A 144179-nucleotide genomic window follows, 5' to 3' on the forward strand; every position below is an offset into this window, starting at 1 on the left:
CATCTGTTCAAATTGCTCCTAGATGTTTGTGAGCAAAAGTAACAGCTTCACAAGGACTTAACATTGTATTTTGGTCCTTTCAGGAAAAAAATATAAATTAACTTCCTAAATGTTAATGATGGTTTTAAACTCTGTTCGAAATCCACAACTAATAATTTAGTTACATCATTTATTTAATAGTTCTTAAGCTGAAAAGAGTCTGTCTGTCATGATTTGGGTTTTTATTATTTGCTTATGTTCCGTTTGGTCTTTATGGTGATTTTGGTTCTGGATTAGTTTAAGTTCTATTTTGGTTTAGTGATTCTTTTATGTAATCGATTCTGTCTTAGGTTTAGGTTCTGTACTAGTTTTTGGTTAATGGAATAGTTTGGGTTTTAATGTGGTTTGATTTTGTACTTTGTTTCCTGTTATCAGTTTCTTCTGGCCTGCTCCGTTCACTTCTGTCACCAGCCCTAATTCAGTTCACCTGCCAGCATTCTTTTGTCTTCCTCTCACTCCCCTTCACCAGTCACCATCCAATCAGCTTCTTCTTCTTCTTGTTGTTTTATGGCGGTTGGCAAGCAACTTAATGATGTGCATTACCGCTCCAATCAGCTTCAGTTTAGTTGCAGCCATTTTGTCCCCCCTGATCAGCTCCACCCATTCTAGTAATTAGTTTCACTCCGTTCACCTGCTCACTCCTCTACTTATATCTGCCTCTGTCTCCTGCACTCTGCCAGATCATTGTCTTTACAAGCCTTTGGTGAGTTTTGTCCAGCATCCATAATGTCTGTTGATATTACCCAATTGCCTTTTTGACGTCTGAGCCATCCTGAACCTGTTTTTCCCTGCCCTGTCTGACTGCTCACTCGTTTTGCTGACCTGATTCTGCCCTTGGATTATCAGAGCTTGCCTTATCCCTGTTTGTATTCCTGCCTGTTCTGGACTGCCATTTTGTGTACCGTTTTTGGACTGTCATTCCGACCACTGAGTTCTGCCTGCCCCTGTATTGTCTAGATCGCCTTAATTAAACCTGTTTTTTCATTCATCTACTTGTCCGGCCTGAATACTGGGTCCCTCTGTCTCTGGTTCGTGACACTGTCTGATGCCTGAAGGAAGCTTATTTAAAACAATAATGTAAGATAGGCTTAGAGAACTGCAAAACGTATGGACCAGTTTTCATCTCCGCAACTTTCTCCTTCTACTCAAAATGTATACATTATCTGCAAATATTCCAATCAGTCCATCCATCCATCCATTCATCCATCCATCCATCATCTTCCTCTTATCCGGGGTCGGGTCGCGGGGGTAGCAGCTTCAGTAGGGAGGCCCAGACGTCCCTCTCCCCGGCCACTTGGGCCAGCTTCTCCCGGGGGAATCCCAAGGCGTTCCCAGCAGAGAGACATAGTCCCTCCAGCGTGTCCTGGTTCTCCCTCTGGGTCTCCTCCTGGTGGGACGTGCCCAGAACACTTCACCAAATATTTTTCCTACTATTACCTCAATGTTGTCGTTGTTGTTTCTTCATCCAAACAAACACCCAGCCTGGTATTTATGTATTTATTTGTGACACTTTACTGGAGGGGGGCCTTCAGCTGACACTTTGCTGTCAATATTGTCATATTCCTTTCTGAGAGATGAAACACTTGGCCCTGTCTTTCTGTTCTTTTTTTCACCTGAAAAAACATACTAAAGCAGTGATAGGGTCAACTAAATAAACATAATTTCTTTACCATTCAGTAGACAGGACAACTGATTAAATTTTCATGAGAAAATTTGGTTTGGTCTATTTAATTGACCTTGTTTTACATATTTGCTGTGCTCTGTACATTGATTGCTGCAAACAGGACTTCTTATGGAGTTTTGAAACAATGTCTTTCATTTTGTTGTTCTTTCATGAAAGCCAAATTTGTGGACTGCAGTACTATTAGTTTTCTTGTTAGAAAATTAGAATAATTATGCAGAAAACAACATTGCTATAAACAGATTTTTTTGGTTGTAAGGGGTTTGAATACCTGCAATCCTGACCTAACCTCTATGAGGGATTTAGTAGAACACATAAAACATAATTAAAACTACACTGTTGTACAGTTTAAAATGTAACTGTAATTCAAAGAGAAAAAAACAAAGTGATCAAATTTGTTATGCAACTTTACCTGTTTGATTATGAAAATTATTATTGATTATAATTGGTTATTATAATTTATAATATATAATTCAAAATCAAAGGATAGCTATAACAAAATTTGTTTTAAATGGTTGTGATCGAGGGCTATAAGCCAGTAATGATTAGCAATAACAATTGGCTTCTTAATTAGCAATTATTAACTTATTTAGCCTGGAAAAGGAGTGTCTAACCAGTTGTTGATTTGGTTGTCAAGCAAAAATTAACGACTTTAATTATAGTTGCAATTGGAGTTTTAACCATTAGTCATGCAACGCAAGCCAATGGAAATTTCTCAATATATTCAGTTATTAACTCAAAAGGAGGTATTTCGGTAACTCTTAGAAACTGTCCAATTACTGATTCAAAATAAACTGTGATTTAGCTAGTTATTTATTAAACTGATAATTCTCTGTTACAGTAATTATTCCGCTTAATGACACTTCTAAAAATATTACTTGTTACTAAATAAAACATGAAAAAGAAAAATGAAAATAAAAGTTACTCAAAATTGATTAATTGGGAGGTAGAAGTTTGTAATCAATTCACAGTGGATTAGGAATTTTATTGGTTCCAACGCTGACTATCACAGTCAACATGCCAGCACTTTAACGTAACAGCGTTGAAGGAATTCTAGCTAAAATAGCTCTGAGGTAGAAAAGGCTGTTATACCCAAATAGGCCTGAAGCTGCGATGACGAACGCTTCTGCCAGAACTAGCAGCTAGTAGTGATGCAACAGTTAGCTTCTAACCCGTTCTAATTCGGACTTCAAGGTAGTGATTGGCTAACGATAGCTAGTCAGTTAGCAACGAGTGACTTCACAACAGCCTGCAGCTAAGGGCCTTGGGGCTACTCGGTGCCCCGCAAAAGATGGCTGCTCCAACGACATATGACCTCCAGCCCTCACGTGCCGTGCACAAGTTGGCGGTTCTGATGACGTATGGCCCGTATGTCATATGCGCAGGATGGCAGCTCTGAGATTGCAAAAGTAAACATTATTTAAAGCATAAAGCAAAATTAAAAATCTTAAAGTATGTTCAGAAATATTCTTTCTGCAACAAACCTAAGAGATGATTGTAAGTTTATTGTGCCAAAAGCTAAAATGGTGTTAAAACAACAAAGTTTGTCTGTTCTTAGATCTCAGTTGTGGAACGATGTTAGCATAGATAAGAAAATTTGTAATTTATTATTTCTATTTAAAAAGACAACATTAGAATATATCTTAGCCAGTTATATGACTGAATGAATATTATGTTTGGATGAAGGTCAAACATTTTGTTTGTTTTTAACTTTGTTTTTTAGTATTTTGTTTTCTTTATTAAATGCATTTTGTAAAGTACAGCAAATTTTAGAGTTGGGCATTTAAGCATTGGCTTGTACCCTTTTTCGGTTCACTTTTTTCAGTGCTTTTGTGTATTTGTTATGAAAATATGTATTTTGTGACTGAGAAATAAACTCAAACCCAAACAATATTTGTAGATTAAGTCTGTTGAGCACTCCCCCTGTGCTCTGGTACAAAGTTTAGCGTAGCCTCAATGGGTGATTTTAGTTTCTTTATTTCAGTTTTGCATTCATCATCACACATCATCTGGATCTCCAGATCAACATGGAAACTAAACACACTTACAAAACACATTCACGTGAATTAGCCCCAATCTGGGGCTAAACATTATACTTATGAAATAAAAACAGACCTCGTTGCTTTCACCAGGGGGACGTGATGTTTTACAGACAGGCATCCTATGTGATGCAAAAAACCTGCTGACAGTAATTAGTTGCTTTCAACCATTCATAAAAACCCAACCCAACGCTGCCAGCCTTTATGAGGCTCCCCTTTCCTGGCTGCGGCACCCCGCAAGGCAAAAAAAACAAAAAAACAAAAAACAATTGAAACCTACATTGGACATACAGAGAAACAGCATTAAACAATTTGCACAGTTTAAATACATTATAGATGGTTTAACACAACCTTCACTTTAAAGTCTGTTACAGCTTTAAGGTAGCCATATTGTTTCTATACAATACTATAGTATTGTTATCATTTTAATATTCAAAAAAGAATAATACATTTTCATTTTAACAACATCACATGACAACGTGAATGAAAAATACAAAATTAGGTTCCACAAAAAACAAAATAATACAATTAAACTCAATTACTGGTATTTAGACAACAAACTGTTTTTAAGAAGCATTTGCTATATTATAGGTTTTTAATCTGAAAATCACATTTTTTATTACTTTATGTTGCTTGATAGATATTTATTAAATAATAATAATCCTTTCTTTATATTACTATACAATGAGCAAACAGAGAAACAGCTTTGAATAATTTACACAATTTAAATACATTATAGGTAGTTTAACAAAACCTGAACATGTCAGTCTGTTACAGCTTGGCTAAAGATCAGATTGTGGTGCTACAATACTATAGAATTGTTATTCTCCATATTCAACAAGACAACCTAAAATGTTCATGTTAACATGAATTTTGAGTAATACAAAATTCGGTTGGACAAGAAAAAGAATGTTATATAAAAATAAAAACTATAAAGCTAAATTAATTACTAGTTTTACACAGCAAACATTTTTAACAAACATTTCTTTTGGTCCTAAAACTCTATTTTAGGACCTCCTGTTACCAGATAGATATGTATTCAATAATAACAGTCCTTCTTTTTATTGTTCGAAATTGTTGTCATTCTTTCTATTTCTGAATAGTAACACAAGTACTAAAGTACTTGTAAGTAAAGTAATTAACATGGCCTTCTTATTTGAAACGTGAAGAATTATTAAATTTCTACATTTTTGTCTTTTTTTAGGCAAATTAAATGATAAAAAATAATACCTTAACTAACTGCTATCTGTCTGACTGAAACTAATATCATCTAATAATCATCTGTTTGCTGGTTTGTTCTCCTTGTTGTTGTTTTTTTGTCAGCAAAACATGAAGAGAAACAACTTCTGAACAAAAACCTGTGGTAAAATTTATCTAAATGTCTCTGATTATAACTCCTTGACCTTCAGGGATAATAAAAATGGTTCCAAAACCGTTTAAAGGATTTCTCTTACTTCATCAACAATAAAAAAACTGGATCCTTAGTTAAACTAAATTTCCATAATTGCATACAATAACGATGTGTCTTGTGTTTTCCAGGAGTTTCTCTGTTCATCTCCTCTCTGGTTGCTTCAGTCATTTTCAGGTTCTTCTTCCTGTTTTTTTTTCACAGTTCCTCCTTGTGCTTCCTGTTATACCTCATGTCTTTCTTCTTGCTGTTCTTTGCTCTGTAGTCCTTTAGTTGCTTGCACGTCTATATTCCCCTGCAAAAATCCATCATCAGATATGGTTCAGTTTAAAATAAATTATTCAGCCTTATATAGAAAATAAATCGTATTTCTAAAGACCTTGTCTCATTTTCTCTTTCCATCCTAATCTAAGGAGGTTTAAACTGTTCATGTCAATGTGGCTGGGAATTTAAAGGAGGGTGAATTGTTTTTCTGTTTCCTTGTAGCAGTCCCAGTACTCCTTTAAATCGGAGTTGTTTTTTGTTAACACAGAAAAAAAGGTTTTCTGCATTATTGTTGTAATTATTTAGAAGATCAATTGAAATTATTTAAAATCTGGTTTTGACTTCATGTCAAAATGTTAAACCTTGATGATAATTCTGTCTCCTTGGTTCTTTACAGACATCAGTTATTTTTGCCATGATAATGTGCTGTAAGAATAAAGCAAGTAAAGAACCAGATAAATATTTGCATTCAGACAAAAACCATCAACAGGAACAAAATAGTTGCAGTAAATTCAAAAGATAACATAGAATGAGGTTTTACCTTCGTAGTCTGTTCTTTACTACATAGATAATCACTGCGATGATTCCTGCTGCCAAAGCAGCTCCAATCAGACCACCGACCACCTTCCCAGCAACAGGTTCATCATGATGTGAAGTTTCTGCACAGGAAGAGGTGGTAACTTTTCTCTCTTCACATGGTTTATAATTCTCTATCATTCATAAATAAAAAAAACTTCCATCTGTTTTAACTCGACAGCCATCCTACAACGACGAAGTCAAAGCGTCTATGTTCTGGTTGTGGTTGTTTCTCAATCTGCAGTGTTGAGAGATACAACTTATCCCTCCACTTAATTTTCTACAGATGTGATTGTAATGCAGTTTTAATTAGCAGAGAAAGTAGAAACCAAAATTTTATTCTTCTCCATTCCAAGGTTGTGCTTGGTATGAAGCACTAGAAAAACATCGGATATTTCATAAAACACAAAGTAGTTGTTCTCTACCTGGTTTTCTAATAGCGGCTGTCTTCCTGCTCCTCTGAGTGCTGACGGTGCAGCTGTAGGTCAGATAAGGATCATCGTCTGAGACCACCAGAGAGCTGCTGATGCTGTAAAGCTTCTCTTCAGTCTGCTGGACAGTAGTTGTTATCTGTAGAGCGGTGTTGGATGGAGGGTCGGTGGACCAGGTGAGTTCAGGTTTAGGGTAGATCCCCTCTGAGCTGCAGATGATCCTGTTTTTTTCCTGATAGATGCTGACATTAGAGACCGGAGCTGCACACAAATTAATACATTCAAAAAAACTGCAACACCAATAAAAAGTAAAACCTATCCAATAAGGCTATCCTACCTTCTGCTTTAAGGTTAACAATTGATTGTTTAAATCCTCCTGTGGTGCTGGTGTAACATTTGTATTTTCCCTCATCCTGAACCTTCACTCCTCTCAGCAGCAGGGAGGCGTTTCCTCTGGAGATCTGATCCTGAAACAGGGATGTCCGGCCCTTAAAGTTCTCCACCTGGTGCTGCAGCTGGTCTTGGTCCTTATAGTACGAGTGAACCAGAGAGTCTCCGTCTGACATGTGGTACCAGTGGATGAGTGGATCAGAACCATATGAGAGCCAACAGGGTAACATGCAGCTCTCACTGAGAACACAGATCACCTCAGTATCTGCAACAGGAAAAACATGCATCAAAAAGACCTTTTCGGATGCAGTGCCTGAAATGTGACACACCAGTGTGTGCTGTCCTCCTCACAACATGAAGCTAGACAGCCAGTGAACAAGATGAAAAGTTTTTACACACAAGGCTTACTTTTCTTACGTTCCCCAAAGATCTTTATTCATAGATTTTTAGTGTAACTCCTGCTCTTCATCAATTATGTTCAGGTTATTCTGTCAGACCAGGAACTGAGCTCCAAATAATTTCAACAATCATCAAACATTATAGTCCGTGGGCCAGAATCTGTAGGACGCTTCCTTAAGAACTTTTGTATGAACTGTCAGGGGGCAACTTTCTTCCTCCGGGAAAAGTTGCTACACATAGCAGTGATCTCAAAACACCAATGTTCCCACGTTTTCACTTGCACATTAATAAGTTATAGCCGATAAAAAATCTAAACTGTGGCGCTCCGGTCCAAGAGGTCACGTGATTCGATTTTTGCTGCTCAGCCAATCAGATCACTGTATTGTCAGCTGAGCGAGTTCACCAGTTCATCATGGCTGCGCCCGTAAGATGTTTGTATGCATTTTTTTCCAGACGAAGAAAGCCCAATAATAGCATTTTATGGCGCCAGCTGGCTGAGATCTTTATGGCAAGAAAAAAGAAATAGCCCAGAACATCCATCCATCCATCCATCCATCCATCCATCCATCATCCATTTTCTAACACGCTTATTCCCGCTGGGTTTGCGAGGTGCTGGTGCCTATCTCCAGCTGTCAATGGGCGAGACGCGTTGTACAAACTCGTTGTGCCAAACGAGTTATCCCCTTCGGAATTTGTAGAATTTTGTATTGTATTTTTGAAATCAATAAAAGTTTTAACCTCCAGCTTTGTGAAGTCTAAATATTTTTAAACATCACATTCTAATAAAATGAAATTGATTTTTTAAATCTCCTAATACATTGTTCTATTTTTAAAAGAGACATATCTCGTTTTCTTAATATGGTTAATATCTCTATATGGTTCTTGGTTGAATTAAAATCTTATTAAATCTGATCATTTTGGCTGTACCTTTATTCAGTGTTCATCACGTATCACACGTGAAATCCGCTCTATATGATCTATTCATGCAGGTCAAAAAGAAAAGAAAAAGAAAAAAGACGAATAAGCTGACAGCTGCGATGAACTCAGGAAGGTGGATTTTGGGTTTAAGCAGACAGACATGCGACAATCTAATAACATAAAGCTAATATATTGGTGACACATGTGGAAATGACCACAGAGCCGTTTACTTTCTCATAACGTGTTATATTGAGTGATCAATCGAGTTTTAACCGACATAGCAATCCTTTAAGATAGCACTAACAAGTGTTACTTTTTCATTTTTTTCACACTAACTGAACGATAATGTAACAACACCATTGCTATACTTCATTAAGAAAAGTAAAACATATTCATTTCCACGCCTAATAAGTTGGAAATGAGGCGGAGTTGACTGGATTCATTCTTCCAGTTGAATGCGCTCTCGGCGCAGGGAATACAAATTCTGGCGGGGATAAGTCGTTTGGCACGACATCGGCACCAGCACCTCATGAACCCAGCGGGCATATGCGTGTTAGAAAATGGATGGATGGATGGATGGATGGATGGATGGATGGATGGATGGATGGATGGATGGATGGATGGATGGATGGATGGACGGATGGATGGATGGATGTTCTGGGCTATTTCTTTTTTCTTGTCATCAAGATCTCAGCCAGCTGGCGCCAGAAAATGCTATTATTGGGCTTTCTTCGTCTGGAAACAAATGCATACAAACATCTTACGGGCGCAGCCATGATGAACTGGTGAACGCGCACAGCTGACAATACAACGATCTGATTGGCTGAGCAGCAAAAATCGAATCACGTGACCTCTTGGACCGGAGCGCCACAGTTTAGATTTTTTATCGGCTATAACTTATTAATGTGCAAAACGTGGGAACATTGGTGTTTTGAGATCACTGCTATGTGTAGCAACTTATCCAAGTGGAAGAAAGTTGCCCCCTGACAGTTTATACTTAAATTCAGGGCTGTCTGCCCTCAGCTCCTGTCTCCTCCTAATCCTGTCTACCTCCTTCTCACACTCTGCTACATGGGCTCTGACCAGAGCAGACGTAGTACAAACATCTCAGAGCCAAACATTTACAGTCTGACACAGAAAACACGCAAGTGTTGACCTTCATTAACCGGGGAGAGTGAAATCATCCTCTGCCAGAGTTCAGCTGCTTACATGTTTCTAAGAAGAGAGGTCAGGGGGATTTTGCTTTAATAATAGTGTGGAATAATTTTTGCACTAAATGTCGAGTTTTTTTATTTAGCAAGATTAGAATAGAATAGAATAGAATAGAATAGAATAGAATTAGATTAGATTAGATTAGATTCAACTTTATTGTCATTACACAGGTACAGGTACAAGGCAACGAAATGCAGTTTAGGTCTAACCAGAAGGGCAATAGCAGCAAGTGCAGGATAAACAATGGTTCCATAAGTACAGGACATGGGTTATTACTGAATAAATATAGAGATGAATACTATTATAAACAGAATTTTACCGATAGATTTGTCCTATGAGTATAATATATAGATAACTAGTATTGTGAACTAAATTTACAGCTGGATGTTTACCGAATATAATATACAGTTGGGTATTACTATGAATAGAGTTTTACAGATATGTACAGATGTGTACAATAGCATAATAGAATAGAATAGCCTTTAATTTCATTGTACAGGATACAACAAAATTTGAGCGCATCTCTGTTTGGTGCAAATTATAGACCCATTTACATGTGAGACACCTAAACTTTCATGCTGACCTCTGACCTTAACTTTATAGATGAGCTTTTAACAGTTTCTTGTAATGGGCATCAGAAATATTCCAAAATCATCCTGTACCCATACTAGGCCCAGATCTACTTCCTTCCAGTCAGCAGAGCCTTACGTCTAACTCAACACTCACATATAAACATATAAACATGGTGTTGGCTCTCATCTGGTGTCTGTGTGAAGGCTTCTCAGCTACCACTGGGTGTCTGGAGGAGAATCTGTGCCATAGGCCTGTGAATGTCAGCTACAGCCATGCTAAATGTGTAAAGTTAGATCCTAATGTGTAAAACAGCTGCAGGTATAACTTTAGAAACAGGATTATAATTTAATGGTGACTTCAAAACAGGAAACAGCCTCACCTTACAATCTTTGTGAAAACTTTTTCCTTTGCAGAAAGGTTAACATGTGAAAGTGCAGTCAGCTCCACGGCTGCTAGAACAGATCAATCTGTACTCGTTTGCAGACATTTAGAATTAAGGACTAACTTTAATCACTTACTGTGTGAAAATAACATCATCACTGTAATGTGTATTTAGTTATAACTTTTTAAATTAAATGTAAGAAAGAATACATTCTTAATCCCCAAGGGGAAATCAAATGTTGGTACCACTCGTTAACAGACTGTTGGTCTGTATTTTGTTATATCTTTCTATAAAAGTTTTGAAGACAAAAAATATATCAGCCTCCATCGAAACAGCCTTAACAAATGGGTTAGGGATAGGGTTGGGGTTATGAAAACTACTAAATTAAATATTATCGTGATTCCTAAAATCATATTATGTACATATTATGCATACTTTTACTAGAAATGCAATCAAAATAAATAAAAAGGCTTTTTTTTTCCTTAAATGTTTACTTTTCCACGGGCAACGGCAGCCATGTTCTTTTACCGATGGGGAAAACTTGATAGTCATGTGACCTGGTTGCAAGCAACAGGCCAAATAAAATGTAAGCCTGACATGTACTGAAGAGCCAAATTGTGACAAAACTACTTTCAATGTAATTTTCTAGAAATCCCTATATGATAAAACTCAGAGCCAGCCTTTTCCTCTGGTTTTTGATTCTGACACCTCAAGATGTTTTGTTTTATAACATACTAACTTCCTTTATTTTTGTTTTTTTAATTTTGGAAGCTGTTAACACAACAAGTTGTACTTTGTTTTTAACAGGCAGCAATTTTGAAGCCACAGACAGGGTGTGAGGCTGGAAAACTGGTTCAGCTGCTTTACTCTGTTACTCTTACCACAAGAAAAAGGTTTCTGGTTATGTTTGATAAGATTACATAGTTAAAACAAAGCATTTCTGATGTAAACATTAACAGTTTAAATGAAAAAACTGCTGGTAAAGAACCTGAAAGATAAATCCTTTATTTGTGATAACGTCATTTTACTGTAATATTTTCTCACTAAGTGTTGCGAAACATTTTCAGATTGTTTCCTGGTGTTTATTCAGCTCTCAGATTATAAACTAGAGAAAAAAACAAAAGAATGTCTTCATGCTCAAATCAGAGTAAAAAGATTCAGCAAATATTTAACTCACCTGCTTCAGAAACAGACAGAAGAAAAGTCATCAACAGCAAACGTTTAAAGTCTATCATTCTGTCGTCTGTGATCAACCGTCTGCTGAGCAGAAACTACGTAAAAGTATTTTTAGGGAGTGTCACAGTGACAAAACGCTCACATCATAACGACCTGTGCAGAAAGTCACAGAGCCACATTCCATTGTGAAGCTGGCCGGCTGACTTTGCTGTAAGGAGCTCCAGTCAGCACACCAGGGTAATCAAACTAAATCCCTGAGGTGGCCGCTGGTCTTCAAATAATTGTGTACATACCTCCTTGATTGAGGAGAGGTTAAAGCAAGGGGCTTACATCCTGGTAAAGGTAGAAGTTTCTGGTTTGAATCTGCCACTCTGGGTCCCTGAGCAAGACCCTTGGCCCCAGAATGCCCCCCTAGCGCCTCACTGTGGCAACCCACTGCTCCCTGAGGGATGGGTTAAATTGGTGATTTAAGCACTTTTATCAACTGTTGCTGTTTAAAGAAAAAGTGCTACATGAAAGAACTTTAACATTGACAACAACGAGAATCTCCACATTTCATATGGATTACAACAGATTAATAGTTCAAACATCTCTTCAGCATCATCCCCATCTCTTAAATCTGGATTAGCTCTGAGGAAGGGGCAGATTTTGACATGGATGGTTCTGAATGCAGTTATTACCAGAGAAGGGAAAACCACAGAGAGCTGTGTATCTGGGTAGAAACCTTAGATAATCTTAAAGGAGCAATAAGTGATTTTTCACCACTAGGTGGAGCTTGAAGTCTGTTCATAAAATTAATGAAACAGAATTACAATAATATTATTTCAGCTGAAAAATCAAATAACATCATTAAACAATCTAAACCTGCTTCAGATTTAAAGTAGCAATAAGCGATTCTTCACCACTAGGTGGCGCTTGAGCTATGTCTGTTCACCAAAACATGATGTGTATCAAGCCACGCCTCTCTACCTCGCTCCAGCACTCAACGCTCCATTTCCCCTTCTCAGCCTTCGGCTCATATGAGCATATAAGCAAAGGATAAAAACTCAGCACAACAGCCTCACCTTCCAGAGGAACATGTCTAGTGAAGAAGTAAGGAACTCATAACTTTATAATGCTGTTAGTAAGAGAACCTTTTGATCCGAAGGGCGTGCTCTCCTCCATTTTGTGCCTAGCGGTGGCCTTTTCTGGGCAGGGATGGGCTAAGCCCTGAGTGGCGGCTGTTCACGCACACGTACGTGCACGCGTGGCCGGCCCGGCTATGTAAACAAGAGACCGGAGAACAACACAGAGAGACAGGGAGGGGCTTTTAACCAGAGTCCATCTAAAAGGTACCTTTAGTTCTACATAAAACTGTTTTTAGTTCTATCTAAAATAATGAAATGTGGCCTATTGCTCCTTTAAATAGTGAATAAAAGGACAAAAGGTATTAAAGGAACAGCTGAAATGTTCATGGGTAAAAATGTCAATAAATATCTGTCAGGGGCGATGGTGGAGCAGAAACTAGGGAGTTCCTGTAAGCAGGACGTTACGTGAGGGAGCCGTGATCCCCTTTCCACTTCTACAGTCAGTCTCAGACAGCTGCTGCTGCCTCGTCCTGCTGCAAACCTCGCTATGAAGCTTCAGACCCGCCTGCAGACGGAGCAAAAGAAGAAATAAATCAGGTTCTCCACTCTGCACTTTGCAGAAATGGATCAAATACAGAGAGATGCAGCATGCTGTGAGCTGGAGCCCTGATAGACCATGTAAAATGGAGCCAGGAAGTAAAAGAAGAAAGAAAGAGGAGCAGAGAGGGAGAAGCTGAAGAAGAGACAAGCACTGGCCTCTGATGCAGCAAAGTTCCCTAAACTGAAGTTTTCTTCATATAGGAGCAGAGAAGATCTAAAGACTAGAGGTCAAGAATGAAAAGGCCAGCAGCCTATTAAAATAAAAGAGTTTAATTAGGAGCTTAGTCTCACTGGGAGGAACCAAGGGTCAAAACTGACTCATTAAGCAAAGGTTTTAAAACATGGTTAACAAAAAGCCAATGGAAAAGAACTTTAATGCTAAAATGTCCGTGAAGGCAGATTTAGTGTACCTTGCATAAACTGAAGTTATAAATCCTAAAAACATTGAAATTGTTATATTTTTGTATTTTACATTAACCTCCCATTGAGTTTAGGAAAATATTAGTTGTGTGAATCTAGCCAATGCATTAACTAGTCAGTTAGTAGATGTAAAATGATCAGTTCAGTGAGTAGCAGCAGTGCTGCAGGAGCTCCTGCTGGCATGGAGGTGGAGAACAGCAGCAATAAGGAGTCAGAGCAGGAACCTTAGAAGAGCACAGAACACACCTGCAGGTTCTAAGCTTGTGTGGTGGCGTGGCCTGGGATGGCAGGAACATCTCTGCTGTTTTTGCACAATTTTATTTTTAATTTTTGCAAATAGTCTTTTTTAATCTTTTTTGCTTAAATATACATTCAGGTTTTGTGCATATTTTTAAATCACCTCAGTTGTACATTTTTTTTTCTTTTTTTCCCAGTGTCCTGTCTAGCAATGTGGCAATAAGAATTGATATCTTAATGCCAAGTAGAGCTCGACAGATTTTGCTTTCACTAGTGGAGCAAACAGCTTTCGCCATAATGCTCCGCTTGATTTGTGCATGTAAATAGCTTTATTGTGATCCCTGCAGGGAGAATTTCAAATTATATGGACACTACAATGGGAAAGTAGGAGAGTAAAAGAAAAACAAGAAGAGAAAAAAAGAAAGAGAAGAGGTGAAAGAAAGAAGAGATAAAAGGAAGAGAATGATAAAACGTCCTCTGTCTGCTCCATCACCTGGAATAAGACACAAAAAGAACAGCACAACCAACACACATAAAGCATCAGATACAATCGAGTAACACCTTGATACCATTGCTAAATCATATGTATTATTATTTAAGCTGACATGTGTAATGTGATACCTGAAAAAAGAAAGTAAAAGAAAATAAATAAATAAATTATAGCCTTTCTGTATATAAGTGAACATTTAATACCTGGGACCCAGTACCTGTGGGAGTTTGTGAGAGTGCACTAGTTTAGGTGAAAATTATCCAGAAGGAAATAGCTCGATAGTGGTTGTGGAGAACCGAAGACCCGCCTTCCCCGAGCACAGAGGCAGGGGTCAGGGGACCCGTAACCCCGGAATCCCAAAGGGGCCCCCGAAGCAGTGCGCCCGAGAGGGCCATCACAGGAAATCTGCAACCCCCCCCCCCCCCCCCCCCCCGAGGAAAGAGGAGAGACGACCCCGAGGAAATCCCCCAGCCACCGCAATGCCGACGCCCCCAAGAGCTGCGGGGACGAGCCCGTGGGCTCCGCCGGCAGCCAGCCGCACTGAAGTGGTCCTGGCCATGGGCCCTGGGGGCCAGAGGCCCCAGGGGCGCCCCGCCCCCGCGGCAGGGGCCCAGGCCGCCCCCCGGGGGGCCAGGCCCCACGAAGCCGCCGCCGGGAATGGGCCGGCGCCCACCCGGGAACCTGCCCCAAACCCGAGGACCGTCAATGCGCCAGAGGGCCAAGGCGCCCGCCAGCGCAGCGGAGGAGGGCAGGACGTGAGGGGATGGGCTCCGCACCTAGCGGAGACTTGAGATGTTCTTTTTATATAATGTTATTTTTAATAATTTAGCTGTAAATTTACCGTTACTCTACAGGCTCCTATCCTTATTTGTGTTTGTTTTTATATTTTTCCTCTGCTTCCATTTTCCTTTCACTTTCCTGCTGGTCCACATGAAATTTCCCCTGAGGGACAGTGAAAGCTATTTCTATTCTGTTTTATAGATTCTGTTCAACATTGTGATATCATACAGACTGAGAAAGAAAAGCTTTGCAGCGTTATGGGCAGCAGATCAGAGAAGCCGATATTCCAGCAAACATGGAGCTAAAAGGTGAATAAAACAGAAGCAAAGCCTGAATCCTGGCAGCAATAGTCCAGAAAGGATCAGGGAGACGAGGCTGGAGGCAGAGAGCTGGTCTGTGAGGCCAGTTACACGGGTTGGCAGGCAGGAGAAGGCAGACGGCAACAAAGGCTGGAATCAGGCTGGATAAAAGGTCAGAGGTCGTGTCTACAGGTCAGATCAATGAGCTATGAAGCTGATTTATTAATTTCTGTTTGGATACCACAAAACGTTTGACTAATAATGTCTCCAGTGATCCTTTTGTTTTTATTGACTTATTAGGAAAATGCAGAATAATTTTTCAGCAGCAGCTGAGTTCTCCATCATTAATGTTTAGATGATGTCAAAAGGTGCTTTTCAGTGATAATCACAACAGATTTGCCATGGAATGATAACCTGCATCACAGAAATCATTTATTATAGTTTAAACCAGATTTTTTTCATCAGTTGGCCCAAAACTCGCAGTTTAATATTTAGATAAAACAGAGTTACTGCTGTTAGTTTTACAGTCCTGATGCTCTACAGGGTTTAACATAGATTTGACTGAAACTACAAACAGCTACAGCATTATTGTGAAAATAAGAAACTCATTAGAAACAATTAACAGTTTACAGACGATGATAGAAAAGGATGAATAAAATAGAATAACTCAGGTATTCATACAAGAAATAAAAAGAAGATAATTCCTTTATTTCTCAGAGCTTCACTCTCTGGAAGGTTGGCAGCTCTCTGAGATGATCTCGTCTTGGGAATATTCTTCCTCTCTCCATGATGATGGACTTCCTGTGGTTTGGAGATGACCTTCTGACCCTTCTGGATTGATGGGCAGCAGCTGTTGCTTTGTTAGGTCATTGCTGATGTCCATCCAGCTTGACGTTGTGTTAACACACACCTGTCTGCTCCAGGGGTCCGTTCTTCATACGTCGCTAACTCAGTTAGCTGGATTTGATTGTTGACGATTTGGCATGATCTTGGATCGTTTGGTTCTTCGAAACTCATCCTGGACTTGCTGTCATAGCAACATGTGCGCAAACTTAAGCCTGCACGCGAGCTTAAGCTTTCATGTAAACAGGATTAGATTGCAGCTGTATAAGCGGAGGAGATAGGGAAGCCTGTGTCCAGCCAGTGCACTTGGACCACCTAGTGGCAGAGGACGGAACAGAATTGTGGAACACCATTTTTTAATGTTTAATAAAAGACGAAACAAATAATGCTTAGTTCCTGTCGTTTTATTTAAACAATTCTTTATAAAGAAAAGCCAGCAAGTCATCTTTTGTCTGCAATAAGAGATAGTTATATAAAGTCAACAATACTACTGTCAAATGGTGTTTTAGAACTTACTCTGAAGGTCCTTTTGAAGCAACTTGATCTCTAGTGCAATTTTTCTCTTTTTCAAGTTGTGGAGTTCAATTTCTCCTCTTAATTTGTGTTTTTTGAGGTCAAAATAAAAAAAAAATGTTGAAGATGCCGTTTATATAGGGAACGGATGGCACCCTGTGTCATTTTGTGAAAGAAAAAGAAAGGGTGGAACATGCCTCATGAAACAAAAGTAAAGCAACCTTGGCAGAGTCCAACTCTCACCGGAAATGAGTCCAAGTTACTGACGGAAATGCGGACCAGACTCTGACACCGGTCATACAGAGACCTGACAGCCCTTATTAAAGGGCCCGGTACTCCATACTCCCGGGGTACCCCCCACAGGATCCCTCGGGGGACACGGTCGAATGCCTTCTCCAGATTCACAAAACACATGTAGACTGGTTGGGCAAACTCCCATGCCCCCTCCAGGATCCTGCTGAGGGTATAGAGCTGGTCCAGTGTTCCACGGCCAGGACGAAAACCACACTGCTCTTCCTGAATCCGAGATTTGACTATCCGATGGACCCTCCTTTCCAGAACCCCAGAATAGACTTTACCAGGGAGAAAAAAATCAGTCACATGAAAAACACTTTAATTTCTGAATAACTAAAACCTTAAAATTTCCTAGTAGTCAGGGCAGTCAAACTTTTTTACAGTAGCAGGCTACACATTATCAGGTAGGAGGGTGCAGTTTTTCATAACATTTGTTGGGCTTTTAGAAAGAATTACTAACAAAATATATCAAAATATTCACTTATTTTTTAAATGAGTTAAATCTGTCGATCTGACATCATCAATGAATAATAGTTATAATGAATAATATTGATTATAACTATATTGATTATAATAAAACAAGAAAAGAATAATGGTTAATCAAGTGTTTGGTCAATGCAAACGCCCAAGAGGGGTTGAGTTCTACTTATCAACTTAAAAATATTTTATGACTGCGTGTAAATGTTTAATTGAGCTATACTGAGAGAAATTAAGTTTATATTAAGGTAGATTTACAACTCATGTTGGGAAGCTATCTATAATTTATTTTTTCTGGGTGATATATCCTGATTGTTAAAGAGATCTTGTGTGTTATTTGGTTGTCTGATTGTACATTTTGTTTGGAGCACATATGCGCAGTGTTTTTCTTTGCTTCAACGCAGTTGTGTGCTAATGGCATGTTCTTGTGTGTTTAATAGTTCTGTGCTTTTAACATGAGAGAGTTTGAGATTTGGGCTTGTTTTTTTCTTTACGTTGGGCAGGTTTTATGCTGGTTTGGGTTACTGGAAACAGTGACATTGGGTAACCTGTAGCGCTGTGTCTTGACTAAAAAGTCAAGCATAAGCTACACGCTAATAAACCTGAGCGCTGGTGTCAGGCTGAACATTGACTGAAGTAACAATTCTGACTAGAACAGGTTCTGTAATAACAGCAGCTATGAGAACAAGGAGCAGAACAAAGCAAGAGTTCCCTTCTACCTGCAAGTAACTCAAGTCTCTTCAGTTTGGCAGTTTTAGTGCTTGGTTCTGCTCCTACCTGTCCTAGTTAACCCTGCTAGCTGCCCCCCTAGCTAACCCTCCTAGCGTGAATGTTTACTCCAGTTTTGACTTCAGTGCTGACATTTCAAACAGAAAATAATAGTGCTCCTTTCAGCTCGCTCTCTGCTTCGTCACTTCTTGTAATTGTTTGGTAATCAGACCAAATTTCCATCCCGCTCTACCGACACCAACGGTGACCACAGCCGAACCTCATCGCGGCGGCAACTGAAGGCTATGACTCAGTGTCCCGCCCCTCTCCAGCTGTGATTGGCTAGCATGTTGCCTTCCTTCGTTGATTTGATTGGTTAAATTGTATGATTGACACATAAAAGATAGTACTAAAAGGATTATGGCCACTCCGAGGTAAAAAAAAAAAAAAAAAAAGACAGCTTCCAGTCCAGGGTCTGCTCCGCGCTCAACCAGAAGGCACAAATATCGCTCCATTATATAATCGGGGAAATGTAGACGGCGGCAAGAGCTGCTATAGACGGCGATATGCCGCCGTTGACCGGAGTAGTAATGAGTAAATACATTATAAATGCAACACATATAGTAGATAAGATAAAACATTTAGAAATCCAGTGAGAGTCTCTTTAAAGTCAAACTGCTGTATCTTCAACCTCTGGATCATCAGGACAGCTCAGCTTCTCTCCTCTACTAAGATCATCACCTCCACCTCCTGCAGAGAGAAGAAGGAGCAACAGAGGAGATCACAGAGTGTTTTTAGCCTCTGGAAGCTGAACATAAACATCTCATCTGTTTGTAAAACATCAGCTGACTAAGAAACATGGAGGCTGTCCCTGAACACATCTGGATGAAACTACTGAGAGAAGGACACATGTCCAGATGTGCTGAGTGGACTTCAGCAGAGCTTCTGCTCTGTAGAAAGACCACATTTAGGGGGTGAGGGGGGCTCTGGCTGGGTGGCTCGTACGGGTCGTGTGGGCCCGCCCTCTATGGGGGGCCCGGTCCGGGAGGCGTCTGGTCCGGGGGCGGGGCCGGGGGTCGGGCACAAGCAGTCGTATAGTCGATTTGGGGTGACCTCCCCCTCTGGTCAGTGTTGGATGTGAGTGTTATGTGGGAATGTGTGTACAGCGTCTTTTTTTTTTTAAATCTGTGTGTGGTGAGTGGGGCACAAGGGAGGGATGGTGTGAATGAGTTTTCCTTTTTTTTTTTCAGGTATGGGTGTGGTCCGCGCCCTCTCCCAAGAACATCTGAAGTCTCCGCTAGGTGCGAAGCCCATCCCCCCACGTCCTGCCCTCCTCCACTGTGTTGGGGGATTTCCTCGGGGTCGTCTCTACTCTTTCCTTGGGGGGGGTTGCAGATATCCTGTGTCGGCCCCTCCTGGGCGCCCTGCTTTAGGGATCCCTTTGGGAGTCCGGGGTTATGGGTCCCTTGACTACTGCCTCTGTGCTCGGGGAAGGCAGGCCTTTGGATCTCCACAACCACTATCAAGCTATTTCCTTCTGGATAATTTTCACCTAAACTAGTGCATTCTCACAAACTCCCACAGGTGCTGGGTCCCAGGTATTAAATGTTCACTTATATACAGTAATCTTATAATTTATTTATTTATTTATGTTCTTTCACTTTCTTTTTTCAAGTATCACATTACACATGTCAGCTTACATAATAATATATATGATTTAGCAATGGCATCTAGGTGTTATTCAATTGTATCTCTTGCTTTATGTCTGTTGGTTGTGCTGTTCTTTTTGCATCTCTCTTTCCAGGTGACGGAGCAGACGGAGAAGGTTTTATCATTCTCTCCCTTTTATCTCTTTCTTTCACCTCTACTCTTTTTTTTCTTTTCTTTCTCTTTCACTTCTTGTTCTTCCTTTACTCTCCCATTGTATTGTCCATATAATTTGAAATTCTCCTTGCAGGAATCACAATAAAGCTATTTACAAGCATAAATCAAGTAAAGCACTGTGGCAAAAGCTGTTCGCTCCACTTGTAAAAGCAAAATCTGTCGAGCTCTATCTGGCATTGAGACATCAATTCCTATTGCCACATTGCTAGACAGGACACTGGGAAAAAAAAAGAAAGACCACATGGTGACTAAATGTAATGATGGGCTGTAAAATCAGTGATTTCCAGGCTGCAGTCAGACTGATCTCAGAGATGTGACTAAGATGAAAATGATCAGCTGTTTCCTGTTGAAATGAGAGAACAAAGAGTCTGAGATCAGATCTGATGCTCCACAGCTTGATAAATGAGGACCACTGTCTCTAGACATGGTGGAAGGCTGTCAGCTGGAATCCAGCTGCATTTCCTGGAGACATGAACACAACAACAACTTCACATGGACACAAACACAGGAACACAACAAGCTGCTGGCTCCTCTGACTGGCTGATTGTTGTCTTTGAGTCCAATCAGGAAGCCTGTCACCGTTCTCCTTCCACTGAGAAGCTGCAGCTTTACTGGAAACACTGGATCTTTGCTTTGGTACCAACTGTGTTCAGAACAGTTCTGCTGACAGCAGCTGGACTCACTCCAACCATCTACTTACACAGATTCCAGTTTGTAGTCTGGACTCTTTACAAGATCCTGCAGCTGTTGAACATCTGACTCCTTCAGGTTGTTGTCTCTCAGGTCCAGTTCTGTCAGATGGGACGGGTTGGACTTCAGAGCCGAACACAGAGAATCACAGCTGATCTTTGACAAATTGCAGCTCCTCAGTCTGAAAAAGAATAAAAGATGTGAGCTGAAGCCACCAGGATGCAGGTTCTAACAGTCCAACAGAACCAGTTAAAGAGCTCTCATTAATATTAATGACAACAAGCTGCTTCTTCAATAAAGACCTGCTGACTTCAGCTCTTCAACAATCAACATTAGAAATTTCAATTGTTAAAATTTGTTTAGCAGTTTTTACAGTCCTGGAGTCTCATTTATAAAACTTTGTGTATGGCAAAAATATTTAGATTTATAAAACCATGCACATACACACCAGCACACCATTTTCCTTTATATATCACAGCTGTACCTGTACATTTGGTACCAGGTTCTGCCCTCTACACACCCAGATTCAAGCTGAAACGGTCAATGCAAAGCACCTCATGAATGTTAATGTGTATAAAATGTGTCAGCTGATCATTTTTTAATCATGGTGACGTGGCAGCCATGGAGAAAAAGCAAAAAACGCTGGGAAAGTTTCCCAGAGAGGCATTTATGAAAGGTGGAAATCAGAGGTAAAGGCACAGATGTTCTCCTCAATAAAACAAGTTGTTAATAAACTGTTAAAATAACGTAAACAACGCTGTGCTCCGTGTTGAAATTCCCCTGTGGCTGTGGGTTCAGATCCATATTCAGAGGAAAGAGGTTTCCCCTCCATTATTAACCCCCCCCCCCCCCCCTTCTCTGCTCTCTGGGGGTTGGAGGGCTGCCTTTCAGCTCCTCAGAGGGAGGTGTAGCCACTTTCCCCTGTGGGTAACAGCACAATGCATGCTGGGAGTCAGAAGCAGGATATTGGCCAGTCCTCTTTATTGGCCAGGCAAATATTTGATCCCCGAAAGCACGTTTCCTCAATTCTCCATCTGCACTTTCTTCCAGCAGTGCCAATGCATCCAGCGAGCAACATTACACACAAGTGTGTTTGACTGTTTCCAGCAACAGTGTGAGAGCGCAAGTAGCAACCAGCCATTACACATGCAACAGATACAATGATATGACCGACTTTTCAGCTGTTAAACTATCGCAAGAGGATGTGCCAGGCACCCAGTTTACTGGTAGAACTGACGAAGCTCAAACGATGGCTTGAGTGTCGAGGGCTTAGAAAGACTGGAAAACGGGCCGAGTTGATAGAACGTTAAGTCGATGTTTTTCTCCTGCTTGGCTGTCATGGCCTCATCGGCCGTTTTTTTCTGTTTGTAATCACCTTCCAGGAATCGGTATAAATTGTTCGGCCCGCCGAACAATTTAGTCCGGTCCGGTGGCCAAATGCATTATCATTATCCAACGGCTATATCTCCTCGCTGCATCGAGCGCTCTGCACCAGATTTTTTGTGAGTCATGGGGGAGCGCTGCCGAACACGTTGGTGTGAATCGCCCAGTGGACGGGTGGGGAAAATACGTGACAGCATCTGCGGTGGCAGGCGTCCGGCGGTGCGCGAACCCTGCCGGCCGGCCGCCACCGCAGCGGTGGCCAATAGGCCGGAGCAGCCCTTAGCTGCGAGGGCCAATCGACACCGCTTGCGGCTTTAACATCCTTCATATGCGGCCTATCAGCATACCTCGAGTCGCTGTTGCACGTTCCATAACAACAATGTTTATAAACCATGGTTAGGAGACGTCTTAGACTTAGAAAATCAGTCATTTTATTGAGTAAAACCAAGGGTAACATACAGCGAAAGAGTGGAGGACAACGGATGTTTGCCCTACCTGTACCACGTGATATGACGTCACGTTCTAAAAATAGCTCGCTCGCGGAACGCCATTAAAGTGATTGCTGCACACCTCGTCACAATAATCTGTGGAACACGTCACCCTGGTGATCATTGGAGAGAGGAATGTGAACCTAGAAAACTCAGAGAAAATGTTTGCAGGCTTTTATTTAAGATTTGAGATGGTTTATGGGCATTTTTGATTTATTTGAAATGTCCCATAAGTATTTAAGGATAAGAATCAATAATACCGTGGTTTTGAAGGCTTCTGATCAAGATGATCTATGATTAAAGTCTGATATGGAGTGAAATTAAACATCTGGGAGGAATCCTCATGCAGGTTGGCTGTAATTCACCAATTCACCATCTGCGTCACCAATTTCCCCATCTCCAAAATGAGCGTACGCCTGGGTCAGAGTTTGCATGAGGACCACACATTTTCCCCTCAAGTTCATTTCTTATAGTTCCCAACTTTTGCGCCGAAAGTGGCGTACGCACATTTCAGGTCCATTTTGTGTGTAAGCACGCTTTATAAATGACAACCCTGCTGACTAAATTTAGGAGCTGAAAGCCCCAGAACCAGAACCTGGTACTGTAACATGTTGTGTTTGAGTATTTTAGTCAGTAAAATCCTTCCAGAGCTTCTAAAAGTGCTGAAGCATCAATCAGGGATTATATATTTGTTCCTGTCAGACAGATTCCAGGAGCTGAAATTCACTTTTCTAAACTGGGTTGAATCCCCTCTGACCTGCTTCACATGAGGGGGATTTATACACACTGGGGGTCCCAATGCTGTCCGGTTCTGACCTGAGATCAGGACTCAGACTCAGTTACACAGAGAGACAACATTAAAAACTGGCTCCAAGTCCAGGAACAAACTCAGGAAATATTTATAAGAATAGAAGATCTGAACTTTGTTTTTCAGCTGAATTTTATCCAATTATTCACAGAAATATAAATTGAGCAATTTTAAAATTAACTAAAAATCAAATATAGAAAAACTGATCTGATGAAGTTTTAAAGAGATTAAAAACCTTCAGATAAATGATAAATCAGTATTGTTAATTTTTTCTATCTTTCTCTTCCTCAGTTCTGGATAAAACATGAAACCCTAAAATTAAATTAAACCCATTGTTTCGTGTTTTCTGTTGATTATTTAATAAATCCTGGAAGAAGTTGAAAAATAAAGAAACTTTAACTGGACCAAATCAGTGGAGAAGAAAGCAGATTTTACCATGAAGATCCTCAGTGTGGATCAGTAGAATATCAGCCAGATGTCTGCAGTTTAGGGTCAACACAACTTTCAAATCACAAATATCAGACCTAAAACATGGAGTCTGACCTCAATATCTGTAGTTTGCAGAGGGGAGTCTGGAGAAAACCACAAAGCTCCTTCACTCCAGCATCTTTCAGGTCTTTGTTGTCACTCAGGTCCAGTTCTGTCAGATGGGAGGGGTTGGACTTCAGAGCCAATCCCAGAGAAGAACAACTGATCTCTGACAAAATGCAGCGCCCCAATCTGAATAAAGAATAAAAGATGTGAGCTGAAGCCAACAGGATGCAGGTTAAAACTGAAATATAAACAAATAAATGATAAAAAGTAGAAAATTAATTTCCCTGAATGTAAAAGTCCCAGAAACATGATGAACTGATGTCTGATATTTAATCCAGTAGAACTGATTTAAAGAGTTACACCCAGCAGAACCAGAACATGTTATCATGACGTGTTGTTAGAATATTTCAGTCGGGCCTTCAGTGGCTCTGAGCTGGAACCAAACTGGACTTAATGCTTAATGCTGCTGTGATTGAATGGAAGCAACTCATTTTCACAGTGACAGTAACCTTCTATTGACGGGAACTGAGGGATTTATCTGAAGGATCAACAGCTGCAATAATTACACTTCACTCATATCTAAACAGATGAATACATGACTGAGAACAGAAGCGCTTCTACCTGTTCTACAGTCAGACAGGATGCTGCATCACAAACAGAACCAGTCTGATATCAATGTTATCAGTAAAGAAAGCAGAACTAATTCCCAACAAACATCAGATTTCTTCATCCAACCATCCAAGCTGAGATTAATTGGAGGCCAACAGTTCAGAGCTCAATGTTGCTTCAGTCCAGAAGGTGGAGCCCAGAACAAATGGACCTTTTCTAGTTTTTACTCTGCAGAACATCTGTAACATCGGTAAATCGAGAGCTTCGCCTTTTGGCTCAGCTCTCTCTTCACCACAACGGATCGGTACAGCGCCCGCTTTGCAGCAGACGCCGCACCAATCCGCCTGTCGATCTCCCGCTCCATCTTCCCCTCATTCGTGAACAAGACCCCAAGATACTTAAACTCCTCCACTAGGGGTAGCACATCCTCCCCAACCTGGAGAAGGCACTCTACCCTTTTCCGGTTCAAGACCATGGTCTCAGATTTGAAGGCACTGATTCTCATCCAGCTGCTTCACACTCGGCTGCAAACCGCTCTAGTGAGAGCTGTAGATCACGCCCTGATGAAGCCAATAGGACCACGTCATCTGTGAATAGCAGCGATGCAATCCTAAGGCCACCAAAACGGATCCCCTCAACACCTTGGCTGAGCCTAGAAATTCTGTCCATAAAAGTTATGAACAGAATCGGTGACAAAGGGCAACCTTGGCGGAGTCCCAGTCCCACCGGAAACGAGTCCGACTTACTGCCAGCAATGCGGACCACACTCTGACACCGGTCATACAGAGACCTGACAGCCCTTATTAATGAGCCCGGTATTCCATTCTCCCGGAGTACCCCCCACAGGATCCCTCGGGGGACAAGGTCGAATGCCTTCTCCAGATCCACAAAACACATGTAGACTGGTTGGGCAAACTCCCATGCCCCCTCCAGGATACTGCTGAGGGTGTTCCACGGCCAGGATGAAAACCACACTGCTCTTCCTGAATCTGAGATTCGACTATCCGACGGAACCTCCTTTCCAGAACCCCAGAATATACCTTACCAGGGAGGCTTAAGAGTGATTCCTCTGTAGTTGGAACACACCCTCCGGTCCCTTTTTTGAAATAGGGGGACCACCACCCCAGTCTGCCAATTCAGGGGAACTGCCCCCGATGTCCAAACAATGCTGCAGAGCCGCGTCAACCAACACAGCCCCACAACATCCAGAGCCTTAAAGTACTCAGGGCAAATCTCATCCACCCCTAGGACCTTGCTACCGAGGAGCTTTTTAACAACCTCGGCGACCTCAGCACCAAAGATGGGAGAACCTGACCCAGAGTCCCCAGGCTCTGCTTCCACAATGGAAGACGTGTTGTTGGGATTAAGGTAAGAAGTATTCTGCCCACCGACACACGACGTCGAGGTCAGCAGCACACCACCACCACTATAAACAGTGTTGGTACTGCCCTGCTTCCCCCTCCTGAGACGCCGGATAGTGGACCAGAATCGCTTCGAAGCCGTTTCATCTGATCTGCAGCCGCAGATCAGATGAAACGACAACAAAGTCGATCACTGAACTGCGGCCGAGGGTGCCCTGGTGCCAAGAGCACATGTGGACACCCTTATGCTCGAACATGGTGTTCATGATGGACAATCCATGACGAGCACAGAAGTCCAACACCAGAACACCACTCGAGTTCAGATCAGGTGGGCCATTCCTTCCAACCACGCCCCTCCAGGTCCCTGTGTCATTGCCCACATTGTGTTGAAGTCCCCCAGCAAAACGAGGGAGTCCCCAGGAGGGGCACTCTCCAGTAACCTTTCCAACGACTCCAAAAAGGGTGGGTAATCTGAACTGCTGTTTGGTGCATAAGCACAAACAACAGTCAGAACCCGTCCTCCCAAAAGAATGCGGAGGGAGGCCACCCTCTCGTTCACCGGGGAGAACCCCAACATACAGGCACCGAGATGAGGGGCAACAAGTATACCCACTCCAGCTCGGTGCCTCTCACCAAGGGCAACTCCAGAGTGGAAGAATGTCCAACCCCTCTCAAGGAGACTGGTCCCAGAGCCATGTGTCGAGGTGAGCCCGACTATCTCTAGTCAGAACCTCTCAACCTTGCGCACTAGCTCAGGCTCCTTCCCCACCACAGAGGTGACATTCCACGTCCCAAGAGCCAGCTTCCGCAGCCGAGGATCGGAACGCCAAGGTCCCTGCCCTCTACTGCCACCCATTGTACAATGCACCCTTCCCCTTTGGCCCCTTCGACAGGTGGTGAGCCCATTGGAAGGGGGACCCATTTTACCTCTTCGGGCTGAGTCCAGCTGGGCTCCATGGGCAAAAACCTGGCCACCAGGCGCTCGCCAACGTGCCCCACCTCCAGACCTGACTCCAGAGTGGGGCCCCGGTGGCCCGCTTCCGGGCGAGGGAACACGACGTCCATTTATTGCATTCATCATAAGGGGGTAAGGGACCAGACAAAGAGCAGCCCAGTTATAAACCCTTTTCCAGGCTTTTTGTTTTCAAAAAACTGTGTGCATGTGGATATAAACATCACACAAAAAATATAAAGAAATTATTGTTGTTGGTGTTCAGAAAGCTCAGGATTAGATGATTCAATGTAGGATCAGATCTGTGTGATAGAGAAAGTGAAAAAAGAACAGTAAATAATGAACAATAATTAACCCATGTATGAAAAAAGTATTTGGGCAGGAGAGCGCATATTTATTTAAACATAGTGTTTAAATCATGGAGTGAAATGTCTATGCATACTACGTCTGAACCCCCCAACCGCCCCACCCACCCACCACCACCATCACCCTGGCCACCTGCTTTGGCCTTATTTTTATAGCTCTGGTTACTTGTTGGTTATACTAAATCTGGAAAACTGTTTATCTGGAGAGTAGTATATCAGCAGTCTGCTGCCAGCATTTTTACTCCTGAGCCATCAGTGAGGTCTTTTCAGACTCTGGTTCAGACTCCTTCCTGACATTGTGTGTGTGTCCTCTTTCCAGGTTGCTTCTGAGTTCTGGATTCTGCTCCAGTTCTGTTCCTGGCTCAAGAGTTATTTCCAATAATTCAAGTGGTCTTTTTGGAGTGATGCTCCTGGAAGGCAGCGTTTGGGCTCCGACTCCCCTGGACTCTCCTGTGATGGAACATGGCTCTCCCTCCATCATGCACTTCTGATCAGGTCCACATTATATAAACCAACTGGACTCCCAGAATTTGCTATTTCCTCCCTGGTGGTTTCCACTTCCCCTCAAGTAAGCAAACTTAACCAAACACATTTTCCAGATTTTTTAGCATTTTCATTAACTTATCTGTTCTGTTTGTGAACAGTTGAGGATCCACTCAGTGTCCCTGGTTCCTGACAACATCTTCTCAAACCTATTTCAATAAACCTTTTAATTTCCACCAGTCTCCTGTGTTCTGCATCTGGGTCACAGCTCTTAAAAACAATGACACGCACTAAATGTGCTATTAGCAGTGTCACAATAGTTTCTAACAATATTCACCTCTCAGGTTCATCAGGGTAACTGCTCTCAATCCAAAACATTACTTATCAGGTCAGCTAATATTGACTCAAATATGGATAATTGAAGCCAGAATCGAGTGCTGCAGGCCTGAGTCGTTGCTTGGATTTGTTGTGGCTAAAAACAAACATCCAGTTCACTTGCTGAGCAAGCCAACTAAAATCAAATGAACTTTTTTGGTTCATGGAGCCCAAATCCTTTAGAGTTTGGACTGGATGGGGAAGGCTAGATGGGGGATCTCTTTAATGTGCAGCTGATCCAGATGAGGAGGCAGGTGAGGGCAAAGGTCAACCCTCAAGGTCGTCCAGGGCAGCAACATGTGAAGCCAAAGCAGCTGATTAAATCCAAGGTTAGTTTAGGAGTTGCTGTTGTAGGCAGTAAAGATGGAAACAAAAAGAAACTTTAACTGGGCCAAAGCAGTGATGAAGAAAGCAGACTTCACCATGAAGCTCCTCAGTGTGGATCAGTAGAATATCAGCCAGATGTCTGCAGTTTAGTGTCAACACAACTTTCACATCACAAATATCAGAACTGAAACATGGAGTCTGACCTCAATATCTGTAGTTTGCAGAGGGGATTCTGAAGAAAACCACAGAGATCCTTCACTCCAGCATCTTTCAGGTTGTTGTAGCTCAGGTCCAGTTCTGTCAGATGGGAGGGGTTGGACTTCAGAGCCAAAACCACAGAAGAACAGCTGATCTCTGACAACCTGCAGCTCCATAATCTGAACAAAGAATAAAAAATGTAAGCTGAAGCCAACAGGATGCAGGTTAAAACTGAAATATGAACAAATAAATAATAAAATGTAGAAAATGAATTTCCCTGAATGTAAAAGTCCCAGAAACATGATGAACTGATGTCTGATATTTGATCCAGTAGAACTGATTTAAAGAGTTAAACCCAGCAGAACCAGAACATGCTATCATGACATGTGAAGGTCCAGATCAAGGTTTGTTTCCCAGCAGTAGCGGCTGGTGATGAAGATGTTCTGGGGTTAGAGTTGGATGGATTTATGTATACATAAATCATGGATGGATTTATGTATACATAAATCCATCCATGATCGCTTGCTGCTGCTGGATATTTAAGTCTGATCGCTCTGGCGTCTGTTTAAAATGCTGCTGTCTTCTAGTCTGGGTCACGGTTCTGGTAGAACAGTGGTTCTCAGACCCATAATGTTCTAAACATGGATCATTTAACACTTTCAGCTAGGGGTGGGTATTGCCAAAGAAGTCACGATTCGATTCGAATCACGATTCACATGTCACGATGCAATTCTATCACGATGCATCACGATACTAGAATTATTGCAATGCATTGTGATATTTTCCCTGAACACTGTTCAAGAAAATACAGCCATTACCAGTGGTTGACTGGCTGTGTATGATCTGGATAGTGTCTTCAATTGATACATAACTAAAAGCAACTGAATTCATACATAGCTGTATTTATTGAAACAACTTTTGGAGGTATTGCCATGAAAAAAAATATTACTGTTACTGGACACAAATATTACTATTACTGAAGTGGACACACTGACAGAAAGTGCTTAGGATTTATAAAACTTAAAACAACAAAATATGGATAATTAGTGCCTCACTTTAAACCAATGAAATGAAAACACTCAAATGTATGTGCATGTAAAAGTTGGGGCTAGCTTGCAATTGAATCTTGTTTCTTTAATCGGTGCTTGTGGCGCTGGCCGCAAGGGTGCTTGGAGGGTCCAGGTTTTCTGGACCCTCCAGAAAACATCCATAAACTATAACTAGTACAAAAGACAGCAGCTTCCATCATTACATCATCTTCTTCACACCTGAACATTAACTCCTCTGGCTCCTTGTCACATTCAGTATAAATTAATCCTGTGAACATACAAGGCCAACCACAACCTAGGACAAAGCAGGACACATAACTAACACTATGATCACGTTGTACATTTTAATTTAACACAGATCTCACATTACAATAATCAGTCTCTGCTTTGCCTGTTATTCCACATCAATTAATAATCGCTTGCAGCACCATGGGATAGAGGGTTGGGTAAATATACAAAATGAAGTGTTATGAAGCTTGTAAATGTTTTTGTCTCCAATTGGAAGCAATACCAATTTAAATAAATATGCAAATCTACGAACCGGGGAGTCAAGCTTTTAATAAATGAAATAGGAAGAAGCAACAGGCACACGTCACAACCAACAAAGAAAATATTTAAAGCATCTTTAACCCAAAACACATGTCTGGACAATCAGGACTTTCATCAAGGCCCAACGACTGGCTCAGAACCAGTCGGGGATCATATGTGTGCTCTATAGCTTAGCCTTAAGCTTAGCTCAGTATCACAGGTTAACCAAGCCTCTGATGACACATTTGCTCTGTTCACCAAAGGTTCTGGCCATAACTCCTGCCTTCAAAGCTCAGGAGTATCTCTCAGCAGTAAGCTTCTATCATCTGAACTCAAGGCATGAAGCAGTTCTCTGCTTCATTACTGACATCACCACGGAGGACGAAGCCGCCATGTTGGACACCCCACCAAGCAGATTGTCTTTACAAACTTTTAAATTCTCCCTTTAGCTCGACATCTGTTCCACTGTAGGATCTTTATGGTCCATTACTACTGATTTCTATTACTCATATGTTATTTCAGACTCAGCTGACCAGTAAAAACATAGAAATACAGGTTAACAGGAGCAAAGTCGCTGTACTGTCTGTTCACTGCCTCAACACTGATGTTATAGCAACATGGACAATAGTTCTGCCAATAGAAAGTAAAACACTACAACAAAAATACAATAAGAAGCAACTATTTCTATGAATTCATCTATATCATGGAGTTACATAATATTTGAATTTCTGAGACTGAATTTTGGGGTTTTATTCTCGTTAAACCAGAATCATCAAACTGACAAAAGATAAAGGCTTGAAATATTTCACTCTGTGTGATGAATCTATAACTTTCTCTTTTTCATATGAAAGTCAGAAATGTAACATTTTCACAATAAATTTTATAAGATTGCCCTGCATACTAATTTAAATTATGTTTATTCAGTTTATTTTAGTTTTACTTGTTGCTCAAACTTGTTGAGTTGCTGCTCAATGGCTCTGGACGGCTAAACCTCTGAGTCCAGAGACTTAGAGGCGTAATCCAGGGTATACGTGGGTATACAGCGTATACCCGCCAATTTTTCAGTCAGCATTGCGTACACCCACTTTTAAAGGTATACTATGCAACCAGGGTTGATTTTCCAGCGAGGCTCCCCCCAGAGGGCGAAAGTAAAAGTGCACTGTCATAAAGATGCTCAGCTGTTCTGGTTTCTCTGTCAAGCCAGGCGCGGTTGTTTTGAGCTTAGCAGACAGGCGAACGCAACGAAAAGTAAAAAAAAACGGCAGTACAAACAATGACTAACACAGTGAAAGTATGAACATCAGGGTTTCCCGCAGCGCTGTCTTGGCGAGGCGGCTGCCTCGCCAAACTCACGCTACCGCCTCGCCAACATTCAAAAAAAGAAAAGATAATAATAATAATAATAAAATTAAAACAAAAAATTCCTCGCGGTTCTTTGTTGTTGCTTTCGCGCATGCATATAGTGAATGGCAGGGCAAAAACACATGGAGTTCTCGCCGTAAAGCAAGACCGACTCTCCCGGTCTTGCACGAGACTTCTGAGCATGTCTGTGCGGGCCGAGGTCTCTTGCAATTGCAAGTGCGTTATTTCCCCCACAGACCACCAGGGCGGCCGAGAAAACATTTGTTCGACCTGAAATGACTCATTTAACCATCCAAAATGGTAGGGAACACATTAATTAACTGAAAAATGTTGCATAGTATGCCTTTAAACAGATTCACCAGTCTCCCCATCTGTGTCACAGCACTTTACTGCTCCCCCTCCCCTTTTGTACCGTCACATGGCTCAGCGGCGCCAGCCAATCAGCACACAGGCTACTGTTATGCCATGATGAATAATTGATCTCGGATTGGATTCTGAACAGTGGAAGAGTTTAACAAAGGAATTCCACTCTGGCCGCAACATGACACCCTCAAGGCTTGGACGGCCCCTTCTTCCCAGCAGGAGGTCAGCTGTGACCCCTGCTTGCTATAAAACCTTTCTTCCACAGACAAAGAGCTCTCTTCTTCTGCGACTCTTCTTCTCACCTCCAAACCCTCTGAGGACCAGCACTCAAGGAGAGGGGGGAGCCATGTGACTGAAGGCCTCCAGGAACCATCCATGGGGCCTGGAAGAGGCCGCAAGTTGAGTGAGAATGAGCCTTTCTGAAACTCAGTTCGTCCCTGGCATAGGGAGAAACTGCCAGCCGATTCAAAGATAAGTCTCTCACTTCTGCTTAAAATAGATGCCGAAGTGAAGGAATCACAATTAATCTCAGCGCACCACAGACGAAGCTGGGTCCAGGCAACGCAGAGCTGAAAAGCCGGCACAGAAGCCACCGCCCCATGCCGAGGAGAAATCTGCCTAAATCGTGACTGCAACCGGGGTCAGAGAAGGCGGCAGGGACCAGGCCTCCTAACCCCGACAACGCTGTTAGCTCACGCTACAGAGATAACGCTAGCTCGCCAACAACTTCCCTCCTTCAACGCTTCTCCCGTGAATGGCCAAAGTGGACAAAACTCACACATGAGGCATCAACAGGTTGGGCAGCGAGATGAGGGCTATGTTAAAAGGTTTATTGGGAAACGATTTGTAAACCTTTGTGACCCATGGTGTTTAGAACAAAGGGCTAACCGGTAGTTTGCGCTAGCCAAACTGCTATTAGCCTTGCTAACATCCGGTTTCAGACATTTCAAAATGAGTTAGTTTTAAAGCATAAAGCGCAACTGTTCTGCTCTGCCATCCTTCAATGGTGTTATCTGCCTTATTCCCGCATCAATATGGTATATTAATGCCGGTTTTCAAGGCAATTTTGGCAACTTTATGTTGTAACCTCTTAGCCAACGAGTTGCTGCAGAGACCCCATGCGCCCGGAGGGAGAATCACATTAACAAACTCGGTCGTAAGGGTTTAAATGATTTTACAGGACAAACCGGTCCTCAGAATATTATTTCAACAAATAATGTTTTGTTTAACTTGGGCTTTGCATTGTGAATAGATTGAAATACATGGCAAATGTTTTAACTCCATTCCATGTTTTGTTAATCAGATCTGCAGTGAATCAGGACTCACTGAAGTATTCTGATTATGACCAACCACTTTTGTTTTGTCTTTTGTTTGTTTTTGCTTGTAAATAGTTCCTTAGCTTAGCTTCTTTTTGTCTTCATTTTGCTTAGTAGTTTAGTTAAGTTTCACTAGCCTAGTAGAGAGGATTTATTAATCAAAATATTGTGTTAATTCAGGTAAACAGCATTACATAGTGACATTCTCTGGATGTTCATTTTATTTCTGTTATTAAATTCTTGGACTTGAAAAGAAGTTGTCACTCCTTTTATTCTATGTGTGTGCAGGTTTTGCTGTTAAAAAGATCGCTAGTGCTCGAATTCACCCCTTTCAACCATTGTCTTGATATCAGCTTAAGAGCTGATCATCACCAGACAATACTTAACAGACAGAGAGTTATTTATGAAACATTAAATAACTTTAAACAGTGTATAATTGCACAACACTATGCCTGGCCCACCCACTCAGCTCTCTCTCCACTTCACACAAACAATCATGCTGGATGTCGCTTCTTCTCATTGCCACGACAGAAAGTGTAATTAAGACCATGAAAGAACCCAGTATATTTATTCCATTAAAAAGTGTTTAAGATAAGATAAGATCCAGGCCAGTTCTTACAAAGCCTTGTGAACAATTTGGAGAAATGCTTGTTCTTCCAAGATGAGACCATCAAGGACCTCAGCATCCTTGAGCAGAGTAAATGGCCATCAAAGCCCAGCATGCCCCATGGTAAAGAACAAATTACGCGACTGTGCAAGAAATTTAACTTGTGCATAGAACAAGCCCTGAATGGGATGTGGGACCTACTAGAGGAGCCCAGTACTCAGCCCAAGGATCTAAAACCACTCATGAGCTGCCTTAAAACATTCCCTGTAAGTACAGCAGACGATGAGCGGAACTTTAGCCTAATGAAAAATATAAACTCTGGCAACAGGGCTGTCCAGCTGATCTCAAACATATAAAAAATGATTCATATTCATAATGATTATTCATATCAGTGGCATACTTCCGAGTTTGATCTGAGAAAGTATACAAGGAGCTGGTTGAAGAACCATGGTGCTGCCACTTCTATTTATTCTAAACCGCGCGATGGCAGCGACTGTGTGTTTACATCAACAAAAACTGTTGTAAAACTAGTTGATCAGTTGCCAGCTTTTCCTCTCCGGACAAAAAGCTTCTGACTGTTAACTGCATACCTTTTCACCTGACTAGAGAGTTTACTGTTGTTAGCAATACTGCGGTTTATGTGCCTCCCAGCATTAATACAAAAGACACTATGAGTGTTCTCTATCGGACTATCTCTGAGCTGCAATCTGCACAGACGGAGGGGGTTTTTCATCATTGCTGGGGTTTTTTAACCAGGCCAATTTGAGGACTGTTCTCCATCATTTCAGTCACCACGTAGATTTTGCAACTCGGGGAGAGAACACTCTGGACTTGATTTACACTAATATAAAGATGCATTCAGAGCAGCCCCCCGCCCCCACCTCGGCTCTTCAGACCAACTTTCTGTAATGCTAATTCCTGCATACAAACCCCCGCTAATCAGAGCTAAACCTACAGTGAAGCAGGCGAGGGTGTGGACTGAGGAGGCAATGGAGGCACTCCGGGACTGTTTTGAGTGCTCTGACTGGGACATGTTCAAAGCTGCAGCAACTTATGAGGACAAGATTGACATTGATGAGTACGCCATGACTGTGTCAGCCTACATCAACAAATGCATCAAGGACGTCAGTACCACCAAGATCATCATCACCCGGGCCAACCAACGACCCTGGATTACTGTGGTAATGGGGTGCTCAAGGAGTGTGCAGGTCAGCTGGCTGGTGTCCTCACAGACATTTTTACCACCTCGCTGGACCAAGCCACAGTGCCAACATGCTTTATGTCTGCCTCCGTCATTCCGGTGCCGAAGAAACCTCAAGTCACCTGTTTCAACGACTACCGGGCTGTTGCGCTGACTCCCATCATGATGAATTGCTTTGAAGGCTGGTGAAACAACAGATCGTCTCCAGTCTCCCCCCAACATTCAACCCGTTCCAGTTTGCCTACCGACAGAACCACTCCTCTGAGGACACCATCTCCTCTGCTCTTTACCTGAGCCTGGCACACCTGGAGAAGAAGAACACCTACGTGCGGATGCTGTTCCTGGACTTCAGTTCAGCGTTCAACACCATCATCCCACAGCATCTGGTAGGGGGGGAGTGTTGGCCTAGTGGTTAGAGCAGCACGCTTGCACTCAGAGAAGGATGCAAGTAACCGGTTCGATCCCCAGCGCCTGCACTCTGGGTCCCTGAGCAAGACCCTTAACCCCAGATTCCTCCCCAGGCGTCGCATGTGGCATCCCACTGCTCCCCACGGGGATAGGTTAAAAGCAGAAAACAAATTTTGTTGTAATGTATGTTTCAATGTATATTTCAATGACAATAAAGATGATATTATTATTACTATTACTGAAAACTGGAACATCTGGGCTTCAGCACACCCCTTCGCAACTGGCTGCTAGACTTCCTCACCAACAGACCTCAGTTGGTCCGGGTCAGACAGAACACCTCTGATGTCATCACTGTTAGAAAAATGTGAATGTAATAATTTTATTTCTATCTAGTTACAGGTATTTGGTTTGTTTTAAGAGTTTGCTTAGCCAATAACATCAGTGACCCCCTCACAACCCCACCATTGACTGTTCTCCCTGCTGCCCTCTGGGAAGATGTTCCGCAGCATCCGCTGCAGGTCCACCAGGCTCTGCAAAAGCTTTTTCCCTGTTGCCATCAGACTGTTGAACTTTAAACTGGACTCCACATCATAATCGCATCCATATTTGGCACTACCAACATTGCTGAACTTTTATCATCCATTCAAACAGTAAACAACTCAACATTTACTGCAATTTTGCACATATTATTTGCACTGCACCGTACGTTTCTACACAAATGCCTTTTTGCACCATTATTTTAGGCAAGGCAAGGCAAGGCAAATTTATTTATATAGCACAATTCAGTACAGAGACAATGCAAAGTGCTTTACATGATTAAAATATAGGAAAATAAAACAGAATAAAAGCAAGTAGGGATAGTGTAGAAACAAAAAAGAACATTTGAAAACAGTAAAGCATTTTAACTTGAACATTCAAAGGCAATTCTAAACAAATGTGTTTTTAATCTCGATTTAAAGGAACTCAGGCTTTCTGCACCTTTACAGTTTTCTGGAAGTTTGTTCCAGATAAGTGGAGCATAGGAACTAAATGCTGCTTCTCCTTGTTTAGTTCTGGTTCTAGGTATGCAGAGAAGGCTGGAGCCAGAAGACCTTAGTGGTCTGGAGGGTTTATACGCTGATAACAAGTCTGTGATGTATTTAGGTGCTAAGCCATTTAGAGATTTATAGACTAACAGAAGTATTTTAAAGTCTATTCTCTGAGATACAGGGAGCCAGTGTAAGGACTTTAGAACTGGGGTTATGTGCTCTACTTTCTTAGTCTTAGTGAGGACGCGGGCAGCAGCGTTCTGGATCAGCTGCAGCTGTCTGATCAACTTTTTAGGCAGACCTGTGAAAACACCGTTGCAGTAATCAATTCTACTAAATATAAACGCATGGATTAGTTTTTCCAGATCCTGCTGAGACATCAGTCCTTTAATCCTAGAAATGTTCTTCAGGTGATAGAAAGCCGACCTTGTAATTGTCTTTAGATGTTTTTGGAGGTTCAGGTCTGAGTCCATCACTACTCCCAGATTTCGGGCCTGATTTTTAGCTGAAGCAGCTGGAGCTGTGTGCTAACTTTTGATCTCTCCTCTATTGGTCCAAATATTATTACCTCTGTTTTGTTTTTGTTCAACTGAAGAAAATTTTGACACATCCATGCATTGATTTCTTCTAGGCATTTACTCAGTGCTTGAACTGGTTTATAGTCACCTGGTGACATGGTGATGTAGAGCTGTGTGTCGTCTGCATAGTTATGGTAGCTGATGTTGTTATTTTTTATTATCTGGGCTAGAGGGAGCATGTAGATATTGAATAGGAGGGGACCCAGGATGGACCCTTGGGGAACCCCACATGTGATTTTTGTAATCTTCGATGTAAGGTTACCTACTGATACAAAAAAGTCCCTGTCCTTTAAGTAGGATTTAAACCAGTGGAGAGCTGTAGCAGAGAGGCCGACCCAGTTCTCCAGGTGCTCTAACAGAATGGAGTGATCGACAGTATCAAATGCTGCACTGAGGTCCAATAGAACCAGCACGGTGGTTCTTCCACAGTCTGTATTTATATGGATGTCATTAAAAACCTTGATAAGGGCGGTCTCTGTACTGTGGTGAGCACGGAAACCTGACTGGAATACGTCAAAGCGGCTGGTCGTTGTTAAGAAGGTGTTTAATTGTTGAAATACAGCTTTTTCAATAATCTTACTGATAAAGGGGAGGTTTGAGATGGGCCTGTAGTTCTGGAGTAGAAGTTTGTCTAAATTGTTCTTTTTCAGCAGTGGTTTGATAATTGCTGTTTTTAGGGACTGGGGGAAAACACCTGACAGGAGGGACGTGTTTATTATCTGGGTCAAATCAGACGCTATGCCAGGTAAAACTTTTTTAAAGAAAGCTGTGGGGAGAACATCAAGGCAGCTGGAGGAGGAACTTAGCTGCTGAATGATCTGCTCTAAGCTTTTGTGGTTTATTTCGCTGAAATGGGACATTTTGTCAGAAATAGTTCCAGCTGAATAAAGCATTGGTTCTGGTGTTGATATGGTAGTACAAAGTGATCCTCTAATTTTTAGGATTTTTTCAGCAAAGAAGTTATGTGCTCTACTTTCTTAGTCTTAGTGAGGACGCGGGCAGCAGCGTTCTGGATCAGCTGCAGCTGTCTGATCAACTTTTTAGGCAGACCTGTGAAAACACCGTTGCAGTAATCAATTCTACTAAATATAAACGCATGGATTAGTTTTTCCAGATCCTGCTGAGACATCAGTCCTTTAATCCTAGAAATGTTCTTCAGGTGATAGAAAGCCGACCTTGTAATTGTCTTTAGATGTTTTTGGAGGTTCAGGTCTGAGTCCATCACTACTCCCAGATTTCGGGCCTGATTTTTAGCTGAAGCAGCTGGTGCTGGAAATAGTTCCAGCTGAATAAAGCATTGGTTCTGGTGTTGATATGGTAGTACAAAGTGATCCTCTAATTTTTAGGATTTTTTCAGCAAAGAAGTTAGCAAATTCGTTGCAGGCCCTGGTGGAGTGGAGTTCGGAAGTCACGGACACAGGAGGATTTGTTAGCCTGTCAACTGTGGAAAATAAGACACGAGCATTATTAATGTTTTTCTTGATGATCTCAGAGAAGAAAGATTCCCTAGCATTTTTCAGTTGTAAGTTATATCTGTAAAGTCTCTCTTTATAGATGTCATAGTGAACCTGGAGTCTATTCTTTCTCCACCTGCGTTCAGCTTTACGACATTCCCTTTTTTCACTTCTAACTGATGGAGCATTTCTCCAAGGAGATTTTTTCTTCCCGGAAAAAAACTTCACTTTGACTGGAGCAATGCAGTTAATGATGTCTGAGACTTTAGACTGAAAGTTATCTACTAGCTCATCTACTGAGTTGCAGCCCAAGGTTGAAGTATCAGAGTAAGCTTGAATAAAATTTTCTGTGGCATTGTCCTTAAAGGTGCGTTTTCTTACGATGTCCCTTTGGCTAAATGAGTCACTGGAAATTATGCTTTCAAAGGTAACAGAAAAGTGATCAGATAGGGCAACATCAGTTACATTGACCTGTGAAATCTTTAGACCTTTAGTGATGATCAAGTCTAAAATATGTCCCTGTTTGTGTGTTGGCTGTTTAACGTGTTGACTTAAACCAAAGTTTCTAAGTGTGTCACACAGTTCTTTTGCACTTCTGTCTTCAGGGTTGTCAACGTGAAAGTTGAAGTCTCCAACAATAATTAAACAGTCATAATCAACACATATCACAGACAGCAGGTCACTAAAATCATTAAAAAAGTTTGTTGTGGACTTAGGAGGCCTGTACACATTCAGAAACATAGTTCGTACCGGGCCCTTTACCTGGAGAGCCAAATGTTCAAAAGAGTCAAATTGTCCTAAAAACACCTTTTTACACTTTAGTGAATCATTAAACAATGTTGCTACTCCTCCACCTTTCCTTTGCTGTCTGCTCTCACAAAGAAAATTGTAGTTTGGAGGAGTCGACTCCATCAGTATAGCTGCTTCACTAAATTCATGCAGCCATGTTTCTGTTAAAAACATTACATCAAGATTATTGTCAATAATGAAGTCATTAATTAAAAGGGATTTTCCTGACAGAGATCTAATATTTAATAAACCCAGTTTATATGACTTAGTGGTTGATGATGTCTCTGTGACAGGTTGCATCTGACAGTTTATGATTTTTAAGTATTTGTTCCTGTTTATCCTTTTGTTTTTCTTATTTCTGCCACGTATTATCACAGATATTCCATAATCTCCGGCGAAAGGCCCCGGCTGATGCTGGGAACTCTCATGTCTGATAAACGTGTGGCCAGGGCCCAATCTGTATCACAGCGAAGTAATTTGGAGTTCCTCGGTACCAGAGTGTTCTGTGATACGTGGAGGAGGAGGATCTGAGGCTCTCAGGCCTTTGGAGAATCCTGGTTTATTCACAGCAGAATGGCTATGTGGAGAGGATGTCATCTGTAGGCCAATCTTAAATACTTTGTTCATGTTATGAGAAAATTCCAGAAAAGGAACTTCTGGGCTTTGTGGAGAAGAAGGGGATGGCCATGTTTATCTTGGCTTGTTCGGGCTGCACTGGGCTTATCATTTGTTTTGGCACTGGATGTTCTTTGTTTTGGAACAAAGCTGATGACGCATGGTTCACAGAATAGAAGATGTTTGAAATCAGCCGTTTTGCACCTGACCTATTTAGAGAGAAACGATCTCTGTTGAACAGATGTCTTCTTTCCCAAAATATGTTAAAGTTGTCTATGAAGGTTACAGTTGTTTCTTTGCATGTTTTTTCCAGCCATTTGTTTAGCATCAGAATTCTGGAAAAAATCTCGTCTCCGCAGTTAGCGGGTGGGTAAGGCCCGCTAAGAAGAACCTTGACATTCAGGCCATCAACAAGTTTCAACAAACGAATGTAATCCTCTTTTAATACTTCTGATTTTCTTATATGGTTGACGTCCTTCAGGGCTTCAGCTTGTATTATGAGGTTTTCCAAGGTCGGCCGTTTTCTCAAGATCCTTGGAAGGTCTGTCTGAAGGATGTCTGTTAAATCAGACACCAGGCCACAGTTCATATCGTTATAAATCAACACCTCTGTGTTTTTCTTGTTACAGAAGTGTTTAATCCCCCTTACAGAACCATTGCATAATATCAGGGTCCTTGGCCCTGTGGCATGTCTTTTCTCTGATGTCTTAGAACGAAAATCGTTGACATACCTCTGGTTTTTGTCCTCCTGGGTCACATTTTGGAGCGGAGCAAATCTGTTTCGTAAAGGAATTCCAGCATTTCCAGCAGGTTTACTCCTATCATTTGTTGTGGGAACAGCCCGCTGTTGTTTCACTTGTCCTGGGACATCTCTCTGTAGTCTCGGCCAGTTTTCTTTGTCTAGGCGTGGGGTTCGTTGGTCCTTTGGTCTTGCACCCAGAGTGGTCCAGGGATTCTCATTTTCCTCAGGGAACTGTTTGTTCGCTGAGTCGCTGGGCTGGTGGTCACCGCTCGGAATCACGGGCAGGGTCGTATCATTTCCATTCGCGGCGTTTACATCATAATTCACTTCAAGTCGACAGATTTTCAGTTCCATAACAGCTATCTTCTGTAAAAGCTTGTCAAAGTCCATTGTGTTGAAGGAAGGCATCTTTTCAAAATCCAAATCAAAAAATAAGTAAAAGAAAATAAAAAGAAAATAAATAAATAAAAACTAAATCCAACTTTCTGTGGTTTAGGTTAAGAGATAAAAAGGAGATAAAAAGTAAAAGGCAGGAAAATGCAAGCAAGCAGAGAGCAGAGAAAAAAGCGTCCGAACAGGCTGAGAGGCAGATAGGAAAAGCATATAAACGATGGTTGAACATACTTCTGCACACTGTTTTTTGCAAACTGTTTTTCATGTGAATTTTTACATTTGATCACTGCTGCACTTTATATTGTAATGTTGTTTTATTCCACCTGCAATCTCTTTACACTCCTGCAGAAAGCAGGTCTGTCTTATATACTAATATAGTATCTAATATACTGTGGTATCAGCAAAGGTTACTGGGTTCAGAGAGTATATTACAGTTGTAAATGCATATCCATCCATCCATCCATCTTCTGACTCGCTTTATCCCTCATGGGGTCGACAGGGGTGCTGGTGCCTATCTCCAGTGTTCAATGAGCGAGAGGCAGGGTTCACTCTGAACAGGTCGCCAGTCTGTCGCAGTGTAAATGTTTTTTTTATGTAATTATTTTTATTACATATTGTTTTATTGAATAATTTGAATGATGATTTTGAATGATTTTACTTTTAAGTAGACTGCCTGTGTGATCAGTAATACCTAACAAACTATGTGAGAATAAGCAAACACTACTGAGGGGCAAACTAAATAGAGCAGTCTTTCATGTGATTGTTTCTTAAACAGGGCATTTTTCTGGCCTGCGTTAAAAAAGGGCAAAAACAGTGAGTATACCCATTTCTCCAGGGATCACTACACCACTACAGAGACCGTCTGCTGCAGTAGATTTTTTTACTTTTTAATATTGTGGTGAAGTTTTAATACCCACACTGCTGGGTCCTGACACGTTGAGTTTGTTCCGGTTTTGTCTGACTAAGCTGTCAGATTGAAGAGGACTGTTCCTCTCTGACCCGGCCCAACAGAACAGCAGCTTCAGGACAAAGCTGAGGTGGTGGAACCTAGTGGCTCCATCGGTTTTATTTATTTTACATTTTCTGTCTTTGTTCTTCTCAAACAGTAATTTTTTTTAGATATTACTATTTTATTATTTTTATTTAACTTATCATCTTAGTCTGTATGTGATCCTAGCACTACTCGTCTATCCTATCTTGTCATCTGAACCGTTCCAGAATCAAACTGAAACCTCTCCATCATTAATTCACATCATTTGACCTATTCTCCAAAACATTTTAAGTGTGAACTGAAATTATCCATCCATCAATTTTCAAACACGCTTATGCTTTGTGGGGTCGTGAGGGGTGCTGGTGCCTATTTCCAGCTGTCAATGGGTGAGAGGCAGGGTTCACCCTGGACAGTTCGGCAGTCTATCGCAGGGCAACACAGAGACAGACAGGACAAACAACCATTCATGCACACACTCACACATAAAGAGAATTAACCCAACAGTCATGTTTTTGGACCGTGGGGGGAAGCCAGAGTACCCAGAGAGAACCCATGCATACACAGGGTGAACATGCAGACTCCATGCAGAAAGACCCAGGGCAAGGATAGGACTTGAACCCAGGACCTTCTACTACATGGCAACAGCGCTACCCACTGTACCACTGTGCAGCCCATCCGAAAACAAGGGGGGAAATATGAGTTTTTAGTACCAGGGCAATTTTGGTTCATGACTAAAACCTTTGAACATATCAGAAAAAAAAATAAATGATTTACAAGGCAAAACATTTGGACAGCTGTTTGGCTGTAAAGAAAATATGTAAAAAAAATATTGATTAAATAAGTTTTAAAGTAGTGAAGATTAAACCAACCTCAGCTTCTTTACTTTACAGACTGGAGTCTCCAGGATCTCACAGAGATGCTGCATTCCAGAGTCTGCAAAGGTTCTCCCTCCATGGATCTCATCTATTTCCAGTTCAGTCAGATGGGAGGGGTTGGACTTCAGAGCTGAGGCCACAGCTTCACATTCAGTCAGTGAGAGAATACAGCCTACTAGTCTGTGGAGAAACAATAACATCCGTTAGTTAAATCAGACTGATAAACACTGATAAACAGACTAAAATATGATGACTTATCAGTGATATCATCATCAGATGAACATCTGCTCTTCACATCAATGTCCTGTTTGACCCACACAGAGAATCTTTTCAGTCTCTTCAGGTCTTGGTTCTACTGCAGAGCTGCTGAGTCTTTGGTTTGGTAAAAAGCTTCTAAATATATCTGGATGTCCATGTTAGTATTTGGCCGTCTCCTGTATGTAAATTATCACCAGATTATCTCTAGACATTTTCAGTCTAGTGTTAATATTAATAAGGGTCTGCTCCTGATTATTTCTGAAGGCCCGTCTCACCTCGGTTTAAGATTTGACAGTAAAGGAGAAACAATGATCAGAGGCAAACATTTAAAATATGCATATTTAAAGAAGAAGTCCGGTCAACAAGCAAAAATCAGGGGATCATTAGCTATACCTAAAACTAATACGTTTGTGGTTATTTAATGAATTTAGCGTTAATCAATAAGAAAAAAAGGATAAATTGTCGTCTGGACCACTGTGTATGGCCCAAATACTGGCCATTACTGCCCAAATGTGGGCAGTAATGGCCTGACATCACATCCTGTGACATGGATAAGCGGAGAGCCGATGGCAGTTCACCGCGCTTTACTAGCAAACTCAATAGGAACTGTCGTACACAGCTGCGATCAGGAACAATTATTTCGGATTTCCAGATTAATTCACCACTGAAATTCGCGAAAGCTAGAGTTGATGCAACAATGCTCACGTGCATGGCAGTTGGATGTTCCAATACATCGGGTAAAAGTGGAAAAAACATTTGTTTTTTCACCTTTCCAAGTCATGATCCACCATGGGCTGTTTTGCTGGATTACCTACTTGAAGAAAGGATTTTCCATCATGCTTCTGGCCAGAGATAAAACATGTTGTCTGTGTCATGGCAGAGTTTTGACTTAGCTTTCTGTTTAATATTATATTTCAGTTTTCATCTCTTTTAGGTTGTAATTATGATTTGACCTTTATTTCTGTTAGTCTTGGCTCCTCCCTTCCCCTCACTTAAGCTTTCCCTTCACCCCCTTTGCAGTCAGTCACACCTGTTGGTAATTATTCAGTCAGATGCATTTCACCTGCTAGTCTCCCTATTTAAGCCTCCCTCTGTCTCACTCTTGTGCCGGGAGTTGGCTGTGGACAGCGGCAGGTGTGCGAGATTGGAGAATGCGGATTTCTAAGAGTGGAAGAGTTTAAGCGATTTCTGGCGAGTAAAAAGTCAAGTTCTAAGGCGGTTTTGGCATAATCTGGACTGTGAGTAGATTAAGATGGCTAGTTGTAGTGGGGGATGTTCAGAAGATGAAAATATGGATACAGGTTGGGCGTTAGTAGAAAATAGAAAAGGGGGAGGAGGGAGAGACAAGAGTAAAAAAGGACTAAATATAGGTAAAAGATCTTTGGAAGATGAGGAAGAAAGTGTTGAGGTGAGGAAGAAAAAAATGATGGAAGAATTCAAGGTTATATTAAAATTTAAAAAAGGACAAGATATGATTGGGGTGAGTCCGATCAATTTATCAAATGGACTAAAGAAAGTTGTCGGAGATATGAAAATGGCTAAAGTTTTAAGGGATGGGAGCCTTCTTATAATCTGTAAGAATGCTGAACAAAAGAATAAGGCATTAAAACTCCAAGTAGTGTGTAAAAAAGAAGTGGTGGAAAGGAAGGTAGTGGGGGAAGAAAGAGGAACAAAAGGAGTAATATCAGGGATCCCGATAGGAGAAAACTTGGAAGAACTAAAGAGAATAATAAAAGGAGGAGAGATTTCAGACATAAAACGATTACAGGCTTTTAGAAATGGGGAAAGAGTGGATAGTACATCTGTGTTACTGGAATTCAAAGATGAAGTTAAACCTGATAAAGTGATGATTGGATACATGAGTTTCAGTGTAAGAACTTATATTCCACCACCTCTCAGGTGCTATAAGTGCCAAAGATATGGTCACATTGCAAATGTATGTAGAGGAAAATAAAGGTGTGGTAGATGTGGAGGTGAACACCCTTATGGGGAATGTGGAGAGAATCCAGTTAAATGTTGTAACTGTGGAGGTAATCATACTGCAGCTTATGCAGGTTGTGTGGTGAGGAAAGAAGCAACTGAAGTTCAGAAAATTAAAACTGATAAAAAAATTAATTATGCTGAAGCAGTGAAAGAGGTGAAAAGTACGGGAAATGCTAACAAAACAAAGTTAGAAAGGAGAAAGGAGACAGAAGATACTCAAAATAATGTCACGTTAGAAAAACTGATTCCATTTCTAGCATATATCATTAATTGTTCAGAACAAGTAAGGACTAAGACTGAAAAAATAAAAATTATAGTAAAGGCAGCAACAAAATTCTTTAATGTCAAAGATCTGTCATGGGAAAAAGTTCAGGATGAACTTAGATGTGGAGAAGGACCATCTGAAAATGAAGGCCCTCAAATCACTACATAATTCTAATACTACAATGGAACGCTCGAAGTTTAATAGCTAACGGACAGGAATTTAAAGGGTTCATTAACAAATTAAGTATAAAACCAGACATAATATGTATTCAAGAAACATGGCTTAAATCAACATTGCAATTCAGTATTCATGGTTATGCAGTTTTACGTAAAGATAGAATAAATGGAAGTGGAGGAGGAGGATGTGCTATATTTATAAAGGAAAACATAAAATTTATTCAAATGCAAATAAATACGGATCTAGAACTAAATGCGGTTAAAGTTTGGACAAATAATGATGTCATTAAAATAATAAACTATTATAATCCTTGTAAGAAAATAGAGAAAGCAAAACTTGAAACGATCCTTAGACACTGGAGAGGGAAAATAATTTGGTGTGGGGATTTTAATGCACATAGTACTTTGTGGGGAGAACAAGATGATTATAATGGTGGAATCTTAGAAGAATTGATTGAGGAAATAGAAATGGTAGTGTTAAATAATGGTGTAGGCACTAGGGTAGATTTGATAAGAGGTAAAGAATCAGCCATTGATCTGACACTGGTATCACAATCTTTGGCAGATAGTTGTAGCTGGAAAGTATATAAAAATAACACTATAGGAAGTGATCATTACCCAATTTTTGTTGAAGTAGAAATGGATATAGAAGAAGAGCAGGTAGAAAGTCAAGGGAAATGGAGATTTGGGGATACAAATTGGGAAAATTATAAAAGAATAAGTGAAGGGGGTATGGTAAAGATGGATATAAATAAACCAATAAATGATTTAAATTTAGAAATTAGTAATAGTATTGTTCATGCAGCAAAAAAAGTCATTCCTAGAAGTAAAGGGGTTAAAAAGAAGAAGATAGTTCCTTGGTGGACTCTAGAGTGTTCAATGGCAATTAAATCAAGAAACAAGGCCTATAAAAATCTGAAGAAATATATTTGCTTCCAAAATCTAATTAATTATAAGAGAAAACAAGCAGAAGTCAGGAAAATCATAAGAAATGCTAAGAGAGATTATTGGAGAAAATATTGCGAGTCATTGGGGAAAAATACGGCATTAGACAGGGTATGGAATACCATTAAAAAAATGTCAGGTAAATCAAAAGAGTACTTCTTTCCAGTAATAAAAGATAATGGTAACACTATAATAGATAATAAGAATAAAGCTGAATTGTTAGCAAGAGCATTTACTAAGATACATAGTATGGAGAATCTTTAGTAATACTGAAAAAAAAGGACGGGAAACGACATTAAAAAATCACAGTGAGCTGCTGTGTAATGATGAAGATGATGAGAATATTATGAATATGAAATTCTCTTTAATGGAATTAAATAGAGCATTAAAAAATTCTAATAAATCAACACCTGGGGAGGATCAAGTTAATTATATTATGTTGAATAATCTTAGTGAAAAAAGTAAGAAGATATTACTAGAAATGTATAATAAGATATGGGAGGAAGGAATTTTACCGGATAAATGGAAAGAAGCTATAATTATTCCCATTTGTAAACCTGGCAAAGATCCACATTTAGCTGAGAGTTACAGGCCGATAGCATTAACATCATGTATTGGTAAGGTGATGGAAAAGATGGTAAATAACAGATTAATATATTTTCTGGAATCCAAGGAGAAGATTAAACCATATCAGTTTGGGTTTAGGAAAGGAAGAAGTACAATAGATCCTATACTATATTTAGAACATGAAATTAGGAGGGCACAGGTGAATAAAGAGGTCTTAATAGCAATCTTTTTGGATATAGAAAAAGCATATGATATGTTGTGGAAAGAAGGATTATTGATTAAAATAAAACAAATAGGTTTAAGGGGTAAAATTTATAGATGGATAAAAAAAATTTTAACTGGAAGAAATATAAAAGTTAAAATAGGTAGTGAAGTAAGTTCAAAACATCAAATTGAAAACGGTACTCCTCAAGGAAGTATAATAAGTCCTATGTTATTTGTTATAATGATTGATGATATTTTTAGTAAAATAGATAAATATTTTGGAGTATCATTATTTGCAGATGATGGCCTTATCTGGAAAAGGGGGAAAAATCTAACATTTATAAATAAGAAAATGCAAGAGGCAATACATAATGTAGAAGATTGGGCTTTAGAATGGGGTTTTAGAATTTCAATATCTAAATCTAAGTTCATTACTTTTACTAATAGGAAAATAAATACAAATGTAAATCTTAAATTATATGAGAATGATGTAGAAAGCATAGATCAGATTAAATATTTAGGAATTTGGTTTGACAAAAAACTTACGTGGAAGATGCATATAAAAAAAATAATTGAGAAAAGTAAAAAAATCCTAAATATAATGAGATGTTTAAGAGGTAAAGATTGGGGAGCTGATAGGAAGGTATTAAAAACAATATATATAGGACTAATTAGATCAGTAATTGATTACGGATGTATTGTATATAATTCAGCTTCTAATAGTTTACTAAAAGAAATAGATAGAATACAATATCAGGCTTTAAGAACTTGTTGTGGAGCAATGAAAACAACCCCAGTATCAGCTTTACAAGTTGAAATGGGGGAGATGCCACTAGAACTTAGAAGAAAACAACTAGCCATAAATTATTGGGCAAATGTAAAAGGGCATAAGGAAAATTTTCCTCCAAATGTTATGTTACAACCATGTCAGGAAAAAATAAAAAAAAAAGAGAATCAATAGTTTTGGATGGATTATAAATAATGAGATAAGTGAGTTAGGAATAAATCATTATTTAATTAGTCCTGTGATGTGTATTCCAAATACTCCACCTTGGGTAAGTGGAAAACCTGAAGTTGATTTAAACTTATTGGGAAAAGGCAGACAAATAGAAAAAAAAGAGGTGGAAAAGTATATAAATAAAGAATATGCTGAATATTTACAAGTATTTACAGATGCTTCTAAAATGTTAAATGATAAAATTGGAATAGCATTTATAATTCCGGACTTAAACATTATGAAAAATAAAGGAATAACAGATAGAATGACAGTTTATACAGGTGAGCTAGTGGCTATATTAATGGCTCTAGAGTGGTGTGAGGAAACAAGGAAGAAGGAAATATTGATTTGTTCAGATTCAAGCAGTGCATTAATAAGTATCTTAGAACAAAACTCAGAAACGAGACAAGATATCATATTGAATATTAACCAATCAATTTTTAAAATTAAAAAATATGGATCTAGGGTTAAGTTAATTTGGATTCCTGCTCATATTGGGATAGTAGGAAATGAATTGGCGGATCAATTTGCTAAGAGTGCAGCAAAAAGGGATAATGTTGAGGTAAATATCAAAATAAGTAGAAATGAGGTCAAGAATATTAGTAAAATATATTTTAAAAAGAAATGGCAGGAATTATGGGATAGAGAAGAAAAGGCAAGATTTTACTATAACATTCAAAGAAAAGTAGGGGAATGTAGGGAAGGTAATAGGAATAGAAAAGAAGAGGATATTATATCCAGATTAAGGTTTGGGCATACGGGGCTAAATAGTACTTTGAAAATAATTAATAAACATAGTACAGGGTTGTGTAAGTATTGTGGAGAGTCAGAAACAGTGCAGCATATTTTTCTAGATTGTGATAAGTACAATCGGGAAAGAGAGATATTAGTCAGAGAGTTAAAAAGAAATAAAGTAATTTTAGATATTAAAAATCTGCTGCAAAGGTCCTCTGAAGATGTAATATTTAATAGCATTTTTAGTTATCTTAGGAAATCAGGTTTTATGGGAAGATTATAGTGATAGGACATCTAATCTATACTCCAGTCTGGAAGGTGGCGGTAATGCACCTATAAGTTGTTTGCCAACCGCCAAAAAAACCTAAAAGAAGAAGAAGAAGAAGACTCTTGTGCCGGTCCGTCTTCTGTTTTCATCCACTCCATGCTAGTCCTCGTCCTCGCCTTGGAAGATCTATTTTTGTTTTCTCATTTAAGGTATGTCCTGCCTCGTTGAAAGACTTTGTACCTCACTGTTGTTCCTGGGAAGTTCTGCTCTGGTGTTTCCAGTGATCAACTAACCTGAATAGCCGCTCTGAGAAAGCTCAGCTCGATGGCATGGTGCCTCCTGTGATCTGCTAACTGGACTAGCCGCTCTGAGAAAGCTCTGCTCTGTGCCATGCCTTCCAGCTTCGTTGGACTCTCTCTCCAGGCTGTCAGCTCCTGCCTTCACCTGCACCCCTGAGCCTCCGTATTTCTGCATCTCTGGTTACATCTCCCATCAATCATCTACCCTTCAATAAACCTCTCAAACTTTTGTCCCGTGTGTGTGTTCTGAGTTCATCGTTAAACAAATCCTGACAGTCTGTAGCCAAAATTTGGAAGAAGAATGTCTTCAGGATGAAATGAAAGCGAAACTTTTCGGTAGGTTTTTCTTTTTTATAATGTAGAATTTGCCGGAACATTTGTTTACCCGATCAGAGTGGCGGAGTGACACAACACACTTAAAGTGCTCACTGTTGCAAAGCCCACTTATTTTATGCAACTTTGGTCTTATTTTTTTCGCTTGTAAATTTCATGAGTTGTGGGTTGTAGTTTATTTTGGGCTTGTTTCTGAAAGTGAAGTCGATTGTTTGGGGTCTAAACTAAGTGACGCAGAAATATCCCTCCGCCTCATAACACGCTGCAGCTCATTGTGACAGCAGCAGAGAGAAAACCCAGAAAGAGCCACTCTGACCGTGTTTTCTGCATTTTACGGTTGCAATAACTGATAACTGCTGAAAGTAGATTAGGCGGTGCAGATCACCATATTAAGCAGAAATTTGTTCTAAAGATGAGTTTTATATTTATCTTATAACATTGCAGAACCCAACCTATAAACCATACTTTAATGTTTATTTGTTGTCTTTTTGTTTCTAAAATGTAAAATTAGTAATTTAAATTTAAATGCTTAAAACCATGTCTATCTTTGTTTAAGGGGTTAAAAAATCAGTTTGGCATGAAAACGGATATTTATTTACAAGGGGACAGATAGGGCATTGGGACTTGCTCTACAGTCGATCCCGCGACCTGACGTCACAACCTGGGAGGTGGCAGTACTGTTCTTCACCAAGATGGCAGCCCCCGTAAAAAGGCCTTCAAATGAAAATTACTCTTAATTAAAAAAGCTTATCATTTATTGAACAGTATATAATAATTTTATACTTAAAGTACTTTCAGCAGTTATAATTCTAATTTTGAGCGGACTTCTCCTTTAATTCATTTGGAATTTCCAAAGGAGACAGAAACTTACAATCTAGTTGTTACCCACTTCCTTCTCTTAGGCATTGCAGTTTTTGTCTAATCAAAGGTTCACAAAGACATTCTTTTATCACACCAACAAACCCCTCCTGATTAGGCTGTAGATCTGTGGGGGCAGAATCCATGGCTTCAAGCTGTCATCAATTCTTAAGGTGCCCATGCAGTACGGCTAATTTATTACTCAAAGGGGTCCAGCCAAATGGCCTAAAAGCCATAAACCAGCTTCCAAAACATCCTGTAAGCTGCGTGCTTTTCTTTGTCCTGAAAGATGAGACCCTGTTTTTCTCAACACTAGTTATAATATACACTATGGGACAGAGATAACCTTAGTGTAGCTTTTAAAACTATCCTAGATTCAATTGGTTTTGCTCAAAATGTGCATAAACCGGCGCACTCTTGGCTCCATACTTTAGACCTTGTGCTGACATATGGCATTGATTGTGAAGAATTAACAGTATTTCCTCACATCCTTGTCCTATCTGATCATTTTTAATAACATTTGAGTTTAATCTAACTGAGTTCTCCACCCCCAAAAGAGGGTTCCATTATAGTAGATCTTTATCGGACAATGCTGCATCAAACTTTAAAAAGTCTGTCCCCCTCTTAATATCGTCAGTATTGCAGAAATACCCTGCAGATAGCAGCAATGTTGTTTCTTCCAATTCACAAATAGATGTCTTTGTAAACGGTATGACTTCGTCATTGCGTTCTGCATTAGACAATGTAGCTCCTTTGAAAAAGAAGGTGATTATTCACAGGAAGCTGGCTCCTTGGTTTAATTCAGAGCTGCGTTCCTTGAAGCACAATGTTAGGAAATTGGAGAGAAAATGGCGCTCTACACACCAAGAGGAATCCTACCTAATCTGGAGGGACAGTCTATTGTTGTATAACAAGACCCTTCGCAGAGATAGAGCAGCATATTTTTCATCATTAATTGAGGAGAATAAGAATAATCCTAGATTTCTCTTCAGTACAGTTGCCAAACTTACACAGTGTCATAGCTCTGTTGATCCATCCATTCCCTTAGCTCTTAGCAGTAATGATTTTATGGGATTCTTCATAAATAAAATTGATTCCATTAAAAATAAAATAATTGGCATCCTCTCAAACATGATTACCTCGTCCTCAGTAAGTGAGGCAGCATTGGAGGAATCTTTAGAACCTGCGCAGTGTCTGAACTGTTTAAAAGCAGTAGAGCTTTCTGAGCTATCTAAAATTTTAGTTTCATCTAAACCTTCTACCTGTATGTTAGACCCAATCCCAACCAAGTTGTTTAAGGAGGTATTCCCTCTGAACAGTGGTCCTATTTTAGACATGATTAATCTATCCTTGGTAAATGGATATGTACCACAGGCTTTTAAAGTAGCTGTTATTAAACCTTTACTTAAGAAACCATCTCTTGATCAAGATAAGTTAGTAAATTACAGACCTATATCTAATCTTCTTTTCTTATCTAAAATTCTTGAGAAAGTAGTTGCTAATCAACTATGTGAACATTTACAAAGTAATGACCTACTTGAGGAGTTTCAGTCAGGCTTTAGAGCTCATCATTGCACTGAAACAGCTCTGGTGAAGGTCACTAATGACATTCTCATGGCCTCAGATAATGGACTTGTGTCTATACTTGTCCTGTTAGATCTCAGTGCTGCATTTGATACAGTTGATCACAATATTCTCCTACAAAGACTTGAGCATACTGTAGGGATTAAGGGAAAAGCATTAGGCTGGTTTAAATCTTATCTGTCAGACAGATTCCAGTTTGTTCATGTTAATAATAAATCTTCCTCAAACTCTAGGGTCACCTGTGGAGTACCACAGGGTTCAGTCCTTGGACCAATTCTATTTACTATATATATGCTTCTGATTGGCAAAATCATCAGACAGCATGGGATTAATTTCCACTGTTATGCTGATGACACTCAGCTATATTTATCCATAAATCCTGATGAATCCAATCAGTTACTTCGACTGCAGTCATGTCTTGATGACATCAAAAGCTGGATGACTTTAAATTTCCTGCATTTAAATTCTGACAAGACAGAAGTTGCAATCTTTGGGCCAGAGTCTTCAAAAAATAAAGTTCTTAATCAATCACTTAATCTGGATGGCATTAACTTGGCCTCTGGTAATAAAGTTAAAAATCTTGGTGTTGTTTTCGACCAAGACATGTCATTTAAATCCCATATTAAACAGGTTTCCAGAGTTTCCTTTTTTCACCTCAGGAATATCGCCAAAATTAGAAACATTCTGTCCAGGGGTGATGCTGAAAAACTAGTCCATGCATTTGTTACTTCAACGCTGGACTATTGTAATTCTTTACTATCAGGAAGTCCACAAAATGCAGTTCGAAGTCTTCAGCTGATCCAAAATGCTGCCGCAAGAGTTCTGATGAAAATCAACAAGAGGGATCATATTTCTCAAATTTTAGCTTCCCTTCATTGGCTTCCTGTTAAATCAAGAATAGAATTTAAAATTCTCCTTCTAACCTATAAAGCCCTTAATAATCAAGCTCCACCATATATCAGAGCTCTGATTACCCCGTATATTCCTAACAGAGCACTTCGCTCTCAGACTGCAGGTCTGCTGGTGGTTCCTAGAGTCTCTAAAAGTAGAATGGGAGGCAGATCCTTCAGCTATTAGGCTCCTCTCCTGTGGAACCAACTCCCAGTTTTGGTCCGTGAGGCAGACACCCCGTCTACTTTTAAGACTAATCGTAAAACTTTCCTTTTTAACAAAGCTTATAGTTAGAGTGGCTCATGTTACCCTGAGCTACCTCTATAGTTGTGCTGTGATAGGCATAGGCTACTGGAGGACATCAGGGTCTAATTTTCTCACTCTACTGATTTCTACTGTTCTCCAGTTTTGCATTGTATTACATTGAAATGACTGTCGTCATTTCAGCTTTTAACTTTTTGCTCTCTCTTTTTTTCTTCATAGTAGGTACACCTGGTCTGGCGTTCTGTTAACTGTGACATCATCCAGAGAAGACGGCTCACCCACTACTACCATCTAATGTAGAACAGATTACTGGATCAATGTGTGCTTCTGTGCTTTTTTGTCTCTCTTGTTGTGTCTCTGCTCTGTCTTCTGTAACCCCAGTCGGTCGAGGCAGATGACCGTTCATACTGAGCCCGGTTCTGCCGGAGGTTTTCCTTCCCATTAATGGGGAGTTTTTCTTCCCACTGTCGCTTCATGCTTGCTCAGTATGAGGGATTGCAGCAAAGTCATGTACTATGCAGACAACTCTCCCTGTGGCTCTACGGTTCCCCAGGAGTGAATGCTGCTTGTCGGGACTTTGATGCAATCAACTGGTTTCCTTATATAGGACATTTTTGACCAATCTGTATAATCTGACCCAATCTGTATATAAATAAAATTGAATTGAATTGAATTGGTTGTTTGGGCTTCATCTCACTTACAAATCATTTTTAACTATACATAAAAATGACCCCTCTTACTTTTACTGGAAGTGACCAGACTGGGTAAAATTACTTGTAATTTATCAAAGAAAATAGGAGGCTCAAGTTTTCATTTAGTAAAAGAGAGTCATGACTTAATGTAACAGATAACGGGGTTACGTTACTTCCAATATAACACAGTGTGTCACTACAACTGCATCAATAAAGCAGCTTTAATTCAGAGCATGCTCTCTGCTGCAGGAGTTTACCAGTGGGTGACTTAGTTTAGCACTTTACTTCTTTAGTGGTATAATACCTGGAGTATACTCTACCTGACTGCTATCTGCAGTGTGGGACCCCTATTTAAATTTACTATGTGTATTTTAGTTTGATATATTGCTGGAGGAGAATATTTTTGTTACAACCATTTTATAGCCAGTTCTAGCTTGTTAATATGCAATAATTATCAAGTTCAAAAACGTTTAGTTTATTTTTATTGTTGTTCTATTATAAACATTGAGTAAAATAATAATCATCATCACATCTACATAATTATAATGTAATTGATTATATATTAAATGGTAAATGTAAATGGCTTGTACTTGTATAGCGCTTTTAACTAGTCTTGACAACCTCCAAAGCACTTCACACTACAGTCAGTCATTCACCCATTCACACACACATTCACACCCTGACGGTGGTGTTATGTAAGTATCTAGAGCTGCCCTGGGCGAGTCTGACAGAGGCGAGGCTGCCATGCACCGGCACCACTGTGCCCTCTGACCACCGCCAGCAGGCAATGTGTGTGAAGTGTCTTGCCCAAGGACACAACGACAGAGACAGTCAGTGCGGGGGATCGAACCGGCAACCCGCCAATTGCAAGATGAACTCCCTAACCTCTGTGCCACGTCGCCCCAATTATATTATTACATAGTCTTTACTCTTGACTCACTTGTGCCACCACACACTAAAATGGCAGATTAGTGGACAATGTTTTCAGATTTATACTCTGTTCATTATTTATTCATTTTTAAGTATTTTATATACGACACTTGAACTCAGAATTTCTCTAACAGGAAAATCGTCCAATTGCTTTGACATTTTATAAGTACAAAAAGTAACTGAATAGTTACTTTATCAAGTGCTTTATGAGAAAATTCTGGAGCAAAGGCCTCCTGTGTTTACAAGCCAGACCTATCACAGTGTTTCCCGCAGCGCTATCTTGGCGAGGCGGTTGCCAGATAAGGTCCAGGCTGCTACCTGTGGTGAATGGATGGTGCCATGAATAACCTGCCTAGGAAGACTGTTGGGTTATCTCTACCTTGGAGAAGTGACTTGTACACACTCACATCACTCTCCCCTCAAAATATGTGAGGATAACCTTAATGTTGTGACAGACTGCAGGTCCCAGCTTCCAACACAGTTTGTGGTGACCGCCCAAATAGATATTATATAAGAGTAGACCCCGCAGTGACTGTGTCGGCACAAAAATTACAGCCGCCATCTTGGGGCGGTTGACCTGCTACCCTAACCTGCTGGTTTAAGCTGAACAGACAAAGGACGCCTCAGCACTGTGTGGCATATTTTTGTTTGAATCAAAGGTCTACTGATATCAGGGCTCGAGGGATAACCTGTCAACACTAAGATGAACAGACATTGTTTGGGTAGAAAATCCCTATATAAAACTAATTCTATTATAAAATATATGATGTTCAGTTCTATTAATTGTTTGATTTTTTCAATATTCCTCTATTTCAGTGGTCCTGCATTTAGTGTATTTCTGCTGAAGAGCGGTATGTCCTCACAGACAAGTTTAGACAGTGATATATATATATATATATATATATATATATATATATATATATATATATAGATAGATAGATAGATAGATAGATAGATAGATAGATAGATAGATAGATAGATAGATAGATAGATAGATATAGATGTTTAAATGTGTTCCTGTATATAGTAATAGGAAAAATGATTAACATTTATGAGTGGCTGTGTTTTGCAAAATACATCTTTAAAAATTTGTTCAAAATTCAGCAAGTTATAGTTGATTAAAATTGATTCACATTACACTGAACATGGCTGTCGACAACCCCCCTAAATCTCGTCAGCGCCCACAAGCGAAAGCTGTCGATGCGGGGTCTACTCTTTATATTATGTCTATGACCGCCCCGGTGGGAACCTTATCTCGTTGCCATGGAAGCGATTTTAAAAGGTGAAGATGCTCTTTCTTCTTTTCTGGCAGTGTGCCTACTGAGAAGACATACAACATCAGGCTGGGTTTGCCCCACGTGGCCTGGGTCAATGGGGGTAAAATCCGCCCTTATTGCCTCAAACAGGTGTAATTAAGTATAAATTATGCTGATACCAGACGTTACCAAAAAAAGTGTTTTTTCTACAATCACTTGTGATCACAGGAGCCAGTGATCACAGAGTTTGACAAGCTGCGCTTATACTCATCAATTCTGGGGTAGTGATGCATAAGAAGTGCTACATTTCCTATAGGACCCCTTTTAAGACTATTAGTGGGCTAAAAGCAAAGCTGAAAGTAATCATTCAATCTGCGCCACCACAAAGAAAACATGTTCAGAGAACAACTTCAAACTATTTTACGCACCAGAGAGCCCTCTAGACCTATAGGAGTTTTGTCTGGTTACGCCGGAGACTGAGATGAGAAACCTGTCACTGTGAAAGGTGATGACAATGGTTATAAACTGTAACAGGCTAGAAGTGCATGGAGCTGAAAAGAGGGAAAACGTGAGCAGCTGGATCATGGGTAAAGACGCACCATGAACCCCTGTGTGCTTTAAGTGTTGAACCTGAGGGAAAAAGGTCAGACCGTATAGGCTTGATGAAACTCCTGATTCACCAATGAGGTAATATATCTACACTGTTAAACAAACTCATAGATTAATGGTAATTGGGGATATTTTCATTGCCTGGATGTGAATCTGATCATTCAGATTTTGCCTTTTATAATCAACCACAATATTTCCTTGTAAAAATCAGGGAAAAAGATTGTTTTGTAGTGTTGAGCTGTTTCTGAAGAACTTCTGTTTGCAAAGCAACCATATTTCCCCTTTTTAAAATTATATTCTTAACTCAGCATTATTTATACAATCTAAAATCCTAGTAATTCAAAACAGAATACAAAGTTAAAGCCAGCAGAATGTAAAATAAAAGGCAGATCCACAAAAACAAACAATAAAAACCTCAAACGCTAAAATTTCAAACTGTGTTTTAAGAGAACATTAAACCCACAAAGTGAAATGGCCATTCTGATATGTAAACATTTTTGAATCCAGAGTTTAGTGCAACAACAGAGAAGATGTTGTTACCTACAAGCAATCTTCATTTCTGAATGGCTATTAAAAACTGATCTGCAGACCTGAGCAAACAAGAGGGAGCGTGCATATGAAGCAGATCTGACATACTGGAAAGTAAGGCCATGAAAACATTTAAAAACAAATAAAATAATTTTAAAATCAATCCCAATGTGAACCATTTACCAATGAATTACTGCTAACTGGAGAAATGTGCTCTCATTTTCCGGTAGCAGTTCAGAGAAGAGCAGCAGCATTTTAGATCAGCTGCAGTCAAGCCACTGGAGTTTTATTAAGTCCAGAGTAAAGTGCAGTGCAGCAATCTAAGCAAGTTGTAATTAAAGCATAGATAGAAATATTAAATGAGCTGTCTCAGTTTGAAAAACTGGACTAGACCACAGATTTTAACTGAGCATTAAAGTTAAAATTATTCTCTAGTGTTACACTCAGGTCTGCAGCAGTCAGTGTCAGAAACTGACTTTAAGGTCCCAGGTCAACACTGATGTTAGAGGTATCAAGGAGCCCACACAACATAAACTTTTCAAAGGTTTATTTTTAGAGCAACTACTTTCCTTTTGTCATAAAAGTGTCATAGAAGTCTAACTGTCTTCTGCCTAAAAGAGAAGGCTAAACACTGTTTTCTTATAACTGACTCCTGAGGGACGAAGTGAAGAGGAAGAGGTCAAGAATGGAGCGTTAGAGCAGTGTGCTTGCACTCAGAATAGGATGCAAGTACCCGGTTCGATCCCCAGTGCCTGCACTCTGGGTCCCTGAGCAAGACCCTTAACGCCAGATTGCTCCCCGGGTGCCACACATGGCAGCCCACTGCTCCCCAAGGGTGATGGGTTAAAAGCAGAAAACAAATTTCGTTGTAATGTATGTTTCAATGACAATAAAGATGATATTACTATTACTATTACTAAAATTTGAGAGGTCTGACCATGTGTTGCATATGAAGTCAGTGAAATGCATGTGTCACACAGTTAATGTGTGAGAGTTGAGAGCCCTGCTAATTACTGACCAATACCCATGTCTGAATATCACCAGTACATTCCATACTCAGCTAGCTTAGCTTCAACACAAAGAGAGTGGTGGTATATTTTTCTATTCTTTACCAAAAATAGTTTCAAAACATCTTGACCTGCTTTCTGTACAAAGTAATAGTCACAAAGATGAATGTTTCTCAAGGCGCAAGCCTGTAGAACACTTTTAGCTTGAACATTAGCTGTTTTTCTATCTTACGGACTGAAACGCTGCTTTTCCCGGAGAAACTACATCAAAGATAATGAAAGGTACGAGCAATCACTCCCTAATGTAATTCACATACAAATTTGACAAAGAAGGGATGTCTCACTCTGATTAAATATAAAAAAAAAAACTTTTTAACTATTTTTAGCGTGGATTTACTTTGAATAATTTTAAACTATTAACTTATTTATTATATTATTTATGTAATTTATTCACACCATGAATTTATTGTTCTCTTTTAACAAAATCCAGGACACTGTTCATTTGTTCACAATTTTTCTTGATCTCGATTGGTCTTATACCAAAAGCTGCAGCAGAGCTGACCTAAATGAGCTGAAGATTTAGAAATATGAATGGTTGAAATTGTCCAAAGTATGAAGGAAGAAGTTAAAGGGCCAAAAACATCCAGAACCGACTTGAATAATGAACAATAAACAGGATGTCAATAGTGTTGAATCAGCATCACTTAATGAAGACATCTGGACTCACCGAGCCTTTCTGCAGTTCCTCACAGCTGGAATCAGTCTCAGTCGTCCTGCTGCTGATGTGTTGTACTTCTCCAGGTCCAACTCATCCAGAACCTCCTCTGACATCTGCAGCATGTAGGCCAGAGCTGAGCACTGGATCATAGAGAGCTTCTCTGATCTGTTCTCTGATTTCAGGAACTTTTGGATCTCCTGATAAACAAAGAGGTCCTTCATCTCCATCAGACAGTGGAGGATGTTGATTTTTCCGTCTGGAGAGATTTCATTAGTGTTCATCTCCTTCAGGTTGTAGATGACTCTCTGGATGGTTTCTGGACTGTTCTCTGTCTGACCCAGCAGGCCTCCTAAGAGTCTCTGGTTGGACTCCACAGAGAGGCCATGAAGGAAGCAAGCAAACAGGTCCAGGTGGCCATTTTCACTGAGGAGGGATTTCTCCATGATTCTCTTCAGGAAGTCATCCAGAGATGTTTTACTGTATTTTTGTCCAAGGAAGTTCTCCATCACCTCTGTGTTCCTGCTGGTGAAGCAGTGGAACATGTAGACTGCAGCCAGAAACTCCTGAATGCTCAGATGAACAAAGCAGTAGACTGCTTTCTGGAACATCACACTCTCTCTCTTGAAGATCTCTGTACAAACTCCTGAGTACACCGAGGCCTCTGTGACATCCAGACCACACTGCTCCAGGTCTTCTTGGTAGAACATGATGTTTCCTTTCTCCAGATGTTCTAACGCCAGGCTCCCCAGCTTCAGGAGAACTTCCCTGTCAGTCTCCATCAGCTCCTGTGGACCCCTCACATGTCCTCCATGGTACTTGTTCTTCTTCCTCCTGGTCTGGACCAGCAGGAAGTGAGAGTACATGTCAGTCATGGTCTTGGGCAGCTCTCCTCTCTGCTCTGTGGTCAACATGTCCTCCAGAACCGTAGCAGTGATCCAACAGAAGACTGGGATTCCACACATGATGTGGAGGCTCCTGGAGGTCTTGATGTGGAAGATGATTCTGCTGGACAGCTCTTCATCACTGAACCTCCTCCTGAAGTACTCCTCCTTCTGGGCGTTGGTGAAGCCTCGTACCTCTGTTACCCTGGCAACACATGAAGGAGGGATCTGATTGGCCGCTGCAGGTCTGGAGGTGATCCAGACCAGAGCCGAGGGAAGCAGGTTCCCCTTGATGAGGTTTGTCAGCAGAACGTCGACTGATGACTTCTGTGTGACGTCAGAAACCAGCCGACTGTGGTTGAAGTCCAGAGAAAGTCTGCTTTCATCCAGGCCGTCAAAGATGAAGAGAAGTTTCTGGGCAGCCAGCTGCTCTGCTGGGAGCTTCTGGAGGGTTGGATGGAAAACATGGAGCAGCGTGAGAAGACTGTGCTGCTCACCTCTGATCAGGTTCAGCTCCCTGAACGACAGCAGAACCACCACACGGACATCTTGGTTCTCCAAGCCCTCGGCCCAGTCCAGAGTGAACTTCTGCACTGAGAAGGTTTTTCCAACACCAGCGACGCCGTTGGTCAGAACCACTCTGATGAGTCCATGTTGGTCAGGTAAGGCTTTAAAGATGTCGTGGCACCTGATTGGAGAGTCAAGGAGGTTCTGGATCCTGGAAGCTCTCTCCAGCTGCTTCACCTCATGTTGGGTATTAACCTCTTCACTCTGTCCCTCTGTGATGTAGAGATCAGTGTAGATCCTGTTGAGGAGGGTTCTACTTCCTTGTTCATCACTTCCTTCAGTCACACATTCACATCTCCTCCTCAGACTGATCTTATGTTCCTCTAGAACCTCCTGCAGACCAACATCTGCTGGATCAGAGAAGAAAAGACAACTGAAGGAAAAATCTGATTTAGTGATGAAGTTGGAACAGAAACATCTGGAACAGGAGGTGTTATCATTAGGTCTCTTAGTTAGGCGCCCGCATGCAGCGCAGGGCCTACTGCTCTTCGCCTAATAAGGGTTTCTTTATTTTTATAGTTTATTTTTCTTCCATCACCATTAATACAGCCCGAACTGTAGGGTCTACCCCCACAAACTATACATCGAAACGTGCGTCTCGACGCCGCAAAGTGTGCTATTTGTAGTTCACGCCATTTAAAGTTAGCGTGGTGACAGAATTAACCAAAAACCACTTCTTCAACACAGCAAACTCAGCAAAGCTGAGCCTGGCACTGGTGTTTGGTACAGTAGGTTAGATGTTGGGCTGGCACTCCAAAGGTTGTAGGTTTGCAACCTGCTGGAGGCCCCCAAAATATTTTTATTTTATTTTTTTACAAAAAGGACTTTATTTACCATGTTTTGTGACAGTTTGTATTCAGACTTTTTAAGAAAACATTAAAGTATTTTATGTATTGTTTATTAATTTATTTTATATTAATACATAACCTCCTCCTTTTCCTGTCAAATCCTGCCACAAGCATTTCGCTGGCTCTCCTAATAATTGAAAACTTTGTAATGTAATGAGAGGTCAGGGACATCCTCCATTGGGACAGAATGGCACCTTTTGACACCCACTGCATTGGCTGTGATGAATGTAGGAATCTGAATTTCGCACAGTCACTTCCTCTTAACAATTTTAAATTTTCCAGTGATTATCAGCCATGAGTCACTTTTCTGTCCCATTTTGGATTTCACATGCTTTCCTATTGGCCCTTGGACTCCAACAGGACCTGGCAGGATGCCCAGACATGACCCCCCCCCCCCCCCCACCAATACAGCACCACCCACCTGTGGGAAATGACGCTACACACCATTCTGGTCAAATGTTGAGTTCTGGGCCCAGATTTGGTGAGGCTTAGTTGCTAAAGGAGGCCGATCTGAGCCATGGCCTTTGGTGAGCTTTGGTGACATTAAGTATTGGCACCCAGTACAGGATTTGGACCAAACTAACAGAGTACCATCACCCGGTCATACTGGACACAACCATGTTAGCGGCTAATGGTTAGCATATTGCTAACCGGAAGTAGCTCTAGGAAGGTCTCACCAAATTCTGCTTCACAGAGTTTGTACATCCCTTAGTAGTTTGTAATGACTTTTACATTTTTATTCACATATTTAATTTTTTCATGCTACATTGAAGTATTTAATCATGTTTTAATAAAACCAATTTTCCATGCTGCTTCGATGCAGACCTTCTCCTATCGGCTGCTTTTGATGAAGACAAATCTTCATCAAATTTCCTGGCGAAAAAATTAACCAAAACCACTTCTTCAACACATTTGATCTCTCCATAATTCAGAGCTGTGCATGGCACTGCTCTTTGGTACAGTGGGTTAGGTGTTTGGCTGCCAATCAAGAGGTTGTGGGATCAATACCTGGTGTGGCAATTTCAGAGTTTTACATTTTTACCCAACATTTAATTTTCCTTTGGGTTTAAATCAGGGCTTTGAACCGACTTGTTTTCCCAATCGGTTTGTTTCGAACAGAAAAGGAATTATAACGTTTCCGGTTCTGAGTTCCACCAATAAATTGACGTTCCCGAACCGGTTAGAACAAAAAAATACTGTTCCCGGAACGGTTAATTTTGTTCCTTTTGTTTGACAAATATAGCTATTGATATTGTGTTTGGAATGAGCGTTTTACTTAACGATTGATCGTAATTTACCTCTTATTTAAGATGTGTAGCTCTAGTGGAGACACCGCTCTCTCTCCATTCAGTCAGCGAATGTGTGATGTGATGTCACACAGGAAGTGAACCTCAGCCGTCATGGTAACGTGCGCTAACCTGACTCCGCCAGCTGTATGTCGCTCTGCCTAGCTTCACTCACATACATCTGGGACACCTCCATAGGTGGTGTCCTTTATTGAAGGCTGGGCCTTATCAAAAATCCTTGCATATGATTGGATAAGCCACTTGTCTGTCATCTTTATCGACGTGCTATTTCAACCATTACACCGAAGCCAACCCGTGACGCTGTGAGAGCGACGCAGGAATAAAAAACTTTTTTTTTTTATGTGTTTGCAGCTAGTGGCACGCGTTTTATTGACAGTGAGCTGACAGGAATAGGGGGGAAGACAGGTGGCAAAGCGCCGCAGGTTGGAGTCGATCCCGGGCCGACCGTGTTGAGGACTAAAGGCCTCCTAACATGGTTTGGGCTAACCACTAACCGACAAGATGTCCGCTGTGGACGCGCCCCGGAAAACAAAACTTGCCAAATCCGGTCGGGAGAAGGGCGAAAACATCGTTTCCACCAACAAAAGCCTTCAGAGGCGTTCTCTGATGTTCTTTTAATGAAACAATATTAGGTAGATTAGACAACAAGGAAGAAATAGCAGCATCAATGTTAACGCTTGCTTCCTCGACGAGCCGCCATTGCTATCAAAACTGTCTCACGTCATGGTCGCGTCTCCACTACGTCACATCTATGAAACTCCAGCCCTGCGTCCTGATTGGCCAGACAATAAAATTGTTTGGAGAAATCATTTTCTATTGGCGATGTCCCAGATGGATGTGAGTGAAGCTAGGCGGAGCAACATACAGCTGGCGGAGTCAGGTTAAACGTGCGCAGGAAAATAATTACTTTTTTTTTAGTTAATTAGGCAACAAAAACTTTGAGGAACGAAATAAAACCGGTATTAACCGGTTACCATTATTTTTAAATAAGTGTTCCAGTTCCAGAACATAAAAAATAATAATGTTTCCGGTTTCGTTTCTGTTCCCTGTAAAATACAAAAAGTTCCCGGTTTTCGTTTTCGTTCCTTGAACCGATTCAAAGCCCTGGTTTAGTAAGTATTTTTGAATTTAAATCAATACACTTCACCATTTTTGATGCCTTTAAAAATGTTATTTACATATTTGATTTTTAACCTCTTCAACACAATTGACCTCTCCATAATTCGGAATTGAGCATGGCACTGGTTTTTGGTACAGTGAGCTAGGTGTTTGGCTGCCAGGTAAGAGGTCACAGGATCGTCACCCGGGACGGCAATTTCAGTGTATTACATTTTCACCCAATATTTATTTTCCCTTTGGCTTTAAAAAAACATTTTTCTATTTAAATCAATACAGCTCACCATTTATTCATGCCTTTAACATGTTTATTCACATATTTAATTTTTTCATGCTACTTTGAAGTATTTAATCATGTTTTAATAACACCAATTTTCCATGCTGCTTCGATGCGAACCTTCTCCTGTCGGCTGCTTTTGATGAAGACAAATCCTTTAAATCCTTAAAAAAAATATATATATATATATATATATATATATATATATATGGATATAGCATATAGTGAATGGCAGGGCAAAAACAAATGGAGTTCTCGCCGTAAAGCAAGACCGACTGTCGCGAGACTTCTGAGCCTGTGGGTGCGGGCCAAGGGCTCCTGCAATTGCAAGTACGGTATTTTCTCCACAGACTACCAGGGCGGCCGAGAAAACCTTTGTTCGACCTGAAATGACTCATTTAATCATCCAAAACGGTATGGAACACATTAATTAACTGAAAAATGTTGCATAGTATGCCTTTAAGGAGATGTTCAGTTTTAATGCTTTTAGCACAAAGGGCTGAAAACAGAACCACTTCAAAGCAAACCCAATAGGTTGTTGAATTTCCAAATCCCAACTAAAGACGTGGAATTGGTTCAACAGAGACGATACAAGGAAGTTCTGATTGGAGATGTTCAGTCTCACCTGGAGCACAGCTGCTCTGATTGGCTGCCAGCAGTCCATCTCCTGTTCTGGGTCTTTCTCCACACTGGGGGCAGGAGGAGGGTCCTGATGGAGCAGACTGGACCCAGTATGACCTGATGCACTGTCTGCAGAACCAGTGTCCACAGCTGGTAGAGACCGGATCCATCAGGACCTTCTGACACAAAGCACAACAGGACCGCTGCTCCTCCACACCAACGCTGCTCCTCTTCCTCCCTCTGTGAAGACATTTCTTTATCAGTGAAAAAGTTCACTACCAACAGGGTGGGGCTGTCCTCCTGAAGATGGAGATGTCCATGAAAGTCCACCACAAACAGCGGACAAGAAGCTTGGTCAGAACAGAACCTCAGCTTTGCTTTCTCTTCATGGAAGCCAAATGAGTGCAAATACATAACTTAATGGTGCCATGACATCACCATATAAACCATTTCATGTAGTTGCTATTGCTGCATATGTAGCTTTTCCAAAGAATTTCATTTAAAAGAATAACAATCTAAATCCAAAGGCTTTAAACTGGCGGCATAATTCGATAAAGTGAGACCGAAATACAAACACACATAGACCGTGGTACGGTGGGGGAGCTCCCTATGGTGCACCGTGACACAGGAATATGCTGCTGGGATCCAGTAATTCACCACAGTACTGAAGCAGAGAAGGAGAACTAGCTGCCAGCATACCTGTAACACAATTACATTATGTAGCCGTCTGCCAAACACAAACTTGCTTTTCTTACATTAACGAGCATTTAGAAATTAAATAAACTTATGGGTAACAACACCATTGTGGTTGCAACCTTCCGTGTTGGTGCAGACATTTTTTAATCAGTTTATTTGAAAACCATGACTTGAATTCAATCCATTTTCCATCACGCTTGTCCCTGTTGGGGTCCTGAGGGGTGTTGGTCGGGGTAGACCCTGGACAGGTAGACTTGAATTCCCCTTACAGTAAATTATTTTCAGTGAAGTCCCCATAAACTCTTGTGTGTTTGCTTGATGGTTTGCTGTGATTGGAGGATATGAATTACGTAGAAAGATAAACTGTTTTCTGATCTGACCGTTTTAGAGCAAAGCAGCAAAGCTGACCACCCTTGAAAGGGTGCTTTGGTACTCATCAGTGCACATCAGACCATAAAATGCCCCCAAAACCTCAGAAAAAGGAAATTTATTGTCAGGCCCCTCTAACACTCATCAGTCACTTGGTAGAGCTGCTGCTGTATCTCACAACTCTCTGGGTTTGCTATAAATCACATAACCTGGCTGGACAGAAGATAACAGAACCCATCACAAGCAAAAAGATCAGCCTAAAGCTTGGGTTTCCAAACAAGCCAACGCCACACATTTAAAGAAACAGAAAACCATAACCTATCATAAACTAAATAAGATATATAGCTTATAGAGGTCAAGAATACCAAATACTTGTGACTAGACCTGACTTTTATGAGCTCTTATCTTGATTCTCTGTCAGAGGAGTTATATAATTGATATTTATTGAAATATGTCACAGACAAAACTATTTTTCCCCAATAATCTCATCTTAACTGAAAAAATAGCAATAAATATACTGATTAATTCTTAATTTTCAGGAAACAGCTCTCTCTAACATTATAGTCAATGTTTACCCACCCATTAAAGTGAGCTGATCACTGTCACTGCGTGGTAGAGATGGCCTTAATAAAAATAATTTACCGCTTTCACTGTAGTGAGAGACTGGGTTTCCATTTGGTGGTAAAACCTTCATCACTGCAGGATACAGGAAGAAATTCTTTAACCCGTATCACTCTGCTGATGCTTATTGCTGTCTCACCACCTCAGCTAAGAAGTCCTGGTAAAAAGACACTTCTTGGTCTCCCAGCTTCACTCTGCCTTTCTCTCTTAATAATATGATAATGATAGATATAAAGATATACTATTTGTTTCTCTTGCTTCATAGAGAAACATCTGTCTGTCCATTTAACTGTGCAGCCTCATCAATACCACTTATGCTGTAAGTTTAAAGAAGAATAAAGTTATTTTGGATTCTGACCCTGAAGATCAATCAGCTAATGTTCTACATTTTATTTGTCTGCAGATTTACATCCATCAGTTAGATACTGGTTTCTTACTCTGAGTCTGAGGGTCTAGGTTCTTTCAATTCTGGAGGTTTATCTTTGGACCAGTCACTCCTCATAGACGGACAGCTGGATCCTGGAGGTTCTGCTCTCTGTCTGTGGTTCTGACCTCTGAAACACCAACATGTTGTTATTCAGATCACATCAATCAGTGAGAAACTCTGTGATAAAAACCAGAGAAGAAGCTCTGAACACAAACTGCTGCAGAGAAGCAGAAGGTTTAAAGATCCAGAGTGAAACATTCAGATGGATCTATTGGACCAAACTGAACATTATCTTAAAAACTTGGTTCCACTGGTCTGGATCAAATGGGTCCAACCAACACCTGCAGAGTCGCATGGATCAGTTAGAAACTGGGTTCTTACTCTGAGGGTCCAGGTTCTTTCAATTCTGGAGGTTTATCTTTGGACCAGTCACTCCTCATAGAGTGAAAGCTGGATCCTGGAGGTTCTGCTCTGTCCTCCTTTAGATCCTCCATCTTCTGGACTTCAGACAGCCTGAGAGAGAAACCAGAACCAGTCAGTTCCCAGTGATTTAGCTCTAATAAATAACATGTAAAGCAAAAAGCTTATTCTATCTGGATTTACCTAGGCATTGTTTGTCATCTGACGTTTATTATGCGCCACAACTTTTGAAATTTCTCACCACCGCCACGTTTTAGTATGAAAGGCGGAAATCTAATGCTGACTTCAGTATTTTGCAGCAGTAGAGGCAGTCAGCTGTTCTGTAGGTCCTAACAGGATGTTTTGCTGAATAACTGAAAATCATGTTTAATCTCCAGCTTCTCCCAGAGATGCATTGATCGTGAAACTCAAATTCCTTCCATCTGACAACTTGAAGTTGTCCTCTTCACAAACTGCTTCCTGTCATAATTATCTTGTGATAACCCCTCTCCAGACTGAAAGACTTGAGTGACTTTGTTTCTTCTGTTCTCAGATTTAGATCAGGGCATATAGTTTTGGGTTCTTTTAGCCATCTTCATGTTAATCTACACTTTGAGATGCATGAAGTTGACTTTGCTTTAAAAAAAACTTATCCAAAAAACAAATAAAAACATTTTTATGAACTTAAAACACATTGTTTGCACAACTTTATGAACTTAAATAATTTTTATTAGAATTAACTTAATAGTGACTGTAAGCTCTTTTTGGTGAGTCAGATTTTAGAGCTCATCTGCTTAGACTTAGACGAACTTTATTGTCATTTTGTAGTGAGTGCGTACAGAACGAAATTTCATTTGCATACAGCTTAAGAATTTCAGTGAATTGCAGTGGATTCCAGTATAAAGTAACTTTGCAGGATAGCAGGTAGCATCCTGTTTGGATTCTACTTTGTATATTTCCCCATTATATTCCCATCAGAATCAGAAATACTTTAATAATCCCAGAGGAACATTATTTTTGTTAATCATGCAGTTCTGCATTTACAATTTGACAAGACTTATCAGTCAGGACAATTGACTCTTTATCTGGGTGAAGGATTTGTTTGAGTCATCAAACCACCAATAGATCACATGTTAGACTTCTTAGGAAGTTCTGTATTCCATAATATTAAATATTTCCCGTTAATCATGACAGCAACTTCACGCATGGTTTTGACAAACCTCACCCATGGCTAAAACAATCTGCCAATGAGGTTAAACTGCTCTGCACAAATCTCCACCTCTTTCAAATACTTAATTTTTATGCATGGACTCTATTTCAGTATTTTGAGATTAAGCATTTTTTAATCTAAACAGCTCATAATACTTATTTGAAATCAGTATAAACAACAAGTTGATGAGAATTGAGTTCTGCTCCCTTGACATTGTTGAATGTTACATTTTACAGTGTACAGGTTTTATTGCAGGGATTTTCAAGATTCTAATATCAACAACTAACAATGTCTAAATTTGGCGACATCAAACACAAAAACTGTGAGTTAATTCATGCTTTATCAAGCAAATAACTGTATTTCCACATAGAACCAAGACAGTAACGAAAGATTCTTCCTCATTGGAAATCATTGCTTTAAAAACAATATTTTTTATAAAATTTATAAACTTTATTATAATAGCATTTGTAAGCAGCAATCTAACAACAAATTTTAAAGAAATTTGAACAATCTCAATCTTGGTGTTTTTTTTACAGACATCTCTACGCGTCATTTTTTTTTTCTTCATGCTTGCATTGTGTTACGCGTACATCTAGGCTTTTATTTTGAAATATTTTCCCGCACTTCCGGGCCAGCCGTGAAACCGTCTTTGTCTTTCAACTCTGAAGAAGAAAATGCTAAAAGGAATTGGCAAAATACAAAGAAGGGCCTTTTTTTCATTACGTTTTTCTGGTTTTTCGTTTCTAAATTCTGATGACAGGAAAGGAAAAACGGCTTTGTTTTCCGTTTTTCCGTTTTTGATTTGTAAATGGAAAAACAGAAGTAGTATCCGTTTTTGGTATTGGTTTTCAACAACAAAAAACATTTGCCTGAAGGTACACGGACCACTAAGGCCTCCAAACATGGGTCGCGCTACCCACTGTGACATCAGCGCGCCCGTTTCACTGTTTCACTTCCTTGTCTGGTCAGTTAAAAATTAGACAAAGCTGATTGGACCGCTATTCCAGCGTCCATACACCCCCCTCGCCCCCAACCCACGGCCAGAAACCATCATTATAAACACATTTATAGCTTCTGATGGGGTTATTAACAGGGGGGGGGGGGGGGGGTTGGGGGAAGAGCTGCTGCCAGATATTGCCTTCATTCAGAACCAGTCATGGCTGCACTCTGGATCATAAAACAGTTCTGCTAACCAGATGCAGTTTAAAACGCTACTTAGTCTGTTTATAAGTTTCGTTTTTATTAATTCTGCATTTTTTAACTACATGCACCGTATTTCTGTTCCTCAGCGCTTGCTCCTCTCCCCCCTCCCTTCCCTCAGACCCAGGTGCTTTTATCACCGTTCACCATTCAAAACGTGAATCACTACGTTTAATGTCCTCACATCGGTAGCAAAGTGTGCCAGTTAAAGTCAATAGGAGAGTTACTAACTGTGTTTCATGCTCTTTTGTTTTTAGCAACATAGAACCAGTGGCGCTTCGGTGGGCTGCTGCCTCGCGCTTTAATTCAGGTGCTCAAAATTATGTTACATGTAATTTGGGTGCGCACTTTTAAGGGTCATTTTAAAGAACTTGTAACATCAGGGGCTTCATCTCAGACCCGTCAGTCCCCCTGTTTTCTCTATCGAAGCCCTTTACAGTCTTTATTTATGCATTTCCCCGCTGTTTATCCGTCGCACACAGCGCACGGGGGTAAAATCCGCCCACGTCACCGCCCAGAGCGCACTGATGAGACCAATAGAGATTTATCTGGTCAGCGCAGCGACTGAGATGAGAAACCTGTCGCTGTGAAAGGTGATGAGAATGTTAGAAACTGTAACAGTCTAGAAGTCCACTGAGCTGAAAAGAGGGAGACATCAGCAGCAGGATTGTGCGTAAAGACGCAGCGGGAACCTCTGTGTGCTTCAGTGTTGCTGCTCAGGGGAAACTGTTGCATATGCCATATGCCGTATAGGCTTGATGAAACTCAGCCTATAGGTTATAGATCTACAATGATAACCAAGCCCGTAGATGAATGTGTAACTGTGTAATAATTCAGTCAATAACTTAAAGGCATACTATGCAACATTTTTCAGTTAATTAATGTGTTCCATACCGTTTTGGATGATTAAATGAGTCATTTCAGGTCGAACAAAGGTTTTCTCGGCCGCCCTGGGGGTCTGTGGGGGAAATACCGCACTTGCAATTGCAAGAGCTCACGGCCCGCACACACAGAAGTCTCGCTTTACGGCGAGAACTCCATGTGTTTTTGCCCTGCCATTCACTATATGCACGCGCGAAAGCAACAACAAAGAACCGCATGTTAACGTCAAATAAACATGCAAGCATATCGAGTTTTATTATTATTATTATTATTATTTATTTTTTTTTTTTTTTTTTTTTATGTTGGCGAGACGCCACCGCGGCGAGGCGGCGGCGGCCGCGGCAGCCGCGGCTTGGCGAGGCGGTGGCGGTATCGTCTCGCCAACATAAAAAAATAAAATAAAAAAAAATAAAAATAAAAAAAAATAAAAATAAAAAAAATAATAATAATAATAATAATAAAACTGGCGAGGCGGCGGCGGCCGCCGCCGCCTCGCCAAGTTAGCGCTGCGGGAAGCTTGATGTTCATACCTTCACTGTGTTAGTCATTGTTTGTACTGCCGTTTTTTCCACTTTTCGTTGCGTTCGCCTGTCTGCTAAGCTCAAAACAACCGCGCCTGGCTTGACAGAGAAACCAGAACAGCTGAGCATCTTTATGACAGTGCACTTTTACTTTCGCCCTCTGGGGGGAGCCTCGCTGGAAAATCAACCCCGTTGCATAGTATACCTTTAAAACTACTTTATTTTATTCAGTATTATTTTTACAATTGTGTGTTTTTTATGTTTTAATCCACTAACTGAACAATAAAATATTAACACGTCTTTTTCTTTTTTTTAACAAAAGTAATACATGTTTTCTTCAATGTCTGGTGGGATAAAAATGAGATGGAGTTGACTCCACCGGCTCTTCCAGGGTCTAGTTAGCCCCACCCAAACAAGCCCCACCCCCAAAATTAGCATAATCTCACTCTTAACTTTTGATAAAAGTTGAGGTCTGGTTATTAAGTATTCTCTGTAACAAAGAAATGGGTGTCAACAGAGGATCAAACAGAACTGACTTCCCATATAAAAACATCCTAAGATGAAGAAAAGTTGGAATAAAATGATTTTACCTTTAATTCTGACACACACGTGTTTTTTCTTTTTGTTCTTCGAAGACAAAATGGAGCCTGAGCTTCTCTTCCTGCTGCAAGTACACATGAGAAATAGGAAGTGCTCAGCCTGCCCCTCCCGTACTCATTTACAGGAAATCAGGCGGTTTGTTACCAAACACGATGTGTTCAAAGACATTCAGTAATTTGGAGGATAATTTTAACTTCAAGAAGACATGAAGCCTTTTAAGGAGACAAGGAGATACTTTTTTAGTTAGTTTAATATTTCTAAAACTGCTTAGAGATATTAAATAGACACATTACAAGTATAGCTGCTCTAAAATCATCACTATCTGTTTCTGGTTTCATAACTGGTAAGGTGAATAATTTTATTTTTTACTTTAATTAAAGTCTGCTCCATTTTTCTACTACGAATCTTGATATTTCTATTTAAAGTATTTGTTCATTTTAACAGAGAAACCCTTTGCCTTTTACAATATTCCTAATATAGATATTTAAGCCTGAAAATGTAATATGATCTGATAAACACCAGCAGTAGCAAACAATTTACTGCCAGACTATTACCAATAAAGGCAGAGATTGATTTATTATCAGCATCTTCTCTCAATTTTTTTTTTTATAATTAAAATGTTGTCATTTCAACATCTGTGTTTTCTGTGTTATGTCTCTCGTTTTGATGCTTTTTCTGTGGTTCTTTGTCAATCTTTTAAATCTTCCAGGTGATTTATTTTTTTTCTACGGTCTTCCTGTATTACAGTTTGAACAAACCCGTGTCTGAAAGCTGCTAAATAAGTCAACACTTCACCATGTTGCTGGGATCTAAAAGTAGGCTGACAGGAATCGGTTGGAAGAGGTGGAGAGACATGCAGCGAAGGACCGGGGGGATTTGCGATGGGGGTGTGTGTGGGGGGGTATTTGCGACTAAGGCCTCCAAACATGTTTGGAGGCCTTAGTTTCACAAAAGTAAAACATATCCACTTCCATGTCTGGTCAGATAAATATGAAACAAAGCTGATTGGACCGCTATTTCAGCGTCCATACAACCCCCCCCCCCCCCCCCCCCCCCCCCCACGACCAGAAACGATCATCATAAACACATTTATAGCTTCTGACGCGGTTATAAAGTATTCTCTGTCACAAAGATCTGGGTGTCAACAGACGATCAAACAGAACTCTGACTTTCCAAAGAAAGACTCACTAAGCAGAAGAAAAGTTGGAATAAAATGATTTTACCTTTAATTCTGACACAAACGTGTTTCTTCTTTTTGTTCTTCTGAGACTAAATGGAACCTGAGCTTCACTTCCTGCTGCAAGTACACATGAGAAACAGGAAGTGCTCAGCCTGCCCCTCCCGTACTCATTAACAGGAAAGCAGGCGGTTTGTTACAAAACATGACACTTCTCACTTCACCATGTTGCTGGGATCTATAAAAAATCAAACATCTTTTTTGTGAGAAAGCTCCAACTAAAATGTTTCTTTGAATAACAGATCTATTCTGTAGGACATTTTAACTGTTGTTGTGATCAGGCATTATATAAACATTACATTTTCTCTTGTATTGTTACATCTGATCAATGCTGCAGTTTATATTGTAACGTTACCTTATTCCACCTGCAATCCCATTACACTGTCATAAGCTGTATGCAACGAAATTTCGTTTTGTATGTACTCTCTACATACTGACAATAACCTAGACAACTTTATTGTCATTTTGTATGTACAGTGTGCATACAGAACAAAATTTCGTAGCATACAGCTTGCAAGAGTGTAATGAGATTCCAGGTGGAATAAACAATGCAGGAGAAAAACAGTGAGCAACAGAGAAAAACAGTGTAAAATCACAGTGTGCAGGAGAATGTTCAAAACATTTTTATGTGCTAAAATAATGGTGCAAAAAGGCATTTGTGCAAAAATGCATTTACGTTGAGTTGTGAATAACTCAATGTAACTCAACTCAACGGGGGGTGCGTGCTGAGGGTGATGACATTGGAGTTGTTCTGACCGACCCGGACTGACTGAGGTCTGTTGGTGAGGAAGTCTAGCAGCCAGTTGCGAAGGGGTGTGCTGAAGCCCAGATATTTTAGTTTTCCCACCAGATGCTGTGGGATGATGGTGTTGAATGCTGAACTGAAGTCCAGGAACAGCATCCGCGCGGGCGTGTTCTTCTCCTCCAGGTGTGCCAGGCTCAGATGAAGAGCGGAGGAGATGCCATCCTCAGTGGAGCCCGTAGACAAACTGGTCTACGGGCGAGTGTTGGGGGGACACTGGAGATGATCTGTTCTTTCACCAACCTTTCAAAGCACTTCATCATGATGGGAATCAGTGCAACAGGCCGGTGGTCGTTAAAACAGGTGACTTGAGGTTTCATGTATGCAGTGGTTTCATGTATCAGTGGATATTCTACCCATTTGAATACCTGCCACTATCAACCAGATCATTATCACACCCTGACTTTTACACCAGTCTAATCCTGTTTTAGTGAACAATTCAGTGTCCTCATAAGGCTGCTTAACCTGCTCCTAACCTAGTTAGGAGCAGGTTACCTCCAATGTTTCTTCTCAAAAATTTGAGAGCCGAAAACTGTTCTCCACTTTGCATTGTTAAACCATTAGTTTTTATATTGATAATATTCACCTTGGACAAATATTGGTTATGGATAAATAATAATGTAAAGTGTCGAGGCTATCAAATCAACCATGACAGGTTTGCTGGTGAATCAAAAAGCCACAAATTAATTGCTGACTTCAGTATTTCAGTATAGGTAGTCAGCTGTTCTGCAGGTCCTAACAGTACGTTTTGATCAATAACTAAAAATCACATTTAATCTCCAGCTTCTCCCAGAGATGCATTGACCAGGTCAGACGGAGTGAACTCAAGTTCTGCCTCTCTGACAAGTGAAGCTGTCCTCTTCACAAACTGCTTACTGTCGTAGATTCCTGTCAAGGTTTGCATAACGTAACTGAAAACTCTCCTATGGACGCCGAGATTATGGAGTATCTGTTATGATACGTGGCAGAAATAACAAAAGAAAAAGGATAACAAACAGGAATAAAAAAATCTTACTTAAAAGTCAAACTGTCAGATGCAACGTCCCAAAGAGACAACATCCACAACTAAGTCATTTAAACTGGGTTTATTCAACATTAATTATCTGTCAGGAAAATCCCTTTTAATTAATGACTTCAATATTGACAATAATCTTGATGTTAAACATGGTTACATGACCTTAATGAAGCACATATTCTGTTGGAGTTAACTCCTCCAAACTACAATTTTCTTTGTGAGAGCAGACAGCAAAGGAAAGGTGGAGGAGTAGCAACATTGTTTAATGATTCACTAAAGTGTAAAAAGGTGTTTTTGGGAAAATTCAAATCTTTTGAACATTTGGCTCTCCAGGTAAAGAGCCCGGTACGAACTATGTTTCTGAATGTTTACAGGCCTCCTAAGTCCACATCAAACTTTTTTAATGATTTTAGTGACCTTCTATCTGTGATATGCATTGATTATGACTGTTTAATTATTGTTGGAGACTTCAACTTTCACGTTGACAACCCTGAAGACAGAAGTGCAAAAGAACTGTGTGACACACTTAGGACTGTTGAACTGCTGAACTATAAAACTGGATTCTGCACCATGTTCGCACATTTGTACATTTGCATCACTGCATCTCTGTCCAGCATTACAAATGCTGCCGAACTCTTAGTTTCTAAATGCATTCTTGCACAAATGCCCTTTGCACAATCACTTCTGCACATATAAATGGTTTATACTCACCTGTACAATGTGATTGCACACTGTCTCTTTCTCCTGCATTGTTTACATTTCAATTGTTTACTTTTAAATCACTGCTGCACTTTATACTGTAATTTATTGTAATTTTCAAGCTGTAAGCAACGTAATTTCATTCTGTACGCACTCTGTGCATACAAAATGACAAATAAAGTTGTCTAAGTCTAAGTCTACTTAAAAAATTTGGTTCAACTCAACATGTTAAACAGCCAACGCACAGGGACATATTTTGGACTTGATCATCACTAAAGGTCTAAAGATTTCTAAGGTCAATGTAACTGATGTTGCTCTATCTGATCACTTTTCTGTTACCTTTGAAAGCATAATTTCCAGTGATACATTTAGCCAAAGGGACATCATAAGAAAACGCACCTTTAAGGACAATGCCACAGAAACTTTTATTCAAGCTTACTCTGCTACTTCAACCTTGGGCTGCAACTCAGCTGATGAGCTAGCAGATAACTTTCAGTCTAAAGTCTCTGACATGTCATGGTTTTGTTTTGATTCGGCTTTTGTTGCCATTGGTTTTCGGTTTTTCCACCTTGTTTTAGTTTTAGTTAGGGTTTAACTTTATTTATTGTTTTTAGTTTCTCCTTCCCCTCACTTCAGCCTTCCCTTCCACCCAGCCTTCACTTCACTCTCCTTGCAGTCAGTCACACCTGTTAGTAATTATTCAGTCAGATGCATGTCACCTGTTAGTCTTCCTATTTAAACCTCCCTCTGCCTCACTTTAGTGCTGGTCCGTCTTCAGTATCATCCACTCCATGCCAGTCCTCGTCCTTGCCTTGGAAGGTCTATTTCTGTTTTCGGATTTAAGGTTAGTTTTGCCACGTTGAAAGACTTTGTGCCTCACCGTTGTTCCTGGGAAGTTCTGCTCTGTGTTCTGGTGTCCCCAGTGATTTGCTAACCTGACTAGCCGCTCTGAGAAGGCTCTGCTCTGTGCCACCCCGCTCAGCGTTGTTGGACTCTCTCTCTCCTGGCCGTCAGCCCCTGCCTTCACCTGCACCCCTGAGCCGTTGTATTCCTGCACCTCTGGTTACATCTTCCATCAGTCATCTACCCTTCAATAAACCTCTCAAACTTTTGTCCTGTGTGTGTTCTGAGTTCATCAATAAACAAATCCTGACAAGACATCATTAACTGCATTGCTCCAGTTAAAGTGAAGGTTTTTTACGGGAAGAATAAATCTCCTTGGAGAAATGCTCCATCAGTTAGAAGTGAAAAAAGGGAATGTCGGAAAGTTGAACGCAGGTGGAGAAAGAACAGACTTCAGGTTCACTATGACATCTATAAAGAGAGACTTTACAGAAATAACTTACAACTGAAAAATGCAAGAGAATCTTTGTTCCCTGAGATCATCAACAAAAACATTAATAATGCTCGTGTCTTATTTTCCACAGTCGATAGGTTAACAAATCCTCCTGTGTCCGTGGCTTCAGAACTCCACTCCACCAGGGCCTGCAATGAATTTGCTAACTTCTTTACTGAAAAAATCCTAAAAATTAGAGGATCTGTTTGTACTTCCATATCAACTCTGGAACCAAAGCCGTATTCAGCTGGAACTTATCCTGACAAAATGTCCATTTCCAGGATTAAAGGACTGATGTCTCAGCAGGATCTGGACAAACAAATCCATGCGTTTATCTTTAGTAGAACTGATCACTGCAACGGTGTTTTCACAGGTCTGCCCAAAAAGTGCATCAGAACGCTGCAGCTGATCCAGAACGCTGCTGCTCGCGTCCTCACTAAAACTAAGAACGTAGAGAACATGGACCCGGTTCTGAAGTCCTCACTAAGACTAAGAACGTAGAGAACATGGACCCGGTTCTGAGGTCCTCACTAAGACTAAGAACGTAGAGAACATGGACCTGGTTCTGAATTCCTTCCACTAAGACTAAGAACGTAGAGAACATGGACCCGGTTCTGAAGTCCTTCCACTAAAACTAAGAACGTAGAGAACATGGACCCGGTTCTGAAGTCCTCACTAAGACTAAGAACGTAGAGAACATGGACCCGGTTCTGAAGTCCTCACTAAGACTAAGAACGTAGAGAACATGGACCCGGTTCTGAAGTCCTTCCACTAAGACTAAGAACGTAGAGAACATGGACCCGGTTCTGAAGTCCTCACTAAGACTAAGAACGTAGAGAACATGGACCCGGTTCTGAAGTCCTCACTAAGACTAAGAACGTAGAGAACATGGACCTGGTTCTGAAGTCCTTCCACCAGGGACGGATTAAGGGTAGTCTGGGCCCCTGGGCAAAGAAGTTCAATTAGTTCAATGAAACCTAGCAGAAATACTAGGTGCAGCTATATGCACACGATCTCAAACAATGTAAATTCAAAAATGCAAAGAGAATTAAATTGCTGAAACTAAGCGCAATCAGAAATACTGTCAATATGTTCAATGAAACTAACAACTTGCTAAGGTTTAGACGTGGGTTGTTAGCTGAAGTGCACCATGTAGCCTAAAATGTTGTTGGAAGGTGGGCTTGCCTTAGCTTGTCAAAGAGACAAGTTATGAAAGCTATGAAGCTATGAAATCTAACCTAAGATATAACGACACACACTACTGGACGCAGTCAAAATCATATTTCTAGAGACTTTATTGCTAACTAGTGCTGCCACGGCGGGCATATGATAAAGGAAACCATATTGTCCTACCTGAAATCATTGTGGCTGCATTAAATCTTGCTATTAGCTGTATGATCCATTTGTCTTCTTGCTACCCATACTATATTTACTATGTTTAAATCCTCGACTGTAATTGTACGTTCATTACATTTTCTATTCACTATTTTCTGCCATCTACACTTGGCAAGGCAAGTAAGCATGCTATAACAGATTAAAACAAAAAACGAATAGGCTACCCGTCGCGCTTTTGCGCCCGTGATCCAATAGAACGCATCGTGAGACAGCCTGCATGTGTCATGTTTTAAAGGAGGGGAGAGTTTTGATACATTTGGAAAATTCTAATTTGCCATGAACCTATAAATGGAGTTCCGATTAGATATATTATCAAGACGTTTAAAACGGGAAATGATAAACAACCTGTCAATTAACCCTAACCCAGGCTTCAATAATCCATTTTATATAACTTTTTTCTACTCTTCCTTCTTGCAAAGTCATTCACTAATTCATCAAAATTAATCTGTCTAACCAGGTCTGATTCAATGGCCAGAAGTGACAGGGAGTTCAAGCGGTTTTGGCACATCCTAATCCTGAGTTCATTCTTAATACGACTCAGTTTGGAGAATGAACGCTCCCTTCACAGTTTGTAATAGGCACGGTCAAAAAAAGTTTAAGTGCTATGTAGACATTCGGAAAGGTTCACTGTAAATCCAAATCAATCATGGTTTTGAGCATTTTACTTGGACATTTTTCTTTTTCTGATATGAATGATTTATATTGTATCAGTTCATCTGCCAGGCACATGTTAAAATCTGAAGCGTATGCTGCAGCGAGTTAATTAGCCTTTAAAGAGAGCTCGCTATTGGACATATTGTCAGGCATGAAAAGAACATCAAAGAGCTTGGTTAAGTGTGTACATGCATTCAAACGGTGATCAAGACAGGACACGAGTTTGTCAATGACAACGTTGAAAGTTTCGATCCGAAACTTATCCTTTCCTTTAAATGTTACACCTGGCTCTTATGTCATCAGACATAATTTTGTGCTTCTTTGTGCGCTGAAGGTCATGCCTGTACTCTTGGGAGACAGCAGTGGTGACATGTAAAGCTGCCCCTTCAAACACCTCAAAATTATCTCTTTGTGCTGCCACAAAGTCTCGTAAAGACAAGAGAAGTTGTGTAGCTGTACAAATGTCAAAATCATGCTTCTGCAACTGCGGGCTGGTGGCATGGAATCTCTGAAGTACTGTGTCCCAGAAGTGTGCCATGAAGGCTATCTCCAGTGTGTCCGTTTTGTCACAGAGAGCAGAGGCTTCACTTCGAGTTTCACGTTTCTCCTCCATGTCTGTAGACGTATCATTCAATGCCTCTCTCAGTTGCGCATAATATTTCCAAAGAGCTTTAGTCGACTTAGGCCGTGCGCTCCACCGAGTACCTAAAAGTGATTTCAGTGTAAGTTTTATATCAGTATCACGGAAAACCTTTCCCCACCTGTGTGTAGATGATGCACAAAAACTTTACATTGGCTGTACAAAGTCAAAAAAACGTCCAGCTTCTGGGCTACTGTCAACAGCATTGACACCAACTAAATTCAATGAATGTGCTGCACAAGGGACATAGCAAATCAAACGATTTCTTCGTTTAAGATGAGCTTGGACTCCATTGTACTTTCCCCGACATGTTACTTGCATTATTATATGACTGGCCCCTACAGTTAGATAAGTCTAGGCCCAGGTTCTCCACCATAGCAACAACACATTCAGCCAAACTACCCCCACTATGGTTTTCAATAGGCTCAAAAGCCAGAAAACGCTCAACTACATGTCCGTTATTATTAACAAACCTGAAAATAAAAGCGAGTTGGTCCACATGAGCAAAGTCTGGAGTGGAGTCAATAATAACAGAAAAGTATTTTGACTCTTTGATCTCATTAACAATTGCCTGCTTTGTTCTCTCTCCCATTAAATGGATAAATTATTCACAGACTGTTGATGATAAGTAGGACACAGACCCTTTTCCCTTACCTCCAAACTTTTGGAGGTGCTCAGCTAGGAATGGGTCAAACTTGGCTAACAGTTCTATGATGCCAAAAAAAATTACCATTGTGGGCTGATCCCAGAAGCTCATCATCTCCCCTAAAAGCGTGTCCCCTCTCTCCCAAAAACTGAATGACTGCAACAACTCTTTTCAAAACTTACCACCAGTATTGTCTTTCTGCATCAAGCTGTTTGACAATGTCAGAGGCAATTGTTGCTGTTCCTCTGGAGCGATTATGTAATGCTAGCATGCATGTCCTATGCTCCACACTCCTCTCATGCTCACCAATCCGCTCTGAATGTTTCCAGTCAGAAAATCCATGAACAAAAGTATTGTGCTTACTGGAAAACAGTTTGCAAGCAAAACAATACACATAGCCAGTTGAAGGGGAGTAAAGTAGCCATTGCCTAGTCACAGTTTGCCTATTGGGAAGACAGCAACTAAGTAAGGCATTTGTAAAGCGCCTACTTGTACCCCCAATGCTCCTATCCCTGACTGAGGCTGGGTAATTAGCACTTCTGTTTTGAAGTTTCTACTAAGTTTCTGTTTCTACTAACGAGAATCGACTTGGCTTGGTCGGTAATGGTACTGGGTCAACTCCTGGTGTGAAAGTTTCACACCAGGAGTTGGAGTCCATGGCCTCCTCAGTTGAAAAAAGATTCTCTGAGAATGCAGCTGACTGGTCTGATTGTGGGTCTGACACACCTGCAAGTTTCATTTGATCATGATCTTTCTGCTGCTGGTGGTCTTTGCTAGCTGGGCAGGGCAGGCATTCCTGTTCAGCACCTGACTCGATCTGTATAGGTACATCACTGACAGGTGACACTAAACCAGCAGTGATCACATCTTCATCACTAGAACCATCACTAGAACATTAGCTGTATTGTTCTCACTGATATCCAGCGGCTTATCACAGAAATTTGAGATCAGAGGAACGTGTTTTAGAAATAGTGGCTGCTTTGCCTCCTTGATCTTTTTTTGCTCTTCTTTTTGAGGCACCACTTTTTTGTTTTGGGTCCATGTTATTAATGGCAAGTGTCTCTTAAGATGCTGATATAGAAGCTTGTCTTGCAAATTCCTACGGTATATGTATATAATATGTAAATATGTGCTGTAAATATGTAAATATCCTAAGTTGTTTTAATTTTGTATTGAGGAAAAAAAAACTCAAAAGTGTGGAACCAGGAACAATGTGGGAATGTACTAAAATAAAATTTAGCCATACGCTAAATTATGTGAGTTTTGTTAATTATGTGAGTTGCTAGTTAGCAACTTTACACTAGCCTTTCAAAGTCTTAATGTTATTACTACTAATTTAATATAATATACAATATACTATAAAAATATGTAATATAATAATATGATATTGAAATATAAAGGGCAATTAGCCTTTAAAAAGGCTGTTGGTTTTTGATCTTGTAAACTACCAAGGATAAACTATAGGTTGTATGAAGTAGAGAACAAGTTCTCGAGCTGAACTGTCTGAATGTGAGAAATTTTGATACTGGCAGGAGGTTTTGTATCGATACTGGATTCTCACTTGGATTTTCAAAAATTCTTACAACACCTGATTGGCTCATTCATGTCCATGTCACTGGTCTGACAAAATTGACTAATCAGAGTGAGATAAAGATTCATCTGGGGGTGTGGCAAAAAATTAACACAGCTGTACAGTTGGGAGTAAAACCCCAAAATATTTGTTTCCCTTACAAGACACTATCAAAATCTTCACCGGTAAATATTAAAACAAACCATTTACAGAATACAGGACAGGTCCCTGTAATAGATTCAGACCCCTTTTTCCTCACTTCATGCAAGTTGGACAGACAGTCTGACCATGGGCGTAGGTTTGATTTCAACTTTGGTAGGGACATTACTGGTCTCAAGTTTCATTGGTTTGATGTCATTGATCCTACGCAATATGCATGCCCCTATTTTTTTTATACTTGACGTGAGCATCAGGGGACATTTCGTTTAAAGAGAAAAGCAGCATTTTTTGCTACATTAATACAAATTTTATAAGCACTATATATATTGTATATAAATAAAAAGTTGCTCCTTAATTTGTAATTAAAATAAATTAGACATCACCTGAAGCACTGAAGGGCCAGCTGCTTCACCTCCAAGCTGCCCTGCATCATTATTACTGGATATCTGTGTTTCCTATAATCATATAATGTTACTATTATACAAGTGTGTTTTTAGTATTAAAGGATTAAATGTAACACAACCTTTTATATCATCCTATGATACTTACTGTCTGAGTGTTAAAATAGCTCCTTATGTCTCTCTTCATTTTTGGTGGTATCATCTACAATCACAACACTAAGCATGAGCCTAAAGCTGTGTCTCAATTCGGCGGCTGCGTCCTTCGAAGGACCCAGCCTACTCAGCCTTAGGAGGACCCAGCCATCGGAGGATGCTCCGGAGGATCCTCAGCCGTTGTTTTTTTTTTTTTTTATTGCAAGTGGTACAAAATACAAAACAATGACAGGGCGAATTGTACATGCAATTTACGTTTAAATAACTTCTTAACAGAAAAAGTCATGACAGTGACCTGTCATACCATAATATGGAGCATCTTCGAGCAAGTATAAAATAATTAAAAACCATGAAATAATACAGAAACAAGACATCATAAACGTTACATTGTTTACACACCTGAATTGTGTCTGAAATAAAATTATAACAAAACTGTACAAAAGTAAAATAATAGAATAAAATAATAACAAAGGGCAATTTTATATCAAATTAAAGTTTTCCAACAAGGATGATACTTTAAGAGCGGGTTTGGAATTAGTCAGTCTCAGCGATTTATAAAATAAATCAAAGTCATTTTTCCAATGGCAAAAAGTAGGTTTTGTCTTAAAATACCTACATCTATGAATGAAAAATTTTCCCAACAGTATAAGGTAATTTACTAAATATTCAAGAGCCTTATTCTCATTTTCTAAACCAAATAAAATACTTGTTTCAGATAGTGGCGACAAAACAATGTTCTTCCAGTTAAGCCAATTTTGGAAAACATTCCAAAATTTAAAAATTGATTCACAAAAAAAGAATAGATGTTTCAAACTCTCCACATTTCTCATGCAAAAAACACAATCTTCTGTATCAAACTTAAACTTAGATGTCAGAAATTCTTTAGTTGGATATATTTCATTGATAATTTTGAATTGCATCTCTTTCGCTTTTGGTGGCAGAGGGTAAGTTATGCAATTAGTTCTTATTTTAATGATCTGATCTGCTGTAAAGTCCTTTAGAATGTAATGTCTTCTAATTGGGTTTGGGAAAAGTTCTTTTATGAAGAAATTCCTCAACATCTTATTGTTGCATCTAATATCTTGAATCTGAATATCTTCGATCTGCAATGATCTCAGTATAGGTGAAATGTCTGAGTATAACAAAATATTTTTAACTAGGGATCTAAACGAATAGGGTATAGATTTTAACAGTTTGTTATACAGTTTTTCGGAGCAATTTAGGTTGTACTGGACACAAAAACGACCAAAATCCAAAAAGTTCCCCTCTGAATCCATTAAGTGACTAACAGACCAGATGCCTTTAGCATACCATTCCCTTTCGAATACTGACTTTCTGTTGACCAATACATATCTGTTATTCCAAATAGGAATGTTGTGTGGAGTAAAATTATGTTTATAAATCAATTTCCAATACAAGAGTACTTGCTGATGAAACGCAGAGAGTTTGATTTGCAATGAATTACAACTAAAGTCACAACGTAAAAGAAAATCAATTCCTCCCATTTTTTCAAAAATAAAATTGGGGATCATAAACCAAAAGGAATCTGTATTTTTAAAAAAACTTTTTAGCCATTTTAGTTTAAGGACCCCGTTCATTACATCAAAATCAATAACATTTAATCCTCCTTCAACCAATGATTTAACAACATCATCTTTTCTTATGTAATGGCATCTATTCCTCCAAATGAATTTCAGAAGAATATCATTAGTTCTCTTGATTAACTCCCTCGATACCGGTAGAGAAGAGGCCGGGTAAATTATTCTAGAAAGACCCTCCATTTTGGACAATAACACTCTACCAAATAAAGAAATGTCTCTCCTTAACCAGCTGTTTAAAATAGATTTACAGTTATCCAATTTCTTCACAAAGTTCAAATTCTCATTTATTTTCATATTTTTTTTTTGGAAATAACTATACCTAAATATTTTACCTCTGATTTAATGTTAATATTGTATAGGGATTGAAATGTTGGGTTGTGAAGTGGCAATAGTTCACATTTATTTAAATTTAGGTTTAAACCTGAAACAGAGAACTGATTTATTAACTCTAGAGCTAATTGAATTTGTCCTTCATTTTTTAAAAACAGAGTGGTATCGTCAGCTAATTGACTGATTTTAATTTGTTTATTCAACACTGAAATACCTTGGATATCACTGTTCTTAATACGAATTGAAAGAATTTCTGCAACCAGAATAAACAATAAGGGAGAGCATCCACATCCTTGTCGTATACCTCTTCTAATCTCAAACCTACGGCAAGTACCTCTTCCATAAGTAACAGAACTATTTATTCCTTTATATAAAATAGCAATCGCTTTAATAAATTTATCACCAAATCCAAAATGATGCAGAGTTTTTAGCATAAATGTGTGCTTCAAGGAATCGAATGCTTTATAAAAATCTAAAAAAAGAATAAAACCCTCTTTTTGTATCACTTCTTTATACTCTATTAAGTCTAGTACTAATCTAATATTATTGTGAATGGATCGTCCTTTCAAGAAACCTGATTGTGATTCACCAATAACTGCTGAAAGGCCTTCTTTAAGTCTAGCGGCAATAGCTCCTGAGAATATTTTATAATCAACGTTAAGCAGTGTTATCGGTCTTAAATTGTTCAACAACCTTTGATCTTTTCCAGATTTAGGAATTAAGGTTATCAGCCCCTGCTTCATACTTGCTGTCAATTCTCCATTCTCCAGACATTCCTTAATGACTTTAAAAAGGATTTCCCTAATATCAGCCCAAAAATGTTGATAAAAATTGGTTGTGAGGCCGTCTGTTCCTGGGCTTTTGTTCAGTGACATTTTGCCAATAGCTGCATCTAATTCCTCAATCCTAAATTCAGACTCACATGAACTTTTCCAGGATTCATCAATTTGTGGAATGAATTCTTTAATTAGATCAAATATTGAATTGTCATCATCTCCAAAAGAACTAGAGTCGTAAAGGGTAGAGTAAAAATTGAAAATCTCATTTTCAATGTTGGATGGATCTTTACATTCTGTTCCATTAATTAAGAGACAAGCAACTGAATTTCTTTCCTGTCTACATTTTTCTAACTTGCAAAAATATGCTGAATTCTTTTCCCCTTCCTCTAACCATTTTGCTTTGGATCTTATGAAAGCTCCCTTAGGTTTTTCCAAATAGAGTTTATCTAGCTGATTTTGTAGCTGAATTAACCTGTCCTTATGGTCATTATCATCCACTGAACCACAGTATTGGGAAATATCCCTTAGTATGTTGCTTTCATATTCTTTTCTTTTTCTCTGTAGAGTTTTACTAAAGTAAATTGAAAATTCTCTAATTTTAAATTTAATATACTCCCATTTACTTACAAAATGTTCAAATGTTTCATCCCTTTCAATACTGTGAATAATTTCCCTTGCTTTTGAACAGTAATCATTGTTAATCAATAAATTAGCATTAAATTTCCAGTAGCTTTTGTTATTATGTGATCTTGTGGAGGGTTGTAGTGTTAGGGTTATGCAGCAGTGCTCTGAAACTGGAGCTTTAGAGATGGTTACAGATGAAACAAGCCTGGATATTTCAAAACTAACAAGCCAGTAATCAATTCTAGATTTGATATTATCATTTGGTTTAAACCATGTGAACTCTTTTCTATCAGGATTTTTCTCTCTCCAGATATCAATCAGATTATTTCTAGCCATGAAATCATAGATTATCTCGTTGAGTCTTGTTCTGCCTGTTCTTGAGGGCCATCTATCATTCCATTCATCTGGACTCATATTCCAGTCTCCCCCAAACACCAAATAGCTCGTGGGATAAAGAGTTTTAAGTTCCATTATGACTTTGGTTATTTTAACCAGTAATCTTTTATTTTGCATTTCGTTATTGTATCCATAGACATTTGTAATAAAAAACAACCTATCCTCTTTTTTAACAACCACAATTAACCAATGACCTGCCACATCTGCTCTGTGTGTTAAAATCTCCCCTGAAAACTTGTTAAAGCAGATAGCAACACCAGCTGACTTATTTGAGCCATGGCTGAATAACATCCTGTCGCCCCATTGGTTAGTCCAGAACGTTTCATCCACTTCTGCTGAATGAGTTTCTTGTAATAGAAAACAGTGACAGTTTTGCCCTTTACAAAACAAAAAGAGTGCTTTTCTTTTCACAATGTCTTTGATGCCCCGAACATTTAAGGAACCGAATGAAAAAGTATTGTTCATAACGAGAACTTAAAACGCTTAGAAACACAACAATTATAAGTTGAACTGCTCACCCAACTAACAGCAGATGGCTTTCTTCCCTAACAAACTAGTGTGTCCCGTCTTTATGTCATTCTGAAAACTTCTCCGTCTGCCTCTCTTAGCCGTCTCCAATCCTGCGTCCCTCAATGAAGCCGTGTGGACCTCGGAAAAAGGCTTGTTTCCCTGCGCGCCTGGCCTGCTCGATATGTGGCCACAGCCTTCTCCTCTCCTCCAGATCTTCTTTTGGCATCATCTCAGCAAACTGGATCCCTGCTTCCTTGCAAACTGCCGAGCCTTTGCTTCTCTTCCAGATGTCTTCTTTCACTCGTCTGTGGGTGAAGAGAATTAAGACGTGTCGTTTTCTGTTGTCAGTCTTCCTTCCAAGCCGATGCACTATGTCCACCGCCTCTTCAATTTTCCCCTTTAGGTCGGGAACAATTTTCTGGAGAATGTGGACCACTCTTGTTCGGATGTCCTCTCCCTCTCTTTCCTCCAAACCTTTGATGCGGAGACACCATCTCATTCTATATCGTTCTTGCTCTCTGACTCGTTCTGTTAACTCAGAAACTTCTTTCTTCAAGGAAACATTTTGCTCCTCTAATTTTTTCACACTTTTTTTGCAGTCCTGCACTTCTTCTGTATTAAACTGCACCGCTTTTGCTAAGCTAGCAAGCATTGTGCCACTCTGCCTCATTTGCTCCTTCATATCCACAAGCTGATTCTCCACTCTCTTTTCAAGATTTAGAATAGCTTGAAGAATGGCTTCATTTGAGACGGGAGATTCGCTTGTTTCATCTGGCTTTGTTTTCTTTCCTGTCTGAGTCTTACTTGGAGTCGGAGGAGCAGAGTTGCCTTCACGCTCCCTCTTGTTTAACTGAGACACCTCCATCGCATAGTCGTGTTCCACATTCTTGCCGACTCGGTCAAGTTTTGGCTCTCTTTCACATTCTTTAAGATCCAGTTTAAGCTTGGCAGGTTTTATGACTTTGTGAGGCTCCATGATAAACTTTTAGGCTGGAAAAGTTACAGAAGTTTGGGCAAAATTCTGGGACCTTCTGGAAAGAACGTCTGCTCAGTCCGCCATCTTAACTCCGCCCCTCCTCAGCCGTTGGTAAATGGGACGGTCTAGCCTTTGGAGCACTTCCTGGTTGCGATACGACGTCATCACGTCTACCCCAAGCCCGGTGTAGGCATAGACATAATATAAGAGTAGACCCCGCATTGACTGTCGCTGCGCAGGAATTACGGCCGCCATCTTGGGGCGGTCGACTTGCTACCCTAACCTGCTGATTCAAGCTGAACACACTAATGATGCCTCAGCACTGTGCGGCTCATTTTTGTTTAAATCGAGGGACTATTTACGTCAGGGCTCGAGGAATAACTTTTCACAAGTAAGATGAACAGACATCGTTTATATTTTTGATTAGAATGTGATTTTTCTAAAATTAGGCAGAGAGATACAGGTCTACACGTCCAAGTCTTTGTGACTTAGTGTCTCCAATCTGCGCAGTCTCCGCATCTGCTCCGTGAAGGCATCAGAGCTTTGTTAGACATTAGTGAATAAACAGCATATATATTTATATATATATATATATATATATATATATATATATATATATATATATACATACAATACACCTTCATTAAAAGGCCCCCCCCCCCCCCCACACACACACACACACACACACACTTACATTTTTGTTTATTTGGCTAAAAACGGAGTTATCTGTTTTTGCAAATGAACTCTTCATATATATAGTGAACCCTCGCTATATCGCGGTTCCTCTTTCACGGTCTCGCTGTTTCACGGATTTGCATTGATGAGCCGTTCATTACAGTTCTCAAACATAATTAATCAATGGTGGCATGTCGGTTTATTCCAAAAATGAGAATCTTCACCAGCATGTCGGTTTATAAGATTATTTTTGCCCAGAAGAACAACAACTACCGATAACTATGGTTTTTCTCCCTAAAACACACACCTGCACCGCGGGCTTTAGAAGAAAAAAAACGCTACAGAGCGGAGTCGGGATGCAGCGGCTCAGTGAAAAGAGCAGTGAAATACATGTGACTCGCTATTTGTCCTACTGTACTTTGTATTTTTTTCATAATCATTTTTATTTTCTCCCGTTCTAATACAATGACTCGGGTCGCGGTGGAGCGGTGCTGATCACCACAATTTGAAGCATTCAGGTCGTATTGATGATCAAATTAGTATTTTACAGCACAGTAGTTATTTGTAAAAAACAAAAAAAAAAAACAAAAAAAAAAACGTTTATACAGTACTTTTATTTGTTAAACAAATACTTGGGCCTGTAAAAAGGTTGTTCTTTGGTTTCAATGTACTATGGATCAGGCTATTTTATTGTATAATAATTGTAAAGAAAATAAAGGTTACTACTTCATGGACTTCGCCTACCACAGGTTCTTTTTGAAACATATATATATATATATATATATATATATATATATATATATATATAGATATAGATATAGATATAGATATAGATAGATATCTATATCTATCTATCTATCTATCTATTATCTATCTATTATATATATATATATATATATATATATATATATATACTTATATATATATATATGTATATATATATGTATATATATACATGTATATATATATATATGTATATATATATATATGTATATATATACATATAAATATCTATCTATATAGATAGCATCTCATATATATGTGTATATATATATATATATGTATTTTTTGTATATAGTGATAACAAAAAAATATTAAAGTGTATGAGTGGCTGTGTTTTGCAGCATACATAAATTCTGTCAGAATATTCAATTACTTTTAACCACACTAAAAACATTTAACTGCACTGAACCATTTGTTATAACAGCTATAGTTTTCAGAAAAAAAAACAATGTGAAAATTAGTTCAATAATCAGCAAGTATAGTTGACTTAAATTGATTCTGCACCTGGTTAACACATTACACTGAGCGGAGTTGTCGACCGCCCCAAGATGGCGCCCCTAAATCTCGTCCGCGCCTATAGGCGAGAGCGGTCGATGCGGGGTCTACTCTTTATATATGTCTATGGGTGTAGGTACCAGATTGACTCGGGCTGCCAGATTGGCTCGGGTGCTACCCGATGACGTCTACATATGGCAACTCAACTCAAACAAACTAGATTATGCGCCCGCATTCTCCATTTGTTACAAATCAATTTTATTTTGTTAATTTACGGTTATTTTCCTGTAAATTAGTCGAGGCATGAAAACTTTTAACATAATTTTGGAATACTTGTGTGGTAGTCTGACAATTTAATCGGTAATTTTGCAGGATCAAAGAAGTTACAACCTTAGAGAAATTTAATTCCTCCAATTTTTTTTAAGTTGTGAAGGGAAACTAAACCATAAACTCATTTCATTTTTAATAAAAGTCAGCAGCCACATTTAATTTTATCAAGGCATTCATCACTGTAAAATCAATAACGTTCATTCCTCCTTTTTGTACTGATGTTGTTCTTTCTGATCACATGTTTTTTTATTATTCCAGATGAAATTGTGATGAATTTGATTATTTTTTTATTGTGGTATTTGGTACATTTAAGATATATGCTGGATAAATTAGTCTGGCTAGCCCTTCCATTTTTGTTTACAATATTCTTCCAAACATTGAGCCAATTGTCAAATATTTGTTTTTGTTTTTTTATTTATTTGTAAAATGGCTTGAATATTTGTTCAAGCTTTTGAGAAAAAAGAAACCGCTAAATTAACTTAATAAAATTGATTCGTTACAAATGCAGACTGCGGGCTCTATGTAGTTTGTTTGAGTGGTGTTGCCATAAGGTGACGTCATCGGGAGGCGCAGGGACCATGGCGATTTTCTTCGTAAAATTGTCCGTTTACAAGCCGCAATCCCGCTCTCGAATAAAACCTACACCCCGCTATAATTACTTTAGTAAGTTATCCAGACCAATTACAATATTTTGCGCAATTGAGCAAACGTTAAACCAACAATGTATAGTGACGTCATCAGAAGACGCAGGACCCGAGTCAATCTGGCAGCCCGAGTCAATCTGGTACCTACACCGGCGAAAAACAGCACCAGCGACGATAAACGACGCAAAAAAATGGATATTGAATTTATTTATTTATTATTTACTTGTTATTGGAGGAGGAGAGTTGGTTTAGACGGCTTCGGCGGCAGCAAAACCGGCGACAAATTTTTCTCAGGCTGGAGGAGCGCAGTGGAGAGGTAACATTTACCTGCTATTATTTTCACCCACAGGGGCCTGCTAATGATCATAATATACCAGTTATTAAACAAACGCTTGTCAGCAGATTGACGAATATGTTTAAATATAAAATGTTATATTTATTTGTAAGACTTGATATAGGCATATGTTTGTAACTTTAGTAATTTGAATTGAATAGTCTGCCCTGGAGGAGGTTCTACCCGACCACGATTACATTTAGATGGCAAGTATAATCACTTTTTAGCTTTTCTCATGTAAGGGTTGTGAAAACAGTTGTAGCAAAGTCGTCTTCTTAAACATTTTTAGGAACATGGCAGCGGTCAATTGGGTCAGCCCTGCAAACCCTGATGGACGATGTGGTGAACAGTGGAGAGAGGCATCCACCACCCCCCAGATGATGTCCCACTTGCAGTCAGAAGACTCCAAGGTCATCTGTGTGGCATCCCATCCAGTCCAGCAGCACCACCAGGGACTCCTGCTCAGTCAAAATTGTATATATATATATATATATATATATATATATATATATATATATATATATATATATATATATATATATATATATATATATATATATGTATATATATATATGTTCTTTAGTAATATTTATTTTTCTGTAAATAGTTGTAGTAGTTAATTTTAAAATCTAATGTAAATAGTTAAAATGTTTTTGATAGTTTATTGTAAATACTTGTTTCTCTAAAAATAAATTGATGTTGTCACTGAGAAGTTGTTCTAAGTTTACTTAAATTGTAAAGAAGTGATGAAACAGATAATGTAAAAGGTTAAAAGACTTTAAGAACACACAGACAACAATAACTTTTATAAACACTTTAATAATTTAATTTAACAATAACAGCAACACAGAACCTGAGGATAAACCATGGCCAGGTGGCAGCAGTAGGCTTCCCACTGACCCCTGCCCTGTCCCTGGATCTTTGCATTCCTAAAGTAGAGGAAAACAATTTGTGTCAACAGATTTTTCTGTAGTGTTTCTTTGAAGCTAGAAAAAAGGAGTGTTTCATATATATATATATATATATATATATATATATATATATATATATATATATATATATGTGTGTGTGTGTGTGTGTGTGTGTGTTTGTGTGTATTTCATTACATTAGCCAAACCTGAACATACTTTGTAATTTTTTTCAAGTTGTCCCACTTTTTTTTGGCCTGTTGTGGCTCAACTTCACCCTCCAGGCCCGTTTTTTGCAGGATTGTTCTAAACAAGAGAAACGAGAAGAGGTAAACACACAAGGATCCCTACTATCACAACTATAAGATTAAAAAAAGTGACATCTGGGCATCATTTGATGTGACACAAAGATTATATTTGTACGTTGGTGTTTGAACAGGACTTCTTTGAATTTGTGTCAATTTTACATACAAATGCAACATGTATATGGAATTATGCCTCAACTCTTGCCTCCATCCGACTGTGGCAGTATTTTTGGCCCTGGTAAAGAGGTGGTTATTTTGCCCACGGAGTTTTATCAACTCCTCTGTATGCTCCCTGCTGCCTAGAACAAAATGACATGTAAAGCATATTTCTATTATGTCAACAGGCAAAATGACTGTTCTGTATAATTACGCCGGTGTTGTTCTTCAAGTGAATTATACTTTAAACCTTATTATACTGTACTGTAAATTAACTATACGTTATTGAGTATTCAAACAAAACGTTTGCAGTATTAACAGCCCAGTACAGCTGGACTGATGTTATTTCTTCAGCTGCATTAAGCTTTGACAGTTCTAATCATTTGTAATAAACTGTATGAGAATACATTGATCGGATTTGTGAGGGACACGGCTATCAGTACAGTTACAATAAGATGTAGGTTAAAATGTGATGAATTTAGGAGGACCCAAGAAATACCCGAAAACAAGTGAGTACAAAAATAATATCAGTCTTTATTTATGACGCTGCGGCTCGGCCCCTGGTTCGGCTCGCACTCTGCGACAGGCCGCTCCTGAAGGCAGAGTCTCAGGTTAGTGACCAGCAGATATTAACAGGTTGTTAGAGAGAGGTGAGGTCACTAACCTGGACGTGCTGAGGGCAGAACTCTGACTCCTTGTTACGAAGGCGTCCGAGAGGGGGTTATCCAGGGCTCTTTGTCCAGGTCCGGTCCGGGTCTTTGTCAGGGGGAAATCCGTTTAGTTCAGGCAGCGGTCTCCAAGGGGGAATCCAATAGAGCGTCCAGGTCCAGATCCAGGTCAAATCCAGAAGGCACAGACAGAACAGGGGGGGAGCAGGCGAACTCGATTACTCACAGACAGGCTGGGGTCGGAATCACGGTGAGGCAGTCCAAACTCTGAGGCTGACAGGCAGAACCCAGGCAGGCAGACAAATCCAAAGGGGCAGGCAGGTATCCAAAAAACAGAGGCAGAAACAGGTCGAGAGGCAGACAGGCAGACAGGAAATTTCAAAAATGCTGGAAGCGCTCACCGTATGGCTAGAGACGTTCTGGCACTGGAGGCTACGATGAGCAGAGCTTTTAAGCAGCCAGGGTGGAGACAGACACAGGTGTGCTGATTGCAATCAGCAGCTCCAGTGCCAGAAACGTTACAGAGCCCCCCCCTCAAGGGCGGATTCCAGACGCCCCAGGTTGGTCTGGATGGGCTCTGTGGAAGTCCCTAATGAGGGATTTGTCCAAGACGTGGCGAGCCGGAACCCACTGCCGTTCCTCAGGACCATAACCCTCCCAGTCGATGAGGTACTGGGTGCCTCGACCCCATTTACGGGACTTGAGGATCCTCTTCACGGTGTAAACCGGAGAGCCATCCACCAGGCGGGGGGGAGGTGGGGGCGTGGTGGTGGGAGACAGGCTGGAGGTGTTGACAGGCTTGATACGGGATACGTGGAAGGTGGGGTGAACCTTCATGGTAGAAGGCAGACGGAGACGGACCGCCACAGGATTGATGATTTTGATGATGGGGAACGGTCCAATGAAGCGTGGCGCCAGCTTCTTGCTGTCCACCCTCAGAGGAAGGTCCCTGGTGGACAGCCAAACCCTATCTCCCACTTGATAGGTTGGAGCAGGGACCCGCCGACGATTGGCTGCACGGGACTGACTCTGAGATGCGGCGAGTATGGCCTTCCTGGCCCTTCTCCAGGCTCGCCGACATCTCAGAGCAGAAAGACGGGCGGACGGGACTCTGGACTCAACCTCTTCTGTGGTAAAAACTGGCGGTTGGAAACCGTACACCACATAGAAGGGAGAGAGGCCAGTAGAGGAGGAGGGTGTAGCGTTTATCGCATGTTCCACCCAAGGTAAGTTCTGTGCCCACTTAGAGGGGTCTGCCTGGCAGAAAAGGCGGATCTTCGTCTCGACCTCCTGGTTCATCCGTTCGGTTTGTCCATCTGACTGGGGGTGGAAACCGGAGGAGAGATTTACAGAAATCCCCAGCATCGCACAGAACTCTCTCCAATAACGAGCCACAAACTGGGGACCCCGATCTGACACAATGTCAGAGGGCAGACCGTGCAGCCTGAAAACCTCCCTGGCAAGGATGAACCCCATCTCCTTGGCAGAGGGAAGCTTGTTAAGGGGGACCAGATGGACCATTTTGGAAAAACGGTCAACGACCGTGAGGATGACCGTGTGACCGTCAGATGAGGGGAGACCCGTGATAAAGTCCATAGAGAGGCTGGACCACGGTCGAGGAGGGACTGGGAGAGGATGAAGCAAGCCAGAGGGGGGACGACGAGACACCTTAGCCTGGCTACAGGAGGAACAGGCTGCGACAAACTCCCCGACGTCTCTGACCAGAGACGGCCACCAGAACTGAGACCTGATGAGGCGAATGGTCTTGCTCACGCCTGGATGGCCGTATAACCGGGAGCTGTGACAGAACTCTAGCACTTTTGATCTGAGTTCAGGAGGGACAAAGAGCCTGTCCTTGGGGCAGGCTTCGGGCATCTGGACAGAGACGAGGGATTACCTCCCTCTCTAGTTCCAGGCGGGAGACAGCACACCTCACAGAATCCGGCAAGATGAACCCCTGTTCCTCCTCCGGATCCCCCTCGTTAGCCTCGAAGACCCTTGACAAGGCATCCGGCTTGGTGTTTTTCGACCCCGGTCTGTAAGAGAGGGTGAAACTGAACCGACTGAAAAATAGTGCCCACCTGGCCTGCCTGGGGTTGAGTCTTTTTGCTGTCTTGAGGTACTCCAGGTTGCGATGATCAGTCCAGACTAGGAATGGTATCTTGGAGCCCTCGAGCCAATGCCGCCACTCTTCCAGGGCCAGTTTAACTGCCAGAAGTTCACGGTTGCCCACATCGTAGTTCTGCTCAGAACTGGATAACCTCCTGGAAAAGAAAGCACAGGGGTGCACACGACCATCCTCCCCCTGCTGGCTGAGGATGGCTCCGACTCCAGAGCTAGAAGCATCCACCTCTACTATGAATTGCTTCTCAGGGTCAGGAGAAACGAGGACCGGGGCTGAAGTGAACAGCTCTTTAAGGCGCCTGAAAGCCTTGTCTGCCTGTTCATTCCACATATACTTAGTTTTACAAGAGGTGAGGGCGTGGAGAGGAGAGGCTACCTGGCTGTAGTTCTTGATAAACCTCCTATAAAAATTAGCAAATCCCAGAAATCTCTGGAGTTGCTTACGGTCCACCGGAGCAGGCCACTCCGTTACGGCCCGAACCTTGGCTGGGTCCATGGCAATCTGCCCAGGCGACAGAATAAAACCAAGGAAGGATGTAGAAGTAGTATGAAACTCGCATTTTTCTGCTTTAACATAAAGTTGATTTTGAAGGAGGCGGAGGAGGACAGAGCGGACGTGTTGCTTATGAGAAGCCAGGTCCTTAGAATAAACGAGAATATCATCAAGATAAACGAATACGAACCGGCCGATCATGTCCCCAAGAACCTCATTAACCAGGTTCTGAAAGACTGCTGGGGCATTAGTTAGGCCAAAAGGCATCACCAGGTATTCGTAATGGCCGGTGGGGGTGTTAAAGGCGGTCTTCCACTCGTCTCCCTCTCTAATCCGGACTAAGTGGTAGGCGTTGCGGAGGTCCAACTTGGTAAAAACTTTAGCCCCTTGGACCTGGTCAAAAGCAGAGTTCATCAAGGGAATAGGATATCGGTTCTTAACCGATATGTCATTTAGGCCCCTATAATCAATGCAAGGGCGGAGGGAGCCGTCCTTCTTTTCAACAAAGAAAAATCCCGCTCCAGCTGGAGAGGACGAAGGACGGATGATGCCTGCTCTTAGGGATCCATTAATGTAGTCCTGCATGGCCTGGGATTCTGGAGGGGATAATGAGTAAAGGCGGCCTCTGGGTGGAGCGGCGCCTGGTAACAGGTCAATCGCACAATCATATGGGCGATGAGGAGGTAAACTCGTGGCCTTGGCCTTATTAAAGACCTCCTTTAAATCATGGTAAACGGAAGGAACTCTGGACAGGTCCGGGTAAAACTCGTCTGCTTTACCTTCGGGAGAGCAGGGAGGGTGAGCAGAGGACAGACAGGACTCGGAGCACGAAGAGGCCCAACCCGTAATCTCGTTACGCCTCCAATCAATCTGGGGGTTGTGTTTGCGGAGCCAGGTAGCGCCCAGGATCAATGGAACCTGCGGGGAGTCAATAACCATAAAGGTGAGTCTCTCCTTATGATTACCTCCCAAGGTCATCTCCACCGGCTCAGAGAGGAGGCGTGATTGATTGAGCTCATGCCCATCCAGGGCGAGAACACTGCGGGCTGAAGAGGCGTTCTGTAGTGGGAGGTTAAGCTTCCTGGCCAGGCCCTCGTCCAGAAACTCAGTGTCGGCTCCAGAATCAATAAAAACCGAGAGCCTGTGGGACTGTGAGGAGAAAGACAAGGTAGCAGGAATTAAACGGTTAGGTGGGACAGCAAGCTTGGTGTAGCTCAGTAGGGATGCCCCACCCCCTACTGAGCTTGGTCTTTTAACGGGCAGTTCCGGACTTGGTGGCCCACCCCTCCACAGTACAGGCAAAGTCTCTGCTGTTGCCTGCGCTGGTACTCATCCTTGGTTAGGCCCACCTTACCCAATTGCATGGGCTCTGGCTCTGGAAGCTTGGGCGAAACCGGTGACGTAACAGGGGAAGGAGCCGAAACTCGAGGGGGAACAGAAGACGTCGAACGACGTTCCCTTCGTCGTTCCATGAGGCGGAGATCCACTCTGATAGCCAGCTCCTCGAGCTGCTTCAGGGATTTAGGGTACTCTCGAGTGGCAAGCTCATCCTTAATCTTATCGTTGAGCCCAAAAATAAAAACGTCCATAAGGGCATACTCGTTCCAGAGGCTGTCGGCAGACAACAAATGAAAATCAATAACATAATCTGCCACAGACCTATCTCCCTGTCTCAGGGTCAGAAGCCCCCTAGAGGATTCCCGGCAGGGCAGCAAGGGACTGAAAACTCTAACAAGCTCCGTGGAGAAGTCATGATATGAGTGGCAGATGCGCGAGTCATTTTGCCACTCGGAAGTTCCCCACAACCTGGCCTTGCCGGCTAGCAGTGAAATCACGTACGCTACTTTGGACCGGTCTGAAGGGTATGAGGAAGGTTGCAATTCAAAGTGTATCTCACACTGTGTGAGAAAAGCCCTGCAATGTTCTGGGTCACCGGAGAACATTGCCGGCGGGGAGAGACGGGGCTCCGACGAGGATGACGTCACCGGAAGTGACGGAGGGCCAGAGGAAGCGGCTTGCGGAAGTGAAGGCTGCGTGCTCCCCTGAGTACGAAGATGGCCTAAAATCTCCGAGACGCCGGCTTCTAATTCAGAAATGGATTTCTCTACCCCCGCACGCCACTGGGTTTCGGGTACAGGGTCCATGTTTGGCCAGAACGTACTGTGATGAATTTAGGAGGACCCAAGAAATACCCGAAAACAAGTGAGTACAAAAATAATATCAGTCTTTATTTATGACGCTGCGGCTCGGCCCCTGGTTCGGCTCGCACTCTGCGACAGGCCGCTCCTGAAGGCAGAGTCTCAGGTTAGTGACCAGCAGATATTAACAGGTTGTTAGAGAGAGGTGAGGTCACTAACCTGGACGTGCTGAGGGCAGAACTCTGACTCCTTGTTACGAAGGCGTCCGAGAGGGGGTTATCCAGGGCTCTTTGTCCAGGTCCGGTCCGGGTCTTTGTCAGGGGGAAATCCGTTTAGTTCAGGCAGCGGTCTCCAAGGGGGAATCCAATAGAGCGTCCAGGTCCAGATCCAGGTCAAATCCAGAAGGCACAGACAGAACAGGGGGGGAGCAGGCGAACTCGATTACTCACAGACAGGCTGGGGTCGGAATCACGGTGAGGCAGTCCAAACTCTGAGGCTGACAGGCAGAACCCAGGCAGGCAGACAAATCCAAAGGGGCAGGCAGGTATCCAAAAAACAGAGGCAGAAACAGGTCGAGAGGCAGACAGGCAGACAGGAAATTTCAAAAATGCTGGAAGCGCTCACCGTATGGCTAGAGACGTTCTGGCACTGGAGGCTACGATGAGCAGAGCTTTTAAGCAGCCAGGGTGGAGACAGACACAGGTGTGCTGATTGCAATCAGCAGCTCCAGTGCCAGAAACGTTACATAAAATAAAAAATTGTGACATTTTTATGAAGGCTTTTAATGTTGCTGAACGTCTCGTATCAACAGATTAGCTCTAAGCTTTAGCTTTAGCTGGTCCTACAAATTCCGGTGGCTCCGTTACCGTCATGTTTTTTAATAATGTTTAGTTAAAAAAAATAAAAACAAACTACTTACATTTAAAGCTGTACTCAGCACTACTGCCAGCGCTGCTGCTGCTTTCCATTAGAAAATCCGCCTTCTTTCTTCTTCTTCAACTATTAAAAAAAAGCGAGCAATTCCAAAACCAAACAAAAACCCACTCTTTATTGATAATTGGAGACCTATAAGTCTACTCAATAATGATTATAAAATTATGGCTTCAATACTTGCTTCCAGAGTTAAAGAGGTTTTGGACACAGTTATTGATGAGACACAATCAGGCTTTATGAGGAACAGACACATCTCTAACAACATCAGACTTGTTCTAGACCTACTTGATTATTCATATTTGGTACCTGATGAAAGTTTTATTCTTTTCCTGGATTTCTATAAGGCCTTTGACACAATTGAACATCAATTCATTTTTCAAACCTTAAGAAAATTTGGTTTTGGTCCCTTTTTTTGTAACACAGTCAAAACATTATACTCCAATTGCAATAGTGCTATTAAATTGCCAAACGGCACCACCCCTAGATTTGACCTAAAACGTGGCATTCGTCAAGGATGTCCCGTTTCACCATATTTATTCTTACTTTGCTCTCAAATCCTTACAACTCATGTTTCCAATAGTGCCGTACAAGGAATCTGCATAGCTAATAAAGAGCCAACACTATTTTTAAGGAATGCAAACCAGATCCCTCTGGCCTTAGATGTGATTAATACCTTTTCCAAGGCCTCCGGATTATTTTTACATTTAAAAAAATGTGAATTGCTACCGATTAAGGTTTGTCATGCTAATGATATTTGCAATATTCCTATTAAGCAAGAAGTTTCTTATTTAGGAATTTTAATCTCTAAAGACCAAAAGTTAAGATGCTCCTCTAATTTTATACCAATTATACAGAAAACCAAAACTAAACTGAACCAGTGGCTTCAGAGGGATTTATCTCTAAGAGGAAGAGTGTTGATTTCTAAAGCTGAAGGATTATCCCGACTGACTTATGCTGCTTTCCCCTTACATTTAGACAACAAAATCTGTAGAGATATTGATCGTATGCTTCTTAATTTTATATGGAAAAATTGTACTCACTATATAAAAAAAAACGTTATTATGAATAATTATGAATCAGGTGGACTTAACTTTCTGGATTTCTCTACCCTAAATAACACATTTAAAATTAAATGGGCTAAACACTTCCTTAAGAATCCAGCCTCTATCTGGAACCTCATACCGCATCACATTTTCTCGCGCTTTGGTGGATTCAACTTCATATTACATTGTAATTACAATGTTGAGAAACTTCCTGTAAAACTCTCATCTTTCCATAAGCAGGTACTCTTAGCGTGGACGCTCATTTATAAGCATAACTTCTCACCTCACAAATACCTCATCTGGAACAACAGAGATATTTTGTTTAAAAATAGGTCACTGTATCTTGAAACTTGGGTTCAAAATGGAGTCTTACTGGTGGCTCAGCTGATTAATAAAGTGGGAGAATTAATCAATTACAATGAGTTCTGCTCAATATATAATTTTCCAGTTAGTATCCAGGAATTCTCTATGGTGATTAATGCTATACCTTTAGGCACCTTAATGCTGTTTAAAAACACTAATTATACTCTGTCTGTTCCACCTGGTATCCCTGTTCTAGCCAAATCATCTGTGGGTAAAATCTGTTTTTCACTGGAGTTTAGGAAAAGCAATGAGAGAATACGCAGATTGTTCCAAGAAATTATTGTTTCTCGCCCAGCCATAACATTTTACTGGAGCCGTTACATCCCAGATATTCACTGGAAAACAGTTTGGATGGTTCCCCAAAAATATTTAATTGTAAACAAGGTGAAGGAAGTGTCATTTAAAATTCTCCATAAAATTTACCCTGCTAAACACTATATGGTAAAATTTAAAAGCGACATAAACACTAATTGCAGTTTCTGTGAAGGCCATCCAGAAACGGTGACGCATCTCTTTTGGCTCTGCCCTTTTATATGTTACAGGTCCCAAATATGGGACTGTAATAACAAATTTAAATATCCTGAAAGACCGGTGAAATAAAAGGAGATTTAGACACAGCAGCTTTCCATGTTTTCTCCCAAATTGGATCTGAGTTATTTATTCAGAATAAACCACAAAACACCTGTGCATCAACTGTCTCGCTCAAGCTCCAGTGTGGTGCACAACACACAAAGCACACAATACACAAATATACAATAGTAGATAGCAATGCATACATAACAATTCATACAAAACATTGCCATATTTTAATCTCCCAATATAACAGAATATCACATATCCTATGCTCTATATTCATCTTCCAACATATCAGTTATCCAAGGCCACTGTGGCTTCATAGAGTGCTTTAACATGGCTACATTGTGATTAAAGTTGTAGCTGCATATAGCTGCCTAGCGAATACTGGGCTAAAACATTCAAACTGCATTTGATTACTGACAAAGGCTACAAGATATAAGAATCACTTTAAATCACTTAAACTAAATAGCAATGACCATTTATTCATTTATGCATTATGTGTTGTCATTTCTGCTTTAACTTTCTGTTCTCTCTCTTTTCTCTTCATAGTAGGTACACCTGGTCTGGCGTTCTGTTAACTGTGACATCATCCAGAGAAGACGGCTCACCCGCTACTACCATCTAATGTAGAACAGATTACTAGATCAATGTGTGCTTCTGTGCTTTTTTGTTTCTCTTGTTGTGTCTCTGTTCTGTCTTCTGTAACCCCAGTCGGTCGAGGCAGATGACCGTTCATACTGAGCCCGGTTCTGCCGGAGGTTTTTTTTTCCCGTTAATGGGTGGTTTTTCTTCCCACTGTCGCTTCATGCTTGCTCAGTATGAGGGATTGCAGCAAAGCCATGTACAATGCAGATGACTCTTCCTGTGGCTCTACGGTTCCCCAGGAGTGAATGCTGCTTGTCGGGACTTTGATGCAATCAACTGGTTTCCTTATATAGGACATTTTTGACCAATCTGTATAATCTGACCCAATCTGTATAATATGATTGAACTTGACTTTGTAAAGTGCCTTGAGATGACATGTTTCATGATTTGGCGCTATATAAATAAAATTGAATTGAATTGAATTGAATTTACAAAACCCTTTGTAAACCCTGTTTGTGCGGACTAATTCCTACTTGTTCAAGTTGGCAAAATAACCGTTTCTAAAAACAGTGTGTACTTATTCATCTTCACCCGTGTGTATTTGCTAAATCATAGTCATTAAACTTGTCAACATAACCGCTTCTAACAAGCAGAGTGTCGGAGCTCAACATGCTATGTTACCTGAAAATGAACCAAGAGACGGCAGTTAACCGACTGCAGTACCGTTATTCCAGTTAAACCGTTATTCTACTGGCTAACGGTTTACAGTAGCCTACCTCAGCTAGCTGCCTTGATCAACGGCAAACTTTCTATTTATACTTTTATTGTTAGATTATAAACAACACTACAATCGGTTATCAAACAGACATGTAAAGATGGACAGTTTACCCATTACTGACCTGAAAGACAGGTGAAATAAAAGGAGATTTAGACACAGCAGCTTTCCATGTTTTCTCCCTAGTTGGATCTGAGAGCGAGCGAGCGGAGGTCCGTTCCCATAGCAACCGGAACGCAACTGCTTGTGCCATTCCTTAAAGCGACAGTGTAAATATATATATATGTACATAGAGATCATATTAATTTACTAATAAACATATGACCAATGTGGTCACCTGTTTTGGGTGCGCCACATATACAAAGGTTTTGGTCAGAATTTAGCAAGTTTATTGAAGACCATATTTTTGAAGAACTTTTCCTTATGCTGGAAAAATGTTTTATTTTGTTTCTATAGATTTCATAGAAAGGATGCTAATCATTTCTTTATAATAAACTTGCTAATACTCTTTGCTAAATTTCATATTCATAAATGTAAATTTGCTAATAAAACACCATGTTTCTCTTTTTTCATTAAAGATATGGATTTATATATCAAATCAATAACAGACTCTACAAATGAAAAGGCTCAATGTCAGAAACCAGAGACAGAAGGACCCAGTATTCAGGAGGAACAAACAGTTTATTAAGAATAACTGAGCGGACGGCGCCAGTGATCTCAGCGGGAACCTCTGGTCTTATGTTCAGTTCTGGTGTAGCGGTGGTCCGGGAGCAGGCAAAGGTCAAAACCGTGTAGGCAATCGGGTGCAGGAAAATCCGAAGGGGTTGAGCAGGAGCCGATGTCCGGAATGCAGTCAATGGTCGGTAACAGGAGATCAGAAAGCCGATGAGGTACCAAGGGATAATCCAGAGCGAAGTCGGGTCACAGTCCAGAGATCGGTACACGGGTAACAAGAGATCAAGCAGGATATCAAGTCGGGCGGGCGTCTGGAAACAGGCAAACGGATCAGGAAGGAACAGGCAAACTCGGAGGTCAAGGGACAGAACAGGTCAGGAACAGGTAATCAGAATACAAAAAAACGCTGGAATAATCAATCGTTAAGATGAAATAAACTGGCACTGCTGTCTTGTCTGAAGGGTGAATATATACTATCAAACGCAGGTGGAACAGGTGAGCAGTAATGAGAACAGGGCGGAGTAACAACAGGTGTGAACAAACCAGGTAACAGAACCAAAATCATGACACTCAAAGGACAATCTCAATATGTACGTCTTTGCATGTTCTTATCTAATTAACCCTGGCTGTGTTGTTGTATTGTGTTGTATTGTATACTGCATTATGTTGTTTTGATGTATACTAATTTCATTTAAATAAAGTTCTTTGAAAAAAAAAAAAAAAAAAAGCAAGCAAAGCACCCCGGGAAATCTTATGGCAGGCGAGGCCACTGAGGATGAGGACGCATTCGAAGGCTGCATTTTAAGCATCCTCAGAATTTTTGCCAAATGGGACAGCCTCCGCGCATCGTTGTGACGTAACCGGCCTTAAAATGCGCAGCCGCCGAATTGAGACACAGCTAATCTGGTACCTACACCGTAGTTGTTTGAGAATGCAGCAGCGGCTGAGGGGGACGGGCGGGGGCGGCGGGTGAGCTACAGTGCGTGAGAAGGTCAAGAAAAGCGGCGGTGTTGCTAGCTGTGCATAATGGGATGAAATGCTAAACTGACGCTACTACCATTTACACTGGCGAGTCGGGTGGCCAGTGGGGGTCGGTCCGTGTATCTTTTGGTCATTGGATTTTCGTTTCAGAAACAGGAATTGAAAAAACAAAAACAAATGGCCATTTGATTTTTGTTTTAAAATACAAAAAAGAAAATCGAAATACAAAGCGTTTGTCTTTTTCGTTGTCCATAAGCGAAAAGTGAAATTTGAAAAATTATTTGAAATTCATTTTCCATTTCAGGTAAGAAAAAACAAAAATGGTTTAAAAGGGAAACGAAAAATAGGCTCGTTTGTTCATATTCCGAGACCGGAAGTGGTCACTTCTGCGTTGCAAAAGCACCACATTTTTCAGAATAAAATGTCTTAAGAACCTTACGCAGATTTGATTTTAGACAGGACAAAACAAGGCTTGTCATCCATACAAATCTCAGCGCAGATATCCCAGGTGAGAGGGGGAGTAAGATGATATTTTCTAAGAAAAGTGAGGCGATTTTCCAATGAACATGGCTGAGTTTACTGCGGTCAAGCCAGCCGCCACTGTGGACACGGCAGTCATGCCAGCCCTCCCTTGATTTTGAAGGTCATGCGAACACCATGCATTACGGTAGCAATGCCTGAGACTACTTTCCAAAATAAAAGCAATGTGTTTGACGTGTATCAACCTATTCTATTCTTTGTTTTGTTACACATGTGGACTTCAGTTAGTTGAAATAATTTCTCACAGCTTTATGTAATACTTCTTTATTATTCAAGCCTGCTGGTGAATATGGAAATATATATTTTGGTCATAGTCACTGTTTAGCCTGAATAATTACAAAAAAAAATAGCCAACAGCCTTAAACAGGCTTGCTGTTGCAATGATTCAGATAAGTGAGAATTTGCACAGGGATATTAAAACAATTGGTTTTTCTAAGTGACTACTTTCACTTACAGATGACAGATTAGGATCCTGATCTCATCAAAATCCATATACATGATGTGGAATTTCTAAATTAAACCCTCCAAAATCTCTACATTAAGTCAATTTCACATAAGTTTCTGGCAATGTTGCAACTAAACGGTACATTTTCAGGGGATACTGTCACTTCAGCCTGACAGTAGAACACCTCCAGATGTTGCGCAACAAATTTCATCCACATCTGATGTGGAATTTCAAAGTGAAAGCCCTTCAAAATCTCTCTATATATTCACTTTGACCTAAGTTACTGATAATGTTGCTACTAACCCTTATGTTTTAAGTGAAAATTTTTGATTCAGAGTGACAGTAGAACATCTCCAGAGGCTGCTCAACAAAGATCATTAAGATTTGATATGATGTTCCAACATAACTATATACACTATATTGCAAAAGCATTCGCTCCGCCATCCAAATTATTAGAATCAGGTGTTCCAATCACTTCCGTGGTCACAGGTGTATAAAAACTACGCATGCAGACTGTTTTCACAAACATTTGTGAAAGAATGGGTTGCTCTCAGGATCTCAGTGAATTCCAGCATGAAGCTGTGATAGGATGCCAGCTGGCAAAAAATCCAGTTGTCAACTTTCCTCGCTCCTAAATATTCTTGAGTCAACTGCTGTATCATGAGAAAATGGAAATGTTTGGGAACGACAGCAACTCAGCCACTGTCATGGTTTTCAGGTGACGAGTCCACATGCAGATACGAACGGGAGGCAATGCACAGTTTTAAGATATTTTATTTGGAAAACAGGCAGGTCTACGGACGGAACTACAGGTGAATCGGCTGGGTCAGAACGTCACGGCTGGAAAGTCTGCAAGAGAGAGTGAGTGAGTACTCTGAAGGAAGAACCCGGAGAATTGCTAGAAGTAGCGCTGCTTACCATTGGGCTGGGCGGTCCTAACTGGGAAGAAGTAGTGTCAGGAGAACTCTATGATTCTACTCTGCTGGAGATAGGCGGCTAGTGGCTGAGGGCGGCAGATGTAGCTGGCGAGGAATCCTGAGCGAGCCTCATCGGCAATGGTTGACAGATGGATTGACCAGAGTGAACACAGAACCAACAGAACCCGGGAGAGGGGATCTCAGGCCTCGCTGGGTAACTTCCAGGAAGTATGAGGGGAGCGCCAGAGCAAAATCTGAGCAGGCAGGTTCCGCTGGTCTGTTTCTTCGGACGAGACGTCAAGACAGGTGAGTGCATCCAAGCACCAAAATCTGAAGCAACAGAGAGGTTCAAAAATTAATCCAAAAATGAAGAGTAACAAAAACTCACAAGCTGGTCTCCGAGAGTTGGGACTGAGGCCACGTCGTACCACGACTGGTTAAGGCTCCGGCGTCTTCCATCTGTCAGCGCTCTGCTTAAGACGCCAGAGGAAGCCGCCTGCAACGAGCTGCAGGTGTGGACCACGCCTCCTCAGCCAACTAGACACACCTGAGGAGTAGAGTTAGAGCAGCCAAAACACAGAGAACCCTGACAGCCACGAAGTGTTAGTCCACGTAAACTGTCGGAGCGGGTTCAGTGGATACTGAAGTGCATAGAGCGTAGAGGTTGCCAACTTTCTGCAAAGTCAATCACTACATGATTCCAAACTTCGTGTGGCCTTCAGATTAGCTCAAGAACAGTGCAGAGAGCTTCATGGAATGGGTTTCCATGGCTGATCAGCTGCATCCAAGCCATACATTACCAAGTGCAATGCAAGGCATTGGAGACACGTTCTTCGGAGTGACAAATCACGCTTCTTCATCTGCAAATCTGATGGACGAGGCTGAGTTTGGTGGTTGCCAGGAGAATGGTGATTGTCTGACTTCATTGTGCCAAGTGTAAAGTTTGGCAGAGGGGGGATTATGGTGTGGGGTTATTTTTCAGGAGCTGGGCTTGGCCCCTTAGTTCCAGTGAACGGAGCTCTGAGTGTTTCCACAGACTAGACATCTTGGACAATTCCATTTTCTCAACTTTGTGGGAACAGTTTGGAGCTGGCCCCTGCCTCCTCCAACATGACTGAGCACCAGAGCACAAAGCAAGGTCCATAAGGACATGGATGGAAGAGTTTGATGTGGATGAACTTCACTGGCCTATACAGAGCCCTGACCTTAACCTGATAGAACACCTTTGAGATTAAATATAGTGGAGACTGAGAACCATGTCTTGTTGTACACCATCAGTATGTGACCTCACAAATGCATTTCTGGAAGAATGGTCAAAAATTCCCATAAACACACTCCTAAACCTTGTGGACAGCCTTCCCAGAAGAGTCAAAGGCAGGTGAGTGAATACTTATACAATACAATATAGTGTATATTAGGTTTCTCAATGTATTGGAAACTAAATATTTTTTGTCATACACAGATAAAAATAATCATTAATATGAATTTAAAAAAATTACTAGCCAGTCTAAGAAGAAAGCACACAGAACATTTTTGTTGTGATCTTTCTATAATTTAGACAAAAGAGACTCTCAGTGGAACTTTGTCTTATTTGTTATTGGCTGAATGAATGTATTGCATAAAGCCTTGTTTTTCCGGGAAAGAAGGATGTCCAAGAATCAGCGAGCGTAAGTAGGCCTATGACTCTAAGATACAACAGTTAGATTCTGTCTCTTATTTTCAATATGAGAAGCCATATCACAAAGGATGACCAAAGTTTTATGAATATCGGGCTTGTTGAACTACAACATAAGAGCATCGTCCAGCTTTTTTGGACACACACACACATAATTTTGATAAACTTTACGGTTGTTTTATGTTTTTAATCCACTTTCACATTTTTAGAAGTAACAAATCTGTTATCAAAAGAAAAGTATTAATTGAACCTGAATGTTAAGGTGTGTTTTACATTGATCACATTCTTGTTCAACAATAGCTGCATGCTACCCTTTCAGAATATTAACAGTGACAACATCAGATGTGGATGCAATTTGTTGAGCAACATCTGGAGGTGTTCTACTGTCATGTTGAAGTGACAGTATACACTAAAAACCATTCAATATTGACAGCAACTTAGGTCAAACTGACTTAACATAGAGATTTTGGAGGGCTTTTATTTTGAAATTTCACATCATGTAGATGGATTTCGATGAGTAACATCTTGAGATCTTAATCTGCCATCTGTAAGTGAAAGTAGTTACTTGGGCAAACCAATTGTTTTAATATCCCTGTGCAAATTTTCAGTTATCTGAGTCATTGCAACAGCAAGCCTGTTTAAGCTTGTATGCTATTGTTTTAGTAGTTATTTAGGCTAAACAGCGACTATGACCAGAACATATATTTCCATATTCATCAGCAGACCTCAATAATAAGGAATATTACATAAAACTGAAATAAATTATGTAAACTAACTGTAGTCGACATGTGTAAAAAATAATAATAATAAAATACCCTGATGCACGTCAAACATTTTGCTTTTATTTTGGAAAGTAGTCTCAGGCAGTAGGAACCACATCCGGTTTCCGGAGTATGAACAAAGGAGCCGTTTTTCCGTTTCTGTTTAAAAGCTTTTTTGTTTTTTGTTACCCAAAATAGAAAATTAAATTCAAATAATTTTTCAAATTTTACTTTTCCCCTTTTGACAGTGAAAAAGATAAACGCCTAACCCTAACCTGCTTTAATTTAAAACACAGAAGTTTCGATGAGGGCAGAAAATACAACGAAAGTTTCTCATTGCCATGCCTTTATTTTGAAGGGCACCGAACCGGCGGGCTTAAAAGCCACGCCCACTTCTGAAACCGAAAATTGAATGGTATTTCTGTTTTGTGGGCGAAAACAAAAAAAACAAAATCAAGCCGTTTAATGGATTTTGGTTTTATGTGCAGAAACCACAAAACGGGAAAACGGCCGTTTTTCTGTTTTTTCTATGTTGAATTATACCGTTTAATCAAACTGATAAAAAGTACCTTGGTCGTACACGGACCGTACACAGACCCGGTCGGGTGGCCGGTTTGTCCCTGTCTGAATATGCGCTAAAACCGCATCTGTAAAATATACTGCGCCTGAATCTCAATGAAGCGTATTGCAGCTCTGTGCGTGACCAGAGTCAAAAAATCACGTCTATAAATAAAAAAGGAAAATTGGAGATGTGGAATGGTAAAGGTTTTGAGAGATTGAAACCTATTGGTAGTTTGTAAAAATGAACAACAAAAAAATCAGGCTTTAAATGTGGATAATATCTGAATCAAAACTGTGTTGGAGAAAAAAAACATAGGGGGTGTCAAGGTATCAGTAATGTAATTGGTGCATTATGTAGTCATTATACTATATACAGGAAGTAACGCGAGAGTTCACGCGTCAGGCAGACGAGAGTTGTAACATGGAAGTTCCGGGGCATGTGTGTGAATAAAACCTGACGACAAGTCGAGTTCAGTAAGCTGTGTCGGCCAACAGTTTATTTGACATGGTGTCAGAAGTGCTCTAGGAGAGGACACAAGCAATGGCAAAGTTCAAGCCTCCGGATAATTTCAACTTTGAGAAACCGGGAGAGTGGCCATCGTGGAGACAGAGGTTCACGCGATTCAGGTCGGCTTCCAAGCTAAGCCTGGAGGATACAGACGTCCAGGTTAGCACGCTAATATATGCAATGGGCGATGAAGCCGAAAATATTTTCAAGACGTTTACCTTTACGGATGAAGAGGATGAAAATGATTATGAAACGGTGTTGGACAAGTTTGACGAGTATTTTATACCAAAACGAAACACAATACACGAAAGGGCATGCTTTTACCAAAGGCAACAGAAACCAGGGGAAATGGCGGAGACGTTTATCCGAGCCCTGCACGAACTGAGTGAGAACTGCGAGTTTGGCGATAAGAAAAACGAACACATAAGAGACAGATTGGTCGTGGGAATACGGGATAAAGACTTGTCCAGAAAATTGCAGTTAACTTCGGATTTAACCCTCGAAAAGGCAGTGCTTATGGTGAGGCAAGCTGAAGAGGTGGCACAACAGATAACGCAGCAAGAGCAGCAGGCTCCACTGGCGGTGCAAGCAGTGAAACAAAGGAGGTTCGTGAAGAAAGGAGGGAAACCGCAGGGAGAGAGGAGAGAAGGACAGCAGCACGGCTACCAAGGGGAGAGAAAGTGCAGTCGGTGCGGTAAAGAAAAACACAAAAATGCAGCCAAATGCCCAGCATCGGATTCTGAATGCAGAAAGTGCGGGAAGAAAGGGCATTGGGAAAGAAAATGCTTCACAAAGACTGTGAGGGAAGTAAACCAAGGGAACAAAGAGGATGAAAGTTTCTACTTAGGTGCAGTGAGTAAACAAAAACAAAGCAGTGCAGAGCAATGGACAGAGCAGATCCATATAGGGTACACACCAGTGCGATTTAGAATAGATACAGGTGCTGACGTCACTGTAATGAACATGGAAACATTCAAGGCACTTAAACCAGAAAGAAAGCTGGAGCCACACCATGGCCCATTAGAGAGTCCAGGAGGAACATTGGACATTATGGGACAATTTACAGCTAGCACATTACACAAACAGACATTTGTGAATACAAAGGAAAACAATACTTAGTGATATCAGACTATTACTCACGGTATCTAGAGATACTACACTTACCTACCACAACTACAGAACAGGTAGTGAGGTCAATGAAGGCTACGTTCGCCAGGTTTGGCATTCCTGAGCTGATAGTTAGCGATAACGGACCCCAGTACACCAGTGATGCTTGGAAAGAGTTTTGCAGGCTGTACGACATTGAACATTCCACATCCAGCCCGCACAACCCTCAAGGTAACGGGCATGCAGAGCGCGCTGTGCAAACGGCAAAGCGCATACTCAAGCAGGACGACCCCCTACTGGCTTTAATGAGCTACCGCGCCACTCCAACCACATCCACGGGAGTGAGCCCGGCAGAAATGCTCATGGGGCGTAAGATTCGCACCACACTGCCGTCCCTAAAGAAAAACCTCATTCCAAAGCAGCCGAACCGAGACCTCATCCGTCGCCGAGATGATGAAGCCAAACAACAACAAGCATTCTACTACAACAGGAGACACGGCGCGAGGGCCTTACCACCCTTGCACACAGGTGACCACGTCCTGTCCAAGCTGGATGGGGAGAAGGTGTGGAAAGGTCGAGCATCGGTGCAGCAGGAGTGTGGCACGCCACGCTCATACCAGGTGAAGTCACCAGGAGGAGGAGAGGTGAGGAGAAACAGGCGACATCTTCAGCAAGTGCCGCCGCTGATGGAAGAAGAGAAAGCAGACTCTGGGCAACCAGCCACAGAGCCAGAGAAAGAAACACCACAACATGGCTCTGACCAGGGACTGTGTGAGAGTAAGGTTGATAGTCCTACAGTAACACCAGAAGGACTGACAGTGACCAGGTTTGGTAGAGTTAGTAGACCTGTGAAAAGGATGGACATTTAGTTAAGAAACTCAGGGAACAGAGAATTTAAGTTTATTAAGAATTTAAGTTAAGTTTGAGTTATGATCTACATTCTGGAGTAATTTGAGAAATACAGTGTTTGAAAGTTAAATATGTAAAAGGCAAGAAAGAAAAGAAGCAATTCTTTAAGTTGGTTAGACCAACAGGAAATATGGTTTAATAATAATAAGCTTAATGTTGTGACCCCATGTTATAGAAGTATAATAATTTGAGGGGGAGATGTCAAGGTATCAGTAATGTAATTGGTGCATTACGTAGTCATTATACTATATACAGGAAGTAACGCGAGAGTTCACGCGTCAGGCAGACGAGAGTTGTAACATGGAAGTTCCGGGGCATGTGTGTGAATAAAACCTGACGACAAGTCGAGTTCAGTAAGCTGTGTCGGCCAACAGTTTATTTGACAGGGGGAAATAAAAAAAAGTAGAGGAGTGATATATATGGGATCTCACTATACAAATAAATTACCCTTGCCTTGTCCCCCGTAATTTGTTTCTGCAACCGGGTCTGCATAGCATAAGTGTCTGCATGTGGGCAAAGCAACTTAAAAACCATGACACACTTGTTTTTCCCATTTCTTAAGCAATTGTAAATAACAAGGTGTCTTCTTCCTTTTCTGCTTCAAATATTTTATCCTCCTCACCCTCTTCCTTCATTGAAAAACCTCTCTCTCTGCCATTGTGGTGTTGTTTTGCTGTTAAATGTAAACAGTGTCAGTGCAGGTTTGACATATGCTGCACTGGACATGACTTTCTAGGAAATTGGAAGCCAAGTTTCTCCTAAAGTATAAATTGTCAGAGACAAAACAAACTGTTCTTGCCACCTCAAGAACAAATTTGATCCTTGCAGCATGTGTAACAGCCTTCGAAAACATCCTTCCTTAGTAAAATCTGTCTTCCTTTTGTAATGTATTTTTCAGTAAACCTGTCTCAGTTCTTTAGTTTTTAACTATTTCTCTCCTGGTTGAAGTGCTTGATGTGGCTGGTGCCATCATTAATGCTGTATACTTTTTAGTTCCCATTAAAGTAAGTCTGGACCAGTGTGTTTTTGTTTTCTGTGTTGTATTTCTGCCCTTTCAACCCCCTAGCTTGTGGCTAAAGGCTGCTCATAATGAGTTATGTGCTCATCCCCGAAGAATGACTGCAGTAAGTCATTGCATTAGATCGTAATTTTAAATGTGCACTTTTAACTTATTACATATTGCTATTAAGTTCAAACTAAACAGGAATATATCATAAAATTTAAACCTTAAAATTGAGTAAATACCTTGTCGAACATATAAAAAAAATGGCACCAACAGTGACTTAACAATTTTATTTAATATCACAACTGCTAAATGTTGCAGCAACAATGAAAGGGGAAATCAAAATGTGTTCAACAATGGAAAAAAAAGGTGGTCGAATATCACGCTGCATTATGCAAAAGTTTTACATGCACTGATGAAAATTCACTGAAAAGATGATAAAGCTAAGTAGCTGGCCTTATTTTTTGAATGCTTCAGCTCATAAATTACCATTTAGGCGCACTGATAGACTGTTTAAAAAGAACTGAACTTTCTGTCCAAGATGGCCAGGGTATAGGTAAAAAAAAGTCAGCAATGTCCTCAAAAAGTAACTTACTGTCATCAGGAAGGAGCAAACTGTAAATATTCTATCCTCTATCCCAGTCCACATACACACAACGTAATCATAAGAGACACATGCATTTCATAAATGTTACAGAACTCTGTTTCCCATAGCGAGGATTTTTTAAATTTACATTTGAACAAACCCCCCTAAAAAGTGTTTAGCTATGCCAACATATATGCAAAGCCATTCAAAAAACAGTGTAACAGCAGGCTTAAAATCAAAATATTATCAAAATTACCTGTAACAGAAATAAACCCTCAAACTCAAACCCAACCAAGAACAAAGATAAAAGCAAATTTATTTTCTTTTATCTTTGCTATTTCCTGTACTTAACTTCCAGGATTAACAAAAACATCTTTTTAAGCATCACTTAGCAATAAAGTCAGTGATGTGAAAATAAGACAAGGCAAATTTATTTGTATAGCATAATGCAGTACAAAGACAATGCAAAGTTCTTTACAGGATTATAATATAGGAAAATAAAACAGAATAAAGGCAAGTTGGAATAAAATGTAGAAACAAAATAAAACATGGGAAATAAACTAAAATTAAACTAATAATGTTTCAGTAAAACAGTTTAACTAGAACAGTTATAATCCTAAACAAATGTGTTTTTAATCTTGATTTAAAGGAACTCAGGCTTTCAGCACTTTTACAGTTTTCTGGAAGTTTGTTCCAGATCAGTGGAGCATAGGAACTAAATGCTGCTTCTCTATGTCTGGTTCTGGTTCTGGTTCTGGTTCTGCAGAGCAGGCTGGAGCCAGAAGACCTGAGTGGTCTGGAGGGTTGATGCCCTGATAACAAGTCTGTGATGGATTTAGGTGCTAATTCAGGGATTTATAGACTAACAGAAGGATTTTAAAGTCTATTCTCTGAGATCCAGGGAGCCATGGAAGGACTTCAGAACCGGGTCCATGTTCTCTACGTTCTTAGTCTTAGTGAGGACTTCAGAACCGGGTCCATGTTCTCTACGTTCTTAGTCTTAGTGAGGACTTCAGAACCGGGTCCATGTTCTCTACGTTCTTAGTCTTAGTGGAAGGACTTCAGAACCGGGTCCATGTTCTCTACGTTCTTAGTCTTAGTGAGGACTTCAGAACCGGGTCCATGTTCTCTACGTTCTTAGTCTTAGTGAGGACTTCAGAACCGGGTCCATGTTCTCTACGTTCTTAGTCTTAGTGAGGACTTCAGAACCGGGTCCATGTTCTCTACGTTCTTAGTCTTAGTGAGGACTTCAGAACCGGGTCCATGTTCTCTACGTTCTTAGTTTTAGTGGAAGGACTTCAGAACCGGGTCCATGTTCTCTACGTTCTTAGTCTTAGTGAGGACTTCAGAACCGGGTCCATGTTCTCTACGTTCTTAGTCTTAGTGAGGACTTCAGAACCGGGTCCATGTTCTCTACGTTCTTAGTCTTAGTGAGGACTTCAGAACCGGGTCCATGTTCTCTACTTTCTTAGTCTTAGTGAGGACTTCAGAACCGGGTCCATGTTCTCTACGTTCTTAGTCTTAGTGAGGACTTCAGAGCCGAGTCCATGTTCTCTACGTTCTTAGTCTTAGTGAGGACTTCAGAACCGGGTCCATGTTCTCTACGTTCTTAGTCTTAGTGAGGACTTCAGAACCGGGTCCATGTTCTCTACTTTCTTAGTCTTAGTGAGGACTTCAGAACCGGGTCCATGTTCACTACGTTCTTAGTCTTAGTGAGGACGTCAGAACCGGGTCCATGTTCTCTACGTTCTTAGTCTTAGTGAGGACTTCAGAACCGGGTCCATGTTCTCTATGTTCTTAGTCTTAGTGAGGACTTCAGAACCGGGTCCATGTTCTCTACGTTCTTAGTCTTAGTGAGGACTTCAGAACCGGGTCCATGTTCTCTATGATCAGTTCTACTAAAGATAAACATGGATTAGTTTTTCTAGATCCTGCTGAGACATCAGTCCTTTAATCCTGGAAATGTTCTCCAGGTTCTAGAAGGTCCACTTTGTTGTTAAATGTAAACAGTGTCAGTGCAGGTTTGACATATGCTGCACTGGACATGACTTTCTAGGAAATTGGAAGCCAAGTTTCTCCTAAAGTATAAATTGTCAGAGACAAAACAAACTGTTCTTGCCACCTCAAGAACAAATTTGATCCTTGCAGCATGTGTAACAGCCTTCGAAAACATCCTTCCTTAGTAAAATCTGTCTTCCTTTTGTAATGTATTTTTGAGTAAACCTGTCTCAGTTTTTTAGTTTTTAACTTTGTTTCTCTCCTGGTTGAAGTGCTTGATGTGGCTGGTGCCATCATTAATGCTGTATACTTTTCAGTTCCCAATAAAGTAAGTCTGGACCAGTGTGTTTTTTTTTTCTGTGTTGTATTTCTGCCCTTTCAACCCCCTAGCCTGTGGGTAAAGGCTGCTCATAATGAGTTATGTGCTCAAGCTTTCCTTCTGTTAAAAGAAAGGTGTCTCTCTGCTGTGGCTATGTGCTCATCCCTGAAGAATAACTGCAGTAAGTCATTCTACTAGATTGCTGGGATTATATAATATACTGAATTTAACAGTAGTTCAGTGGAATAATACAAAGAAATAGAGTAGACTTTACAATATTTTGGTTTACTAATTTGAAATGTGCAGTTTTAACTTATTACATATTTGTCAGGTTCAAACACCTAAAAGATTCATTAAACATACAAGGAGGAGAGACAACAGAAAAGTTAATTTTCATCTTGCAAGGAGAGCCAACGGAGATGCTTAATACAGATCTCCAAACCGCTCTAAAGCAACTCCGTCGCCTCCTCTCTTTTTATTATACACAGGAATCCCTGGTTACATTGTCAAGCTAAGGGGTAGGGATAAGCAAAACACTCTGTGACCTTCTAGGTAATACCAAGCAGTCCATACAGTACAGTTAGGCGTAAGCAGTCCAGATGGCTGAATAGAGTTCATAACAGTTTCAGATATATTTAGAAAAACACTTATTATAGTCACAACATATTTTTCTGCTTTCTGCAGGCCTTCTGAAATGATAAGTGAGAGAGAGGAAATCAATACACATAGTAAAATAAAATGGTAACCACTGGTCTATATATTCCAGCAAATATATGATTGAAACAATAAACACAAACACTGTAATGAAAGAGAGAGATCAGTCACATGAAATACACTTTAATTTCTGAATAACTAAAACCTTAAAACCTCTTAGTAGTAAAGAATATATACGTGATAAATGCAATGAACATAGTAAATAACATAAAATATGTAGAAAATAGTAAAAATAATTCTATCGATATTGCTATTACGTTGAAACTAAACAGGAATATATAATGAAATTTAAACCTTAAAATTGAGTAAATACTTTGTCGAACATATAAGAAAAATGGCACCAACGAAACAGTGACTTAAAATTTGATTTAATATCGCAACTGCTAAATGTTGCAGCAATAATGAAAAGGGAAATCAAAATGTGTTTAACAATGATATAAAAAAGGTGGTCCAATCTCAAGCTGCATTATGCAAAAGTTTTACATGCACTGATGAAAATTCACTGACAAAAGATGATAAAGCTGGGTAACTGGCCTTATTTTTTGAATGCTTCAGCTCATAAACTACCATTTGGGAATTGAACTTTCTGCCCAAGATGGTCAGCGTATAGAAGAAAAAGTCAGCAATGTCCTCAAAAAGTAATTTACTGTCTTCAGGAAGGAGCAAACTGTAAATAATCTATCCTCTATCCCAGTCCACATACACAAAACGTAATCATAAGAGACACATGCATTTCATAAATGTTACAAAACTCTGTTTCCCATAGTGAGTTTTTTTTATTTACATTTGGACTAACCCCCATAAAAAGTGTTTAGCTATGCCAACATATATGAAAAGCCATTCCAAAAACAGTGTAACAACAGGTTTAAAATCAAAACATTATCAAAATTACTTGTAACAGAAATAAACCCTCAAACCCAACCAAGAACAAAGATAAAATACATTTTTGACAAGAGAAAGCTATTTCCTGTACTTAACTTCCAGGATTAACAAAAACGTCTTTGTAAGATTCACTTAGCAATAAAGTCAGTGATGTGAAAATAAGGCAAGGCACATTTATTTGTATAGCACAGGGGTGTCAAACTCTTTTTGGTTTGGTGGCCGCATACAGCTTAATCTGATCTCAAATGGGCCACACAGTGCAAACTCATTGCAAGATTAAATAGAACTAATAAAAGTGGACTTGTTGATTTTTATATTAAACGAATACCCCTTTTACAAACATATTATGAAACGTCTTCAACTACGGAAAACAAGTCCAGTTGCTTTGTTTTTTACCTTTTTTTGGAATGTTGAGAAACATTTATTCACAGTTTTTGGGACTTAAAAACACTGTCCTGCATGACAATACATCAAACAGATAAAAATTAAGAAATTATTTAAAATCAATGTTCCACATCTGAAGCTCAGTGCTGCTGTTAGTTCCGATTGTAACGCTTATTAAAGCCAGGCGCCTGAATACAGCCATATATGGTAAAAGGCAGTCAGAAAGGTTTGGCTGAGGAGCCTGTGTGTGAATAAAATACCAACAGACAAGTAGTAAGTTTGACTGTCGCTTCATGCTTGCTCAGTATGAGGGATTGCTGCAAAGCCATGGATAATGCAAACGACTCTCCCTGTGGCTCTACGCTTCTTCAGGAGTGAATTCTGCTTGTCAAGACTTTGATGCAATCAACTGGTTTCCTTTATATAGAAATTTTTTTTTGACCAATCTGTATAATCTGACCCAATTTGTATAATCTGGTTGATTTTGACTTTGTAAAGTGCCTTGGGATGACATGTTACATGAATTAGCGCTATATAAATAAAATTGAATTGAATTGACTTATTGTATTCAAACTTATATTTTTAAATACATTTAGGGATGTATTCAATAATAGTATTAATATTTTCCTATGAATATAAACAAACACAACAGGAAAACAACAACAACAAAAAACAAATAACCCTGATAACACCCAAGAGTTTCTTTCTCCTATTTAAGTGTGTCCTTTTGTTTGGAGGATACTTAATGGTCCATCAATCAATGATCCAACTCTTTTTTTAGTCTATGATTTACGGCAATAGGTCCGGGAAAATGAAATAGCTCGGTTCAATTAAATCCTACCGCACAGCTACAGTCATCAGGTAGCTCGCCATCCTGGGTCGGAACAAGGGGTGGAAAAAAAAAAAAAACCCTGACATAAACAAGGTCATAAATAAAAACAAAAATTTGCATTTGAGCAGGGTTAAACTGCCATCCAAAACAACTAAACATTCATAAAAAAAAAAAATAGCTATATTCCTTTTGTTGCGCAACTCCAAAGGAATTAACCTATTCCAGAGTTCTATAGGCCATTGACAAATATAATCAAAAGTAACTAAAAGTATCCTTAAAGGACAAAATTTTGAAAAATCAAAAGGCTTATTTAATGCTTTGAGAACATCTCTTCTATTCGGCCACAAAATCAACAAAAAGAGAATGATCTTTTAAGCTATAAGACCATCTTTAAGATGCCAATACAAAGATTTTAAGAGGGCGTGTCGCCACCGAATTTCTACTATAATGTAAATGTCAGGATTTAGTTTTGACTTGGCTTTTGTTTACTATTAGTTTTCAGTCTTTTCCTCCTTGTTAGGGTTTTAGTTATGATTTGACTTAATTTTCTGTTAGTTTTCAGCTCCTCCTTCCCCTCACTTAGCTTTCCCTTCACTCCCTCTGCAGTCAATCACACCTGTTAGTCATTAATCAGTCAGACTCATTTCACCTGCCAGCCTCCCTACATAAGCCTCCCTCTGCTTTCACTCCTCTGCCGGTTCGTCTTCAGTACTCCACTTCTCCTCGCCTGTCTGCTCCTGCTAGCCGTTTGTTTCACCTTGTTGTCTCTGCCTGCTGCTGGATCTAATCCTGTCTCCCCTCTGAACCTCAGGAGGAGCTACTATCTTGTTGAGACTGACCTGCAAGTATTCACCCTGCCTGACTGCTAATCCTGCTGTGGATCCTGCTGCTGTGCACTGGTCTCCAAGAACTCTCTCCGGGCCGTTAGCTCCTGTTGACAAAAAGCGATAGCAGCAACAACGATGGAGGAGTCCACCTCTGACCCGGAATTCAAAGAGTGCTGCTAGTTTGACCCGCCAAAATAAAATACGGCTTGATTATTTTGTGCAGGTTACACAATAGTGTTGCATCATGTTGTCTGCTCTGAATAAAACACAGCGGCACTCGTGGACAATATAGGAACTGCAGGTTGTCAATTGAACGAAGTACATGTTTTTTTCATTAATCATTGTTGAATAATAATGCATTTGGCCACCAGGCCGGACTAAATCGTTCGGCTCGCCGAACGCCTGCCTTGCGTTTGACACCCCTGGTATAGCACATTTCAGTACAAAGACAATGCAAAGTGCTTTACAGTATTATAATATAAGAAAATAAAACAGAATAAAGGCAAGTTCGAATAAAATGCAGAAACGAAATAAAACATAGGAAAATAGAAACTAAAAGCAAACATTAAAAACAGACTACAAAGTTGAACTAATGATATTTCAGTAAAACAGTTTAACTAGAACAGTTGAAGGCAATCCTGAACAGTGTTGGGCACATTACTTTGAAAAAGTAATTAGTTACAGCTACTAGTTACTTCTCCCAAAAAGTAACTGAGTTACTAATTGAGTTACTCTACTATAAAAGTAACTAGTTACCAGTAAAAGTAACTATTGCGTTACTTTTTCGTTTCTCTCCCGTCATGAAGCTTTTCGACACATTGCCAAACTGTATTGATACTGTGCCGATACTGTGTCACTGAATACTGACACCTGCTGGACATTAAAAATCCTTACAGGCAACCTAGTTGACAGAGTTAACTGACACTGATTTGATGACCTAGTATACACAATATTTACAATTTAAGTCACTGTATGTTGCATTGTATTATTTTATAGTTCCATTTGAATTTAAAATATATTAGATTTTTTTTAGATACAGTCAATAAATAATGTGAACTTGTATCATAACGTAATAACCTCTAAGTAAACATGTTGTGAATGGAGATGCTTGTGGAGTGGTTTATTTTTTATTTTTTTTTTACAATTTATTTGCTGCCATGTCCTTTCAATGCACCTCCGCCACACACACACACACAGACACATACTCCCCCTTTTGTGTTGAACAGTGAAGTGTGGTGAAAACAGCTTTAATTCTCCATCACATAACTCATATCGCGCATGCATTGACTTTTCAACAATTTTCTCTCGCGGTTTTCAGCAGCAACAGCGTTGTTTCTTATGGTTTAATATTGTCCATATGCCTTCTTTAAAGATTTCTAATTCTACTCGCAGGACATGCGCATTTCCAAGCTTATTTCCTGTCATTGCCATGGTGAATCACGTTATTTGCATTCCAGTGATCGGGCTTTTTTTCATGCTCATGCTCACGTTCAATGATTGATCGGGTGCTGTGTTTAGTTACCTGACTAATATCATCTGTTCTAAAATTGGACATGCTGAGTATGACAAAGGGAGGAAGAACTACTCAGAGTAGCAGCTTTCTACTCAGTGTAGATCAGCTGTTTTTTCTGAAATGACGCTCAGAACAAAGATGCACAGCGCAACCTGCCCAACCATAAAGGCGTCTGCCCAGCCCATCAATCAGTGGTGCGCTCCGATCAGCACATGGCGCTCACTGAGCCAGGCTGTGGTAAACCATCACACCAGAGTTGCAAAATGGTTAAAAAAAATTGGTTTATTATTATTTTGTTTACAGTTCAGCTTGGATTTTATTTACTGCGCAGCATAGCTTTGGTGTGCGGGCTGAATCCAGATGCTGTGCGCGAATGCCGGAGTACCCCCCACAGGATTCGCGGGTTTCGCGGCTCTAGTGGCTGCTTTTTGACACAGTAGGTTGACAGGAAGGGGGATGGAAGAGGGGTAGAGACATGCGGCAAAGGACTGCAGAGCTTGCCACCGGTTCAAAGCCGCGGCACCATGAGCAGCAGCGCTGTTTGTAGGCGCTGTGCGATCCATAGAGAGACCGAGTCACTCAATTTAATGTCGTAAATAAAACTTTCGGCCCAAATTAAATGTTTCCTCTGTTGACATAAACAACGTTAAGTCAGGAGAGTGAAAGAGACATTTTCTGATTCTAGCTCATTTTCTCTCCCGGATACTTTGCAATTCTCTCCTCTATTGCCTTCAATTCCTCACTTCCTCCTCTCCTTCATCACTAACTTTCACCTAAGATGTCTCAGCTGCATGACAGTTTCCCTGATTTCAGCCAATTGAGCATATTTGCGAGAATAAATGATGTAGAGGCCATAAGTCAGGCACGCATTTACAGCACAGATATTTCATCTTAAAATGAAGCGTAGAAGATTTCTTCTAAATAAATACCTTTTCGTGTTAATACTGTATCGTTCCGTTATGACACCCAAGCACCAGACCGAGGTTTTGCTGCTAACACCTTATTTTAGGATGAACAGAACGGGACAGCTTTCACCCGCCAGTCCCCCGAATCACGACTCCTCTCCCCAGAAGCCACACATTTCTTCTTGTATGACCCCAAAGCAATCTGATTTAAAGGAACAGTAAGTGTGCAACAGCACTTAGCAATAAAGTCTAATACGGATCATTACAATACATTTTATTTATTGATTAAATTTACAGTTTTTGATTTTAAGCTTTACAAAGGAAATGCTTATTTACACGTCTTTATTGTGTGGGGGAATAAAAACACGGTCAGATGCCATTACAGTTTTCAGCTCGCGCAACCCCTAGTGGCAGCAAATCCCTGGTTTAATAGATCGGTCTCTATTAGATTTGATTAGGCGGTTAACAACGACATACTTAACAGGGAGTCAGAACTGAACTAGAAATATTTCACAACAGCTTTTTACCGATTAGGCTGTTGCTCACCATGGACTGCATCGGTCCACACACGGGACAAGAAAATCTTATCTTAAGCCAGTTTATTTCTGATTCTTAATATTATTTTATTGTCATCAATATACTATTGTTCAGTCTGTTTTGTAATAAACTGATTTGTTATCTCATTCAATTGCCAAAAAACTACCTTCCCAAAAATATTCCCTTATTATAAACACCTGGGCCTGGGTTGAATCTTCTAACTCAACATTTAGAAACACAGGAGGGCGTAACTGTTTTTACTACAGACCTTGAAACATGGGTACACAGGCTCTGAGAAACTGGTGCTGAAAGTGTGAATGTGACTCAGTCTTTCCCCTGCGACTATGTAGTAGGACAAAGTGCCTGCAGGCCAGTCCAGAAAAACTCCTAGGCGTGCGCAACCAGTTTGCGGTAGAGGGTAAAAAGTTACCCTTTCTGGTCGTTTTTCTGAGTTATGCTCAGCATAGAAAACCGGTTGGGGTTCCCACTTGTGGCCCAGTGACCAGCTCATGGCATTCCATCCAATCCCACCCCATGCCATTTCTGACTTTCTCTGTATTCCTCTATAACACACAGCAGCAGCAGCATCTCTGCCTTCATCGGTGCTCAGCTCCACCTCCCAGTAATGGCGTCCAATCAGTGACTCCTTACACAGAACATGAGGTAAAACATCAAATCTCTCAGGGTGATCAGGATAAGACTGCCAGTCTCCATGCTTCAACATCTTGTTTCCTTGAGAAACAGTAAGATTTCCATTTATTGTGTCTGGATCAAAGGTCAGATCACAAGCATCTGGAGGACAGAAAGAGAGAAGGGAAAGTTTGATCATTCTGACCCCCACTCCCTGCAGACCAGCATTTAACCAAGCAAATGTCGGGAAACAGAGTCCAACCTGGAAGAGTTAACATGCTATACAACCAGAGAGGTATCTGTGCTCAGTGGTATCCCATTTAACAGACAATATATAAAAAATATACATATCCTTCTACATTCACTACACTGATAATATGATCTTTATATTCCTGTTTATTTTGTCAGTTATAATTCTACTAATGGAACACTGCAAAAATAAGCACATAATTAAATACTTACACCAAATCAGATCTCTTCTATTTGTTGCTTTTTCCACATCACAGACATCTGGTTTTGAGAAGTCTTCCGTGAGCAGCCTCCTATTCCTGTAGTGGTAGATGGTTGCTCCTTGGTGTTGGTTATTTTTTATGAATGCTACCAGGAATCTGAATTTCTTGTCGTTTTTTAAACCTTTAACAAATCTACCAAATTCTTCAGCTTTTCTTGTCATTTTAAGCAAATCTACTTGTGGGAAGGGTGGTAGGTTGTTTATGAATTGATCCACGTCCTCAGTAGACTCCATAGCCAGGGAATCCAGATAGTCCTTCATTTTATCAAGATAAGGATCCGTAGTTTCCAGAGAAGTGAAAACAAAGCTGAGGACATCCTGGACTTCAGGGTTAAGAAACTCCTCCACCAACTCTGCCTCACTTTGGACTATCTTTGCTCCCTTCATTTCCTTTAAACACGAAGTGATTACACTGACTTCTCTCTCAATATTAATCATCCACTTCATTAGTTTCTCACTACTAAAAGGAGACTTTTCACTGTCATCCAAGATCTTCAACAACTCCGTCTCATCTTCTTCTCCTGCCCTGATGGACGGAATCTTTTTTGCAATCACATCCAGAAGTTTCCCTTCATAGATTTTACACTGTTGTTGGAAACTCTCCAACCTTTCTTTGATCTTTGGGAAGTCATAGCTGCCTTCAAGACAATCATTGCATCTCATGTTGAGTTTGTGGAAATCTTCCCGAGCTTTTTGAACCTTTCTCACAAGACCAGGGCTGAGGTCAGTGGCCATCTCAGCTGCTGAAGGATCAAAGTTCTTCAGCGGCATCATCCAGACCTTTACTGGGATGGTGTTTTCTTTGTTCTTTCCAAGAAGTTCTGGAAGTTTTCGGTACGTTTTCACTGCTTCTTCAAACGTCGCAGGGTTACTTTCAGGAATCACGTCTCCGTAAAACTTGCAGGTGAGTTTTTCTGTCACCGCCTTTTCTGTATCAGACAGTTTGAGGTCAACTTCCCCACTTACACTTAAACTGGAAATCCTATTTATCACATCTTGAATGTTGCCCTTAATCTCTTGAGCACTGCTCTCGTCTAACTTCTCACTGTCCAGCACAAAGAAAGCATATGCACCATAAAGGATGCCGGTGACAATGTGTGTGGCACAGCTCTTCACATTAACACCTATCTGCTGCGTTTTGTTCATTTCCTCAGTAGAAATTTTCAGCTGTTTGAAAATGGTGGTAGCTTTGTACTGAAATGTGACTCTGCTTTGATTTTTGGATTTCTTATGATCATTTAGATACTTTGCAGATCCCCCAACTTCAATCAGACCGCACAGGAAGCTGGTCTTCAGAGAGTCACTGACGTCCAGCAGAGAGGACTTCTCCTCCAAGGAATCAGACGTGCTGATTCTAAACTCACTGCCATGCTTGGAGTTCTCTTCAGTCATCTTTTGGAGAGTTTTCTCATCCCAGAGTGTGATACCTTTAAAACATGAACTCACAAATTAGATTATATCAAAAGCTTTATGTGTGTCAGAAACAGTTTAAACATTTATTTTTTTTCCAATGTTTAATAGTTCATCTACCTGAAAATATTATGTCACTGAAATAAAGTAGGAATTTGAAACAATAAAATTAGGTGCCGAGTTTAAAGAGACCTGTTTTGTTTCAACATCTCAAAACTATTGTTTGATACTAAAGTGCTTTTACTGCATTTCTACAGTGATGACATAATACACTTTTTATTTCTAAGACACTTGTTAAAATATAAATAATTCTACTTTTTAAGACACTAGCACAATTGCACTTCCTAAGGGAAGAACATCTCTGTCACACCTGCTGCTGTGCTGTGACCGTCACACCTAGTGTCATCACCATGATCAGCAGCTGCTGCCATATAAGGACGGATCCTCCACCTGCGCAGCATCAGATTGATGTATAATCCCAGTGTTAACACTTTCAGGCCATTTGTCTGTTCGAGTCAAGTTTGACATATTTCTAACCTGCCTTTTTCCTCCCATGTCTAATTCCAATGCCTAAACCTGCTTCCTCACCTACCACCTTGGATTTCCAGGCCTGCCTCCTGCTTGTCTGACACTGATTACAAGGATTGCCCTTTGTGACCAAGAGAACCATAAAATAAACTCAACCTAATCTTGCCGATAGCTCAAGGCAAGGCAAGGCAAGGCAAGGCAAGGCAAGACAAGGCAAGGCATGGCAATCAAGGCAAGGCAGGCAAGGCAAGGCAAGGCAAATTTATTTATAAAGCACAATTCAGTACAGAGACAATGCAAAGTGCTTTACATGATTAAAATATAGGAATAAAAGCAAGTAGGGATAGAATGTAGAAAAAAAAATAAAAAATTGAAAACAGTAAAACAGTTTAACTTGAACATTCAAAGGCAATTTTAAACAAATGTGTTTTTAATCTCGATTTAAAGGAACTCAGGCTTTCAGAACTTTTACAGTTTTCTGGAAGTTTGTTCCAGATAAGTGGAGCATAGGAACTAAATGCTGCTTCTCCGTGTCTGGTTCGTGTTCTAGGTATGCAGAGTAGGCTGGAGCCAGAAGACCTGAGTGGTCTGGAGGGTTTATACGCTGATAACAAGTCTGTGATGTATTTAGGTGCTAAGCCATTTAGGGATTTATAGACTAATATAAGTATTTTAAAGTCTATTCTCTGAGATACAGGGAGCCAGTGTAAGGACTTTAGAACTGGGGTGATGTGCTCTACTTTCTTAGTCTTAGTGAGGACGCGGGCAGCAGCGTTCTGGATCAGCTGCAGCTGTCTGATCCACTTTTTAGGCAGACCTGTGAAAACACCGTTGCAGTAATCAATTCTACTAAAAATAAACGCATGGGTTAGTTTTTCCAGATCCTGCTGAGACATTAGTCCTTTAATCCTAGAAATGTTCCTCAGGTGATAGAAATCTGACCTTGTAACTGTCTTTAGATGCTTTTGGAGGTTCAGGTCTGAGACCATTACTACTCCAAGATTTCGGGCCTGATCAGTGGTTCCTAGCTGAAGCGACTGAAGCTGTGTGCTAACCTTTGATCTCTCCTCTATTGGTCCAAAAATTACTACTTCTGTTTTGTTTTTATTCAACTGAAGAAAATTTTGGCACATCCACGTATTGATTTCTTCTAGGCATTTACTGAGTGCTTGAACTGGTTTATAGTCACCTGGTAACATGGTGATGTAGAGCTGTGTGTCATCTGCATAGTTATGGTAGCTGATGTTGTTATTTTTTATTATCTGAGCTAGGGGGAGCATGTAGATATTGAAGAGGAGGGGACCCAGGATGGACCCTTGGGGAACCCCACATGTGATTTTTGTCGTCTGGGATGTAAAGTTACCTACTGACACAAAAAAGTCCCTGTCCTTTAAGTAGGACTTAAACCAGTGGAGTGCTATACCAGAGAGACCGACCCAGTTCTCCAGGCGTTCTAACAGAATGGAATGATCGACAGTATCGAATGCTGCACTGAGGTCCAATAGTACCAGCACGGTGGTTCTTCCACAGTCTGTATTTATATGGATGTCATTAAACACCTTGATAAGGGCGGTCTCTGTACTGTGGTGAGCACGGAAGCCAGACTGGAAAACGTCAAAGCGGCTGGTCGTTGTTAAGAAGGTGTTTAATTGTTGAAACACAGCTGGACCACTCAACATAGCCGACATTATCACTAGAGGAGCTGGGCCAAAGGAACTTGATGCCCTTTCAGAGTGGCAGCAAGGGCCAGAGTTTCTACATCTTCCAGAGAGCGAGTGGCCAAATATGTCGTCAAAAGATGTGTCTGTGACAACTCGAGAAAGCATTAACAATATGCAAAAGAAGTCATTCGTGGCAGCACTCACAACAGCCCAAGCGAAAAGAAGTCTTCCAAGTCTTGTGGGACGACTTCCTGCTGGTGCAGCTGTCCTAAACTTGGTGGATGAGAGGCGCTTTAGTAGCCTAAAGTGTCTAATCAAGACTGTTGTTTTTATCTGGAGAGCCGCCAAAAAGTTTACATCTGCAACAAAGTCCATTGAGAACCCAAAGTGGGAGGTGATTCCCACAAAAGGAGTTATCACCGCCACAGAACGTCAAGAAGCAATAGGAGACATCTATCTTGCTGCTCAAGAAGGGGTGACGTTCCCAGCTACCACTACGGACCGCTTGGTTGTGTACAGAGAGCCAGACTCTGGGTTACTAGTTTGTGGTGGGAGAATCCATGGCTTCAGGGAGGATGGCGCTGCAGTTCCCCTTCTGCCTTTGAATGCATGGGTCTCTACTTTATTGGTACGGGAGGCGCACAATGAGGGTCATGGAAGTGTGGCTGCAACCCTGCTGAAAATGAGGAGGAAAGCCTGGGTCATCCAAGGGAGGAGAATTGCCCAAAAAGTAGTGGAGAACTGCCTTTTCTGCAAAAAGTCAGGAGCAAGAAGGTGCAAACAAGTAATGGCTGACCTACCTCCTGAAAGAGCTACACCTGCAGCCCCGTTCGAGTTCACTACAGTCGACCTCTTCGGACCATATCTTGTCAAAGATGACATCAAGAAACGGGTCTCAATGAAAGTGTGGGGTGTCGTCTTCAGCTGTATGGCCAGCAGGGCAATTCATGCAGACTTGGTCAACACAATGTCGACAGAGAGCTTCTTGATGGCTTACCACCGCTTTACTGCAATGAGAGGGCACCCAAGAAAGATCTGGTCCGACCCAAACTTCATCGGCGCCAAACCTGTCCTAATAGAGCTGTACCAGTTCCTGGATACTCAGAATAGAACTTCAATAGAAAAGATGTCGGCTCAAAAAGGTACCAAATGGGAGTGGACAATTCACCCTGCTGACTCACCTCACCGCAAATGGGGCTGCTGAAGCCGCTGTCCGCATTCTCAAGAAGGCACTCCAGAGCCTGGGCAACAACACTGGCCTCAGCTACAGCGAGCTTCAGACAACACTACAACTTGCAGCAAACCTTGCCAACGAATACCCAATAGACGCCAGGGTGCAGAGCCATGAAGAACGCGTGCAGTATGTGTCACCCAACACACTTCTCCCGGGCCGAGCCTCTCCAAGCGGTGAGATCAGCACATTTGACTTTGCAAACTACCCTTATAAGAGACTCTGAGAGATGCAGAACCAGGCCAATAAGTTCTGGAGGTCTTGGAGCCAGCTTGCCGGCCCAAACTTATTTCTGAGAAGTAAATGGCACACTCTGCATCGTAACGTTGCTATCGGAGATATTATCTGGTTCTGCGACCAAAATGCAGTGAGGGGCCAATTCAAGCTAGGACGGGTGGTGAGCGTAAATCCAGATGCTAAGGGCATTGTTCGAGACGTAAACGTCAAAGTGGTCCAAAGCTCCTGCCTTCCTGTCACAAAACCCACACTAAACCGGCCATCTGCCAAAGTCTTGAAAGAAGTTACACCAACCACATTTCTGCACAGAGATGTTCGACGCCTGGTTGTCTTGCTACCAGTTGAGGACCAAACTCGGAGCTGACCGGCAGTAAGGAGGTGCTGATTTACGATCTTTCCATCGGTTCCCGTGGGAAGATCGAGTGGGAGGTGTGATGACAAACTGCCTGGGAGCTCCTCCCATTAAATCAGTGGCGAACCAGGTGGAACAAATCTACCAAGCAATCTGGGCATGCCAGTACCTGGCTCTGTTGTTGTCTTTAGACAGTGGAAGGAGCATTAAGAGCATCACAAAACCAAGGAAACTTCATCTTTGAAATCAAGGTGATTGTGCAAGATCAAGCCCTCCACAAAACTGTGAAGGACAGCCGGTAAGCGCCATATCGGCCATGTTTTGGCTGGTTAAGCAGTGCTGATCTAATGATGCTCTGGAAAAACACAGAATCTTAACTCTTGTTGACTTTGGTTGGACTTTTTGCTGTGGTATTTGTAACTTCAAATGGTGTTTAGTTTTATCAAACAAGAGGGGTATAAAGGAAAAGTAAGAAAGCAAAATTCATTGACAAAGAATGTGTTTGAAATGGTTAAAACTAATTTAAACATTGTAGAAATCTTAATAAACCAAGTTATTAATTCAGTTTAGTCTTTCAATTCAGAGTCTGAAATTTTGGCTAAAAAATGTAAGATCTAGTAACTTGACTAAAAAGTATGGAAACACAGTTTGGCTAAAATATAATGAGATCTATTAATTAACCTAAATATTAAACCAATTGAAGGTAAAAAAGGTATTTGGCTAAAGATACTTGGTTAAAAGATAAGAAAGTATACATTTTGAAAATTAAAATAGCAACTGTTTTGTTTGGTAGAACATATCTAGTTGTATGGTTACAATGAAAGTAATGTGTTTATCCGAGTTAAATATGAATGACTTTGTGTATTTAATTTGGCTGTCAACTCAGATAATAACTTGTATTTGTCATCTCTCTTTTGAGGTTTTTCACCTGTTTACTGCCCACCAAAGAATGGTTAATAATAGACAAACCACTGATCCCATGGCTGTTTATTGAGTGAAATCCTGTTAAGATCTTCATGTGGAGGGACCGTCCCTTTCAAGTGGGGAATTGCACAAAAAATAAACCAAAACTTGACATACAGGTTAAGAAAACAGCAAGCAGAAAAGACAATACACAAAATTAGAAATCCATTGACAAATCAAATAGAAACTGACCCGGAGAAAATAAAACAGTGTTTTGAGGAGTACTATCAGAAATTATATTCCCAGCCGCAATTAGGTGAGGTTAACGAAATTGATACTTTTCTGTCTTTACTAAATCTACCAAGGGTCACTGACGCTCAAAATGAAAGATTGATATCCAAAATTACTGAAGAGGAGGTTTTATCAGCTATTAAAAGACTAAAAACAGGTAAATCCCCCGGCGCAGACGGTTACAATTCGGGGGGGGGGGGGGTATAAAAGTATGCAGGAGGAACTGGTACCGACATTACTGAGAGCATTTAACTGGGTAATGGAGAGAAAGGTGATTCCCTCTTCGTGGAGTGAGGCCATCATTTCTATAATTCCAAAGGAGGATAGAGTCTGGTAATTATCGGCCAATTAGTGTATTAAATATTGATTATAAATTGTTCACCTCCATTTTATCTAAAAGATTGTAAATAATACTGCCAGACCTCATTAACAAAGACCAGACAGGCTTTATTAGACAAAGGCAAACCCAAGACAATATTCGAAAAACACTGCATATTACGAAGCATGTTAGCCAGCATAAATTGGAAACTCTGATTTTGAGTTTAGATCCTGAAAAAGCCTTTGATTCAGTACGGTGGGCTTTTCTATATAAGGTTTTATCATAATTTGGCTTCCATTCAAACATAGTTGATACTTTTGCCGCGCTGTACGGCAAACCTCCAGCCAAGATCAAAGTAAATGGGGATCTGACGAACAGTTTTACTCTACAGAGAGGATCCCGACAGGGCTGTGGCGCCTCTCCACTCCTCTTCGCCTTATTTCTAGAACCTCTGGGGCAGTGGATATGACAAAGATCTGATATTAGTGGGGTTACAATGACAGCAGGGGAACAAAAACTGGCCCTATTCGCCGATGACGTGTGGATGTTCTTAACACAGCCAAATCAGACACTCCCCAGTACTTGAGGAATACAGATCACTCTCAGGATATAAAATTAATGTTAACAAAACCCAGATATTATGTCTGAATTTTAATCCATCCATTAGAATTAAGAACATGTATAAATGGAACTGGGACTCAGAACACATTAAATATTTGGAGGTAGTTCTGACAAAGGATTTATCTAAATTGATTAATGCTAACTACGGATCCTTAACCTCAAAGGTAAAATCTGATTTACAGAGGTGGAACACTGTTCCCTTCTTAAATTTATACTCACGAGTGTAATCAATTAGAATGAACATTCCCCTCTACCTTTTTCAGTGTTTACCAATTAAAATACCTCAGAAATATTTTGATGATTGGGACAGGATGCTGGCGAAATACATATGGCAACATAAAAGAGCCAGGATTAACTACAAAACACTCCAATTAATTAAAGAGAAAGGGGGAATGGGCCTTCCTTGTCTTAAGGAGTATTACTATGCTGCCCATCTTAGACTCTTAATCTGTTTGAGTTCGCCAACCTATTCTGCAGGATGGAAGGATATAGAAGTTGATATTACAAAAGAGGTGCTTCTCATGGCGCTATTGGCAGATACTAAATTACAGAAGACCACACTGTATACTTCTGACTTTATGTATGATTCCCTGCTAAATTCCTGGAATGAAATCATTAAAAGGTGTAAACTGGGTGAACTGTCCAATATTTTGAGGTGGTGCGCCAACGACTCTGAGTTTGTGCCAAATAGATATGATGATCGGTTCAAGAGATGGCTATCTAAGGGGTTAACAACCTATTATTCCTTCATCCACAAGGGGGCATTCTCGAGTTTCGAGACCCTACAGACTAAATATGGTTTAGGTCAAGATGATTTTTACAGGTATTTGCAGGTTAGACATTATTTCAACCAAAATTTAAAAACAGTATATGAAAAGAAAGATTTAGGTTTTCTACAGATATTCTTAAGTCTAACCAGGTCTAATTCTCAAAATAATATAATTTCTAAATTATATAAGGGCATTCAGCAATGTACACAAGTCAGCACAGAGGGTATAAAGAAGAGGTGGGAAATATGGTTATCTCACTTGACAGTTGGGCCAATATATGTCAGTTTCAGTGGACAATAACAGGTTCGACTACATGGCGAGAGTTCAGTTGGAAGAACACGATCAGGTATTTTATTACGCCTATCCAAAAACGTCGTCAAGGTGGTGGGGATGCATGTTGGAGACTATGTGGGGTCACTGGTGCCAACCACTTTCATATTTTTTGGGAATGTCAAGTTATAATTAATTATTGGACACAGATAGGTGAACATGTTAATAATTTATTTGGTACTAAAATTCCCCTTAAATGTGAAACACTGTATTTGGGTGATGTTCCTATGACAAATTGGAATAACATTGATAAAAGATTACTCGGTATGTTACTTATTGCAAGTAAAAAGGCCATCACAAGAAAGTGGCTGAGAGTGGAATCTCCAACTATTCAGGACTGGATCAACATAATACACGAAATATATGTCATGTCATGGAAAAGTTGTCTTTTTCCCTCAGGATGCAAAAGGAAATGTTTTACAAAATCTGGACTAAATGGACTGAGTACATAAAACCCCTACGGTCAGATTTTGTATGAATGATACGTTTCTGTACTTAAAACCTTGTCTTGTGAATATTGGCATGCTTCCCATATATGCTTATGTTTGTGTTTATTTATGTTTGATACTGTGAAAACATTTAGAAATAAAAATTATAAAAAAAAATGGTAATATTTACATTAGCCAATTAATGGGGACATATCGCACATTTCAGTTTTTTTCATTTCACATTAAAATCATTCAGCTGTGATCTATATAGAGGGGAACTGCAATGCTTTGGTCTGAATTCCTCATTAATTTACCTCCACATTCCACCTAATTATCCCAATTCTGAGGTGCGGCCGAGTACAACTTGTTTTGGTACTGTCTCTAAATCTAAAGAAGGCACTTCACACGCAGAGCGTTTCATTTCACTCCATTTGGCCATTTTTGGATCGTTTAACTCAGTGGTTTTCAATAGGTGAGGCGCCCCTGTGACTCAATAGGTGAGGCGCCCCTGTGACTCAGTAGGTGAGGAACCCCTACAGGGGAGGCCCAAAGAATGCGCTGGATAAGACAGCACTGCCGCTCAACTCTGTGAAACTATGTAGCTATATTTGTGCCTCTGTTTGAACGTGCAGGAACCAATCCGAGCATGCAGTGAGACAATTTCCAATGCTCAAAACCGGTCTGGTGCGCGCTCAACTCTGAAAAACTCCTCTCAACCCTCTGTCCTCGCGCTCAGTTCCATCTCAGCTCGCACGCATCTGCTCATTCCACGCTCATCACCAGCTGTGTGATCGCTCGACTCTGTCTCTGCGCTCGCGATTTCAAAAACTGTCCACTCCATCAGCCAATCACAGACAGGTTTTTTTTCCATCCAATCAGAGTATGGCTTGCAAACACTGCATTCAGATGGATTAAATCAAAATGCTGCAGCCTTTGGCAGAAATTATTAAACATAACGGTAGGATTTAAGAAAAAATAGAAAAACAAATAAAAAGTTTATTCTTTTAGCCTAAAATATTTGAGTTACTAAGAGTTACTAAGTGAGGTGTGAAAAATATTTTTGTCTCTTTTCTTTCCATATTCTGCGAGGTGATACAAAAGTTTATTCTGATCATAATCATCATCATTGTCATCATTATTTTAAGAGCACTTTAACACGAGGTAAAACAAAGTGCCAAACATTCGAAATACATCAGAGATAACATCTAATAAAATGCTTGGTTGTTAATATAGCAATAGGTTTAAATTGTGTATAACTAGCCTAAAAAGTAAATCGGAATATGGAATATGCTGACATCTGTTAAATTCAGGTTATTATGATTTCCGTTTCTCGCCCACTGAACGCTGCAGATAGGCACCAGCAACCCCCGCGACCCCATGAGGGATTAAGCGGGTCAGAAAATGGATGGATGGATGGATGATTTCAGTTGACGTCTCCTGTTGACGTGAGTTCAGTTTGACAGTGTCAGAGCTAGTGTTTAGTTCAGTTTGTCTGCTGTTTAAAACAATCGTTTATGAATTTGCTCTAATTACAGCTCAATTTTAAAAGTAGACCCTCTGTTCGTAATGTTTCAGTAAAAGTAGCTTGTAAAATGGAAATATTTGAATGGATATTTTATGAATAGGCTTTTTTTATGAATATAGTTTGTTAAAAGAAATACAATAAAAAATGTATTGGGCTAACAGTTGTTTTTGAAACACAGCATTCCAGGAACACAAAAGAAAGATGCATTTACTGCAGGGACCTGTGTGGGGTAGTGTTGTGCCATGTCAGAGCGTGACGGACTTCATTTCCCATGAGGCAAGGTGGTCAAAATGGCCACCAACTCCCATCATGCAACACGGCCCCAAAATGGCAGGCGACCGAGATAAGGTTGCTATGGTGACAGCTACAAAACACAGCCAAAGACGGCATTCTGCCTTCTTCCCTGGCCCCACGCCAACCTGAGAAGACACACAGCTGTACTCCGTGGATTAATTACCCACACGCCACATGCTCGAATCTCTCGCTGGACCGAGATTTTTCGAAGCAAACTTATCCCTGTTATAATTAATGCAGGAGGTCGACTTAAAAAGGTACTTTTTAATTCCTCTGATCAAATACTGGAAGCCGCCTTATCTCCCAGTGATCGAAAGAGGACTACGCTTTTGCTGGGCCGAGCAAAGCGACTGTGAGCCCGGAGGAAAAGACGCAGGAGCTTCTTCACCCGGTCCCGCTGCTGCCGCTTCTGCCTACAACCGCGCAGTCGAGACGCATCCAGGACGCCGCGTTATTCGGAGCGCTCACGGACCCCGCCGGGGCAGCCCTGATCCACAAGTAACGGGGTTCTCCCCTTTTATTTCTTTTTTCGCCTTATGGTGATAAAGCTGTGCCTGGGCAGGTGTTAGGGACTTTAGGTTAATGCGTGTTACTCCAAGGCGGAGTTTGTTTTTAACTGTTGAATATTTTATTTGTATGTGCATGCGTTTGTGAAAGTGATTATTTGCTGTGTTGATTTGTGGTTTATCAATAACCCCGCCGTGGGTCACTGCTTCAGTTCTTTTCCATCTCCTTCCACGCTCCCCCCCCCCCTCTTTTCGCTTCTTCTTATCAGTGAATTTGATCGCTTTGTTGAATCTTAGTTTGCGGTTTTCCTTTAAACTCACCCGTAAACCACTCCCTCTCGGAGCGAGGTACCACCTCACATTAGCGTAAGCGCGGTGACATCATTAGGACCTCCCCTCACGCATCACGCAAATTTGCAGAGCATACGTCATCATAGTCGCCATCTTGGGAGGGTGTCAGATGACTGAACTGTAGGTAGCTTAGCTGGAATAGCTTTGTAAGACATCAAAGCGTCCAGTGGGACTCTCAAAGCTGTTCTGTCTGTCAATGCTGCTACGTCAAATGCCGATGTTCTGAGTGTGGTTTAAACAACCGTGAGCTGAACTAAGATTTGCTACCTCTCATTTTAACCCATTTGTTTTTTTTTGTTGTTTTGTTTGTTCTTTTATTTCCACATATATATTTTGCATGTTTAGTTTAGTAGCGAGTAAGATTTCCAAGGTCGTTGAATCAGAGAATTACTGTAACAGGGAATTGCTTTTGGTTCAATAAAACAACAACTGCGGAATAGAAATCTTTTTGTGTTCAATCTAATTCACAGTTGCATGGGTATTCTGAATTCAGAGCTAACCTCCTTTCAGAGTTAACATCTGATATAAATAAAGAGACATATCATGGTGATAAGGAATAAGGATTTAAACTCTAATTGCAGTTATATTGGGGTTCTCACAGTCTGCTGGATAAACCTCGTCGGTTAAAATCCGACCAGATCATTTATTCCAGCACACCTGAGTTCATTACAGCTACTTAATAACTGCATTAGTGGTACAACTCATTACAAGCTTCCAGCTTTGACATCACCACCATTTGAACTATATTTGTTATAGCTAAATTTTGAGTTGAATGACTTATTATTTAAATTATAATACCAAATTATAATTAATTATAATAATAAGCATATTCAAACAGCTTCTGGCATAACAGGTAGGTTTGTGGTTGGGGGAGAGCGGGGTTGCTTGGTGATCTTTCCAAGGGGAGGCTCACTTTCAATAAATTTGAAAACCCCTGGTTTAACTCAAATTAAGCTAATACTTGGGTCAAAACCCACACGGTACAGCTTTAAGGAAAGGCCTTATAGTACATGTACTAAACCGTATCTGATCTTACCTGGGAAGAGCTGATCTTTATGAGCATCATAGAGCATCCCCAAGGTAAAGGGTCGACCGAGAGCAGCCACTTCAATCATACCTGATGCCATTTTACCTGTATAAAAAAACAACAAAAAAAAAACATTTATTTCAGTGATTATGGCAAAGCCTCCAAGTTAGATGCATATTCAGGTAACTTAACTCCACTAATTGCTTACTTAGAAATAAGGTCAGATGTTTGGGGCTCTGGAAAATGTGATGAGAAAAAAGGCTGCTAAAACCAGACAAAAATACAAAAGCAAAGAATATAAAACACCTGGAATACCCATTTATAAGGAAAGTCAATGATATAGGCAGTATGCTGAGGAAAGGGACCATTGGAAGCTTCGAAACCACACATCCACACCAAGAAACCTTAAACCTCAGATCATCTTAATATATGGGCTGCTGACAAGACCACTGGTTTCCAAAAGGTGTGCCATGAGGCAAGTCCGGGTGTGCCGTGGGATTTTGTAACAACCATACATTTGTAATATTCTTATGGTAATACAAAACTACACAAAAATAATTATTTTTAATGTTCTATATTAGTACTATGTATGCACTCATTTCAAAATGCAGACTCTATACTTAAAGCAGTTATTTTAAAAAAATCCTCAACGACAGCCCCATATTTCACTGTTCACGCCGTTGCACAGGCTGAAATTATAAACCCACAAGACATCAAAGGCTGCCGAACAACCTTAAAACATAAAACTAAGATGCAAATTGGAGCGTTTCTTGTGCGGAGCAAACCACTAACTACCAGTGCAGAGACTGCCGCCAGCCAGTGCGCGAGCTTTGAGGGAATCTCGCACTTTGGTGTGCCTTGGGCTCAAAAAGTTTGGGAACCACTGGACTAGACTGTCACTATTACCCCGTTTACTCTACCCTTTTTAACCGTGCTGAGACCAGTCCGAGCTCGGTAACTGAGATAACTATCGAGTGTAAATGGAGCGCAAACTGAACTGAACCGAGCCAGACACAACCGGACCGCGCTAAATGCAGCCCAGTTCCATGTGTGGGTTCGGCTCGGATTTTCAATAGCCCGGTTGTCTAATAACAAAGAGCGCATGAGCAGACCGCGTCATCTCCTTACAGCTAGCTGACATTTCAGACATTCATAAAAATACTAGCTTCCCTACCGTGACACACGATTTCCAGTGATGATTCTGCTTAGCAGTGTGATGAACCTTAGCGTCTGTTGTTGTTTCCTGTGTCTGTAAATCTTTATTAGATGTTCGTTTGTCTTATCCACTTCCCAAAAGCCGACTCTGTCAAGTAAATTCACCAAAAGTTGCCGTCTTCGCCTGACTCTCTGCAAATTTCACAATAATATTCAAGCATAACTTCCTGAATGTTACAGGTGCCGCCGTTTTGATATGCTCGTTTCCCTCCTTCAATCCTAGAGAGCAGTAGTACCGCAGATCGTCACTAGGTGGCGAGGAGCCAAGGAACCGAGATAGCGTGATGTGTAAACGGTCGTCAGAACCAAGCTTGGCTTGGTTAACTGATCCAAGCTCGGACCGAGCTCGGCATGGATCGGTTTAACAAGGGTAGTGTAAATGTGGCTTATGTCTTCAGAAAGTCAGGGCCACAATTCAAAGTAACCTGTGACAGCGTACACACATTCCCCAACCTATTATTATCACAAAAAAAGAAATTAATCGTTAGCAAAGAAGTTGTCAGATAAGGAAAGAGGCAAAGCGAAGATTAACATTAACCTCATGTTTCCATGGTGGAAAGCCCTTTGTATGCAAAACGAGCTCCAGTTTGACTCGGAGGATCTTGTTTTAGTCTACAGACAGCGCTCAACAGACCACGTAGTGGAGAAATTTCAGAACCATGCACCATACCTGTTTTACAACATTTAAAGAACTTAATAAACACTGACTGAATAAACTGAGTGTCTACAACATGCAATAAAATTCTATATGCTTCTTTAATTAGTATGCTTTTAGCAGGGAATTAGTAACAGAAAAATTAATGAACGGCAGAAATTACAATTTAACCAACTTCCTCACTCTAAGGCTGCTTACTAATATGTTCAGGAAAGACTTTGAATTTAGAGGAGCAGACTGACCCATACCGCAGATGAAATCGCAAGGTGTCTTTGATTTCTCAATGAAGGAGTTTTTCATCTGAAAAACTTTCCTTCTCTTGATGGCTACCCAGATGTCCAGATAATATCCTGCGATACTCCCATGTCCAGAACATCCAATTAAATTCAGTTTTATTTATATAGTGCCAATTCATGATGCATATCATCTCCAAAATCAAATTCAATCAGATTACACGGATTGGATCAGATTATACAGATTTGAGCAGATTATACAGATTGGTCAAAAAGTTTCCTCTCTAAGGAAACCCAGCAGGTTGCATCAAGTCTCTACAAGCAGCATTCACTCCTCCTGAAAGAGCGTAGAGCCACAGGGACAGCCATGTGCATTGTTGATGGCTTTGCAGCAATCCCTCATATTGAGCATATCATGAAGAACTTTGAGAGGCTAGTCCTGGAGCAGCCAAGGCCCATGGTCAGACCCTTCACTGATCCACTACAGTTCGCCTACCAGCCCCGCCTGGGAGTTGAGGACAGCATCATCTTCCTGCTGAACAGAGTCTATACTCATCTGGACAAGCTGGCGAGCACTGTAGTGTTATGCTATATTACCGCCATAAAGAATAATTGATGTAAGATTGAATTCTGAACAGTGGAAGAGATGACAAAAGGAATTCAACTCCTGGTGCAAACATGAGACCCCCACATGCACAAAGGGCAGCCCCTTCTCTCTCAGCAGGATGCCAGCTGGGGACCACGCCCCACAGATAAAAGTGAGAGCACACTTCTGCAGACCCTCTTCAGCCTCTTCTCTTGAGACCACCTCGTCCTGGAGCAGACCAGGAAACTACTTCGGGCCATGGGCCCTGCACAGGCCTGAAAGAACACAGAGGCCGCATCTGGAGAGGACTCTCGTTGTCCGGGGAACATATCCGAGCAAATACAGAGCTAAGTCTGCTGTTTTAACCTCTTCACCGGTAGCAGGAGGACGGATCCTGCCTGCGAAACAGCTCTGTTGTATTTCTCCTCAGCCTTTACCGGGAAGCGAACCCCAGATGGAGCTGAAAGCTGTATGCTGAGGAAAACCCCTGCTCAAATCGTGACTGCAAGCGGGTCAGAGAATGTGGCTGGGACCAGGCCTCCGACCCCGACCACATGCTGCTGCAGAGCTAAGTGCCTTGCCCGCTGTTGGACAAACCAACAACGTTCCTGCTTTCAACGCTCCTTCCTCGGAATGGCCAAACTGGACAAAATGCACACAGTTAAAAGACAGGTTTGGGCATAGGGAGCTGAGAGTGAAGTTAAATGGTTCATCTGGAATGTTTGGTAACTCGTTTGGACACACGGTTGCTTTAGAACAAAGGGCTAACGGAAGTAGCTCACGCTAGCCTAGCTAGATAGGCTTTATTGATCTCACGTTGGAGAAATTCACTTGTCCCATCGGCTCAATAGTCAGAAGGTGCCAAAAGTAGAAAAAGGTTCTGTCATGGTTTTGGGTAGGCTTTTGGCCCACATGCACAACACACTCAGGAGGCAGGGAAATGTTTAAGATGTTTATTTTCAAAAAGGGAATAACTGGAGGTTGGAGGCCCTGGGCTGGGGTCTGGTTCTTCAGCTGTGTAGCAGAGGATGACAAGGCTGTTTAGAGGTGGAATGGATTAAGGGAATTTTCAAATGAGAAAGTTTGCTTACTGATGGAGATGAGTGGAATCGCCAGGGAGGAATGAGTGGAGTCTGAGGAGTGGCAGTGGTGAGCAATGAGGTGCCCGTTCTCCACAGGTGAAACAGTTGAAGGGTGAGCAGGGTTCGACCAGGGCGTGGAACTCAGGAGGAGGCCAGGAGGCAGCCAGCAGGAAACACAGCAGGGAGTGTGCTTTGTTGATTTGAGTCTAGTTGAGAAAGAACCAGGGAGCTTCTGGAGACGGAATCCAGAACACAAAGGCTACCACATAAAGGTTAACACTCTGGCGTCAAAGTGCTGGCATCAAGCTCCTTTAAAGCCTCCTGCCTGATGAGGTAACGAGCTGCACCTGTCAGGCCTCAGTCACCCTGCTCTCCAAAGCCACCTGTGGAGACTGAAGGAAGCAGCAGCCAAAAGCAGAGAGAGAAAACCCCAGAGTCCAACAGGTGCATTAGTTATATACAGTGTATCTTCATATATACAGTGGATTAAAAAGAAAACGAGAACAAATAAGAATAAAAATACAAAAGAAATCGGAGTAGGCAGATGATGTCATATGTACATTCACCGTTATATACATATATATACAGGGGTTAGACAATGAAACTGAAACACCTGGTTTTAGACCACAATAATTTATTAGTATGGTGTAGGGCCTCCTTTTGCAGCCAATACAGCGTCAATTCGTCTTGGGAATGACATATACAAGTCCTGCACAGTGGTCAGAGGGATTTTAAGCCATTCTTCTTGCAGGATAGTGGCCCGGTCACGACGTGATGCTGGTGGAGGAAAATGTTTCCTGACCCGCTCCTCCAAAACACCCCAAAGTGGCTCAATAATATTTAGATCTGGTGACTGTGCAGGCCATGGGAGATGTTCAACTTCACTTTCATGTTCATCAAACCAATCTTTCACCAGTCTTGCTGTGTGTATTGTTGCATTGTCATCCTGATACACGGCACCTCCTTCAGGATACAATGTTTGAACCATTGGATGCACATGGTCCTCCAGAATGGTTCGGTAGTCCTTGGCAGTGACGCGCCCATCTAGCACAAGTATGGGGCCAAGGGAATTCCATGATATGGCAGCCCAAACCATCACTGATCCACCCCCATGCTTCACTCTGGGCATGCAACAGTCTGGGTGGTACGCTTCTTTGGGGCTTCTCCACACCGTAACTCTCCCGGATGTGGGGAAAACAGTAAAGGTGGACTCATCAGAGAACAATACATGCTTCACATTGTCCACTGCCCAAGATTTGCGCTCCTTGCACCATTGAAACCGACGTTTGGCATTGGCACGAGTGACCAAAGGTTTGGCTATAGCAGCCCGGCCGTGTATATTGACCCTGTGGAGCTCCCGACGGACAGTTTTGGTAGAAACAGGAGAGTTGAGGTGCACATTTAATTCTGCCGTGATTTGGGGAGCCGTGGTTTTATGTTTTTTGGATACAATCCGGGTTAGCACCCGAACATCCCTTTCAGACAGCTTCCTCTTGCGTCCACAGTTAATCCTGATGGATGTGGTTGGTCCTTCTTGGTGGTATGCTGACATTACCCTGGATACCGTGGCTCTTCATACATCAAAAAGACTTGCTGTCTTGGTCACAGATGCACCAGCAAGACGTGCACCAACAATTTGTCCTCTTTTGAACTTTGGTATGTCACCCATAATGTTGTGTGCATTGCAATACGGGGACAGTCCCCGAAAATCGGGGACGTCTAGTCACCCTAGGTTTCGGACATTTCAAACGGAGTCTTTTAAAGCATAAAAGCTTAACCATTCTGCTCGGCCATCCTTCGATTGTGCTATGAGTCTCATCCCCACATTAATATCGAATACTAATATTGGTGTAAAGGCAATTTTGATAACTTTATGCTGTAACCTTTTACCCACCGATTTGCTACAGCGACCCCAGACCCCCGGAGGGAGAAGCACATTAACAAACTCGGTCATAAGGGTTTAAATGATTTTACTGGGCAAATCAGTAACCAAAATGTTATTTTCTCAAAATAATGTTCTGGTTAACTTGTGATTTGCATTGTGAATGGGTTGAAACACATGTCAAATGTTGTTCTGAATTAGTTAAGCTAATTTAACCACGATTCACATTCTTTAAAGTGAACTTTGGTTTTTTAACTTAAACAAAATATTATTTAATCAAATAATGTTTTGTTTAACTTGAGCTTTGCATTGTGAATGGATTGAAACACATGCCAAATGTTTTTAACTCCATTCCATGCTTTTGAAATCAGATCTGTAGTGAACAAGGATTCACTGAATTATTCTTATTATGATCAACCACTTTTGTTTTGTCTTTTGTTTGTTTTTGCATGTAAATAGTTCCTTAGCTTAGCTTTTTTTTATCTTCATTTTGCTTAGTAGTTTAGTTAAGTTTCACTAGCCTAGTGGAGAGGATTTGTTAATCGAAATATTGTGTTAATTCAGGTAAACAGCATTACATAGTGATGTTCTCTGGATGTTCATTTTATTTCTGTTATTAAATTCATGGACTTGAAAAGAAGTTGTCACTCCTTTATTCTATGTGTCTGCAGGGTTTGTTGCTAAAAGATCGCTAGTGCTCGAATCATCCCTTTCAACCATTGTCTTGATATCAGCTTAATAGCTGATCATCATCAGACAATACTTAACAGACAGAGGGTTATTTAATAAACATTAAATAACTTTAAACAGTGTATAATTGCAAAACAGTAGGAATGATGTGGTTTGTTTTCTCCAGTGCCTTCAACACCATCCGTCCGGCTTTACTGGGTGAGAAGAAGACGGCGATGCAGGTGGAGGCCCCCATCGTGTCCTGGATTGTTGATTACCTGACGGGCAGACCACAGTATGTACGCCTACAGAACTGTGTGTCTGATAGGGTGATCAGCAACACTGGGGCCCCTCAGCAGACTGTCCTCTCCCCCTTCCTCTTCACCCTCTTCACCTCAGACTTCCACTATTGCACTGAGTCCTGCCACCTTCAGAAGTTTTCTGATGACTCAGCAATAGTTGGCTGCATTGAAAAGGATGATGAGACTGACTATAGGACTGTGGTGGGCAACTCTGTCACTTGGAGACAGCTGAACCATCTGCAGCTCAACGTGACAAAGATTAAGGAGCTAATAGTGGATCTGAGGAGGACAAAAACACCCGTGACCCCTGTTTCCATCTAGGGGGTCCCTGTTGACACTGTGGAGGAGTATAAGAACCTGGGAGTGTACTTTAACAATAAGCTGGACTGGACTAGCAACGCAGAGGCGGTCTACAAAAAGGGCCAAAGCCGACTGTTTTTCCTGAGGAGGCTGAGGTCCTTTAACATCTGTGGGACGCTGCTGAGGATGTTTTATGAGTCTGTTGTTGCCGGCACGCTCTTCTTCGCTGTCTCATGCTGGGGCAGCGGGCTGTGGGCTGTGTACAACAACAGACTGAACAAACTGATCAGGAGGGCGGGGGATGTTGTGGGGGAGGAGCTGGACACTCTGACGACCGTCAGAGTGATAGAGACAAGGAGCCGTAGCGGGAAACGGCGATACAGGGCGCGAAGCAATAAAAATATCATTACATATTTCGCAAAGGTTTTTCTTTATATTTTTTAAAAAATGTAACTAAATTTGTAATTCTTAATATTTTCGGAAGTAACTGTAACTGAATTACATATTTTCTCATTGTAACTGTAACGAATTACAGTTACTCTTTTTTTGTAATTAAATCACGTAACGTCGTTACATGTAATCCGTTACTCCCCAACACTGTATATATATATATATATATATATATATATATATATGGGCTGTCAATCGATTACAAAAAAATTAATCTAATTAATTACATACTCTGTAATTAATTAATCTAAATTCTAAATTAATCGCATATAATTTTTGCTGTGAAAGTATTTTAAATATTTAAATTCAAATGATTCAATGAATAATCAGCATTAGATAAATTAAAGTTCAAAAACTCTTATTGTAGTGAAGCGCTACATACAGTAACGAGAACTGGCCCAAGAAGTGAACCCTGTGGTACTCCACAAGTGACCTTAGAGTTTGAAGAAGATTTATTATTAACACTAACAAACTGGAATCTTAGATTAGATTAGATTCAACTTTATTGTCATTACACAGGTACAGGTACAAGGCAACGAAATGCAGTTTAGGTCTAACCAGAAGTGCAATAGCAGCAAGTGCAGGATAAACAATGGTTCCATATGTACTGGACATGGGTTATTACTGAATAAATTTAGAGATGGATACTATTATAAACAGAATTTTACTGATAGATTTGTCCTATGAGTATAATATATAGATAACTAGTATTGTGAACTAAATTTACAGCTGGATATGTACCGAATATAGTATACAGGTGGGTATTACTATAAAAAGAGTTTTACAGATATGTACAGATATGGATATATAGATAACTAGTATTGTGAACTAAATTAAATTTACAGCTGGACATGTACCGAATATAATATACAGGTGGATATTACTATGAATAGAGTTTTACAGAAATGTACAATAGCATAATATACAAATGATTATTCTAACAGAGTTTACATGTACTATGAATATATGTACAGGTGGCTACTACTATAGGCAGAATTGTGAGCATGATATAAAGGTAGCTATTACTATAAAATGAATAGAGTTTGGACAGAAGCTATTTAAAGTGCAGTGGAAGGTAATTGCATATTACAGTTAAAGTACGGTATTGCAAATGTATATGTAAACAATTGGTGCTGTGAATAAACAGTCAGCAGTGCAAATCAATATTC

General features: G+C 40.6%; 2 protein-coding genes and 1 long non-coding RNA gene across 5 annotated transcripts; all 3 read right to left on the reverse strand.

Annotated features, from left to right (window-relative positions):
- Nucleotides 1-20796: 20796 nt before the first annotated feature.
- On the reverse strand, nt 20797-73181 carry LOC105922822 (NACHT, LRR and PYD domains-containing protein 12-like). Of its 3 annotated transcripts, none has more exons than XM_036125333.1 (9): nt 73105-73181; nt 67451-67582; nt 67080-67196; nt 64961-65196; nt 59349-61137; nt 42967-43152; nt 28679-28852; nt 24013-24189; nt 20797-20971 (listed from the first exon to the last, which is right to left on the reverse strand). In XM_036125333.1, exons 2-9 carry the CDS (start codon nt 67561-67563, stop codon nt 20797-20799), a joined length of 2967 nt encoding a protein of 988 aa, XP_035981226.1. In that variant the 5' UTR covers nt 67564-67582; nt 73105-73181. The 3 variants fall into 3 exon arrangements, with proteins under 3 accessions (XP_035981226.1, XP_035981227.1, XP_035981225.1); XM_036125334.1 differs by lacking the exon at nt 73105-73181 and adding an exon at nt 71872-71945; XM_036125332.1 differs by lacking the exon at nt 73105-73181 and having other exon boundaries at nt 59349-61134; nt 67451-67581.
- An 18683-nt stretch (nt 73182-91864) lies between these two features.
- Nucleotides 91865-92275, reverse strand: LOC118556850. Its single transcript, XR_004927420.1, has 2 exons — nt 92193-92275; nt 91865-91994 (listed from the first exon to the last, which is right to left on the reverse strand). It is a non-coding gene; the product is annotated as an uncharacterized LOC118556850 (long non-coding RNA).
- A 29665-nt stretch (nt 92276-121940) lies between these two features.
- On the reverse strand, nt 121941-135736 carry LOC105924861 (stonustoxin subunit alpha). The gene is made up of 3 exons (XM_036125146.1): nt 135646-135736; nt 122804-124279; nt 121941-122503 (listed from the first exon to the last, which is right to left on the reverse strand). The coding sequence occupies exons 1-3, from the start codon at nt 135734-135736 to the stop codon at nt 121941-121943; spliced, it is 2130 nt and encodes a 709-aa protein (XP_035981039.1).
- Nucleotides 135737-144179: the final 8443 nt, after the last annotated feature.

This window comes from Fundulus heteroclitus, chromosome 21 (assembly GCF_011125445.2).
Source record: "Fundulus heteroclitus isolate FHET01 chromosome 21, MU-UCD_Fhet_4.1, whole genome shotgun sequence".
Classification (NCBI taxonomy): domain Eukaryota; kingdom Metazoa; phylum Chordata; class Actinopteri; order Cyprinodontiformes; family Fundulidae; genus Fundulus; species Fundulus heteroclitus.

Coding starts and splice junctions, on each gene's coding strand:
- LOC105924861 (XM_036125146.1), bottom strand. CDS start 135,736: ATGGCATCAGGTATGATTGAAGTGGCTGCTCTCGGTCGACCCTTTACC. Junction 124,280..135,645: donor TAAAGATCAGCTCTTCCCAG/GTAAGATCAGAT, acceptor CATGTTTTAAAG/GTATCACACTCTGGGATGAG. Junction 122,504..122,803: donor TAGAAGAGATCTGATTTGGT/GTAAGTATTTAA, acceptor TCTGTCCTCCAG/ATGCTTGTGATCTGACCTTT.
- LOC105922822 (XM_036125333.1), bottom strand. CDS start 67,563: ATGGAGGATCTAAAGGAGGACAGAGCAGAACCTCCAGGATCCAGCTTT. Junction 67,197..67,450: donor AAAGAACCTGGACCCTCAGA/GTAAGAACCCAG, acceptor TTGGTGTTTCAG/AGGTCAGAACCACAGACAGA. Junction 61,138..64,960: donor TCAGAGCAGCTGTGCTCCAG/GTGAGACTGAAC, acceptor TCTCTGATCCAG/CAGATGTTGGTCTGCAGGAG.